At 35.9% G+C, this 144,179-nt stretch overlaps 5 protein-coding genes and 1 long non-coding RNA gene across 8 annotated transcripts; 4 read left to right on the plus strand and 2 right to left on the minus strand.

Moving 5' to 3' along the window:
* Positions 1-6,894: 6,894 nt before the first annotated feature.
* Positions 6,895-7,500, minus strand: LOC129364355 (cyclin-dependent kinase inhibitor 1-like). The gene is made up of 2 exons (XM_055036933.1): positions 7,083-7,500; positions 6,895-6,995 (listed from the first exon to the last, which is right to left on the minus strand). Exons 1-2 carry the CDS (start codon positions 7,498-7,500, stop codon positions 6,895-6,897), a joined length of 519 nt encoding a protein of 172 aa, XP_054892908.1.
* Positions 7,501-9,436: 1,936 nt separating this feature from the next.
* On the plus strand, positions 9,437-32,446 carry trpm5 (transient receptor potential cation channel, subfamily M, member 5). Its single transcript, XM_055036497.1, has 26 exons — positions 9,437-9,617; positions 12,602-12,669; positions 14,955-15,108; positions 15,249-15,429; positions 16,755-16,921; positions 17,043-17,220; positions 19,051-19,115; positions 19,465-19,650; positions 19,921-20,020; positions 20,145-20,263; positions 21,534-21,875; positions 22,486-22,629; positions 25,209-25,332; positions 25,557-25,702; positions 26,450-26,562; positions 26,645-26,746; positions 26,941-27,196; positions 28,192-28,310; positions 28,461-28,593; positions 28,691-28,865; positions 29,060-29,228; positions 30,102-30,280; positions 30,497-30,629; positions 30,834-30,906; positions 31,021-31,111; positions 31,213-32,446. The coding sequence occupies exons 1-26, from the start codon at positions 9,591-9,593 to the stop codon at positions 31,356-31,358; spliced, it is 3,690 nt and encodes a 1,229-aa protein (XP_054892472.1). The 5' UTR covers positions 9,437-9,590; the 3' UTR covers positions 31,359-32,446.
* Positions 32,447-32,451: 5 nt separating this feature from the next.
* traf6 (TNF receptor-associated factor 6) lies at positions 32,452-41,929 on the minus strand. 2 transcript variants are annotated; one of them, XM_055036499.1, is made up of 8 exons: positions 41,793-41,929; positions 37,700-38,051; positions 37,271-37,421; positions 36,676-36,834; positions 35,894-35,965; positions 35,573-35,650; positions 35,170-35,493; positions 32,452-33,965 (listed from the first exon to the last, which is right to left on the minus strand). In XM_055036499.1, the coding sequence occupies exons 2-8, from the start codon at positions 38,020-38,022 to the stop codon at positions 33,360-33,362; spliced, it is 1,713 nt and encodes a 570-aa protein (XP_054892474.1). In that variant the 5' UTR covers positions 38,023-38,051; positions 41,793-41,929; the 3' UTR covers positions 32,452-33,359. The 2 variants fall into 2 exon arrangements, with proteins under 2 accessions (XP_054892474.1, XP_054892475.1); XM_055036500.1 differs by having other exon boundaries at positions 41,700-41,929.
* A 93-nt stretch (positions 41,930-42,022) lies between these two features.
* Positions 42,023-57,666, plus strand: ttc17 (tetratricopeptide repeat domain 17). 2 transcript variants are annotated; one of them, XM_055036906.1, is made up of 25 exons: positions 42,023-42,226; positions 43,380-43,469; positions 43,596-43,765; positions 43,860-43,971; positions 44,875-45,006; positions 45,316-45,425; positions 45,518-45,665; positions 46,079-46,218; positions 46,637-46,797; positions 47,306-47,418; positions 47,791-47,943; positions 48,624-48,739; positions 49,624-49,780; positions 49,901-49,972; positions 50,274-50,498; positions 51,096-51,315; positions 53,337-53,456; positions 53,909-54,204; positions 54,317-54,470; positions 54,562-54,682; positions 55,130-55,289; positions 55,563-55,646; positions 56,222-56,341; positions 56,441-56,584; positions 56,682-57,666. In XM_055036906.1, the coding sequence occupies exons 1-25, from the start codon at positions 42,056-42,058 to the stop codon at positions 56,811-56,813; spliced, it is 3,621 nt and encodes a 1,206-aa protein (XP_054892881.1). In that variant the 5' UTR covers positions 42,023-42,055; the 3' UTR covers positions 56,814-57,666. The 2 variants fall into 2 exon arrangements, with proteins under 2 accessions (XP_054892881.1, XP_054892882.1); XM_055036907.1 differs by having other exon boundaries at positions 53,340-53,456.
* A 7,001-nt stretch (positions 57,667-64,667) lies between these two features.
* Positions 64,668-68,237, plus strand: LOC129363990 (uncharacterized). Its single transcript, XR_008606384.1, has 2 exons — positions 64,668-64,934; positions 67,388-68,237. It is a non-coding gene; the product is annotated as an uncharacterized LOC129363990 (long non-coding RNA).
* Positions 68,238-71,704: 3,467 nt separating this feature from the next.
* hsd17b12b (hydroxysteroid (17-beta) dehydrogenase 12b) lies at positions 71,705-93,240 on the plus strand. Its single transcript, XM_055036867.1, has 11 exons — positions 71,705-72,028; positions 80,391-80,437; positions 80,654-80,729; positions 81,294-81,401; positions 83,124-83,188; positions 83,463-83,507; positions 84,385-84,419; positions 87,298-87,379; positions 88,308-88,373; positions 88,543-88,692; positions 92,201-93,240. The coding sequence occupies exons 1-11, from the start codon at positions 71,851-71,853 to the stop codon at positions 92,306-92,308; spliced, it is 960 nt and encodes a 319-aa protein (XP_054892842.1). The 5' UTR covers positions 71,705-71,850; the 3' UTR covers positions 92,309-93,240.
* The last annotated feature ends 50,939 nt before the right edge of the window (positions 93,241-144,179 follow it).

Genomic DNA, 144,179 nt, shown 5'->3' on the forward strand with positions numbered 1-144,179 from the left:
ATTCAACACCAATTCGATCTTGTTCGGGGGTTTTCTACTTTGCATTGACCTGAAAGAGTTCAGTATTTCTGCCAGACATATTTCCGCATAAAGGGCTTCGCAAGAGGCTTCATCCAGTCGCAGTATGTTTACAGTTTTTAGCCAGTAATCCACATCACCTGTCATGAGATCTATAAAGCTCTTTTGTCCATAGCTCTGCTGGCTTGTTACCCCATAAGCTGCCAAGCTAAAACTGTATGAGGTTTGTTCGAAACTTTGCCTCCTAAAGTGCCAGACTTGGTTGCAGACCTGTTGTGATAAATTCATGTTATACTTATATTTACGTTTGAGAATATTTTTGCAATGGTTGAGAGTTGCCTAAACTAATCCTGTTTGATTTTTGCAAAGCTGATTCATATGCAATAATTTAGCCTCTTATAACAACTTTGAGAACTTCCCACAAGTGTCTCTAATTTCAAGATATTCTGCAATTTTTTTAGCAGACATGTTTAGAAAGGTTTTGGTCTGCTAACAGATCCACAGAAATATCATGTATAGTACTGTCAGTGTCATGAATACTGGGGCATGATCTGAGATCAAAACGTCATGGTATTTGGTTTTTGTTAAGCTTGGCATCCAATGAAAACAAATCGATGCAAGAAAAATGATTTATGCTTAAAAAGAGTATTTTCTGTATGTTGGATTCTGGAGTTGCCGAATGTCAACTAAATTAGTAAAGGTGATAAAATTATTTAGAACCATTAGAGTGGCTCCATATTTCTGCTTGCTGAGCTTTCAGGATTGAGGCAAAATATTTTATGATCCCCAGCTACCATTAAATTTATGTTTGAAAGGTCAGATGACTTTCAAAGGTTTTTCTGAAAAATGCTGGATTATCAGTTTTGGCCCTGCAGATATTCAACTTTGTTGCATGAGTGCAATAAAGACAGTCCACAGATGCAATGATGGACTGACCATTTGGTTCAAATATTGTTAAAATGAAATGTGTTTAAAAGGTATGCATTTCCAAATAATTGCATCAGAGTAAGTATTGCTGGAAAATGTGGATGGATGCATAAATGTGTATCCACATTTATGAACAGAAGTCTCAGAACTCTGTTCTGAGACTTCTGTTCAGATGCTCTATAGTATGAGTCTCTTGAAGGAACAGTACATCATCAGCCAGAGATCTAAGGCATGTGAAAATAATGTTATGCATATAACTTCTGTTTACTGTAGGAGAGGAACAAGGTACAACATGTGAGAATGGGATGTCATACTCCTTCGTATCATGACTGAAGCCACCTCTAATCACACCTCCTTGGCAAATGGTGTGCTCTCAATGAGTGACAGGCCCCACCTGCACTATATACCTGTCTGTCATCATTACCATTACTTGACTTGATAGCTACTCTTTACTAAACCACACTGAGGAGCAGGGCAACCATGTGTTGTAGCTTGTTCCTCTCCTTTTGGGAACAGTAGTTTTGTGCATAGCAGTACTTTCTGTTACTGCTATTGTACTGAGTGATTCAAGTCAGTGTATGGGACATTTAGAAATGCCCTTCAGAGCAGCCATCAAACCTGGGCTGGGCATAACAAACTAGTGCAGCACTTCAGAAGCAGCAGAAAATTCAGAGTGAGTTAACATTCAAACGTTAATACTGTACAAATGTGTACAGCAAAGACCAGCTGTCCACAGTGCAAATATCAAACATCAGCTCCCCAAAGTGAGCCCTCAAACTCTGGGACATCATTAGATCCCTGTAAGCTATAGAAATTGATCCCACAATCCAGTGGGAAAATCTGTCTGGACAGAGTCTTCCCCATTGCTTGGTTAGCAACACAAACAGTTGATCACGCAATCTAACATTTTGTGGGTGGTCAATGTAAATGTGCAGTCTGCATACAGGGCACAGGAAGTGTGACCTTTATTGTTAGCCAAGGAGCTGTAGCCCAAATGTTTAATCATAGGCAGATGTTCTGGTTGCATTAGGTCGCAAGGTGAGGCAATGTTAGCTGATGCATACCAAATGTACCGGTGCACAACAATCACCCCTCTTCATTGAACAGGTAGTTGGGCAGAAACTGATTATCTCTTGGGGTGTTGAACATCTTGTTAGTGTCAGTAGACTCACAGCATAAAGAAATCCAGTGCACACCTTGGGCTAAGAAAAGTTTTTCTTCACCTTCTCAAATGGTTGGTGCCGCTTCATCTCCACTGGAAATTTTCAGTAGGTCTACATGAAGGTCTTTCACATGTTAAGTGTCAGAGAGGTGTTGTCTCATGCCTGCCTCAGTATTTTCTCTGTAATCCAAAAGCTAAGAATCCTGGCACAAATTCATAGCTGACACAGGTGCATCGTCCTCCATAAGGTGGTAGTCCAAATCTGTCTTCTCTCAAACTTTGTGGGGAAGATAATCGGGGGAAAAAATCTACTACCTTTTGCTTTTTTAGGCAACCTTGCCACTTTTAGATTTTAGCGCTGACAGCGCATCTTGAGGTCAACGCATTGGTTTTTATTTGAATAAGCCTAGTTCAATGGCCACTGTCAGTCATCTCCATAGTAGAAATCTGATCTTTTTGGTCAGTCACGGAGATGTGCAACATCAGGAAAAAAGAGCACGAGAAACTGGAGAAATACCAGGGCCTCAGGGAAGAACTGGAGAGGGCCTGGAAGGTGAAGACCACAGTGGTGCCTGTGGTCATCGGGGCCCTCGGGGCAGTAACCCCCAAACTGGAGCAGTGGCTACAACAGATCCCAGGAACAACATCAGACATCTCAGTCCAGAAATGTGCAGTCCTTGGCACAGCCAAGATACTGCGCAGGACCCTCAGGCTCCCAGGCTCCGGTAGAGGACCCGAGCTCAGAGGATAAGAACCACCCGCGGTGGGTGAGAAGGGAATTTTATATATATAATTTTATATATATATTATATATATATATATATATATATATATATATATATATATATATATATATATATATATATATATATATATATATATATATAATTGTGGCATCTAAAATGCCACAACATGCAGTTATATGCATATATATATAGGCATATACATGCCAATATATGTATATAGGCATGTTGAGGCTTTTTAGACGCCACAATCCATTTTTTCTGATTCTATTTAAAACCTTTATTTAGCCTTTATACTAGAGAAGTGATTTATATGTCTAACGGTAATTAGACACTTGACATTGATTCAATATCATTTCCCTTGTATTGTAACTGTCAGGAATACTCTACAACAATAAATGATTAAAGATTTTGAAAAGTGTATTATGGTGTATTGAAAATAATCACATAATGCTTCTTTGGCTTTTTATCTGTTTTGGTACTTTTCATTTTCTCTTATTCAGAAGAAAGACAATTTGAAGAATAAATCAAGTTACTATTCAGTAACTATGCAAGCTTGCATTTTCAGCAATATTTCTTTCAAAGCTTCAACAAGGGGGTGGATTATTGTACAAACGGTTAATAGTCTGTTTTTTTACATAAGTAACCTTTAGGCAGCAGATGGTGACCTTTCTCCCGCTGGCCGTCCATGGGGTGCCGAGGCATTCCTTCACACAGCTGACCATGTGGTGAAAGAGCCTAAGTGACCATCTGCCTCTGGTGACCACAACAATAGGCAGCACCCTCCTGAAGTGTGCTATGGGATTTTGGCCTTTGTACTGACTAGGAACTGGTGAGAGGAGAATTTTATTACATTGAGTCCAGTGTGGCTAAACATTCTGTTTTACCCCTTTAATTGGTTCTGTTTAGGCAATAAATATACAAACAAATGTACAGGACCAGTTTGGATGGAGATTACCAGACAAATAACATACTAAAAATACTTACACTGAAACCTACCTTGTTTTACAATGGACAGAAAATCTACTTTGTTTTCATTTACGACAAAACAATTCAAAGCTAAAGTCAATGACAACGGCAGCTGCTTCCCTTTCAGCCCTGTTTATTTATTTTTGAATTGGCGTTATTTGACAGTGCCTAGTTGTTTTGTTTGTATTTGTGACGGCCCTGCTGTGCAGTCCTTTAATTTAATTTAACCTCAGTCTAAGATGCAATTTATTCAGCCATTTTTTATTTGCCTGTATGCATTGTGGTGAGTCTGACATTCTGTACTTAAACAGAACACCAAGACAAAATTTGGTTTATTTACATATCAGCAATTCATAACAGATTTCATCTCAACACATTTTAACACGCAATATAGAAATATGTTCAATGCAGTAAGTAGTCATTGGTTCAATCGTATTTTTAATATGGTGTATTGAAGTTGAATCTGACATGACAATTGGTAAAAGAAAATATTTTGTGTCCGGAAATACACTCTCTTATGTCAAGTTATTGGCTTCGCTTTCCTTTTCCTGAACAAGCATGTGGCAACAGTAGCTGATTGATTTCATTGGGTTGTTAACTTTGTCACAATCCTTCATAGTAAGCATACATGTGATGATGGTGTGAAAAAAGACTCCTTTTCAGGAGGAATAAACCTCTACTGGAGCCTGGCTCATTGTGAAGAAGTTGTTTCTGCTGTGACTGAGGGTTTAATTATAAATGACAGGCACAGATAAACAAATGAACAAGACCAAAAATTTACATGTTTCTAATAAATAGATAAATAATAACATTGTATTAATAATATTAGTATCTGATCAGGTTACAAATTAGTTTGCCCCTTTGTCGGGTGCTCCCCCCATTTCATACACATGTATTAAAATTTTTATTTTAACTTACTTACTCCCACGTTGTATACATAAACCTATTTTGTACTATTGGGCACAGCTTTATTTCTCCTAAGAGATTTTAGAAAAACATAATACAAGAAATGGACACTTATGATTTAGTTGTAGAACATTTTCTGAAGATTATATAGTTTCTCTTTTTCCACTGAATATAGTTCTTATCCTCTCTTTGATTCAGTTGACTCCTATGACACATAAGTGAATATGACACCAAAATAACTATGAATGACTTCCTTCTGGTAGACAGTATTTACCTGAGCTGCACAGCCATATGTCCTATTCGTGATATGTACATGACATTGCATTTAACTGCTGTTTGTCAAAGGGGATAACATAACTATAGGTGCCAATTGATGCATTGCTGGTACAAAACTCTACTTAAAGTATCCAAAGCCACTAAACCATAAAATGGTAATGGGGCAAAATGACCAGGTTTTGGGGATATATGAAGATGATACATTTAATTTTTGTTAATTGAAATAATTGCCATTGTTCTTACATCTAATTTATTTCACTGATGCTGCATGAGGCTTGTTGCATGCATCTTTAAGCAATTAATTATGGTACTGTGTGGTAAAATGCAAAGGAATTTTTACAGGTTTTTGAAATGGCAAAAAGAAAGTTTCTTCTCTCCTTATTCATAAAAACACATTGGACCTTTCATTGTGTGGATTAAAATGTGTTTCTTATTCTGAGCTTCTATGGTAATTTGACCACAGTCTTCTCACAAAAGCAGAAAATATCAGGCTGTGCTGGGTCTGCTTTGGGCACATGTCATTTCTTTGAGCTTGAAAAGAGACAAAAACTAAAAAGAAAAGAGAAAAAGAAGGTCCCGAGAGGGGGTGGAAGGACGTGAGAACTAATTTGCAGGTGAATTAGATGGCACACTCTCCTTTGTGGCCATTGTGCTGCTCTCCGGCCAGATGGCCTCTTCAGACTTTTTTCACTACTAAAACCTAAACATAACAGGAGCAAATACACTTATGAGGGATGTAGCCTCTCTAATGGAGTAATTTGGAACTCACAGTTAATGTTAATGGATATAATTTAAAGCCTGGCAGCACATTCCTTATAACTGTGATTATGAAATTGTGCATAATAAGACCCAGAAAATGCAATTACTGTATAGTAAATTTCTTCCTTTGGTTTCTAAACATTCAGCTTTCTTTCCATTTTCCATCACTTCAGAGAGACACTTATGAACCCATTCATCTGTGGCTAACACAGAAATACTGCCTTATAAGCCTGCAGACAGTCTGAAAAATTATTAAACTGAGAAACTGAACAAGGGGGGAAACTATGATGTATGTATTTCAGCAAGCTAAACATTATTCTATAGATTCAGGTTGCTGGACTTTAATTATCAAGTTAATATTAAAAAATAACTCACATAGGTTTTAGGGGCTTAAGGGAATTGAAAAAAAATTAACTGTTTATCATTTCAAGATGCAATACCAATCTTATTTTAGTAATGCTTTAGTTTATTTTAACTGATTCATATTGATTGCTCTAAAGCAAGTTTAGCATTTGCAAAATTCATTGTCATATATTGCACTTTGTAATCTAATTTTGTGTAAAAACTCAATACTATTTTGAATTTCAAAAATAAAAATGAACAGCATAATCTTTGTGTGATTTATATATATCTTTTTGTAAAAATAGGTGTACAAGAGGTCATGATTAAAACTTGGTAATTAGTAATAAAACTTTTAAGATACACTCTACATCAACCGTTAAATTTATTTATAAGTTGATGGATAAATTATTTGCAAATTAGTGAAGTGGAACATTGTTTTGTCTGAAGACTACAGGGAATGTTTCAGAACACCTAATTAGATGGAAATGCAATCACAAAATCTGAAGCATCTGTGCTTTCTTCAATTACACTGTTTATTAGCTCTGCAGTGACTGTACAAATTTACAAGACTTTAATTTATCAATTTCACAATAACAGCTGAGCTGATCCAAGAAATTCAATGACAATACTGACAAAATTAAAACAGATACAACTTTTTTTTAAATTAACATACTCATAAATAAAATAAATACAGATAAACATGACTAAAAAAATAAAATAAAATAATGGTTTCCCTCTTAATTCTTACTTCTGGTGGTCAAAAATAGTCATGCAAACGTTTCCAAAGTATGTTCATCTTATTGTCTGGCACTGAGTTTCCTTGTTGAAATTGGTGTGAAAAAGACTGACCATGATCTTAGCTTTTACTGACCGTCTTCTTGTTGCAAAGTAATCTGCCAAACAGAAGAAATAACATTTTATTGATTTATAGCTGCTGTTATGAAGATATAATAGAAAATATTCCATTATGAATATTGTACCTGTAATTCTTGCATCATTGGACTTTGCTACAGGTTTGGAGAGTGACCGCTTCCTTCTTGTAGGCATTGTTTCACCAGGACGCTTCAGTGTGTTGGACACACTTAAATAGTTCTCTTGGTTTGTGCCAAGGTGTTCATCAATGTTGCTTTCAGTGCCATCGTCCTCAGTTCTTGGAGAATTAACTTCAACCACTGGCTGTGGGGATTCCTGATAGAAAGAGGCAGCATGACCTGCAGGTATTTCCTCCCACTGAAATCTGCCAAGCTGTGGCTTCTCAGATTGGAAGTTGTAGTTCCAACGCTGGCTGTCCTGCGACATCATCTCCTTCAGTTTCAGCTGTAAGTCTTGCTGCAGCTGGTCGTGGTCCACTGGACCAAAGAGGTTCCTGCAAACAGACTCTCTGCATCTGATATTCATTGTGCAAGTAATTTTGAAGATGTTTAGATGGAAAAACGTGTCTGACAGGAGATGCTGCTGATGAGTCCCTCTGGTCTACACATATCCACGGGGTCATGCAGGACAATTTAAAGGCTGCAGCGCTCGCAATGTTTTGTTTGTACACAATGAATAGAGGCTTCTGATTGGCTGCAGCTGTCTAAACCAGGGAGAAGCAACAGAGGGGGTGAAATTGGATCATTGTCTGATGAAACTATTGAGACCCCAAACTCCTCCAGTTCTATCAAAGTCTGCCTTGACAAGCAGAGGTCAATTTAGAATTAGCATAACAATAGTGATGTTTTTCCTGCTGAATGCACTGTTGCACAAGCTGGGTACACTTTGAATCAGGTCATTGAGAATCACTTCTGATACTATCTAGATCCTCAGTGTTACTAAATAAACAATGAAAAATGCTAATTGACAGATGTATTGTTAAAGACCATTTTAAGATGAAAACTTTTAATGTTGTCAGACTGGTTCCTCAATCAAACAAACCTTCAATGCAATAATGTTAGTATTGTAACTAATACTAACATTATTGTTAGTGCTAGTAACAATAGTCGGTTACTGTGAATATTTCAGAAACTGCTGATATACAGTTAGCAGCAGCTTTGTGGATGAAAATGCACTGCTCACACCAGAGGTCAGAGGGGAATGGCCACAGGGGTTTGAGATGACAGAAAGGCAACAACAGCTCAAATATCCACTCTTTCTAACCGAAGTGAAAATAATATCATTTCTAAGTACACTTCTTATGGAACATTCTCCTACATAAGCTACACCAACATCAAACATGGCATTTTATCCAAACAGGAATAACAGGAATCTTAAGCTACAATGCCCACAGGTTCACCAAAATTTTATATGAGATCAGATTTGCCTGATCTGACTGATGTTTCTCAACATTCCCACTCCTTTGTGGCTGTAATGTTCATGTCTTGTGTTGTCTATTTCTGGCAGGATAATTCAGAACCTTTCACAAAGCTCAGATAATCTCAAACTAGTATCTTGAACATGTCAGTAAGTCAACTCCACTCTAATAACCATCCCTTTGAGACATGTTGGATCAGAGGATTCATATCGTGGAGGTCAAGCTGACAAATCTGCAGCAAATGCATGATGGCATCAATGTAGCCCTAAATCTCTGAGGAATGTGCCTGATTCTTAATTGAATCAATAACAAGCAAGGTGTACCTAAAAAGTGGCCTGTTAGTGTATGGACTAAAGGGCATAGCAATTTGTTTCAGAATAAACTGCGGGCATCTACATGCAAAAATGTAGTGTCCTTTTATTATCGCTCATCTTACAATTCTTGATGCAACAAAACTAAATGATCAGCAAACATCACACTTATAACTTCTTTATTGATAATAGAGTTGCTAAGCTGTTGAACTACTGCAAGCTACTACAAAAAAAAAAAAAAAAAAAAAAAACCCTTCTGCACACTCTAGAAAGTTCCAACACATTATGGCTGTGATAGGTTGGCATCCACCATGATTGACAGGCAGACCAGCCAATCATAGTCCAGACAAGCCTACAAGGCACAGTCCAGCAAACTTGTAGTATTTTCCACAGTGTAGGTTGAGGACTTAATATTTATGTCAAGATAATTCTTTTTTCAGATCCACTAAATAAATATTGAATAAATATCTATAGTCAAGTATTGCTGTTGCAATTAATAATGAATTTATTTGAAGGTTTTTGGCTGATCTGTATCCACATTTACCAAATGTGGAGGGGCTCTGCCCTCATTTTTTGTCAATGCAGAAGTTGCTATGGCAAAACATATTTAAAAAAACTCCTAAAAGACAGTAAATATGCCACAAATGTAAAAAAAAAAAAAAAAAAAAAAAGGCAGCTTGCCATTACAATAAAGGTGTGGTCCTGATGGGGCCAGAGTATGGCTAATCAACATGCAAAGTAATGGTGGACAGGCGCTTCGGGGATTGGCTAAGGGAACAGTATTACCTTCATGTCACTTGCTGATGAGCCAAGTAGTTCACCTGTAGAGAACTCAGAGTCTCTTCTGCTGTGGTTAAGCTGAACAAGGAGAAAAGTTTGCGTTGACCATGCCGGAGAAACAAGACATCCCTCTGGTGAGTGCCTACTGCAAGGTTCTTTTTTTTCCCTTTCAACATCATCAAAATGTCTCATATGATAAAAAATGATAAAATATTTTCTTTAAAAGCTGTGTGCCTCTTGCAGTATTTGAGTAAATCTGCTGTATATCAACAATAAAAAAACAACTATGATTAAACCAGTTTAGGATCTGGGTAAGTAAAATTTTGGGGCCTCATCTGGGGAGCATGTAGTTAAAATTCTATTTGATTTATGTATTGAGAAACTACATTATCTCAGGGGACTTTATATTATAGTGGTGTCCTTGCAGTCATAATAAAAAAATACATGCTACCAAAATTCTCTCTGGGGTAGCACTTGTAAATTGAACAGATAAATAGGACAAAACATAAAAGTTAAAGGCTTTCTCACAAAATGAAGTGCAGTGGGGATCACCTGGTGTAATTTCTGGGTAACTTGAAATGTGCAATCAGAAGGCTTTTTTACATAAATATTTGCTGTGCTCTGATAAAGTTCTGTATTATTAATTTGGAAACAACATTTTGTCAAAAATCAATGCAAAACACAAAATTATGATCTTTCAAAGAACATAATAAAGCTCAAAATAAAATATACTTTGCTGTTATTTTCTTCATCAGTTGCTTAAGACAATGAGCTCCCAAAGCTCCCAACTTCAAACTGCACTTCATTCAAACTGTAATCAAGCTCAGAATGGTGAAGATTGAGCAAAGTTTAAAATGTGTTTGAAATGTTTTTTTCAAAAACATGTTCTCCTCCAAACCCATATTCAGAACACAGACCCCCACACACACAGCTCCACATCCTTTTCTCCTCCTTTGCATGCAAATTATCCTGTTTGCATACCCAGTAGTCGTTTTCCTCCTCCACCCATACCTGTAGTCAAATAAAGCATTCCGTAGCAAGCTGCCTTCATAATATCAAAAAGATTGCAAAGCAGATACTGGCTTTTTTCCCCTCTTCATACACAATGTCACAAAACAAACAGAGACTTTTTCTCCTTTCTTTTGATTCGGACATGCTTGTCTCTTATTTTATTAATAACCTTTCATAAGAAGCTCAAATGGAAATGCAAATGAATGTGACTGATAAAACTGTGTTTACTGAGGCACAGGGAAAGTCTTATCATTAAAATATGAGTTAGCATAATGATAGGGTGCCATTTATTTCTAAGAAAATCTTCATTCGCAGATGTAATTCCCTGTGATGTCTTCAGTGTATGAAAAACCATAATAATTACAAAGACATATTTTTTATTACATACTTATTGTTACAACACTTTCTAAAACTATGAAGATATTCTTCTAAACTAAACTATAGGACTAAATATAAATAAGCAGTTTCACACAATTCACCATCACTATAAGACAAGTATTTCCTGGGAATACTTTTCAGTCTTTAAAATACATTCTTTTTCAAACATGATGTAAAATACAATAAAGCCTTTTAAAACATTTCTTAAATTAAATCAAACAAATTTTGAAAAAAATAAAAAAAAAAAACATATCTTTGAGGTAGAACATAATAAAATATATAATATAAGAGAGAAGCAATAGCTCGCTTGTTTAAGTCTGCACACTTAAATATTTAGTTCTATGCATATTATGGTGGAGTGAAAACAGTTGGAGGAATATGGGACAACAGAGAGATTAACAAACCTGGATGACTTTCCAAAACTGATGAAAAGAAGAAATAGAATCTGGTCTGGAATGCTGCCAAGAGCCTGACAGTAACAATGAAAACGATGCCAGAATGTCTCGCAAGAACAGGTTATGTTCTACTACTATGACAAGTTCATGCATTCCTTGTATGTCTGGACTGCTTCATGACAGAGGCCTTCTCTTCAAAGAAAGCATTTTGGCCTGGTTAAAATATTCCAAAATCTAGTGGGAGAAAGTGCTTTGGTCCAAAGAAATCTTTCTCACATATTTGGATCACAAAAGGATGTGCTTTGTGCTAATTCACAAGGAAAACATCACACCCACAGCAAAACATGTAGACAAACTTTATGACTTGAGATTGCTTTTCTTCAGTTTTTTTTTTTTTTTGGTCCTAGTGGCCTTCATTGAACAGTATATGGGTGGTAAACAGAGTGGAGAGAGAGGGGAAAGACAGGCAACAAATGGCTTGAGACCTGGAACTGAATCCATAATAACCAACAGCCTCGGTACATGACATGTGTGCTACATCAACTGAGTCATCCAACGCGCCCATTCAGACAGTTTTCGACATTCAGACAGTTTTCAGAAAACTGTCTGAATGTTTTCTATGAGTTAAAGTTGCTGCAGTATCTAACTTTTATTTAAAAATAAGTTTCTTGCATGTTTGTTGAAACTGTCAATATGCTGTCAATACATTGAGGAGTGACTGGAAAACAACATTATGCAACGTTTTCTGTAGCCTTGCTAATTAGCCCAAGCATTTGTGGCAGGAAGAATATGTAGCGTAGCAGAGAGCATGGGGGAGGATATGAACAGTACCTACATCAGGGTGATTGACAAACTGGGAATAGAACTGGATCAGACTATTGTAGTTGTTCACTAGCGTGCTCACTCATGCAAATAGATTGTTGCAGGATTTTTTTAATATATATATTTCTCTCATATTAATGTATTCCTTTGGGACATAAATCATGTTAAATATTTTACCTCCTTTTATCAGAGGTTTGTAATATTTTCAGAGTCCATGTAAATGTCACACAAATATGTTGACTTTCTTGTCAAATTGTTCTGAATCAAATCAGTCTTGCTTCATAGGCTCGCCATATACAGCCTAGTTTAATCTATTTGAGGAAGTATGGTTGCTATGTTGTTAGTTCAAACAACTGGACGGGATAAAGCACTTTGCATATGAAGCGTGAATGAAAATTGTTCCAGCTTTGCATTAGCCACAAATACCTATCCAGTCATATAAGGCTGGTGAGTGAGTTTTAATGGATTTAGTGGAAACTGGGATTCATGTCCGTGTATTTATTTGTTTGCAGGGGCCACTGCAGCCACAAACACGATGCCTTCAGTGTGGAGACATGCTGGAGTGGTCAGAGGAGCACAGGTGTGTCAAAGCATTGGTTTGCTTGTGTGTAACATAACCCAAATATCTCTATATGAAACAGCACAAAAATCTGTTAAACTAAGTTTGTCTTACTCTGAAAAGAATAGTTTTATTGCAAGGAAACCATAATTGCAGTCTTTCAGACCAGTGCACTAATTTGGAGGTTTTGCAATAGGAGGCAAACATTTGTGCATTACTAAAAAGTCTTAACTAGATCCAAGTAGATTTTTTTATTTTAATTATTCATGAGAAAAAGTAGTTTCTAAGCTGCAGAATAGAATGCTTGTATAACAATGTAGCTCTGAGCTACATTGTTAGGAAGGAGGATTATTGATGACACAGCTAAACCACAAAACATTCAGAATTCCTCTACTGGTCAGAGTTACTTACTTTTATCAAAAATCTACAAACTTCAAAACAGGGTAAAAATATTTATTCTTTGAAGGATGTTTTCATCTTGTGCAGGATTTTAAATATTAAAAGAAAAACTTAAAACTCTTGATAAGCCTCTAATGTGAAACAAGTTATCACATCATTCTAAATCCCAAGAAAAAATTACTTCGCTGGAGCCAAGGTGAGTCTCTAACCGTATGTATTGCTGCACCTTTTACAGTTGCTATGGCTATTTGCCTGTTGCTTGCATGACTGCCTCATCTGCAGGTAGGGCAGTGTTACAGCGCAAGAGATTTAGAAGGGAGGGGCCTAAAGGTATAATTTGTTTAAAAGTTCAATATATGTCCTTCTTTTGTATGTTGTTTCCAAGTTCTATTATGTAATGTGAAATTATATCATGTATAAAAGGATTTTCCCCTTTTTTTTACTACTGTTAAATGTTTCAGATCTTCAAAGAAAATGTTATACTAAGCAAAGATAACATGAGAAAATACTAAATTCAATTCTCAGCTGTTTAATTTGTCAAGGTAAACAAAGCAATCCAAACAAACCTTTTAGCTAGCTTTTATCTCATCAGTTCACATCATGTTTCCAAATCTCTGGTATCATCACAATGTTTTTTTGTGATGATACCATAGTGAGGCAAATCTTTTGTTTGTTTATTTTTTATTCAGCAATTATTAACCCTTCTAAGAATGCATTTTCTTGTCCAATCTCTTTGCCACTCTCTTGGAGTGTTTCAGTTTTGGGTTTAATTTGTCTTTGTATATTTGTTTATGCTCCTTATTGTTGCTTATCATATTTTGCATATTTAGTTTGATATTTCTGTATGTGTTTGTTGCTTTGTATTTAGTTTCTGAGTGCATTCTTGTGTTCTGTTTCTGGTGTTTTTGCATTTATGTCTCTTAGATTATTTGTCAAGCTTTTCCCTTTGGTTCTAGATCCTTTGAGTCCTTGTTCGGCTCTTTCTGTGTTCATTATTCATCTTCCCTCAGTGTATGGATTTGCCTTCTCTCCCAGCTGCAGAGTGGCTGTAATTAACTACATGCATCTTGTCATTCCTTGTTGGATTTTTTCTGTCTCCCTTCATGTTGCATTCCTTTACCCATTTTTCTATGCATTCACTCCTATAGGTTTTTATTGAAATACTATCCAGGTTGCCTGAGTGCTCAGGTCTTTGCTACAGAAAGCATGACACTCTGTTGTTGTTGAATTATATAGAGATTATTAACTTTGACATGTAAGATGTGCCATGATTTGTATGTTGTTTTAGGTTCTTTTGTGACCTCCTGAATGAGTCCTTACTCGCTCTTTGAATAATTTTGGGAGACTCCCAGGAAGATTCACCATTGTTTCATATTTTATCTTTGTGGATAATGACTCTTCCAAAATCTTATAAATGACTTTGTGACTGACTTCCCATTTCATCTGTTCAGCAAATGATTCAATAATACATTCATATTTACTCAATGAGTCTTTGTCACATATTCACATTTGTTCAATGATATGATATATTTCAGTCTCTAAGAAACGCAATTTGCAAGAGAGGAAATGTTTCCACCAAATGCATACAACACAATTTACAGGTTAATATTCTAGTACATTTTGAAAATGTAGGTAAAGAAATTAACTTATGCAAACTTGTGGAGGGAGTATGACTTTATTTACCTGGAAGTGCCAATCAAATATTATGAGCATCTTAGATAATCTTTTGCTACAAAGTAAGCAACACCATAACATTGTTAGAAAATACTGTGCAACAGATTACAGGAGACATTATCATTTGGTATATTGTTTTCAAGAAGTGTGTCAGGGTGACTCAAAATTAAATGTTTCCTGTTGTATGTTAAATATGACTTTATGACACAGAACAATTATCTGTGTCTTTGCAGTGTCCTCCTTGGCTGCTCATGTTGTTCTACAGTGGATGAGACTATTGAGAATGTAGCCAAAGGCCTGGCTAACAAAATGAAGGAGAAAACTCACTGGGCAGCTGGGAGAGTGGGTGACATTGACTTTATTGGACCTACAAAGACTAAAGGAAAGGTGAGATTAAATAATGCAAAAACATAAATAAAAACATACAGCAAAGTAATAAAAAGCTACAGAAAATCTCAGAAAAAATCCTTGCAGAAATTGATTTGAACACATGATCCTAACATCATATTTCTCTTCCTTTCATGCAGTTTGTGAGGGTGTGCAGCAACACAGACCCAGTTTTGATTTACAAGATGCTGACAGAGGACTGGGGCCTCTCTCCTCCACACTTGGTAGTGGCGTTGGTCGGAGGAGATGAGCTGGCTCAGATGAAGCCCTGGCTCAGGGACACTCTTAGAAAAGGACTTGTGAAAGCTGCACAGAGCACAGGTTATAATCAAAGGGCCAAAGCTGGCCTTGACTTTTTACAGCAAGGGAATAACTTGTGTCTAGCCTTCTGTTGCAATATGGCAGAATTGTTATCAGCTATATGATTACAATATATTTTTGCCTACGATGTTTCTATTCTTAATTGGTTTTCTTGTTTGCATTTATTTATGTTTTTATGCACAATGTAAAATTGCATAATTCACTTTTAGCAGAACCCGCACATCATTCATGACTAAATAGGCAGAAATCTAATTTGCAGCGATTGCTCTCGTGCAATCTGAGAAAGAACCTCCCAGTCTAATATGTTTTATAAATGTCCATAAAATGTTTCTGTTTAATTCGGTATTGTCCAATTCACTTGAAGTCAGATGTTTTCATACACACATCATCAGCATGATGTTATATTAATTTTAGACATTTATTCATGTATTTGAGTCCTTATTTATGTAATTTTTAAGACATCAAGTAGTTTAATTAATCATGTGCATTGTCTAATCCATTACTAATAATTGATTAAATGTTTTTTGAAAACTTAAAGATAAACAGACTTTTTCAAATTATCAAAAGGGCTTTTTCAAAAATATCCAATTTTTATTCTGATGAAAATTATTAGATTTTGCTAAAAATATTTTCTTTTTCCTGACACAAACGTGGCCTTTGACCATAGTCCCCTAATTTTTCAAAAAGATTGAGACCATGGAGTTCCCAGAAATTGTTTCGCTACTTCATCAATTCCAAAACGATTCTGAAAGGATTTTGGAGTATTGCCAAGTAAGGACACCCTATTGTGTTGTTTTAAATTAAATCTAGCTGTTAACTGAGTGTGAAGTTGAAGACTCTGGATGTGATTCAGTCACACCAGTACCACTGGAAGCCCCACAGTATTATTTGTCATCCCCATGTTGAAAAATGTTTTCAGATTTGAAAGCCTTGTCATGAACCCCCAAGTGGAGTTCTTAACACAGATAATGAAAAAAGAGAAAGCAGACAGAATGGTTCCTGTCAGAAATATTTGGGACTATGTGTAAAAGCTTGGTAAATGTCAGAAAGACAATCTAAAAAGCCATGTAGTTTTTCTGCAGCCTGATAAACTACATCTGGTGTGGGTGTATGTACATTTTAGAGTCTCTGTGTTTTAATTTGATCTTGTTTAGACACTATAAATTGCACGTAAGTTCCTGTTCATCAGCTGTATCATCATCCCACTATGGAAAAAGAATAGTTCATGTGCATTATGAAAAGCTATTCATGACATTCATGCTTTTGTTTAGTAAATATGAACATCTGAGGAGCAGTAGTTGTGCAACTCCTTCTCTGTTCTTCAGGGGCATGGATTTTAACTAATGGCCTTCGCTTTGGCATCACTAAGCACTTGGGCCAGGCAGTAAGAGATCACTCCCTGGCCAGCACCTCCTCTAAAGTTCGTGTTGTGGCCATTGGCATCGCACCCTGGAACATGATCCACAACCGAGAAGCTCTCCTCACTGCCAAGGTTTCCACTCAGACACACAATACATTGCCACTGAAGGCCACACTGTCGTCTGTAAAAAAAAAACCTCATTACATTTGTGCTCTCCTGAGTCTTTGTGCATGGTTATCATAATTTTCACAAGGTGGATGAGCCTGCAGCATACACACCACAGGACTTGCCCCATGGTGCAGTGTATTCCCTGGACAGCCACCATTCCCACTTTGTGTTTGTCGAAGAGAATCCCAACAGACCAGGAGCCACCAGTGAAATGAGAGTGAAGCTTCTCAAACACATCTCCCTTCAGCGCACTGGTTATGGAGGTAAAACCCTTCATGCTCACATATGTTTTTTGGTACAGACAACAGCTAAAATGATATATTCTATTGTTATTTGATTAATAAGTTAAAATTTAGCATTGCAATATGTTTGTTTGTGTAAAATTTTTGAAAGTTCATAAAAATAAGTGAAAGTTTGTTCATGTAACTGTAACCTTCACTGTTTTTAATTATACATGCATTCAGTTTGATCATATTGTAATTCTCTACATAAAACATGTTGCTATATCATATAAGAATATTTTAAAAGAAACCATGATTCATATTTTCTGACTATTTGCTATAGCGTGCTAAACTCAAAATGTTTCAGCATTTGCTATTCCTTATTCAAAGCCATCACTGTGCAAAGTTAAAGGAAAAACAACCACAAATACAAGCAGTGTAAGGACTGGGCCATTTGAGGATACTGCTTCTCTCCTTTCCATTATTCAGTGATCAGACAGACTAAAAACTTTTTTACTTCTAATTATGTACTATTTAATGATGTCCACGGTATATTTTTTACATTATTTATGTTAAGGATGGCTTATAGTGTCTATACATTTAACATTGTACATTTGCTTTTTTTTTTATTAAAAGTTAATAACTTTTATATTTTATCATGTAGCAATATCGTTTAAGCCATTTTCTCCATCTTAATTCTCAAACATATAGAAAGACATACCAAAAAACATTTTAAAATTATATATTTTGAACACAATTCACTGTGACAAATATTTATAAACTAGATTTTCCAACACTGCATGCATTATCACTGTTTTAAATTATACAGACATGACCGCTCAGCTTGTGTGCAAGACATTTTTGCAGCTGTCCTTAAACATTAGGCATGACAGAAAATTATGTACTTTCTCAACTCTTCAGAGTTAAGAGAGTACATTCTCCATGCTGTTCTAGATCACCATTAAATCGGTTTTGGTTATATCAATGTTTACAGGGATTACTTAAATCCCCTTTAGTCAGTATTTTGTCTTTTGTGATTTCTAAAAGGTTTTCATCCAAAGTGCTCTGATGGTAAAGAAACAAAAGAACATACCACAACATGATGGTGCTACCACCTGGTGTAGACAGTCGTAGCAGGGTCTACTTTCGTCAAAGTTTGGAATATTATTTTATAAGCTACCCCCACTTTAAACATCTCCACAACTTCACCTTCTGTTCTGTCTGGAGTCTTCAAGGGTGTTCATAATGTAGTTTGTTCAAAATGCTTCTCTGAGAAACTTTCAAGGCCTCCAAAGAGAGCTTGCATTTGTACTGTGATCAAATTACACATGTTGGCTTTACTAAGAAAGATTTGGACCTTTAAAGGCAATTAGAGAAGGAGTAGTTTAGTGGTATCAGAGAAAAATGGACAAAATGCAAATACACATCAAAATTGCAATTTGAAAATATAATAACAAACTTAAATATTTTTCCTTGCACTTTACAAGAATTAACTGTTTTATGTTGCTCATCCCAATTAAATACACCGAAGCTTGCAAAATGCTTTTAGAATCAAACAATGTGTTAGTCTCAAGGTCTGAATACCTTTGCAAAGTGCTTTATGTTTTTCATTAGTGCAAATGTGGCAGCAAGCATCTCTGACCTTCCTAGTTTATTTAATGCATTTATACATAGCAAGAGTGTTTAAACTTAAACATAAATTAATAAACAGAAAAGACCTTGCCCTTAAAATGTTGATAATCTTTAAGAATATTTTACATCACACAACAGTTCCTGGAAAAACTATATATTAACTCCTCTTTGGTTTAAGTAATCAATTTATGTTCATCCATTATGCAGTAAAGTAACATCAGATAAAAATGTTTATTGCAGGAACAGGAAGTTTTGAGATCCCTGTTCTGTGTCTTCTGGTCCATGGGGAGCCCAGAATCCTAAAGGTAAACTGTTTTATTTCCTGATGCTGTCTTAAGTATTCCACAGTAAAACAGAAATAACCCCAAATGATCTTTCAGAATGTCAAATTTTGCTGTTTTGATTTCCATTTATGACTGTTTAGATAACTCTTAACATACATTAGTAGAATCAGGCTCTGATCAGCTAGAGTAGCAGTCGGTGGACAAATGACAAACACTTCATGTTATCTTACAACTAATCTCTTCATCTAAAATAAAACACTTTTCCAACAATTATTTTTCATAAACAGGGCGATAACTGAGGAGATAGAAGACCACAGCACTATCAAAACAACTTGGCTGTTTGTTGATAAAATTGTTTCTCTTCTTGCAGAGGATGTGTAAGGGCATTGGAAATTCCACACCGTGGCTGATTCTGGCAGGCTCTGGAGGTGTGGCTGACATCCTAGTCACGCTGATGAACAGAGGCTGCTGGGACACAGACAGCGTTCATGAGCTGCTGTTGGACACCTTTCCCAATGCCCACCACAGCACAGACATCAGTAACTGGGTCAAGCTGGTGAGAGCCATGCACACAGCAGGGAGGCAGACACTTACAAAGATATGCACTTGTCAAGTATTGAACACTGGGATAAAAGTGGGGCACACTGGGAAACACAGTGAGACAAGCTACTGTGTAAATTTCATATTTATCTTAAGAAATTTGTGTAAAATTACCTAAATGTATCATGACAAACAAGAAAAATATTAATTGTTTCATGAATTTAAGGCTTCTTTTTGGAATTTTCTAGAGTTTAAAAATATGTTTACTTTGTTAAATCCCTGACAGATCCAAAAGGTACTTGATCACGGGCATCTTCTGACTGTCCACGACCCTGAACAGGAAAGCTCAGAGCTGGACACTGTCATTCTGAAAGCTCTTGTCAAGGGTAAAGTTCTTCTTACAGATGGAACCCTTTCTGTCGCGCAATTTCTGCATTTCTGTCTGTGAACTGTTGAGCTTTTCATTGCCTGTGGACTTGTTGGCATTTTATGTGTCTATGTGTTTATCAGCTTGTAAAAGTCAAAGTCAAGAAGCTCAAGACTTTCTGGATGAGCTAAAGCTGGCAGTGGCCTGGAACAGAGTGGACATTGCCAAGAGTGACATCTTTAATGGAGATGTGGAGTGGAAGGTGGGTAAATACTGAATATCTCTGTCAATCTGTATTTCATCTTGCCATGTATGTTGGTGGATCAGATAACAACTTACATTGGCTTGATGGTGATAGTACTAAGTTTAGGATCACTTTCTGTCATGTTTTGTAAATAAGTGTGTCACTTTTTAACATTCCTACATTGCAAGTGTGTTGAAATGAAGGGAATGCAGTTCATACAGTGAAAGGGGATGTTACTATAGCTGTGATATGACCTTGTTCTGTTGTTGTTGTTTTTTTGTAAATGTAGAAATCAATTTACCATTTAAGGGAAAAGGCTTAATGTTGAAATTCTTGAAATAATTATTAGCCAAAATATTCAGACAATAGTCTGAGCTGCCGTCAGATGAAGCTGCTCAAACATTGATAATGTAAAGGTAAGAAAATGTTGATCAGTCTAAACAGCTTTAGCATAAAATTGTAATGTTATCACTCGGTCACTGCTGCAACATTAAATGGCCACATTTTCACATGAGCAATATGGCTCTTCTCCCAGGATAGCAGGGATGTAGTGGAAGCATAAGAACTCGCAAAGAGAAGTTATCTGTTGCACCACAGCTGGTACTTTCAGTTGATTATGTGTGTACATTCCCCATATGTGTTGCTGTGTGGGCTGTAAAATATATTACACTATACATGGCTAATAACACAGATTGGTATCTGATTTGTACCTTCTGATTCACAATTACATTTTTCTGTTTTTCTTAGTCCATTGTAATTTTATTAGTCCATTGCAATTTGAATTTTTATGCAGTGTTGTGCAAACATTAAGGCACAGTACAACTGATCACATCGCAAACTTATAATTTCAAACAGACAAATGCTTGATTTACCCTGAGCTGAAAAGCTGGCTCCTGTGACTTTGCATAAATGTTTGATATTTAATATTACACATTATTTTGTTAGTTTGTCAAATTATGCTTTTAACATTTGCTAAAATCATAATTGAATCACTTTGTCATCAGTGAAGCTGTAGATTTGTGATCATCCTTGCTCACACAGCACACACTGTGATAATAAATAATTTTATTCATAGAGCTGTCCTGTTACGATGGCTGTAAATCTATCCAACATGCTAACATTTCTTTTTATTGATGTACTAACTATCTGTTTCTCATGAGACTGCATTCAGCTAAGAACACCAATGTGTTTATACTGACTTGTAAAAAAGTCAATGAGCTAATCATTATAAAACTTTTCATTAAATTGCTTTGTGACTGATTGCTACAAAACCCTATAATTATTGCAGGCTTGTGACCTTGAGGAAGTGATGATGGATGCCCTCATCAATGACAAACCAGACTTTGTGCGCCTCTTTGTGGACAACGGGGTGAACTTGGGGGAGTTCCTCACCTATGGTCGCCTACAGGAGCTTTACTGGTCTGTTTCGGAGAAAAGCCTCCTTCATAACCTGCTTCTGAAAAAATATGAAGAGAAGCAGCTCTTGGTTGGGGCAGCAAGGACACCTGGTCCGCCAGGACACCATCCCTCTGAGCAAGGGAAACCCCGCTTCACCCTGTTCGAAGTTGCCAAAGTCCTGAAGGACTTTCTGCATGACTCCTGCAAAGGCTTTTATCAAAAGATGCCAGCAGTGAGTGACATACACAGACTGTGACTCATATGTGAACTTGAGTGAATAATTACTGATTTCAGATGACAAATTTCTAACTTTGAAGTCAAGACAAATTCTAAACTTAAGTGGTTATTCTCAACCCATTTATTTGTCATTTAAATGGTAATTTTGGACAGATTTTATAATTTGCAACTGTCTTGTGGCTAATTGTCTTCTGACTTTCTCAGATTGTATCATTTGAAACATCAGAATTTACAATGAATCAAATAAAATACTAAATTTCTTGGTACACTGAATTTAAGGAGGAAATTGAATCTTTAATTGTCAATTTCATACTGTGGTTAAGGTAGAACAGCATCTTACCTATGTACCTAAAGTCATATTTGTTTAGTCAAATATGACTTGATTTTAGTACTTGTTATTTTCCATGTTCTGTACTCTTCTTTGCACTCCAATTGTTTTAGGTTTTATTAGATTTTTATGAAACAAAAGAATGAATTGTTTTTTCAGTAATGCACACAATCAATTCTATAATTTATTTAGGAACTGAATGTTGTGCTGAGTCTCTGCAGCTGCCCTATTTACTAAACATGTTTAATACATGCAGTGTACTGTCTATGCACCCCAGGAGAAGCCACCAAAGGGCCGACTGTTCCATAGCCAAAAGAACCTGCCTGAGCTGGAGGAGCACTGTGAACATCCTTGGCGAGATCTTTTTCTCTGGGCCGTTCTTCAGAACCGACAGCAGATGGCTAACTACTTTTGGGCCATGGTCAGTCTTATCAGCTTCTTTGCTTATTTCAGTTCCAGCTTGTCATATATCAATCAGCAGCACCCTAAATATGCCTGGCACTGGAAAAATCTACTCTATCAGAACTGCAGCCTTGTGTGAGTTATACACAGAGAGTGTAACTTCAAATGAAGGGTGACAAGAGGCATGATGCCAAACACAGAGCAGGTGTAGGTCAGTCCTGCTATATGCAAATGTCACTCTAGATAAAAGAGTGCTGTAACTAGGTGAGCTAAAAAGCAATCTTATCTTAAAGAACATTATTGAAATGAAGGTCATGCCGCTTGCTGAGGCAGTCGGCCCTTGGTGAGATAGGGAAGGCATATTTAAAGTCCTGACGAAGTTAATGAGAAATATATCCAGACATGGGATTGATGCTCTTTGAACAGTTCAAATGACACAAATCAATGATGATCCTTTTTTGTTTTAAACAATTTTCCAAGGCTCCCCTTTTTAATTTCTTCTACAGTCATCTCTGTAGTGAGGTAACCAATTATTGTAATCTCACAAGTGGTCACCTTAATGTGCTTCTTCCTGGCTTCTTATTTCAAATATTATCTGAAAGCCTGTTAATTGCATGCAGTGTATGCACACCCCAACTGCAAGTCGTTTTCCCTCTCATGCTGTCGCCTGGATAGAACCATTCTTAACTTGATTGTTTCAAGCGTCTCTCTCTCTCTCTCTCTCACTGAAAGCTTCATCTAAATGCAAGACAGCGTATATACTCATCTCATGGCTTATATGTATGTATGCATGTCTGTATGTATAACAGAGTATGAGGGATAGAAATCATAATACATTGAAATGAAATAGTTTATGCATACTCTTAATTTAATGACTGTAATGCCGCTCTTGTGATGATGTAAGTTATTAACTGGATGTTATCTGATGAAGAACGGACAGGCAGCGTTATAAAAAAAGTAAGAATAGTCTATGTATTATGAGATTTTTTTTTTTTTTTGTATATGAATAGCGTCATTTAACTCGTTTTCTCCCTTGAGCCAGAGATTTTTCTGTTTAAGAAAAAACTATCAAAGTGTAAATCCTTACTTACAAGAAAATAGCTTGGTATCTTGGGAAATATGCCTTGTTGTCATGTCCCTGCGAGATGGAGGTTAATACTGATAATAATTAGTTTTACCAAAACATTCTTCAGGTATTTAAAGGAAGTGAAATCACCCAAGCTTCTTGAAGCACATTAGGCTTTATTGAGCAAAATGAATGCAGATAACCCTCTACGTCCAAGATGACTACGTCTAATAATCTTTAGATGTTTCCCCTGAGGCCAGAACCCACATAAAGGGAGAAATGATCACCCTATGCAGGTTAGGGACTGTTATGCACATCTCCTCCGGTCACCAAAAGAAAGAAATTGCACTACGTGGGCCCTCGATTATTAAACCATGTGACAAAGACAAGTCATTGGGTATTGGTGCTAGGTATGCAAACATTCTTAGCTGTTTTTGTAATTATCTCAGTGTGCCTGGGGCCAATTTCCTCTCTCTCAATATAGAAACACATGAACATAATACTTGAAAAGTATGGTTAAAAGGATTGTTTAACGACTCTGTTTCTCTCTCACTAACATTTTACGGTTCTGAATAAAACCACCAAACCTCTAACATATTCAAGTCCAGCAAGTCACTAGCTTCAATTTATTCCAGTAAGTGATTAAAATCACCCTACAATGATAAAACACATCTGAATTTTCAATCAGAAAATGTAACCTGTGGTAAATTAAGTTCTCTGTAATAAATTACTTCTGGTTCTTTCAGTTCACTGAATGAACTGAAAATGAATCCTGGGAGGAATGAAAGGATAGCCGAATGAAATGCAGATTCAATAGTGAACAGCCAAACAGACTGTGTTAAAGCTCTTAGGCAAACAGAGAGGTGATTTTCTCATCCCTTAGATAACAGGACATAGGTAGACAATAATGCCAAAAAAAAATAAATAAATAAAGGAATAGTACAGCATTTTTTGTGAAGTGAAATTCTGGTGATCCATTTCAGTAAAACAAGCACTTGAAATGGAAGATGTGAAGCATTTCTAATCTGCCTTAGTTTTCAGCTAAATAGTTACTCTAACTGCAGATCCGTGATCTGTGCTATTATCAGAACATGTTCTACACAGGGAGAACACAAGTAGTACACCACCTTCCAATGGAAGCATGATGACAGTTTAAAGGTTCATAGATAAGTATTTGCATAATCTTCTATGGCCTTAATAAGATTAAGGTTATTCTTTGAAACTCTGCTGTGGCCTTGACCAATGGCTTTTGCTTTCAGGATCAACTAATCTGGATATATACAAACAATGAAAGTTATCTAGTGATGTTAGACTTCTCGGAGTATTGTATCCGAGGCTCACTTTAAAAAATCCAGAACTATGCTTTTAAAACAGCAACTTAAAGACTAAAGAGTCAAATCTACTATTTGCCTCTGAAACATAGCTGATGCAGCATGCACAGTGATTGAGATGCAAAAATAAATCACTCCCAAATTCACTAGATGTTTCTTCCAGCCCCATTTCTTGGATCCAGCTTTTATTTAATCCTTCAGGGCCCCGAGGCAGTTGCAGCAGCCCTGGCAGGATGTAAGATTCTGAAAGAGATGGCACGCCTGGAATCTGAGGCTGAGTCTGCACGCAGTATGAAGGAGGCCAAGTACGAGCAGTTTGCCCTTGGTGAGTACTTAAACTGTCCGATGATAAGAGTTGACAGTGTGGTTATAGAACCCAAAGGTTAAGTAAGCATGCCCCCTAGCTCAAATCAGCATTGTCTTGAGAGAAGCACAAACAAATGACATTAGAAGAGAATAAAAATGTAAATCTGAAAGACGGAAATTGTCCAATATAAAGGATTTAATTGGTTGACACTTTACTGACTGTTCTTGTCGGGTTTTTTTCAGATGTCTTTGGAGAGTGTTATTCCAACAGTGAAGACAGGGCTTATGCTTTGTTAGTGAGAAGAACACACTGCTGGAGTAAATCCACTGTTCTCAACTTGGCAACTGAGGCTGATGCCAAATCGTTCTTTGCTCACGATGGAGTTCAGGTAACAAGAAGATAACATTTGGCCTCCTGAGATTGAAGGCCAAGTTTTCTTACTCAGCCTGTCATTCTGCTACAGAACAATGTTGTGAAAACTGACATATATATATCTGAGTTACTTAGTGACATTCTCATTATGGTTATTAATCAGAGTCGTGTATTCCATTAGATACTTCATACAGTGGATTTTTTTCCCAAATTTCCCTCCAAGATATGTCCTTGTCATTAGAAAGTCATCAGTGAGAGTTAATTGGTATTCAGTATCAGCAGGGAAAGTTAGCGCACAGCAAATAACATCTTTTATTTAAAGGACACAGTTGGAATATTGTAGTCTTTTTTTACTTGAAAGCAGTTAATTATGATTCATTACATGTGTATTATTTCAAAAAATATGCAAGACGATATTATTTTGTTAGGGTGGACATAGTCGTGGATAATCATCAGGTGCCTTGACACATAGGAGACTAAATTCAAATCGCAGCTGTGAATCCAAACGTAAATCATATATTCTGTGTTTTTGTGTGTGTGTGTGTGTGTGTGTGTGTGTGTGTGTGTGTGTGTGTGTGTGTGTGTGTGTGTGTGTGTTTTATTTGGTTATGTAACTCTTAATATGTGTCCTCTAAGAACGTAGTCCCAGAGCTCTATGGTGTCTAAGTAGAAAGTCCTATAGTGCCCCCTTGTGGTAAACATTTTTTCATTGAAGTTAATCCTTCACTGGTAGAAATAATTCAAATGAAAATTCTCACCACAGGCTCTCCTCACAAAGCTTTGGTGGGGGGCGATGACGACAGACACTGCCATCTCCAAACTTGTGGTCTCTTTCTTCTTTCCACCCCTTATTTGGACCAACCTCATTATCTTTAGGTGAACAAAAATTGTATTACACAACTTTAACCATGCAATTTTCATTTGCTTATGTTCACTGACAGACTTGTTTGCGTTTCAGTGATGAAGAACTGGATAATCGTGCTGGTAATAAGGAGTTTGTGGAGCTGGACAGCCTTGATACAGAAAAGGCTTTACTGCTAACGGATGATGATGATCCTTTGTGAGTACCTTCAAAGTGTTTTCACTGTAAATCATTGAATTAACTGCCATGAAAACTAATGTAGTCAGACATTTGATTAAAATAAGATTTCATATGTTGTTATCTGACCTTGAATAAATATCTTTATGTTATATGCTATTGTGCATGCAGTGTGTTTGTTTCAATGTATTTGTGTCATGGTTATTTTTTTTCAGGGATGCTGCACCTGGAGGTCAGACATCTCAGAGCTGTGCCAGTGTTTGGTGGCGCTTCCTGCTCCGCCGCTGGCGTCGCTTCTGGAGCGCTCCTGTCACTGTGTTCTTTGGCAACGTCATCATGTACTTCGCCTTCCTCTGCCTCTTCACTTATGTCCTTCTTCTGGACTTCAAGAAACCACCCAATGGTCCTAAAGTTCCAGAGATAATGCTCTACTTCTGGGTGTTCACCTTGGTGCTGGAAGAAATTCGACAGGTGACAGATATACAGAATCACACATGATCCCAAAGTATTCAGCTTAATATTTTCAAAGCTGTGTCAACCTAGCCCATCCTTTTTTTGGGACAATTTGTCAGGAATATTCAGCTATCTTATGCAAGAACATCACACATTTTGTGAAGGAGCAGCACTTTTATGAGATGTGCTAAAGCATTCAGGCCCGACAAGTCAGGCACATCTGAGTAGGCGATGATGTGATTTTGTTAGAGTGAGCTCATTCTCTGTAGGGAATTTGAGGACTCATGAGCCTCTCACCTCTCTGCATTACTCTCTCTCTCCCTGGGAGACAGGTCAGATAAGCATGATCGCTTCTTGCAGTGATCCCTTGGAGCATTGCTCCCCTGGGCGCAGTAGACTGACTTAAGGCACGACTTCACCAGTGTTGCATTATCTAACTATGCCAAAATACATACAAACATGCATATATACATCGAGAGATAGTCTGATTAAGCATTTTATGAATTAGTCTCTTAACAGTCATGCGATCCTAGCATTCTGTTTACTCCTCTTGTCCTATGGGTCAAAAATGACTCGCCCTAACAAAAGCCCCAAATGAAAGCAAATTAATTTAATTTCAAATCCACAGTCTATTTTGCATGACCAATCAGTCTGCTATTTATCAATTCAACTCAATTAAAATAATTATTTAGCATTTATTTTACTAAAAAAGACAACACATTTTTTGGTTTTTACCACAAACCAAGTGTTGTAGCATTTTTCTTTTACACAGTGAAGGTTTATTATTGTAATTATATAAATGTGAAATTATTACTTCTGAATTAATTATACTGAATTAATTAAACATTTTATGAATTAGTCTCTTAAGCCTTATCTCATATGCTACAATTAGCAGGTATAATGGACATATTTGTTTCATAACTAATGGATAAATTTCTGTATGCCATGATGCACTAAATTAAAATCCTCCAAAAACACAATGTTAAGGCAAAAACTGTTTTTTTTTATGACAGAGTTTCTTCACTGACGAAGAAATTAACATCCTAAAGAAGTTTAAGCTCTACGTAGAGGACAACTGGAACAAGTGTGACATGGTGGCCATCTCACTCTTTGTTGTTGGGGTTTCCTGCAGGTACAATATTGGAAATAAAAAGAGCAAATTAAAGCATGTATAGATGGTCTGCTATAATAGTTATAAAAAAATGAGAGGTTCATTATCAAATTAAATCAGTTGATTGAGTAAAATACTGTATTGAACCGATGTTTGTCTTTGATTCTGCAGGATGTCGAAAGACACCTTTGAAGCGGGACGGACAGTCCTGGCCATAGATTTTATGGTTTTTACTCTACGTCTCATCCACATCTTTGCCATACATAAGCAACTCGGCCCAAAGATCATCATCGTGGAAAGAATGGTGATCAAGTCAAATAGTTCTACTAGGAAATAAAGTCATTAATTTAGAGTTTTCCACTAACATAGTCATTAACATGTAAAATATTAATGTCTTTCAGATGAAGGATGTTTTCTTCTTCCTCTTTTTTCTGAGTGTGTGGCTAATTGCTTATGGTGTAGCTACACAGGCTCTTCTCCACCCTAATGACCCAAGGATTGACTGGGTGTTTCGTAGAGCCTTATACCGCCCTTATCTGCACATATTCGGCCAAATTCCACTGGATGAAATAGATGGTAAAGAACAAATATACCATGTTGAAAGATGCCATTTATTGAGTTTGAACATATAAACATATATTTTTCTAATACCAAAAATATTACAACTTAAATCATAACTGTAATATTGGAAACAAGGATGACATTCTGACTATTCCTGAAGATTTTCTAATTTTGTCTATTTCTTTCTTTTCTCCTGAAATGTGACCCAGCTGCCCGAATGCCAGATTTTAACTGCACTGTTGACTCAGATGAGATTCTCAAGGGTCTGCTACCGCCATGCCCCAATAAGTATGCCAACTGGCTGGTCATTCTGCTGCTAGTTATCTTCCTTCTTGTCACCAATGTGCTTCTGCTCAACCTCCTCATTGCAATGTTCAGGTCAGTCAAGTGCTTAAAATACATGCAGAAAGCTGTTGATGTTAACAACTCACATTTAATTGATCAAAACTATTTTTTTTTTATTGTGAATTAGAGAGACATGCAAAAATATTCACACCTCTGGAACACTTTGACCTTCTGAATTTGTAATTCTGAAACATCAGAATTACAAACTTTCTTGTTTTATATTTGTGTTTCATGTAACAAATCTATGCAAGTAGCTCATAGCTGGGAAGCGAAAAGAGCTTTAAACAAACAAACTAAAACATATTTATGGGTTAGACCCAGTCAAATTTCTAAAAATGTCTAAATGCCACTGAAAATTGAAGAAAGAATTACAAATTGTGCTTACAGTTGCTTTCTGTCCAATCTGACTCAGTTTGAGATGTGTGGCAAATAAATAAATACATAAATAAATAAAATCAGCAAATGTGTCAGTTTCTATAAATACAGCTTCAAAAATGTGTATATTGTGGAAAAAAAACTCCAATTCAGAAATCATAGAGCATGTTATATGCAGTCATTTCACATAAAGTGAAATATTTTTAAGTTCAATGTTATTAAAAAGTTCTAGAATATGAATTGAAAGATGAGTAAAAGGAAGAGGCAAAGTTTGTAAAGATGAGATTTGCAGCTGTAATTAAGTCAAATGGTGTTTCTATTTTATCATTAAGACTGAAATACAATTGCATGTCACACCTTTCTGAAACATGTATGTTTTTATTTCCACTTAATCAGTTTCTTCTTTATGTTGGTATACCCCATTACAATACCAGGTTGTAAATTGACAACCTGGACATTTTCAAAGGCACTGTCTCTAAAATAAAACCCCACCAAGATAATACTTTTGACTCTTTGTACCACATTTTGCAGCTACACCTTCCAAGTGGTGCAGGGTAACACAGACATCTTCTGGAAGTTCCAGAGATATAACCTGATCGTGGAATACTACAGCAGGCCTGCGCTAGCCCCACCCTTCATCATCATCAGCCACATCTCTCAGCTCATCCTTTGTATGGTTAAACGGCCCGAGTCCAAGCAAGAACATCTTGGTATGTAGGTTCTACAATCCATTTTCCATTTGGGACTTTTACACCATTCCCAATTGCTTGTTTTTTTGGGAGCTAATTTATTTAAAAAAAGTAAATAGTCTGAAGCGCACAGTGTTGTTTTCCTTGCAGCTTACCTTTCACCTTCAAGGGAATTCTATTTGTTTCATTCCCTTCACCTGCATGTGTCTGTGTGCTTGTTTCTCTGTGTGTTGGCAGAGAGGGAGCTGCCAGCAGGACTAGACCAGAGGCTCATAACATGGGAGACGGTGCAGAAAGAGAATTACCTGGCAAAAGTAGAGCGCCAGCACTGGGAGAGCAGTGAGGAGAAACTCAAGACTACTTCCTCGAAGTAATTATTTTGCAGTTTTAAGGAGCATAAATCCATAAACTCCCAATCTGTTAGATCATTAAAAGACAGCCTGTTTTTTTTTTTTTTCTTTTTTCATTTTCAAGCTCCATTTACATTTTGTCCAAAATCAAATTACTTGAAGCTTTAATTGAATTCACAAAGTAATATTATTACAACTAATTTAAGCTTTATGTTTTTATTCAGGGTTCAGAGTTTGCTAAAAATTGTTGGTGGTTTTAAGGACCAAGAGAGGCGACTGGTATCAGTGGAAGCTCAGGTAGATTGGCCGCATCACCTTGATGTGTTGCATGGCTGCTTCTGCTGTAACTGTATTTTAACTTACGGAAGCGCAGACTGGTCAATCCCCAGTTATTTCTCCATCTCTTTGTAGGTTCGATATTGTGGAGAAGTGCTGTCCTGGATGGCAGAGTGCTTTGCGCAGAGCACACTCAAATGTGAAAAAGATGCTCCAAAAGCTCCAAGTGAGTCAAGAATCAGAGACCTGTGACAGCTAACAAAAACGACGCAGAACAATGGTGAGCGTTTATGTCCGGTTTTGTACTAATACTACATGCCATGTCAGCATCTCTAACAGGCAGCAAGGCAGATCGCACTACGGAAACACCTCAAAGTCACTCTGAGCAAGAAGCCAGAAAAGAAGAGGAAGAACCCAAACCTGGCCACCCGGGATATGGAGCCAACAAGAAATTTCCATACATTGATGAATAATAGTCACGGCACTAACTTGTAACGAATGCCCAGTCCAATCCTTCTTCTTACCCTCTTTGCACTTCTGTTTTTTGTTTATCTTGACATTACAGTAGGTCATAGTGTATCTTTCTTTTAGAAAGAATGGTAAGTTCAGGTTATTTGGCTTATCCTTAGTTTTGGAGCTGCATGACTAATGAAAGGAATGAGTACATTACAACGTCCAAAGTAATAAAATGAAATATCAGTTTTATTTCAGCAGGTTGCTAAAACGCAGGAAATGGCATTTTCAAAGGTGCTATTTGTGGATCCTAAAAAGTGGGTTCCTAATGACTACAGAGAGCATCACTTTAACAAGAAGCCATCCCATAATGTTCTAAAACTTTAAGACAGTAGCATTTTTTACATAGTCAAATCAAATGACATCGTTTGCAAAGAAGAAAATGAAGTCAGCATTTTGCTTCTCAACGAGCAGCAAAATGCTTTGCAGTAAAAATCCAATTAAATTTATATTACTAATCACATTACCCAGGAATAGGTATGAAATATCAAATATTTTAAAATTTAATATCTGCAGCTAAACAGCAGAAGAAAAACAATGGAACCCATGGAATATCTTCTGTGACGTTCCATGATTTTAAATCTTTTTTCTCATTTCTAATTATGATTGGAAATTTTAAAGAGCACACCAGGTTTAATTACTTTTTGCAGTGATTTTATGAAAATGTATGATGTGAAGTTTTTATTAAAGCACAGCTTAGAGTTATAATTACTTTGTTCTTCTAAGAAATGCTGAAACATCATCCTGCATGTACTGATATAAAAACTTTCCACTAAACATCCAGTGTACTGTAGCCAGGGGATGTCGTTCTCCCCATTTGGCTTAATTAAATAATACATTTTTTGTGGTAGAATCTTTTATGCATTATACAGAAGCACCTTATTGCTTCACCTCCTTCCATCTCTTCATGTCCTTTTATTTGCTAAAGTGTCAATTTAAATTATACAACTGTTTGTCCTGATGTTTTGCAGCATTTATTGTCAATAATTTCACATCAAATGTCAGAATACAAAATGTGGACTCAATAAAATAATCTCCACATAACTCAGTTCCATTTCTACAGGCTCACCATTTTGTTTTTCTTTGTATTCTTTTGCAATCTTTCATTTTTCCTGCATTCAATATGGACCAATGGATGACTTCCTAAGAAAATAGGGAGATACTTGTATTTTGAGACCTTCCACATTTACTTAAATGACAACTAATTATTGATCCAACTAATTTCTTTAATTCAGTTCTTTACATGTTTTTCTTTAAAGAAAGAAAAACATGTACATTTTAAAATTACGGACTAAGATGCACTTTACACAGGCACATAGTGTTAAAATGTATTAAGTGCACATCATAAATATGTGTTGAATTTAGAAAGTAGAATCCTCATTTTGAGTAAAAGTCAACTATGCTCAAATTTAGAGGTGAAAATATTTTTCATGCTTTTACTTGTAACTTGTGAAAAAAAAAGCTCAGTTCTAACATGCCATATCACTTCTAAAGAAATCTGTTGAGATAATTGAGGAAGTAACATTAGGTTTTGTAAAGTATTGATTAGAATCAAAGGTTAATACATATTAAGAGTAATAGTAGCGAAATGTAAATTTCATATTCAAGCTGTAAAAAAAGATAACTAGAATTATCTTCCACTAATTACCGCTTTACTTAGAACCACACCGCTTCAAATCGTACCAAACCCACTCCCACGCATCTAACAAACTGCAAGATTAGGTCAGATCAGGTTTACAGAGGAAGACATAGATGCCCTTAAAAGACATTCATGAAAACAACAAAGATTCAGATGTTGGAAAACAAATAAATACCAGAAAATTCACTTTGATAATGAAAGTGTGGTTTGATTTTCTCTTTTCTGCTGTGTATGTTTTATGATAAACAGGCAATACTGAAACACTGGTTCTTGTGCTCTATACAATCAAAATGACACTAATTCCAATTAAAGAAGCTTGACCTTATTCTTTTGAAATCGATGCTTCAGGTCCTCTTGGCTGCACGGCTGGTCCCTCCCGATGAAACGTACTATCAAAACGTGGCGTCACCTCGCAGCGGATCAGCAGAGTGTCATCTTTCAAAAAAGCTTTCTGAGTCAGCTGTTGCAGATGCAAAAAAGTAACATAGCCAAATCCTTTGGGATTGCGTGAAATCACGGGTTTTTGGAAGGCTTGCAGGTCTGGCTTTGTCTCCATGACCTCCACGTGATGCTGACACTCAGGTCCCTGGTCTAAGATGGCAAGTCGGATCGTTCCTTGAAGAGGCCAAGTCAGCTGCCCGTCAAAAGTTCCTTGCATAGTGTGGACGAAAAGAGAGATGAAGTTGGAGCAGCGTGGGGCGTTGGGCGTCTGCAGGTGTAAGCGCAGACACAGCTTGTAGCCTGGACGGCCTGTGTAGAAGCCAGGGCTGTGCTCGACCACTGTCATTCCTGCTTCTTGGTTGCGCAGGAGGGCAGAGAAACCTCTGAGGCGCCAGATGAAGATGCCGTGGTATTGCTGGGCCTCCAGGTCCTTCACGGTTTCCTCCAGCATTGAGACCCTACGCCGCAGCTCCCCAAGCTGCCCTGCCTGCCAATGACATGGAGCATAAAGTTAATTATAACATAATAAGTAAATTAAGTAGCATATCAGAATCCATCAGTCTTAACTTTAAGAAGTTATAAAGTAATCTCTTTTTAAAAATCTGAAAAACTTGGCTAAAATGAATGGAGGTAGCAACAGGTGACACAGGTCCGTCTTGAGCGTTTATTTACAAAAATGTTGCCTTCCATTTAAATCACTGACCAATCCTCGTCCAAATCCAATCCCCCGCACAAAGAGGTGCGCTTGCAAAAGGTTTTTGACTTTTAGGCTGAGTCTACACATATTCAGACTCTTGAGAGACCAGAAACGATCATTTTTGAAACCAGGTTTCATAGTAGATACATTTCAATACTCCACTTTTATGTTTTAAGTTTTTATATAACTGAACATTGAAAATTCCTCACATTTATTGAATACATAAATAATATACCTAGAATTGAGAAAGCAAAAAAAACAAACACAAAAGAAAGAAAAATGATAATGTTGTATCTTCATTTATCTCTCTGTTTTTCTCTCTCTCTCTATCCTGCATGCACCTCACTCTCATAAATAAATGTGGTGACAGTCTATGTTTTTGTTCTCTGTCACTATTCCAGCCCCACTTATTGTCCCAGCATACCTACTACATCATTTTTTTCTGGCACTGCAATCTGTTGTGTGGCCACACATTTTTTCTAAATCATTTATACAGTGCTTATATCTGTGCATACAGGGCCTAAGATTTGGCACAAATATTTTGTTAATTATAAAGATAAAATGAATATGTTGCGAAAGACATCATGCAAAGACGTTTCTTTCTGAAAGAGATCTAATATGGTCTCTGTAAAAATGATATAATTAATATATTTTTGGCTCCCAGAAGGAACCAACAATGTTCTGCTGGCCTACATGCAAAGTTTACAAAGTAAAGTCAAACGCAAGCCTGCATAACACGCAGGCAGAAGTAATGAAAGCGCAAGACAGAGAGAAATATAACAGCATTTTTACAATAAGGGACTGAAATTGCCATGCCATTAGGTGTAGCTAATCTGACTGAAAAGACAGACATTTATTCAGAATTATTGATATAAAGTTCAACTAACTAATAAAAACATTTCAGTGGTTTGCTGATCACACTGCGATTTTAATCAGTGGAGATATTTTACAGAAATCATAATGAGCTCGCTAAGAGCACTTGGTAAGCTCTTACTTGTGTCTCTTTCAGTATGATGAGCTCACGCAGCTGGTGATCCTGCTTCACCAATCGCCCATCCATCTCTCTGATCCTCTGCATCTCCTGGGTGGGTGGAGATGCGGCGGAGCTGATGCTGCAGCTTGCAGCTCCTCTGAGCCGGCTGCAGGCTGCCGCTGGTGCTGCAGCACCAGTATCCTCGGCCAAAATGGACGGCCCTGTAGTTCTGAGAGGTTTGGGCGACATGCCATTGAGGCTGAGGCTACGCAAGTACTCCGCCATGTAACGCATGTGCATCTGTGTGAACTCTTGCATGTGCTGAGCCAGGTCATGTCGCTGCATCTGTAAAGTAAAAGGAGTTTGTGGTCAGACACTCTTAGAAATATATTTGTTGAATTGTGTAACAAAACAAATCACATACCCTTTCCTTACAACCAAACATGCTAAAGTTACAGGCAATGGGGGCTTTTGGACAATCTATATCACAATGGGATTCCATCTGAAAAACATAACATGAATCATGTTTATTTATCAAAAACAGCATTAAATGTGTAAATAAAAAGTATAACAATGCACCATGAACTTCAGCATTTATTACTGAACCAACATATTGTAATTCAATTGTATGTGTGTACATGAGGAACAGTTCCCTAAGTTTTGAGCAAAGGGGAAGCTGTTAGTTGTAAGTAAGCCTAACACCTTTCAGCTCATTTCCTGTATGAGACACAACTGTGACTCTCACCTGGTCTCTGATCAAATCCATCTCACAGTACTGGCACCTCACACTGGCAAATGGACACTGCTGCTCATGTTGCTAAGTGACAAATCAGAATGAGATTAAAAGACCAATCCTTGTGATCCTCAGAACAGTTAAACAGTGATAAATAGGTATGAGTCAGTTTCCCATATACCAAAGTGATAAATGCTAAAAAATTATTTTACAGAACTCATAATGAGCTCGCTAAGAGCACTTGGTAAGCACAGAAATTTCTTGTAGTTATTTTAAGTTCTGAGCAATTTAAAACATGATCATAATACATTTTTGAATGACCAATCCAGTGTCTAGAACACCATCTCTCTCAGCAATAAGTGAAGTACCAAATTATGAACAAATTGCATTAATAAGAAGAAATAAACAGATATAAAAGGAAAAGAATATTGGATTGATTTTTAATTTTAATCACCAGTTGACAAAATAAGAGCAAAATGTCTGTAGCGCAGCTGTGCTGGGTAGCTACAGTGGCTACCCAGAAAGTTAGCCAAGCTAACTTGATTTAGTTCTGCAAAGGGAAGAATTGCAAAAGCTATAATGATGTGTACAATATGCAATTGAAAATTACTAATAGATCGGTGTTTATTCTATGTCTTTGCATAGATTCATCAATAAAAATTTAAAATGTCATTGAGGACAAGGTTTGCTTATAAAACATTTTATGATTTGTCCCTGTTAAATATAATTGCTTTTCTTTTTAAGTTATAGCTATATTCCACACAATCTCATGCCTAGTAGTGAGAGAGCAATACCTCTTTATCCTCAAAAACAAAGGATGCCACACAGTCTGGGCAAGACATGGGCCTTCTTTGGCACTCAACAGTTTTGTGCTCCTCCAGGTAGCCCTTTCTTATAGGCTGCTGGCACTGCTGACAAGGCACAGTGGCAAACTCACACTCAGTCAAATGAGTCTGGAAGGAAAAAAACAAAGTAAATGAGTTAACTTAATTACATGGCTGGCTTTAGTCAATTCAATTTACTCCAAGTCTCGTAAGGTAAAAATAAGTTGGGACAGAAATATATCTTACTTAAAGTAGTCAGCATATAAAATTCAATGCAGCACATTGATCAGAAATATTTTAATGTAATTTCAGCAGAGGGAATACTAGCAAAAAATGCAACAAGACTGAATACTATTAGCACAAACAGAACAATCACACAGAGAATGTGGTCGCTGTTATGATGAGTACAATAAGTTCCTTGCAACCAAATAATTGTTTTTCATCTTGGAACTGAATGCAAGCATCCAAATCTCTTTAAACTTGCAAATCAATGTCCTTTCAGAAAAAAATCTTGATGGAATTGAACTGCATCAGAAATTAGTTTTTCTTCCATTAAATTTCTAACCTCTAAATGTCGGAGCTCCATTTTGTCAGTGCAGCCAGAGTTTGGACAGCGAACAGTTAGCGATAGAATCTCTCTTTTGGCAAAATTATCAGGAAACAGTTGGTCTTCTGACAGCATTTCATTGTCCACAGGGCACCTCTGTCCTGTATCACTGTTTTGCAAGAAGAAGAGTAGCAATTAATTAGGCAGGGGATTAACATAATCTGCATCCAAATGGGGCTTTATATTTGGGCAGAAAAACAATTGAAATGTTTTATTACAGTCACAAAAGTGAAGCGTATTATCAGGACTAGGGAATTTATATACTGTGCTGCTAATAAAAAACAAAGAAAAATCCTATAAGAATAAACCATTTATTTTGCATTAACAATTTGGTTAAATCATATTTCAGTTATTTGGTGTAGTCTAAAATACAAGACAATAACTTACCGAATAGACTTCTCAATGCAGTTCTTGCAGAATCGATGTCCACATCGTGTTTGAATGGCATTCCTTAAGGCCATCAGACAGATTGGGCACTCATACTTACTCTCAAGGGGTGGGTCAAATTCCACATCATAACCTTGAATTGGGGCAGGGGCCTGAAGACTACTAGATGAGCTGTTCATTAAGGTGCCAGCACTCTCAGATGGGCTTAAAAGAGATTCCCTTTCTTTTTCCTGCATCAACAAGGCACATTCAGAGAGCGATCCTTCTGGTCCGTCATAGCTGTCCTCCTCCAAGCTCCCCTTACTGCTTTCACAGCAAGCCATGTGTACAGCGCTTGAGCGCCAAATCAAAGCTAAAAGAGAAAAAAAAATTAAATTGAACTAAAAATTGCTCTTTACAGTGACAGACAAATGTTTTTTTCTTTTTTTATTTTATGAGTTGAAATTATTTTCAGTTTAACAGTTAAGTTATATAGTGCCAGCTCACAACAGCTACAACACAAAAGCCAATGAATTCCAAATATACAAAGATGTCGATCATTTGATTCAATGATACAACTTTTGAAAGAATTATTCTTTTCTGGAAAATGGATGGTATACTGTTATTCAAACTCAAATGACAAGAAAAAAAAAGAATATATAGACTGATAATATGTATCAATCTACAGTTAGGGCCAGAAATATTTGGACAGTAACACAATTTTCGTGAGTTGGGCTCTGCATGCCACCGCATTGGATTTGAAATGAAACCTCTACAACAGAATTCAAGTGCAGATTGTACGTTTAATTTAAAGGGTTGAACAAAATATCTGATAGAAAATGTAGGAATTGTACACATTTGTTTACAAACACTCCACATTTTAGGAGCTCAAAAGTAATTGGACATATAAACATAACCCAAACAAAAAAGTTTTTTCTCAATATTTTGTTGCGAATCCTTTGGAGGCAATCACTGCCTTAAGTCTGGAACCCATGGACATCACCAAACGCTGGGTTTCCTCCTTCTTAATGCTTTCCCAGGCCTTTACAGCCGCAGCCTTCAGGTCTTGCTTGTTAGTGGGTCTTTCCGTCTGAAGTCTGGATTTGAAATGCATGCTCAATTGGGTTAAAGATCTGGATTGACTTGGCCATTGCAGAATATTCCACCTTTTTGCTCTCATGAACTCCTGGGTAGCTTTGGCTGTATGCTTGGGGTCATTATCCATCTGTACTGTGAAGCGCCGTCCGATCAACAGCATTTGGCTGAATCTGGGCTGACAGTATATCCCGGTACACTTCAGAATTCATCCGGCTACTCTACTCTGCTGTTATGTCATCAATAAACACAAGTGACCCATTGCCATTGAAAGCCATGCATGCCCATGCCATCACGTTGCCTCCACCATGTTTTACAGAGGATGTGGTGTGCCTTGGATCATGTGCCGTTCCCTTTCTTCTCCAAACTTTTTTCTTCCCATCATTCTGGTACAGGTTGATCTTTGTCTCATCTGTCCATAGAATACTTTTCCAGAACTGGGCTGGCTTCTTGAGGTGATTTTGGGCAAATTTAACTCTGGCCTGTCTATTTTTGGAATTGATGAATGGTTTGCATCTACATGTGAACCCTTTGTATTGCTTTCATGGAGTCTTCTCTTTACTGTTGACTTAGACAGATACACCTACTTCCCTGAGAGTGTTCTGGACCTCAGTTGATGTTGTGAACGGGTTCTTCTTCACCAAAGAAAGTATGCGGCGATCATCCACCACCGTTGTCTTCCGTGGACGCCCCCCTTTTTGAGTTCCCAAGCTCACCAGTCAATTCCTTTTTCCTCAGAATGTACCCGACTGTTGATTTTGCTACTCCAAGCATGTCTGCTATCTCTGTGATGGATTTTTTTCTTTTTTTTCAGCCTCAGGATGTTCTGCGTCACCTCAATTGAGAGCTCCTTTGACCGCATGTTGTCTGGTCACAGCAACAGCTTCCAAATGCAAAACCACACACCTGGAAACAACCCCAGACCTTTTAACTACTTACTTGGTTACAGGTTAACGAGGGAAAGGCCTTTTGAGTTACTTGCAGCCTTTAGAGTCCATTGTCCAATTACTTTTGGTCCCTTGAAAAGAGAGACTATGCATTACAGAGCTATGATTCCTAAACCCTTTCTCCGATTTGGATGTGGAAACTCTCATATTGCAGCTGGGAGTGCACTTTCAGCCCATACTATATATAAATTGTATTTCTGAACATATTTTTGTCAACAGCTAAAATAACAAAACCTGTGTCACTGTCCAAATATTTCTGGCCCTAACTGTATATATTAACCGGTTAAAAAACATGCACTTGTCTCATGTCTTTTTTAAACGCCCATTTTAACTTCCTCATATCAACATAGCAAAACTTTAACTTCCTCCATTAATTCACTAAGCTAAAATAATGAAAGCCAACATTTATATATCCCTGCTTTTGATTTAAGCCATCTTTCTGAACAAGCAGTTTGCCTGTTTTCTACACAGCTGTGTTATTATTATGTGCAAAAGCATATGACTTCATATTAAAGACTGTGGTGGTTTTAGAAAAAAAGATAAAACATTTTTCATTCTTTTTTTTTCTCTCCACAAGGCAGAATTTAAAAAAGATAAATAAATAATACAAAAATGCGTGGTTCTGTGCGTGCCGACCTAAAATTTTAAATAGTTGTCAAAAATGCTAAGCAGTTTACTTTTAATTGATGTGAAAAACAAATCTTTGTTAATTTCATCATACTTATGCAATTGTATTCTACAGAACTAGCTTCAAATTGAACTGCTTATTTCATTCTTGCTCAAAATGAAGGACTGCTGCAAAGTTAATAAATAATTTATGCCAACAATCGTCCGATGTCAGGAGAAGGAGATGTAGCTACAAAGGCAATGACTTATAGCAATTGGCCAAGGTTATTTTGATAACCTTTTACCAATTGCCCTGATAAGTAGAATTTAAATGCAAATTAATCTAGGAAGGACTGTTTATGAATGGGATGCATTTGTCCAGTGGAGTCTTGAGAATACACTTGTTGTGAAATCACAAATCACTCCAAACACTGTCCTCCTCTCCTATTGTACCATATCTGGATTTTTAAGTTGAAGTCACTCACTCTCCATAAAACAGCACCTAAACCGTTAACTATAAAGCTGCTGCAAAAAATTACAAAAAGGAGCAATGAGCATGGTTAACAATGTTGGCTTTTGTGAAAAATATACAATTTTAAAAATCAAATGCCCAAAGATTTGTTGATCTGCTCAAATACAAAACTACACAAATATTGTTCAAAGACACAACCTGCTGCTTGTAAATGCATAGACAATGTTTTCAGTGGCAGCTATGACCAGAGAAGAAAATATAATCTTGATTTTTTTGCGTTATAACGACAATGAAAAATATTTTTATTCTATGGGTCGAGTGAAAAAGTGGATTAGTCTCACTGGAGAAATGCAGGGATGTCCAAAAACGTACTAATTTAAAATACTCAAAGCCATTTAACTGAAACAGTGTTTAGACAAGGAGAGTGACATTTTATAGGTGTACAGCATGCACATTAGACATACTCTTCATTAGGCTTTAAGATAATGGAGGCTCGAATATATTAGTATCGTAACGTCGTATTCCTGTTCTTTTACTCTTTTATTTCCCAATTATGTAAGTCAAGCTAAAACAAATGGTACGTCATAAACAAGTTGTATTTTACAACTGTGTCATTGTCAATATATTTGACCAATTGATGTACATTTATTTGCTGTCAATCGGTTATCACTAATATACACAGGAATCGTGCCTTAATCTATGAATCCTAATTGATTTTTTTTCAATAAGGAGACTTTAGAAACTACTTCTTATAGCTAAAGTTATAATTTGCGTCTAACTTACAGCCAAGTTCGAAATGTTTATTAGCTGTTGTGACTTAGCCTGCTCGCAAAGTTATTCAACGTCAAACCCATTTCTCAAACCATAACCTTATGCTCACAAAAGTTAGCGATTGTTTCACCTGACAGTCATGCCTCCAGACGCGGAACTGCAACCTCGAATCTTGCGGCACTGAGAAGAGACTAAAATAAAGATAAATTACTCTCATACTGACCTAAACTGTTGAGAGCACACACCCACGCGCCTCCTGGTGCAGTAGAAATAACTTTGTATCGGTGGAAGCCCGGGTTTTATCTCCGAAATTTAGCCACCTTTGCCTTGAAAAGCCCCGAACATTTAGTTTCAGATTTCCTGTTTTTCTTTTCCTACGTCATCGAAGATGACGACAGCTGCTAGATTTTTTTCACTTGCTGGGCACGCGAGCACCATCACGCGGCAGGAGACTGACGTTGCCGCAGAGCAGCAGGAGACAGAAAAATGGCGGACCTCAGAAAAATCTGTCCTGAGTCTTTGCCCTGCCGTGTCAACCACACACAGAAAACGTCGTTCCAGGGGAAGCTTTTCGTCTTTCTTTGTGTACTTATAGTGGATTCCGGAGGAGCCACGACACATTGGGTCGTCACAGAAGATGGAAAAATTCAACAACAAGTATGCCAGTTAGCTTACTGACCTGCTAACATTACTGACCTGCTAACGTTATGTGGTTAGCCTAAACAGCTAAGTATTTTTTTCCCCTATAAATTAGTAATAACGACTTTTTGCATTGCTCTGTAATTGTATTTATTGGAACCCAGTAAGACATACAAGCCCCGGTCTTGTTTTATAGAAAGGGTGCAAGTGTTGGTCTAAAAACAAAATGTTTAAGTATCGTAGCTTGATGTAAGACAACGTCACTCTGTCAATCGGTTGTGAAAGTCCAGTTCAAGATGATGAGCACATCATCGCAAAGCAACATAAGTTCATCTGATAGAAACGGCTAAGAAGCAATTAATCTATGCGAGACACATAGTTCACGTTTTAAGTGACATACTAATTAATGGGTCTGACCGGATAAGTTAACAATACTGGAGTGAGTTAAAGATTTGTATGAGTACAATAATTGTGCCGTTAACCTTATCGAGTAAGTTTGCATATTTTCTAAATCCTTATTGTTGATACCAAGATTACTCATTTGGATTGAAAAAAAGGGGCATCTATAAGGTTTAAATTTTAAATCCTCTCATTTAACATTTTAAACTTGAAAATGTGGGTTCTTGTAATAGAAAAATATCTAAATCATTTTTGTAGGCATTACCAATTGGTCTTTAACAGTTTTTTTCTTAGCTCTGCGTGTAAGAGATTAGAATACATGTCAGGTAATTGACTTGTAACAATCCGTTCATTCATCTAAATAGTCAGTGGCATTTCATTTTCACTATTAGTATTATCAACATTTTGCCTTCGACAAAAAAAGTAATTTTGCCTCTTGTATCATATGTAAATTCTGAAATTAGGATATAAATTATTTAAAGTTTTTTTTCTATGGACTCTGGAGGTTCAAATTAAATTCTACTTATCTTTAGATAAATGAAAAGCAGTTTTGGTGGACTCGAAATTTAGCAATCAACACCGTATATGTTGTTTCAAAGAATGAACTCATTGACAGTAAATTATATTCTGGTTATGTTTATGAAATTCTGAAAACTGCAAACCACAATGGCAAATCACACAATTTGTGAAAATAGCAGTGGCACTGGCAGATGCATGTTTGATTTACATTACCTACATCCAAAGATTAATTCACTGCCTCATTCCAATTCAGGTGGACTCTCCTTTGAATCTAAAACATCCTCATGATGTGGTAATCTTCATGAGACAAGAAACTCGTGTTCACTACCTCAAGACTTTGGAGGTGTGTGGGTTTCTTTCTTAATTTTACTGCAGTCAAAGAGTTGATTGTTGCATATTTTCATTCCTTTGCATTTCATGTTGGCTTTACCAATTTTAAGACTTGTTTTTGTTTACATTATGTGAGCAGAAGCAGTTAGTAGCACAAAAGATTCACATTGAGGAGAATGAAGACCGAGATACAGGTTTGGAGCAGCGACACTACAAAGAGGATTCAGATTGTATAATGGCTAAGGTGCCACTGGGAGACCTGGATCTGTATGATGGTACTTATATCTCCTTGGAGAGTAAAGACATAAGGTAAGCTTTAGTAAAATGTCAAAACCAGTAGTTGTGATTTGACAAGAAATATGATATCTTAAGACATAATCAAATTCTTCTCCTCTCATTGCAGCCCTGAAGATTTTGTCGATTCACGATCTGCTCTGCCCCCAGATCTGGAAAAGCCAGACTGTGCTAAAGTTTTTGAACTACCTTATAGTATCCATGCTTTCCAGCATCTCAGGGTGAGTAGTTTACTTTTTTGGTTGCACTCAGTAATTTATAGCATGTGTTTATATTCTGAGCAAAAGTATTTGAGAGATATGCTACACTTTCCATATATTTGTGCACAACAATTTACCTATTTGTCTTTTTTAGTTACAATAGTCAAACATCTTGCTGTGTCATTCAAAATCACAGAGGATATGAAAGAACAGACAGTCTGGCAAAATTGTTTTAAAAATTGTTAAAATTCACAATATGGAGCAAAAATATATATGTTTAACAATTACAAAAATAGTCTTACAGCTTACTTTTTAAGATTGTGTTTCTTATTGATAGGCCTTTCCTCTTTAATAACACATTGTGGGAATAATTTAGTAGCAAGTCATTTTTGTTACATGCTTTGGTAAAGTATTTTAGTTTTCTTTAAATTAAAAATGTAAGTTGGTAACAACATGCATTATTTTATATGGGTTTAATTGTTGTGTTATTTTTACATATTTTTGTTTTTTGTGTGATTCAGTAATTTTTGATGAACTTTCAGCAGATTGGCATCACTGTGCAATCAGTGCAGTTCCAATTGGTTTGCCAGCTATCTTTATAGTATTTGTAAGGTGCTGGGCATAATTGTCTTGCTTCTTTTTGGATCTGTGCACACAGAAACAGCACATATGCAGACAGGCATTGCTCTCATTATTTTCTTTTAAAACAGATGCTAGAGGTTATATTAGAGATACCTCCAGAGAATCATAAATTAAAGTTAATGTTTTAAATTTCAGTTTAGTTCCAACAACAGATTATGAACAAGGTTCCTAGGGTAATTATTTGTTGTATAATAACTTTAAGTAAAGTTGTTTTTTTTAAGTACTGATTATAGAACATGACACAATTCTGTATAATGTGTATTTTCATTTGCTTCACCATAGGGGGTACAGGAGAGAGCAAACTTGACCTCCCCACTTCTTTCTAAGGATGATCCCATTTTTAGTTCTTTAACTAAAAAGTTTGGCCGCACTATTGATGAAGTGGGCCACCGCATTCATCAGAGCTTTCTGAAGGTAAACTTTTCCTGAACAACTTTGCTCCTTAAAATGTATTAAAAAAACAACAACAATATTTTGCTGCTTTTATAGAATTGGTCAGTTTTGAAAAAACTTATCTGACTTGTTCTTGAGATTGATATTTGAGTTTATTTTGTGTTAAACTGAAATCTGCATGTGGCAATGAATGTACCTTTGAAAGAAATATAAATTCAGCACATACTCTATTTGCATTCTGCATCTTCATCTACAAGTGAGCCTTATTGCTGTGAGGTACTATTTTATAGAGCTTTAAAATGGTTTTACTTTACGCTTTTTGTTTTTCAGAATTCATCTTCCTGGGTGTTGTATAACATGGCATCCTTTTACTGGCGTATGAAAAATGAACCTCAGAGGGCAGTGGACTGTGTAGTGCGTGCTTTGCATTTCTCTCCAAGGTAATAACTTGCGGGCCAAAAAGGTTTGCACTACTATCTTGTATACTGTGAGTATGCTCACAGGTGTGTCAATGTGTGTTTCGTTTTTACAGACAGCACAAGGATATAGCACTGATAAACATGGCCAACATCCTGCACAGGGCCCATTTCTCTGCTGATGCTGCTATTCTTGCCCACACTGCCCTAGACCTTACCTCAGATCTCTTTACTAGTCATTACACATTGGGCAACATTTACGCTGTAAGTAAAAGTGAAACCTGTCAGCTTCACTGAAAGCTCTTATGTCTACTACAAAGAGTGGTCATATGCAAAGGATCTTAAGTGTATACACTTTCTTGCTCTGCTTTTTTGCCTCTCTGTGTTGGGAATACCTTCAAAAAATACAATACATTTCTAAATTAAGTGTATGTAATGTTTCTTTTGCCCATAAACATAGCTGGAATTGAGGACACTTATTTTTCAGGAATTACTGTTTATATAAAACAGATTTGCACATTAAATTGAAAACAGTTTCAGCCAACTGAATTCCCTATGCTTTAATATTTATACTCTGCTGTTTGGATTTATATATATATATATATATATATATATATAGAAATACCTGTGCTGCTTTCATAGTCTTGATTTATACTCTTCTGTTGCTGTTTCGCCAGATGCTTGGGGAATACAACCACTCAGTGTTGTGCTACGAGCAGGCACTGCAGGCCCAGCCAGGCTTTGAGCAGGCCCTGAGGAGGAAACACGCTGTGCTCTGTCAGCAAAAGCTGGAGCAGCGCCTAGAAGCTCAACACAGGTAGGCCAATGCTTGTGCGGAGGCTCTTTCAGGTTTTTTGTTCCTTTTTTTTCATGCAACCTACATTTCCTACACAAAATGAGAGTTCAAACTGGGTACTTTACAAGATTAAGCAATAAGCTTCTTTGGTATGTCTACAAAGCATTTTTGTTATTTGTTAACAAAAATAACCAAATTTTTAAAAGTTTTTATTAAAATTTGCATTTTAATAAAGTACATTTCTTTTTTTCCGTAAGAAAAAAATGCTGTCAAAAGTGTGCTGAATGTATATTTACTTTTATTGCAAAATCAGTTCCATGTTGATAACAAGTAGAAATACTTGGAGTTGAGAAATGCCTGATTTGGCAAACTGTGAGTTGTTTGTTCATATTTTCTGATCACTATTCTGTATTTTTCATCTTTGCTTGTATGGTTGCAGATCCCTGCAGAGGACTCTGAATGAGCTGAAGGAGTACCAGAAGCAACATGACCACTATCTCCGCCAACAGGAGGCACTAGAAAAACACAAGCTGCTGCAAGAGGAGCAGATTCTGCGCAATATTATCCATGAAACCCAAATGGCCAAGGAAGCTCAGCTTGGTGAGATACAATTCCTATTAGCTAAACTAGGCTATGAAAGAGTTGAGAAAAATAATATTTTAAAAAACTAAAACTTATGCTTTCACTTTTTAAAGTTCCACAAGGTTCCAACACAGTTCTACAATGTTGGAAATTAATATACAACCTCCAATACTGTCAGACATTGTACGTTAGTACAGCAGAGATAAACTGGGACTGCATAAATCTAAAGAAACATTTGATGTGAAATGTGTGTAAAGATGTCACTCTTGCGAAATCTATAATTGCCGCTTTTTTTACAGCACTTGTCAGCAATTCCAGCAAGGCATTTTATTATCAGTTAATCACACCTTAGTAGTTTTAACTATGAACCACACCCTTTCTTGAAATCTACTCCAACAACAATGCACATTTTTTTTTTTGTTTTGAAACAGAACTATTTATGTAATCATGTCATTGTTTACTTGCCTAATAAGCTTTAAGATAAAAAATGAGCACCATATGTTTTTTTTTTGTTTGTTTTTTTTAGGAAATCATCAGATGTGCCCATTAGGTCAGCAGCAACGGCGTCTGTACTGCCCCTTCGATCTCCCTGTGCGGTATCACCGGGGTGATCTTTTCGAACATGTCCACCATGTCCAAGTGAGTTTTGGGATAGAAAAAAAGTAGAACATGAAGTGTAAGTCAAAAGTGTAGACAGAAGCAGGTATTCTTATTCTTTATTGTTATAAGTGTATATATGTTTTATTCATGGTACTTGTGAATATCATGTTGGCAAATTATCGTACCCAGTAGTAGAGTTTTCATTATGGCAATAACGATAAAAGTGATTGAAGTGAAAAAGCACTCTCTCCCTGCCTCGATAAAGACAAGCCAAAAAGGCAAGAATATTTCAGAAACTTTGAATGTTGACCCGAAAGAGATATTTGAGGACAAATTTAAAAACACAGTTAATAAAAAAACTGACGCATCAGCTATCTGGATCTAAAATTCTTTCTCTGTGTTGGTTTACAGTTTGGAGAGGCGTTGTCTGTAGCATCCAGTGTGGCGCTTGTGTCAGAACGCAGCTCCAACCAGACATCTTCTAGCCCCCTTCTCCGACCCACTGTGTCAGGTGATCAGGACCCTGCTGCAGCCCTCTGGGGTGGCCATCAGGAGTACACACAGGCAAGAGGAACACTGACACTTTATTTGCACTTGTTCTACAGAGACTATTAAAATAAGCAGACCTGATAAACATAAAATTGTGCACTTTTTTGTAGTATTATGTTGGAAGAAATACCTTCCTCATAGCATTGGTTTGAAAATAAGGACTCATTTTGTAACATGTCTGTAGTTTTGTGTCTGGGACAATGCCTAAGTTTTTGGCATGTGTGTGGTCTTAAAACTTAGTGCTAAGCTAAAAATTAAACTGGGTACCTGTAGGTACCTACACTCAGTGTCTCGGATATTTTTAATTTATGTCCTACTACCACATAAGTTAAGAATAGTATAAAAATATTGAATAAAAGTGGCATGAGAATGGAGCCTTGATGAATGAAAAAAAATCTTACAATAATTGTACATGTTTTAGAGATGTGGATACAAATAAACTAGAAAGATCACAGATTTCAACTGCTCATGTTATTGAATCAATTTTCTATTCAGTTTTTTGTGAATCAGCAAAAGATAATAAATTGTTTGACTCATTCTAATATTTGACAGATTTTGATTTTCTGTTCTAAACAGATTTGTTTAATTTTGTAACAGTAAATTATGTTAGAAGTTTTTTCTGGTCGTTTTTTTTTTTTTTTTACTAAAGTCTTTGCTTCTGATGAGGAGTGATTGAAAATGTGGTTTTGTTTTAGGACACACAGAGGGCATTGTGGCCTCAGAGATCAGACTGTGCCCATCAGTACCCAAGTATACCACCTGCCCATCTGCTACCAACCTACTTCCTCTCACCTGAAGCACAGGGCCTTGGGTTAGTTCACATTATTTGATTGACTTTTGATAAATATTCTTTAACCAAAAACTTAAATTGGCAGTTGAAAAGTTAATCTGCCACTGAAAGATATTTGTGTCTCTTTCAAATGATTCTAAATGTAATTATGTTTAAGTCCAGATCAAATAGAGGCTGTTTTCTTTCATAATTTGGATAACGTAAAACCTTATTTGGTGATTTATATGTATATATATCACAGAGTAAACCTTGTACTAAGACCGAAGCAACTACAGTATGCTGAATTTTCTTCGGACATTGTATGGATGCTTTTGCTACTTTGTTTTTGTTTGTTTTCTGCAGAACTTTAATGTGACCTGCTTTCTTAGCCAGATTTGGTTCGATTCACAATCTCATCAGCTGTGTTGTTTGCTTGATGCATTTGCAAATTAGACTGTGATTCTGGAAAGCATCTTTGCTGTGATTGTTTAAAAAATTAAGACCTTGCTAAACCAGTCAATGAATTAAATTGTCACTATGCAAAACTGCCTCTGGGAACTTCTGTTATCAGCTGTTCTTGTTTGAGATACCAAAGATACTCTGCACTGAAGCAGAGAAATACAACTGACAACAAGTCCTATTTGTGTATAAATAGGGATGCACAATATTACTAAATATTTTTAGTAGATATCATTTGCAATATATTGAAATTTTTTTAGTCATCTGTGCCGACATCACTCTGTGATCTAACGCATGTTGGGCAATGTCATTTAGGTCTGTTAACATTTTCTAATTGCTCATAGATTGATCTCACATTGGCATGTTCTCTGGTTTCTTGAGAAACTACAGACCTAACGACAACAAAAAAATAATAATTTTAGTGCGACATTGGTTTCATAAAACACAATTGGGTTATTTCTTTTCAGCCCAGTGGCAACCCTCCTGTATAGCAGCGCTGGCCCCATTTCAGTAGACGGTCCACCGGACTGTAGTCCTGTCCCTCAACCATATCCAGCTTTCCTCCCCGCCTCATTAGACTGGCCCCTGGAAGAAAAGGAGCTGCCAGATTCCTTTGCATCTGAGGTATCAGTTTGTTCATTTATTTAATAATATATGGCTGTGTTGGTTTAAATGTTGTGTTGTCTTATTTCTTTTCTCTTTTCAAAATAAAGTTAAATAATATATACACATCTTCGTTTACAGATGCTACATTTACGCAGTGGAGGATTTACACTGGAGCAAGTTGGCGACAGAATAGCACAAGCTATACAAGAAGTAAACTCATTTTTATTTCTTCAGAGCAGCATATTGCATTCAATGACATAGGCTGTCTCAGCACAATATATGTAAAAATCTAACAACATAAAACACTTTATTCAACTTTAACATGAAACATTGAATTTGCACCATGTTCAGCCATTGTTCAGACACTTAACATTTTTGTTTGCTTGGTAAAAGGCATCTCACTTCTCACATGAAAATTACGTACATATTACATTTGCATACTCCTATTTAAAATTATTCTGCACTTTACTAAGTCTTCATATTAGGAGCTAACAGGCGTTTGTTTGTTTAGGCCAATATACCTCACTGGCTGGTCAACAACGAGGCAGCTCTATTTTGGCAGGCCAAAGGCAACGGCAGTCGTGCCTTGCAATGCCTCCGTCAAGTATTGAACTCTGCTCCATCTTCTCTCCATCACTTGGCCCTCACCAATGCTGCTAACCTTCTGCTGCACTATGGTTTGACCCCCCATGCACAAATGCTGCTGGACCATGCACTGACACTCAATACATCTGAGGTAAATGAAAGTTGGTTTATAAACTAATGAGCATTTTAAAACTACATATTCAAGAATTTTCGTAAAAAGAAAAACTGGTTGAAGATTGGTCTGTATCTTCAGAAATTGTGATTGAAAATATGAATAAATAAGGGTTAGACATCCAGGGTGTGAGAGAGACATGACAAATTTTAGCAATAGTTTTCGGTAAAACCCAACCCTTTTTTATTTGTTTTTCTAGATTGTTTGAGTAGGTCTCAAAAAATCTAGAATAAGTGTTGAATAATTACATCTTGTTCTAACTCACATGTTGCAGTTTTTATGCTTGTTTAATGTAAGTTATTTCAAATACCAAAAAAATTGCAGTTTTGTGTGGGATTGTTTTTTCATCAGCTGCACATGCTGAATTCAGGTAAACTTGGCGTACTCAAAGAGCAGTTACCGTAATAGAGATGTCACTTTAAATACTGCAATTTGTGAACAAGGATGTTTAGACTGTATTCCTTGTTTTATCTATCAGTGTCAGATACACAGATGTCTGTTTAATCTCAGTGTCAAGATTTGCATGTTACACCTGAGGTAACTTTCTCTCTGTCTCGTTTTGTTTTCCTCGCTCAGCCTCACACCCTGCTCAGCTTGGTGAATGTGCATTTGGCCCAGAGCAATGTGACAGGTGCTCTGGCCTTGTTTCGCCACATTCTGGAGACAACCCTGTCCTCGTCGTCTTCCTTCTCATCCATTGCTGCCTGCAAGCAATGTCGCACCAGCCTGCCTTTACTACGCTGTCTTCAGTTCTACCCTTCGCTTTACAATCTTTCCCACCGACAACCTTGTTCACGTAAGTAACCTAAACAGAGTAAGGAAATATTTTCCTGAAAATATGTAAAAAAAAAAAAAAAAAACTGAAACAAAGTATTTGAGTACATACACAAAGGTTTACATTTAAATAGATTTTGGTTGAAGACTAGGAGAGGTACAGGATTCATATAATGAATCTTATAGTATGAATTTCTTATCCAACGTAATCAATCTAGATGCAGTTATATTCAAAATGTCTCGCCTCAAGCAAACAAGCAGCTTTACATTTCTCTCTTTTAAATCACACAATTGAGAGAGTAAAATGTATTTTTAGAGGACTTTCAGTCAAAGCATTTAATTTGCACTGTCATTACAGCCACTGCAATTTATTAGAAATGTCACTTAAAAGAAAAGTCATTTTCTTAACATGCCTCTCTATCCAGTCTGAATACAACATAATTACCCAAACTGCATAAATAAAAGTGTTGGGATGTCTCTGTCTCTGTAATAATATTTATCTACAAAGTTTGTTCTCAAAAATGCTCTTCAACTTACATTTTTGTTACCTATTGCTGCTTTGTCATGCAAAACCGCCATCAAATGGTGCTGCTTCTTGCCATCAGTCAAACACACCAGAGTGGGGTTGCTATGGTGTGTTAGACATATATTCTCATTTAAACACATTTTTAGATGTTATATGCTTTTTACAATCCACACTGCAATAAAAAGAGTTACATTTTTTTCTCTAATTAAATAATCAAAATAAAATAATTTTAAGCCCAGTCCTATTTTTGTCCACATATTTTTTAAGTTTGAATTGAAATCTATCAGCCTTAGGGATGAGTTCTGAAATTTTGAACAATTACTAAGAGTTACCAATCAGAACAGAATAAGTTGCTCTTATCTTACTTGTACCACAAGGTGGCATCATAAGCCACCAAGTGGTTTTTTTTATGCCACTGTTTTTTTTTTTCATTGCATCTTGGTATACACTGATATATATATATCTCCATCAGTGGCAGTTCATCCAATATGTACAAATATTGGATGAACAGTTAAATGATAAATTTGCATTGCAGAATATGTTGGTGATAATAAACTTTTGAACTCTGAAAAATTATTAATTAGAAAATTTTCCAGATTCAAAAAAATCTAAATCAGCTTTCTGCTTGACAGAGGAAATAAAAGGATTCTGTGTGATATGTGCTTTCATGTTGTCCCCTCTGAGGGCCTTTAGAGTTGCTGTAAAAAATGCTGTGATGTATGCTGTCTGCTTTATTTGAACAGAAACCACGCATGTTCTTTTTTCAGTGAAGCTGAGGAGAAAAGTGCTTTGAAGTGGAGAAATTCTGCTTCTCAATAATTTAAGCAGCTGAAAATAGCTAATGGTAGCTTTAGATAAGACTATATTTTACTCTCTAAAGCTAAGTATTGTTGCAGTAAAACATACTTGAGTACTTGAGTTCAAACAAGCTCTGACACAACACTCCTGTTTTATTAGTAAAGATCACAGAGGTAACTCATTGGTGCTTGAACGGAAATGTGTCTGTTTATGTTTGCTCAAACTCTTTAAAATTGAGGAATTTCTTATTTGACAGCTACCTCTAAAATGTATACAAATGGAGTTTGTCTTCAAATGCAGAAAGGAGCCATAACGCAATGGAATAAAAGTTTACATTTCTTTGCTGTAAAAAAAAAAACTAGGGAATTATAGCTCAAATAAAAAGGGAAAGTTAAGATTACAGAACAGAAGTACAGAAGATTAAAAAACTACAAAAGGAACCATTGTTTGTGTTTCTTAAAATACAAAATATATTCCGGTGTGCAGGTTTCTTTGCATATTTAAAATCTGTCATCCTGTATCTTCCTGAGCTTTTGTGCAAACAACTGTCTTACACAGTTGCTGAAGCAAAATTATGATTCTGCAGATTATCATATAATCAGAACTTAATATGTAAATTACATGTTAGTTTCTATTGATATGTTTTAAAAAACACTAATGCGGATATAATGAAAGTAGTAATGCTTCGAATACTAATTGAAGTTTTTTCGGTGATCCAGAAGATGGAACCTGCATGACTGAGGAAGACTTTGGCATACAGCTTGAGGAATGGGAGGACAGCGAAGAGAAGCAGGACGCAACTGCCAGTTCTGCCATTGAAGACATGTTGCTCTTTGAGAGTAAGATCAGAATTTTATTTGATCTCTTATTAAAACTAATCAACAGTTAGGGAAATTGGTTAGCCCACCATTAGTTAGTTTTGACATTCAGTGCTTTGCAAGAGTATTTAAACCTTTTTCCCCCACATTGTGATACATCAAAACTGTTAGTATAATCCCATTCCTCTCAATTCAATTCAGCTTGATATCACAAGACAACCCAATTTTACTTCAGTCTAGATAAGTATTTAAGAAGAAGAAACAAACATACGACATTGTTATACACAATAAATAAATAGGTTATGTTTCCTAATTCCCAGAACTGAAACTGTTTTGTTTAGCTCATAATAATGCTTTTGTAGTTTGCTTCATGAACAAAAAAACGCAGATGACAATTTGATCCTGAATAGTTTTTTTTTTGTTTGTTTGTTTGTTTGTTTCCAACACTTTTCTTATTTTTTCCAATCATTCAGATGTAATCCTAGACAGTAATGGCTCAGGTGAGGCGACGACACAGCAGCAGGCTTCTCCCTCCTCCACAGGAACTGCCAAAATGTCGTCATCCTTTGGAGACGGAGGAGTGGAAAAAGAGGAGGAATGGCAGCTGAAAGAGGACCTGATGGGAGCCTTTGAGGGAGCGCTGGATGTGGGAGGGAAACGCGGAGACCTGCAAGGCATCAGAGTGCTAAAGAATGACCGCGTCATGGGGGCCCGAGCAGGAAGTGGACCGTGTTTTGGAAACTGTGAGGATGATGATGGAGCAGAGTGGGTAAGTGTGAAAACTGAGCTTTTGTTTTGAATTATTAAAAATAATTTTGAGAATGTGACTGAAGTTATTAAGTAGGTTAGCTTGATTGTGTGTTTTTGTTGCGTGTTTTTAGATCACCTTCCAGGTAAAACGGGTCCGTAAATCAAAGGCAGATGGGTCAGAAAGTGTCTCCATGACTGATGACGGTCAAAACGAGGAGTCGATACATGGAGGGAGCTCCGTACTGGAAATCAGTGGTCCAACTATTCCATCTCCTGGTCCTTCAGGTAGCAAAGAACACTTGCATTTTATATGTCTACTAGGCAGAAACATGGGGGAAAATAGTACTTGATAAGGATCTCTCTGCTTTTTGATCAGGTCGCTGGAGAGACTATACAAGTCTTGGCTGGCCTGGACCAGAGGAGTGCCAGCGCACACGGAGGGTTGACCTCACTACTGTAGCTAGTACTTGGTTGGCTGTTTCTGCCAAGAATATTGAGTAAGTCTGTCAACATAATAAATTCAGTCAAAATCACAGTAGTTGGAATATATTTTCCTATGTATTTATTTAGGCATGTAGCAAATTTACGATAGAAGTCGCCCTTGGGAGAAATATAGAAAAAAAATAGCCATAGGTTTTATTCTTTAGACTTTAGACTCCTTTATTGTCCATTAAACTTACATAAAATGGAAATTTTGCTTTGGTAATGGCACAAAGACACACAACACAAACACACATCACAGTCGACACAAAAGGAAAAAATAATAAATGTATGTATAAATGATAAAAGAAGATCTGTGAAATAAAATCAAGTCATATTAGTCTGTCCATTCCTGGGAAAGAAAGTAGCAAAATAGCATGATGTCTGTTTATCGTGTTAAATTAGAAACATCTAAAACATGTGTTTAATCTCTCATTTTGTGTCTCATCACCACTTTTATGTAGCATCACAGATCACATAGACTTTGCCACCCCTCTTCAAGAGCCTGCAGCTGAACCTTTATGCAATGCCAACCTTCCTGCCAGTATGCACACTCTTGACCACCTAGCAGGTGTAGCTAACCGTGCCTCCATCCACTACACAGGGGAAGCCCAGCTGCGAGAGGTACAGAGGCTGAGGCCAATGATTACACAAACTAATGAACAAAACAATTCAAGCTGTATGTGTGAGATTGAAATGAAGGCGGTGTTTCAGTTAATATTAAACCGAATCACTGACTAAAGTGGTTAGAAATGTTACTATTCTTATTTAAGAGCATTTTGTTTCACACCTCCAGTTTGATCAATTATAGATTATGTAATTAATCAAATACCCAAGTATCATATTATATTTTCAGTCTCAGTGGGATCTTTTTTTTTTTTTTTGTCACTTCTGAAGGTTCTGCAGAACCTTGGGAAAGATAAGTTTCCTCCCCAGTCATTTGAGCAGGTGGGAACTCGCATTGCTAAAGTCTTGGAGAAGGTAAGACCACTGAGGTGATCCAGGAGAATTTAGGAGTAATATTTACTTATGAGTGGTATTTTTTTTTTTTCTACACCATTTGGATGGAATTGTAAATTCAGAATATCTTAAACAACATGCTATATATATATATATATATATATATTATATATATATATATATATTATATATATATATATATATATATATATATATATATATATATATATATAGAACATTGCTAATTGGCAATCACTTCAGAGCTGTGCATTTATATTTAGTGATTATTTTTGTTTTACGGAGGTAGTAAAACTGTCTTCAGATATTCTAACATCAAAGCCAAATTTTCTCTATTGACTAAAGAAAGAACCTTGAGAGATTGAAGACTTGGTGGTTTTATGTCTTGCAGTCAGTTCTGCTAAATGTCTTTGTTTTATTTTACAATTTCAAACAAAAAACATGCACGTTTTCTTTTCTGATTAAGTTGTGTTAGGAAGGAAAAACATGAACAGGTCTGCTACAAGTGAACAGGTAACCAAAATGGTATTAACTTTTCATACTCAATTAATTTTTACATTTTTTTTTTCTCCAATCAGAATCAGACATCTTGGGTGTTGTCCAGCATGGCCGCACTGTACTGGAGAGTGAAAGGTCAAGGCAAGAGAGCCATCGACTGCCTGCGGCAAGCACTTAACAATGCCCCTCATCACATGAAGGCAAAATAGACACAATTATTTAGTCTACTTATAGCAAGTAATAAAGCCATAAATAAAAGATATTTATTGTGTTTTTTCTGCTCTTGAATTATGGAACAGGATGTACCACTTATCAGCTTGGCCAACATCTTTCAAAACGCTAGGTTATGGGAGGATGCCCTCACAGTCGCTCGAATGGCTGTCGAGATTGCACCTCACTTTGTCGTGAACCACTTTACTCTTGCCAATGTCTACATTGCAATGGTAACAATGCTTAATCAAATAATTGTTGGTTCTGATGTATTTTTTCTGGTCTTGTACTGGAACAGCATCTTAAATCTTTTTTTTTTTTTCTTCTCAGGAGGAGTTTGAGAAAGCAATGCACTGGTATGAATCCACTTTGAAGCTGCAGCCAGAGTTCGCCCCTGCCAAAGATCGACTGAGAACCATTCAGTGTTATCTGCTCACCAAGAGGGAGCGTCGCCAGCCCTAAACCACTCAATCTGACCTACCCAGTTACCATAAACACATCAGACACATGCATACATTCAGACATTCTCTACCACAGAACTATTTGAATAAAATGAAAATATAGGGAAGTTGAAAGTCAACAATCCTTACTTTGTGTATTCCAGGCCCCTTTTCTTCATTGGTGGTCGAACACAGTTCTGTTAATTAGGTTGAAATGTAGATAATTTAGCCCCACAACTGCAAGACTTTTGCTACTTAACAATCAAAACCTTGTGATGCTCATATCATGTTTTTTTTGTTTTTTTCTGTTTGCTGAACTTTAAAAATATGTGGGGTTCAAAGTAAGTTATACATTTAAAGTCCGACTACTTCTGATGTAACTTTTAATTCAACCTGGGCCAACCAGAACACTTTATTATTATTCTTCTTGAAGACATTTTAAATATAAAAAATAACGTTTTGCTCCTCTGTTGTCAAGAATAATGACATATAATCTCCCAAGGTTGGGGCCAGTTTTAAATTCTAAATAAAAAGGCTGTATTACAGTATTTTGCAAGAAATCTTTTGCTGAGATGATAGGGGAATGTGCTTCTCAACTCAGAAGTTAAACGAGTTTTAATTGAGCGATAATGCCCTCTCTGTGCTTCTTTCAATGAATGGGAATTCTCGGTTTATGCACTTTTTCTTTTTATCATTCCTATTTATATGGGACCTACAAACTGATTTTGCTACAAGCTAATTTAAATATGAAAGAGTGAAAATGACATGCTGTTTCATTTGCTTCTCAACATGTGGAAATTACATGGCAAAAAAAGAATTTATCATTGACAGTCTATTAAAAACAAATCTGTATTAAATGTACAGTTTTAAAGGCAGCTTGTGGATTTCCTTTTATTTCTTGGTGTGACGTATGCATGTCCTTAGAAAGTGAAAACCTTGGTTATATTCTTCCTAGTTTAGGATAAGTTATAAACAACATTTGTGCTGCTCCTATGTAAAAATTCCTGGTTTGAACTCTCATACAAAACAAGTCACTGGCCTAATGGTGGCACTGCTGGACTTTTTCTAGCCAGACATCATTTGCCAGCTCCTACATCATCTCCGTTGCGGTATGACGACACCACTTTCATTTTATTCCATTTAACGCTTAAATCTTTTAGATACTGTTAAAATATGTCTTCAAAGGACAAGGACAAAGTTACTGTGCATTATATAATATATGTTATATAAATACACTTGAGTGAAGCACTTTTTGAGGGCATACAGATTTGGATTTTTATTCTTGCAATAAATATATAAATTCAGAAAGTGAGACCATTAAAACTTTTATCGATCAGGTAATTCATCATATCCTGGTTGAATAAAACCTGGTGAGAAATATTTTCTAAGATTATTAGTCATTTTTTGACAGGTTTCTTTTCCTGAAGCACATTTTTTATTATTTGATGAGGTAAATCATTTTGCTTTTAATTTCCTTAAGTTGTAGAAGTATTTTAAAATAGTCGGTTATGAGACCAGATTTTACTGGATGGAATAAGTAATACATTTCAAGTTCTGAACTATTTGTTATAAAGTTCTTTTGTTGGAAAATGTGGAAAGTAGCAATGAAGCTATACAGTCTAAATGAGTTATGTAGATAGAATGTGTTGCTCTAAAGAATTTGGATCTTTGTCTAAAAAATGTCTACAAAACATGAAAGTCTGCAGTTGAGAAAATATGTCCAAAGTACATGGTTGTTGATTCAAGGAAAATAGATAAATGATTTTCAATTTGAAAAGAAAGTGAACCCCCTTTTTATTCTGATACTCCTAAATGAATGCAGTCCAAATTCTTGTCCTGTTACCAAGGTAAATTCTGTCCCCAACATGTAACTTAGTCATATAATTCTATACCATAAATACAAGTTTTTAAGATCTCAGAAGTTTCTTTAAAAAGTAAGATCTGCAGAGATATACTGCCCAGTTGTAGTTTGTGTCATAAATGAGATGTTATTAAAATAAATTGTGTATGTAAAGATAAGTGATCAATGCTTTTGGCAATTTACATTCCAACAAATGCTAACTGCCAAACTCCGTATTTATAGTGATATTCACTGGCTTTACCTTCCCCCCCATCTTCTTTTGTGTTTTTTTTTAATTAGTTGCCACAAGACTGCGGAACATGCATTTTTTTTTTTTTTTTTTTTTTTTTTTTGTTATTTAAATGTTACACGACTGCAGTGATGAACTATCGTGCAAAAAAATGGTTTCCAGAATGAGTTCTTTGCATATTTAAACAAGCTTTTCTGTTAGGTTCTCTTGTCACTCAACTTGTCCTTGTTTGCTGCTAAACAGACTCACATTTTGGAGCTGGTTTTACTTCCAACATAAACTGTTTAAATCTCTGTATTGCATTTCCAGCATTCTTTAAATATGCTAAGGATATATATATATATATGATATATATATATATATATATATTTAGCACCTTATATATATAATACAATAATATTCTAGTGAAGTATGAAAAAGGTTAACTGGTAATCAGACAATATTTCAGTTGTATATATTTAAAAAAAAATACAAAGATGAGATGTTTAGGGCTATGCATTGGAATGTGCTGCTGCCTCTGGAGCGTGGAGCGTCATGAACTAAGGATGGAACACTGTGTTCATTCACATAAGAAGGAACAGCCACATAGTATTCATGTGAAAAGGCACTTTTTTTCCTGCTGGCTTTTTTTCCCCCTGAAAATACTCGGTTCTAAAAATGCTCCAGCACAAAACAAGCTGCTATTTTTAGAATCTTGTGAAGTGACAAGATGGTTGCAGAGGAACTGAAGTGTATGCACGGAATCCTATAAAGAAAAGCACATGCTAGAGGAAATTTGCAGCTACCAAGCCCGCCCCTCTTCTTTAGATCCACTGTGGACAAAACCTGCTGCATTGCAAATGGATCATATTTACTGTCATCCCCGCTCTCCATGTTTGTGCAGTCAAACCTCTTCTTCACTCTTGTTTTGGAATGTTTCTCAATGAATAATTGACTGGAGCGATATTTTTGACCATCCCTGTCTTGGGTGCAGTGTATAAATAGCTCATGTGCTGCAAAGCGTGCATGGATTTGTCAGGGGTGTTAGGCCTGGGAGTAGGAGCCCTGTTATGTAATAGGCATGTGAGTTGGCACACCACAGAAACACTGCATTGAATGGGTGTGTGTGAAAGCTCTGTTCCCATTGAGTGTTTTCAGAGCGATTCTATTCTCACTGGGAGTCCTTTGTTAAGTCTTTTGAAGCTGAGGCAGCTAATTTTTTTTACCGCAATGGCAGACAGGATGCGTTAATCTTATATCAACACAAGCATACTTATCTTGAAACATTATAAACTAGATGTGTACAATTTTTATTTAAATGTCCTCTCCACAGCGACCACCACTCTCCATATACCAGCATTTGAATTAACAATTTATACAGCTTGTACTTTTAAATAAACACAAGAAAATGCTCTTATTTTTCAAAAGATGAGCTATTTATTAGAGTTCACCAAAATTATTATTATTATTTTTTTTGCATTTGTATGTTAGTAACAAGTGAAATAGATTCACTGAAAAAATACTATTTGGGATTTAGTATATATAAATATTCATTACACTTTGCAGACAGAAGAATGCTGCATTCACTTCCTAATAAATCAGCTTTATAGATTCTCAAATGTGGTAGCTTTTGACTTTTCAGTCATTTGTCGTTATAGTAAACTTTTGATGCTCATAGGCATGTTGGAATTTGCTCAGCGTATGCAAGAAGAGTAAATTTAGCTCAGCATGGGTTATTTTAGAAACACTGAATGAAAGTGATGCAAGACATTATGTAATAATTGTGAGTTCCCTACATGGACATGAAAGACTATTTTTAAAGGCACTGAGATAAAGAGCATTAAGATTTCAAACACAGGCTGAATCTTTGTTTCAGATTCCATTTTATGTGTTCACTAGAAATCTCAGACAATTCTCATCAATTCAATTACTTGTCTACAATTCAGTAATATTTTACAGTTTATTAGTTGAGCAACAATCTACCTATCTTGGCCATAAATAAATATTTAATTGCAGTATTACTCAGATTGTATGATTTGTCTATCTTCACCTATTGATAATCTATTGAACTGTTCAAGGTGTATCCCATCTCTCCACTGTGGATTACTGGAATGGGCTTCTTTATTTTATTTGGTTAACATTTTGACTTTTCATACTTCCAAATAAAGCAAACTCTTGAACAACAGATTACATGTACTTCATAACAAAACAGCAGGAACCTTGTTTCAAGTTTTACTCATGCACCAAAAAGAAAAAAAGGAAAAGAGTTTGTTTTTGGACAGTAAACTATAACATGGAATCACAGAAGAAGCCCTCATAGAGATTATGGAGATATAAAGGAATATCCTGGTGGGGTCAATGGAGAATGCAAAGTTGCAAAATCATACCTACAAAACATTTTTCTTTGTGACTCATGATGAGAAACTAATTGGTCAAAGATCCTATTTAAAATTCTTGGTACTGTGCTTAGTTATGAAATGTCTGTAATGTTGTCAGGTTGTATCTAAGTCACCAAAGTGTACCTCACGTCTCGCCTATTGGCTGCTGACAATAGACACCAGGTCCCTGAGAACTCTGCAAGAAGTAAGTAAATAAATTCATGGATGCATGTATCCACCATGGATTCTGTGGGTTTTGCTTTGTTTTTAAAAATAGTTTATGGTGCAACAAAATATCCATTGGCATTTATTGTTGAATTTCTTACAGCAAGGACTTTCTTCTCCCTTCTACTAAAGCTAAGTAGTGCAGGAAAGCAACACATATTTATCATAAGTTCATTTAATGTCTAATGAACTAATGTCATGTTTCAGTCAGTGTATTTATAAAGAATATACAAACATATTAACATGCCATTAGATGGCATGTTTATCATAAAGATTAGGAACAAGGAAATTGAATGCTTTTCCTTAAAAAAAGAAGAAAAAAAACATCTCAAAAGGATTGTTTATTAATTTTTTTTTTATTTGAGTTCTACAAACATCTTGCAGCCTTGTGCACATCATCCTAAACTCCAATCTGAACAGCTCTTCAGCACCATGGATAGCTCACCAGTGAGACCCTTATACTTCACAATCCTTCTATTTTCTCAGATTTTTAATATGAATAAGTTGGGAGAAAAACATTATTTAAATCTTACCTAATATTTATGACAACACAGATTAAAGCTAAGGACATTTATGGTGCCACTGAATCCATAAATGTCCTTAGCTTTAATCTGTGTAATCCAATGAGAAAATATCACCTGTGAATTGTTAATAATCAAATGCTTCTAATTACATAGTCTACTATCTAAGTCATACAGATGTGATGTGCTGGAATCTTAACCTCTCCACTAGTCTCAAGTTAAGGACATGTTTTCTTCCAGGTTTGCTCTGGATGTGACTTCAACTATCTTCAAATCAATTCTGACCAGCTTCCATCTAATGGCAGAAGAAACCCATCCCCACAGCATGATGCTGTCATCACCATGTTTCAGACTGAACAGTGTGTGGTTAAGTATTGTCTGCATGCTGGTTTCATGCAGAGACCAGAACTTCTTTCTTCACATGCTGTGTCATGCTTGCTGCACATGGCACAGCAAGCATGTGCCATGTGCAGCATATCAAAGTCAATTCTTTTTAAATTGACTTTCTTTTTACCACTCTTCCATGATAGCTGGAACTAAGTTCATGACTAACAGTTATCTTCCCCACCTGTTCTCCCTGAGTTGTAGATCTCTGCAACTACTCATGAGTTATCATGGCTGCTATTCCACCAGATGTTCTCGTTGCCAGGCCTGTCATTTTAGGTGGACAGCCATGTTTTGGTAGGTTTGTAGTTGTACTACACTATTCCCATTGTTGCATTTAAGATTGAATAGTGGTTTGTAAAGTGTTTAAACCTTTTGTGTAATGTTTAATCTCTTAGCTTTGCTTTAAGTGTCTCCAAAAATGATCCATGACCGATTTGCTGGGTCAATGGGTCTTAATAATGATGTTTATTGTAGTTTTCTATCAAACTTCTTGGGCCTTTCTCCACAGAAGGGCTAAAGTTCAAAGGGAATACAATGTACATGATATTAATGCCTAGTATAGATGTAATTGTTTTCATTATGCTTTTATATAAAGCAATCAGCCATATAGCAACATTTATTCTGTTGCATCTACTTCAGTTATTTTAGAAAAAGTTATTTCTCAGCATGGTTATACAGCATCACATTTTCTTTTTTACTTTTAATCAAGTAATATTTTCAAGTAATACTTATATTATTTGATTACAATCATTTATTGAATATTTAAAAGCTCAGAACGTTTTTTTTTCTGACTAAATAAGTGGAAAAACTGTAAATCACTGAATCAGATCAATTATGTTTTAACCAAAAATGCACCAGATCTAGGCGCACAGTAACACTATTTAGGTTAAAGTAAGTCTTCCCACAGTGCAGCCCACCGTGCAAGCTACCTCTTCAAGGAAGAGGTAGCTTCTTTGAGATTATAAATAATATTTATAATCTCAGTTTCTTTGTGAAAAGAAAAAGCTACTCATCACATCAAGTGTCACTGTATTGCAAATATTATGAGTGGGTCAGCATTCTGAATAATGTTTTTTTTTTTTAAACATCTGAATGCCTATTAAGAGACAAGAATGAACATCGCTGCAGTGTAATCAAAAGACATGTTAATAAGACAGAAAAAGAAGCAAAAGTTCACTCTCCTGCAAATGCAATGCCATGAAAATCCTGCAGGTTGCAGCTTTAATGAATGAGACCGTGTCTCCATTCTTAAAGAGACACGGTTTAAAAAAAAAAAAAAGAATACAGAAAATATTGGAGGATTTGAATTTAATTTCTATTTTTATTCTGGAAAGGCTGCAATTTGTCCGATGAAAGCAGCCGTGGGTTAATATCCCGCTTCCAGTACAGTAACACCTTGAGCAGAGAAACCCGCAGCACCAGGCGTGTTGAGTATGGGAGTTAAAAATAGCATCATCGGTCGGCCAAGCGCCGCTCCGTTACTACGCGTTTCAGCATTCTGCCCTATGCAGGGGGGGAGTCTGCAGGACTGAGACCGCGGCAACCCTCCACCTTTTTGTGCTGCTCCGCATTATCAGTCGGAGGGCCACTTGTGGTTGTTTCGAAGGAGTAAACCCAACCTGAAGTCTATTATAAGCATATTTGCAGTCGTTATACGAGTCCATTCTCACATTACTCACCATTTTGCTCCTGATGCTCTATGTGAAATACAACAGACGTTTTAGAGTCACCGAACCGCGGCCAGTTCGGTCTATATGGGGTGTGCTGGTCTTTTGGCTCATCCTCTACTCCTTTGCATTTTTACTGGCTAATTTGGCCCTCGATGGTGTTTATTCACATTAAAGGCAAAAGCAGGCTTTGCTTCCACCTTCAAAGTGGGAGATTCTCTACCTGACGTCAATGCCTGTGTGACTGACGCAACCCGCAGCAGAAGGAAGTCTGTTTTAGTTATCCATTTGTTTAGGCGTTAAAAATAAAAAAGGACACCCAATTATCCACCACCAAGCTCTACAATTATAGCTTCGTTAGACTATTTTCGCCATATATATATTTTTTTTCCATTCCACGGGGTGGGTGCGTCTCTGCGCGCATGGATGCAGGCGCATCCATGCGCGTGCATCCAGCGACAAATCATAATTTGTCTTTTTTCTTTTTTTAGGCGTCAAATTTTGCACATTATTAACTCCTGTTTGTATTTCCTTGTGGAAATCATTGATCACTATATAGTGGAAAATATGCGGGTGGGCTTGCGCGTGCGTGCGTGCGTGCAGCCCACCGTGCAAACAAGGCTCGCGCTCGCTCTCAAACGCCGCACGCTCGAAATTCCTCCAAGGAACCTCTGCAAGCTTTTCTTTTTTCATCACGCGCGAGCTAAAAATAGAAACGGGGTTGGATCGTGATCCAGAAATAGATAGGGGGCATCACTCCTATAAAAGGCATACCATTCAAGAGTACAGTGAGAGAAGAGAAAAGCCGGAGCAGATTTAATGGACAAATAGGGTGTTTAGTCCATTTTTTAAAAGCTTCTTTCCGCGCTTTTATCAGAATCTCTGCAGCTACAACGGTGAGTTGTTCTAACCTTTTTCTGAATGCACCTGTTTCCTTTTTATCCCAGTATTCTGCGTCAGTATTATTCCCTGTTGTTCTTTTTTACGTACAATTGTGAGCATTGCAACTCTTTGATTAGAATGGGACGCCTGTTTGGAACAAATAGCATTTAAGGGGAGTTTTTTTCCGGAAGAATTGCTGCTACTTCTGCAGCTTGCTGGAATCAACATCAACCGGTGTGTGCTTAAGCTACACGGGGATCACCCTCAGACACTGTTATTAAAATAGGCAAATTAGTCTTCTCGCTGTTTATGAGAGATGGATTGTCAGCATGAGTCTTGCTGTTGTTACCCAGTGATCCTCATTCTGAGATTTGTTGAATGGTTCTCAGACAGTGCGGAGGGAGCTGTCCTTCTAGCGGTGCTGAAACGGTTCAGGTAGTGCTTGCTGGTTTACACCCAGTGCAACTACGAATACCGCCATGGGCAGCTCTGCTTAGTTTGATGCACCAGAGTTTTATGCTTTTTGATGGGTTTTGATCTTCACGCATTACCGCTGTGTGAATAAACATGATTTAATTTTTTTTATGCTTAAGCTGAAGGAAGAGGAGTTCGACGCCTCACACCGAATGCTGCATTTAGAATTTTAATCCGTTTGCAGAATTGTTTTTTTTCTTTCTTTCCTTTTTTCACCTCTCCTCCCTTTTGTGCACGATGAGCCTCGAGTCGTGACTGCTAAAAGTGAGTAAGGCGCGTGCTGCGTCAGTGGCGTCTGGCTCCGGTGCGCTCGAGACAGATGGGGAGAATCGTGACAGGCTGGGGAGACGCGTCCTCGACTGAAAGACTGGGCGGCCCAATGAAAACGAGGCGAGGGTGGGGCCCCTACATCAGCAGCTGGTGATTTGGAGCCAAAATTAACCCTTTGCAAATAATGGAATCAAACTTTATGTTTATTTAAGATGAATGCGCTCTGGGTAACACGCCCGGTTTGGATCCACACATCTGATCGAGATGAAAGTGGTGGGTTTTCAGCTGCAGCCTGATTGTTTTAAACCGCTCTGATGTCCATGAGAGCAGAGGTAGTCAAGAAACTGTCAGGTGCTTTGGCCTCCTGCTTTTAGGTGCTCTTTTTCTTTGCATCCCCATTGGTGGATGACTGGGTACCCTGTCCAATCAGACCACAAGCATTCCTCTGCTGCGTGTTAAAGTCCATAACGGCGATAAGATACCGCCTCTCTTCATCGCCGCTCTTTTTAATAACAAGGCTGCGTGTTGCTGCAAAGCCATTACCAGTTAGACGAGTGTTCAGATTAGATACAATTCAGTCAATGAACAAGTCAAACGACAGTGCAAAAGCTGAAAACAGTTTGAGGATGAAGACCCCGGGCAGTCGTGGACTGGAGATTCACTGTGATTTATAGCAGCTGTCCGTCACGAATCTTTTTGCGGTCTGGGCTTGCTGTGCATACATGAATCCGGGAAGCCCTTACCCCAAAAAGCATTCGTGGAGGACGTTAACGTCGCTCGTGTTGTTTTGGATGGAGGAGTCACACTGCTGCTGTCAAAACGGGCTCTCTGGTGTGTTGTAACAACGAGAGCTGGACCCTCAAAGTGCTTCCGCACACACAGGCACTGTTTGAATGTAATAGCTAGATGTTTTTGTTAGATACTTAAATGCAACTATTATGTCTCTGCATCTAGTGAAGGAGGAAAAGGCAAACACGAAGATGCACACATTTTTTATGCACAGTTCACTCTTCAGCAGTTTGCACAATTACGCAAAATGTTGCTTAGCTGTGCAAAGGGACAAAAAAATAAAGAAATTTAAGAAAAAATATCTGGATTTTAAAACAGTTGTGAAATAGAGAATAATGTATTTTTTGGACACATGTTTATTTTTTATTTTATTTTGATCACATCTATCTATCTATCTATCTATCTATCTATCTATCTATCTATCTATCTATCTATCTATCTATCTATCTATCTATCTATCTATCTATCTATCTATCTATCTATATATCTATCTATCTATCTATCTATCTATCTATCTATCTATCTATCTATCTATCTATCTATCTATCTATCTATCTATCTATCTATCTATCTATCTATCTATCTATCTATCTATCTATCTATCTATCTATCTATCTATCTATCTATATTTTGATTTTTTAATTTTGATACATCTATACAAATACCAAATTGCTTTCTTTTTCAACTCACTTTTCATGTGCAATTTATCACATGTATTATTACATACACTTAATCTGAAAATAGAAGTTATTTGTATGTTTATTTCTTTTTGAATCTATCCGTGTTCTTCTTATATCCTCCGTCACACCAGTGTGTGCATGTTTTTAAATAATTTTTCAGTTTGACGCAGCAAAGGAAATTTCATTTTTACTGTTTCTGCTCCCTCATGTTGTGTTTACTTTCTAATTTTTTTTTTTTTACCACTAACTCCTAGGCTCCCCACTTCACATGCAAATACAGCACACAACACCTGGAGACAGCAGCAGTGACCAAACAACATCTAGGTCAGCAAGTGGACTCTTCAGTGAGTGGGAAATCAAGTAAAAAATGTAAACAAAAATTTGCATCATATTCTGTTTTTACTTTCCTAAAATGTTCAAGAATGTCTGCCTTCTCATCTCTAAACTACACTTTAACTGAGTCTATTAAGACATCAAGAGTTTTTTTCTATCTCGCAATCAATGATGTAAGTACAAAAAATTCTATGACAAAGCAAATGATTTAACTTTTTATGTTCTTGTTATTTATTACCTTTCCCACATTACCGCATCTTTTATTAAACTCTCGATACAAAATATATATTTTTTAAGTCACCTGTACAAACCTTAAATCTGGTTTAATGTGGTTTGAGGTTTAGCACTGAACAATTTCTACATTTGATTGTTGTACAAATCTGAATGTTTTCTTTATTCCTCTAACAAATTTTGCACATGATTTTTAATATACCGCTGACATAAGTGACTGAACTGTTCATTAATCTTAAAGCTCCTTTAAATAGCTATGAGACTGATATTTTACCCATGTTGAGGAGCATGGGCATTAAACTCCCCTCTCACTTTATTTTAGAAATGGTCAAATTTATCCAATTGCTCACAAACTAAGGAGTGTCATGTTTGTGATTCATCCCTTTCTTTGCAATTTTTCATCTCATACACATCAGCGTGTGCACATCGATCACAATCCCTTTAAAAAGCAGGGAATTAAAGTATTTTTTTATCATGTGACAATTTAAATGGACTTAAAACTTGTGTCTCTTGAAATAAACAATGTTTAGAAGCTGACAATGTTTTTTTATTCTTATTGGGTTTTTTTTGCAGGGTTAAAATGTATTTTCATTATGCTCCTTTCTCATGAGAAAATCCATCAGAATGTGTTTTAACTCTTCATAAATAAAAACAAGAACTATGAATCAACATTAAGTGTGATGACTGTGATAATCTTTGACACTATCCAATCTTTTTCTTTCTCTTTCATTATTTAATTCTTTATTTCTGTACACAGTATGAGCTTGGATTTAATTAGAAGTAGTTTGACGGTACTAGGAGTGTACATGTATCTGGATGGGAGACATTCTGATAATCATAGTTATTTACAAGCAGCAGTCTAAATTGATTGAACCCATGCATGCATGTGTCCAATTGGTCTCTCTAAACTGCCCTCAGGAGTGAATGTGTGTCGTGCATGTCTATGACAGACTGACAGTCTGACCAGGGTGTGACACAGCTCTCACCCATGAACCACTAGAGATAGGCCACCCCTACCTCAGCGAACCTGCAAGAATAAGCAGGGGTATAAAATGGATGGATGGATGGATGAATGGATGAATGGGTAGATGGCTGGATGAATTTGTTCTAGGTGGAAAGACATTCTGTTGCACAGTTAATGGGAATGCTGTTTTAAGCTCCCACAAAGATGTGACGTGGTACTGTCACCAAAGACCAGCATGTATCAAACTGAATAAAAAAAAAAATCTCATTCTTTTGGGCTCATTGGAAAGTAGTTGCAGTATGAATCTTATTTTTTTTTATCTCCAATAAGGTTGGTGAGATGAAACTGATATGTCAGTGGTTATGTGAATGCCCATCTTTGTTTTAAGATCTACATGTATGGTAAATGTATTTACCCCTGTGTTTTCAATCAAACAGTGAAAACACCCTTATTTGTGTTTTCATATTTCACTCTGCTTTTTTTTATTTTATTCTTTTTACTATTATTATTATGGCTATTAATTAGGTGTGTGCAGTTGTGTATAGATTGCATCATTATTAAAAAAAATATATATGTGTATATATATATATATATATATATATATATATATATATATATATATATATATATATATATATATATATATATATATATATATATATATATATATATATATATATATATATATATATGTTTTAAACTTTTGTATTATTGGTGAGATCACTTTTTCAACTTTACTAATGTATCAATGCCCAAGTAATATAGATTAAACGCTGCTAACTCTTCACGTGAATTCTGAAAAATAATAATAAAAAAAAAAAAAACAGAAGGACATACAGATCAACATGAACATTTTACACTAATTTAGGAAATATAATATCCTCATTTGCTTTTGTGATTACTACTGTGAAGATGTAAATGAAAGCTAGAGGAAATTATGTTTATTTTATTGATTTTGTTCTAAGTTGAGTTACTAGGAGCAACTCAACTTAAAGAGTATACAAAAACATGAGTTTATTATTGTCATTGTAAGCCTGCAAAGGAACTGAACAAAAAAGTACAGTTTAATACGCATAAAATAAAAGGAAAGCCCAGTAAAATAAGAATATATGATCATTGGCCTGCAGCATTGTTTTACTGTACAGACATTTTAAGTACAAATGTATTAACAAGCTTGGCACATTTTTCATGAACCAATCAATGCAACAAGTTGAAATCAACACTCCTCATTCACCTACAACACACTCACTCACTGAAGCATGAGCAGCAGACTCACAAGACTTGCCTGGGGGCATTCACAGTAAGGATCAGCTGCCGGTCCATCTGCGACCAAGACAATGCTCTGATTTAAATTTCATTCAGGTTCCTTTGAAAGTCCACAGCCATCAGTTTAGACCCATGTTTACAATTGGTGCATTTCTATTTTTAGTAGCAACGCGCTTATGTAACGCTCACACTAACGTTATAGACCACTGATGTCTGCTCCACTTGACTGAATTATGTTATTCATGTGTGTGTGTGTGTGTGTGTGTGTGTGTGTGTGTGTGTGTGTGTGTGTGTATACACTAACTTGGACATAATTATATGTTTTTTCAAACATGAAGGAGTTGGGTTAACATTCATAAAGTTTTAAACCTATTCACATTGTGTCCTTGTGATTTTTTTTAGCTCCATTGATGACTTAAGGTTTATTTTATAACAAGGGAACAAGGTTTTCTAAAATGTTAATCGACAAATCTAGCAATATAACCCACAGATGCATGAAAGCACTAAAACCTCAAGAAAGTGAAAAATTAAACAGTATTGTATAAAATAGTAGTCAAATAACACAAGTGAGTGAAATCAATGATCGGCATTTGAGATGAAAAATATAATTTCGACACAATCAATAATTTATAAAATACAATCAGAGTGAACATCGGCTATTTCATTTTATTATGTATAGAGTTATATCTTTCAGTTTTCAATTTTTTAACTGTTTTTTTAACATGATAAATCTAGTACAAAAATCATGCAAGATATAAATCATGTTCATACCAACATGATTTATTTCATGTTGGTGAAATTGGATATTGCATATTCAATTTCATACATCTTTAAACAAAGAGGTAGACAAATAAGCAAATTTGTAATATTGCTTTTAAATATAAAATATACAGACCTTATCTTCACATTCACCACCACATAACTTGTAGATTTGATCGTACAGTTCACTTAAAATTCTATAAAATCAATGACTATAAAGATGTAGTTGAAATCAATTGTTGCAAATCAGCTGTGAAATAAAAAAATGACAAAAAATAAATAAGAACTAAATATGTACTATTAAATACAATAGAGTACTTAAGAATTATGATACTTTTTAAAACTATCTTGAGATATAAAAAGAAATTAGATGGCAAGTGCAAAGACCACATAGAAAAAAAAAGAGTTTGCAAGGTATTAAGTGTAAGAGTGTGTTTTAGTTAATTGATTTAGGGTTTTTAGTTAAGTGGTTATAAACTGTACTGACTAATATTTTTTTAACATGTTGTGTTTTTTGGACGTATATATTTAAAACGGGGTTCTCCTGAAATGACACCATATATTTTAAAGATTTATGAGTATAAATATAGTGATAAAAAAACAAAAACAAAAAGACACAAAAAATAAATAAATAAAAATAAATAAATAAATAAATAAAATAAAAAGGCATACAGATGCAAAGCTGTAGAGTTACGTAAATGATAAATTGGGTGTTTATATGCAGTCTGTAAATAAATAAAATAAGCTTGCTTTAAAATTACGTCCTCAAAACAGTGCACAAGTGAAAAGATGTAGCCAGATTTATAAAATAAAACTATAACTCAAGTAAAATGTCTGCATCACAAAAATGTGTTTATTTCCAGAGAAAAAAAGAATGGACCAGTTATCGATCATCGAACATTTTGAATTCTTTACATGTTGCTCAACGGTAGGTGGTGATATTGCTTCGGTTTTTCACTGTTGCTAAGAAACGTACAAAAGAAGAAGAAGAAGAAGGATCCAATCAGAAGCAGCGAAACACAGATGAGGAAGCATCTGACACGGGCGTCTAAGCTTGGATTCCCTGTTGCACTTTGAGCAGCTGCTGTTTTATTAATAAAGAGGTTAGAAGTCCAGGTGTCAGTGTCACCACAGAGAAGAGACAGAGGAGGGACTGGTGCGGTTATGTCTTTCAGCGGAGAAGCCATGCTTAAAGGCGTAGAAGCGCCGCTGTTCTGGCTGGGTGCTCTAACCGCGGCCTGGCTGTCCGTGTGCTCCGTCTATCGGCTACTTTCCGCCTTCAGGGTGTGGGTGTTGGGCAACGGAAGACTGATCTCCCCCAACAAACTGGGAAAGTGGGCAGGTGAGAGTCCAGAAGGCTGGAAACATTAATGTCAAGTATTATCGCACTTAAAACTGATCTTAAGCATGAGGAAATAAAGTGATAGTCTTTTTTATAAGGTTTTGGTGAGGTGAGAATTGTAACAAGGGACGTTCAATGATAAAACTTTACTAATTTTTCGCTGTTATCGGATCACAGCGAAAGTAGAACTATGTCATCATAAAGAAGCACCTATCAGTTGAACAGAGATGATAATAACTGACCTTATTTATGAAAAACAAAGTAAGAGAGTTTGTCGTCTACAACCTAAAACAGCATATAATTTGATTCAATTGCCATTTTAGATAGCAATTTAATATTGTTAATTGCAGTTTCTCTTAGGCTTCTTCAGAGTCACTGCAATACAGACTACTATGAAGATCCTTCCTGCCCACAGCCATAATTATCAACACATCTTTATTTTTATCCAAATCTGGGGAAATATTTCATCCCATCTCTGACCAATAAATATATGCGTTGTATTATTTTCATTTTCATCTGCAACATTTGCTCCTGAAGACTTAAAATCTTGTTGGAAATATTTGCATATCTTCATGCCTTTTTTTCCCCATTTCAGAGCTGACTTAAGGAACAGATAATCTTTAGAAAAAAGACACTATCTTACTAAATTGTGCTTTGTATATAACACTTGGAATGGCCTTGCAAATGAGAAAATAGCTGTGTCAGTATGAAGACAATGTGCACTATTCAACTGTGACAAACAACATCTAGATGCACTTGTTTTCTTTGTTTCCAGCTATAGTGTATCCAGTCTCTATAAGCAATGTATAGAATTGCAATGACAATGTGCTGATTCAAGTTCGCAAATAGGAAAGTAAAAAAAAAAAAAGCCAAATCTAATAAACTTTATACATTTAGCACAGTCTTATTGTCCATAATCTTAAAATGCTTTGGTCTGTATAACTAATTGTAGCTACAAAATATGTGTGCACTGAAATTTTATTTGATAGGATTAACATAGTAGTTTGTGACACTGCCATGAAGCTGTTTTTCTAATATATTTGAATAATTCACATCTGCTGAATCTTCCGATTCTGCAGCACACACACATCTTTTGACCTATCTTGTTTGTCCTACCAGTAATTGTAGGTGACTGCTTCTGGTAGGTTGAACATGATCAGACACTTTGGTTGTAAACTGTAGTAAATCTTGTGACTGGATTATGGTTCGAGTGGATTATCAAATGAGATTGAACACTGTCCATCTTTCCATGTTGCTCACTGATTGAACTTTGACCTTTGAACAGGCTACCTGATGTTACTTCATATGCGTGACCCTGGAGTTCGAAGTTCATATTTCAACACAGACGCTGTAAGACTGCGTGTGTGTGTGTGTGTGTTAAAAATGAGCACACAGTATGGGAACTCTAATATTTAAAAGTAATCTGATTTGGGTTATTGATCTTGGTGATTTAGATTCTAGAAAAATTGGGCAGATTGGTTTAGTTGAAAATGTTCCAGAATCCCTCTTAACATGCACAGTGACATCAGTTTACCAGATAGAGGAAAATGTTTGGAAGTTGGGAACATGAAGTTGCTTTTGATCTTTTATTTGTGTATGTGTGGCTATAAATGGAAAATCATCAGAGGAAGAAAGGAGTTTATTTTTGGATCACTCATGCAAAATGATTTAGAATATGCAGTGAGGCAAAAGGAGCCTGCTGGCCTCCACTGCTACTTTCATTCACAAACTTTGTCTCAGCGAAGTGGACTTGATTGGGAGGACAGTCTGATTATATAACAGTTTCAGAGTCATTCATAAATGAGGCACAGAATCCTAAAGATTCTGGTTCAGTGGTTCTCACAGTTCAAAAGACTGCGTGTGAAAGAGATGTTGAGCAAAAGAAGGGAGCATCTGTGAAAATATGGTTGAGCTACATATTAATGAAATTCACATGTTTAACAAAGACCTCAGAGTTATTAGTGATAAAGAGAAAAAAATAAAGTAATGCTTCAAAATTGTAAAGCACATGATCATATTATAAATTTTACTCATTTTATTTTGCTTATCTTTGGAATCCATCAAACACATCTGCTTACATGCTGCGTTAGCATAGAGTGAGGTAGATATTTTAATGACCATCCAATCTATCCATCCACTGTTTGGGACAGGATCTGGTCCCTGATCCGGAGAGCCACCCTACACATTTCCAGCTCAGTTACTTTGTCATGTTTTATTAATTGTGTGATAGACTTCACATGTAGTTTGCTGTCTGATATGTTTGTAGCTTGAGATGTTGCTTGCTTTTTTATTTTTGTAGTTTGAGGCCTGCCTGGCCTGACCCTAGGGTTGAACATGCTAAGTCATGTATGGATGAAAATTATTGTTATAACAAAAACATACATGCTAAGATTTTTGTTTGTGAAGAAAACTTATGACAATAATAATAATAATAAACATTTTATCCAATGTTTTTGCATCAGTTATACATTTATAAGAGTTTATTAATGCAACTAACTTTTTTATGCTGTTTTCTTTGTAACTTTCGATTTCTGGATTTTGTCTCTATTGAGTGAAACTCTATGTCTCCCTCTGCTGGTTATTACCTGCAATACTTAATTGAATTGCTTTGTGAAATTGTTTGGATTGTTTTATTTTTTGTGATTTATTTAATTTTTTGTCACATTGAATGAGTGGTACATCTTGCTGTAGTATTATTTAATATATCAGACAATTTTAAATGTAAATTAGCATAAAATATACAAGCGGATGTTTTTTTTTTCTCTGAGCTTACCTATGAAGCAAATATCTTGCCAACATATTTGTATATGGAAAATCAGTTTTATATATTTTTAGTATTAAATTAGTGAGGTAGTAAGCAGCTATGTTCTATTATCCTGACATGTGATTTATTTAATTATTTGTTGGTCTCAGATTATTTTCAGTGATGTTTACTTTTGTGTATACAGGGGCCTAAAATTAACTGATGTTGATGGAGACCTGAACAATGAGTGGTTGTGTTGATAATAGGGGTTCATATGCACATAGTAGCAGTATAATTTAGGATCCAGTCCGACCTAGTTTTACAGAAGACAACAGCAGCTCTAAAAATAGATCCTTATTTATTTGAGTGAAGGGAACATGCACTCAGCTGTAAAATATTTATTTTTATTCCTGTTCTGCCTGAAAAACTGTTCATTCTTAAAATGCCTAAAAATAAACCAGTCTATGTTTTCCTCATCATTTCGCCTACAGACTCTCCCGTACCCCCACCCTCCTGTCTCCCTGTGCTATTTTTAGTTGGCCCCAGGATCCCCCATGTTCGTGTTTGTCATTTTCTTTTCTCTTTTCCTCAGCCTCTCCTTTCTGTTTGGCTCTCCTGCAGCCCTAGAGGATGCGTGGCATCGCAGCATCATCTGCACTCAAGAGCATCACACAAAAGAGAGATGGGCTCAATAAAAAAGATGAATAGAGGAAGAAATAGAATAAATAGTGTAAATAAGAAGAATGTGTGCTTTGAATAAGCTTCATTGTTATGGAAGGAATATTAGATTTTGTAAATAGCATGGGCACCATTTTACGAAAACAAATTTGATGCATCGAACTTCTGTGCAAACAGCATTGAATCTGATATGATCTCAGACTTATTGGGCTGAAAACATTAGAAAGGGTTTTTTCTACCATACGTTAGATGAGGCAGTGAAAACAATTTAGAAAATTTGGCTTAGGTAATTGATTATCCTGAAATAAATGGTGCATTAAAAAGAAAAAAAAAACCATCAAATCGCTCCTGAGGTTTCTCCTGTCTGTCACATTCCAACCACAGATATCAGTATTTTTTTAGGGATTTGATGTGGTTGAGAAATACTAAGTAATAAATAATTGAAGTGAAAGAGAGAATGGGTCAGCTGAATTACTCTGATCAGCTAGCTTTCCTCAGTCGGCCAAAAACTCAAAGCGATCATCTCCTATATTAAATGTGTCTAGACTTTTGCATGTTTGCTGCTTGTAACTATTTTATAATGAATATCTTAGCCTTACAGTTAATTCTAAAATATAATATGGCACATACAAATGTGCTTATATAGTGTAAATTTCAAATTAGGACATATCTTCCTTATGAGTCAGAGTGCTCAGACATTTGAGTAATATGGTAGTTTCACACAAACATACACACTTTGCTCTCTGTTACAGTAGCTCAGGAAAATCTGTAGTTGTTACTCAAAATGAATTTACTGAAATTACAGCATTTTATTTCAAAGGACTGAAGAGTTCTTTTTTCTTTCAATGCTCTTTTATTTCTAGCCTTTTAAATAGAGATTCAAATAAAATGCATTAACTATCTGATCATTCCAATTGCATTCTCTGGTAGACGTATCCATGGAAAATGATGGCTTTCCATTAAAGATGGTCTTACACAGCATTTATGCACTGCTGGAGCCTTTTAACTGATTCTTGGAACCATTTCCGAAAGTCGTCGGTTATTTTGGTGCTGACAATACTAGTCTGTATTGTCAATACAGACTAGTGTATTGACAATACAGTCTTTGGGGTGCAACTATCACCTTGTATTGACAATACAAGGTGATAGTTGTATTGACAATACACTAGTCTGTGTATTGTCAATACACAGACTAGGTGTCTGTGTATTGACAACTAGGATTTACAGCTAGTTGTCATTCAAAGAGGTAATTGAGGCTCTTGAGATATTAGATGAATATTAATTAGTCAGGGGTTACCAACCCTGGTCCTCGAGATCTATTGTACTAGGGGTTTTAGATGGATCTCTGCCCCAACACAACTGAAACAAATAATTTAATTACCTGTTCAGCATGTCATTACGTTTGGCAAAGGCCTGTAGAGAGCCATTGATTTGAAGTTTGTTGGTACAGGGTTGCATCTCAGGGTGTATTCACACCAGAAAAATCATTTGGTTTGCTTGTTTGGTCCTGACCAAAAATGGACTTTATTTTATTTTTTTGTTTGGTGCGGTTTGCCTTCACATTGTGCTTCATTGCAAGCAGACTACAATTTAGAGACTAAGCCACTTCGGTGACAACCATTGCTCTCATTTAGTAGAAATGAGAGCAATGGATTTGTAAACTTAACATTTCAGAATTGCTGTAAACCTGTTAAGATGAAACTGAATTGATTAATCTTGCTGGGTTATTCTCCACAGAAAAAAATTGCCAACTGTCTGGCAATCTTCATTGTGAAATAACCTTCATTGTGAAGTATTGTGCTCAGTGGAGGGAAAAGTCACTAATTTTACCTGTTTGTTTTTATTTCATACATTCAATACATCGTGGCAAGAGATGGAGAGTATATAAAAATTGTCAGTCTTTGGGGTGCAACTATCACCTTGTATAGTCAAAGCCTCATGAAAAAATGCAAAAACATAAAACTAAAACTTATTTATGTACGGCAAGTGCAGTGCAAAAGGCTGCACAATTTTTTTATATATTTAAATTAAAAGGGCCCATTTATTTATGGCCTAATCGAACCAGCAGTGGAACAAGTCACAGGAAATTTACAGAAATCATCAATTTGAGTTTATTATAATTAACCCAAATTGCCTTAAAGTGTGTGTTTGCATAGTTGTTTCTCCTGGGTGTCTCTGTGGTCAACTGGCCGCCTGGTCAGGTTGTGCCTCACTTGTTGCCCAATGGCTGCTGAAGACTGACACCAGACCTCTCTGCAACCTTGCAAGCAGGGATGGCTGGTTGACAAATTCTTGTTTTCACTGCACCAATCCCCTTTGGGACATATTTGTTGCTCATTTTTTAACTGAATATTTAGTTTTGTTCTTCCTTATTATGTAGTATTCATTAAACCTGAATGTATATTATTATTGCTAGGAGAGACATTAGAAGCTGTCCTCCTTATTCCCCCGAACTAATAAAGTAGTATGATAAGTGTACTTTTCTCTCTTTCTAAGCCACAAATGGGAATTCATTTAAAAAAAAAAAATCATAAATGTAAATGACAATGAATGAAGAAAAGTGGGTTCACCCATGGATAAGATAAGTTTTTTCTTTTAAAGAGAGCTTTTTTAGGTCATACCGGGACATATTGTAGCGCTTCCTGTCTCGATCCACGTTTTGTTATATTTAGCAAGGGATGTGTTGAGTCGTTCTTTTTGAAAGCTGGGGACTGCTAAAAATAGTCTCCTGCTGCTGCTGTTGCTGCTGTTTGTGCCAGGCATTTCCAGGGCATCTGCTCACTCTGCTTCTACCTATGACAGAGATAACTTGCATTCTCTTTTCTTTGTCCTCATCTGTCACATTAGCAGCTCTCCACATCTCTTTCTGCAGAACATCAGTTTGAATTGACAGTCTCTTTAACCTTGAAGGTTATTCTGTGTTTTATTTATTTATTTTTTTGTAAAGCTTGCTCTACTTGGCCCTCGTTGCCGTCTTTCCACAACATTTTCTAGATGTCTCATAAGTTTCTGTAGGTGGCACTGTTAGTCTGTGTATTGATGCTGATTTCTTTTCTGGTGCTATAATTTTTGTTTGCTTTGTTGTTTCTCCATGTGCCTTTTCTGTCTGAAAAGAAGCTTTCCTTTTTTATCACCGCTAACCCCAGAGCCAGATATTTCTGGCTCTTACTTCATTTTCTTCTGCCCTTTTTCTATTCAAACAATTTTCCACTTGGTCTTGCTGGGGCTTGGCCAGTCACTGTTTATCTAATATTAAGTGTTCTTGATATAAGTCTACACAGAAATCCAGGGTTGTGACTTACAAATTCTTGAATATCTCTTAATGCTTCTACTTCAGAATAGAGTACACTGGTGAGATATAACCTAGTTGTGAGCTTAATAACATGGAGAATTGTTTGAAAAATCGATTGAATAGTGCCTTTTCTTTCTGTATATAATTTAAAATTTGAACCACAGACTTAAATTCATTAAAATATGTATGATGGATAGAAGGATAATAACAAAGCACTTTGAAGTTTAAGAAATATAATCAATAGTTTTTATAGATTTTTGCAAATCAAATCTGAAAAGTGTGCTCTGCATTTGCTTTCAGTCCCCTCTTTTATATCAAAAGAAAGTCCAGTGAGCAGTTTACTTGTGAGTTATGTAATATCCATCTAAATGCACATGTTACTTGAAGACCTCACAGGTTTGTTTGAGGGCATTAGTCAGAAGAACTACTATGGACACCCAGAACACAATCAGCTGTGTAATTATTGCCCTGAAAATGGAAAGTGTGTGATAGGAAACTAACACCAAGAATCACATTGAGCATGCAATATTCACCTTCCTGGAAGGAACTAAACACAAGCTAATCCTGGAAGATATCAGTTATATATGCCTATTTTTTAATATTTTTTCTCTTCTATGCTTCCATCACCCTGTATTTTTAGCACTTTGCGTGATGTCATTAGTGTCTGTTGTGAATGTAGGCTGCCGTAAAATTCTTCTTAACTGTCTGGATATTACATTAGAATGAAAAATGCAGTTTCATAGCACTTAAAATATATTAGCCAACAATTGTTGCCCTAGTTGAAGGGTCACCTTCTGGAGCCAAAATGTTTTAGATGGTTTAAAACATCTTATATCATTTTTGTGTTAGAACAGTCCAATTGAAAGCAACACTGAAATCCAATTAAGATTTTGTGATAAAATTGAAAAGTGATACTCAAAGATTCTCTCCATCACGGATATCTAAGGTTAAGCTATTTTGCAAAGCTGAAAGGGTGAATGTTTTCAGTCTGTAATGATAAAGATGGTTGAAACATTTCCCACAAGACTTGCAGCTGTAGCTACAGCAGAAAAATCTGTAAGTATTCCTTCGCTGACTTTGAAGACAAATGAGTGACAATTTTTTCAAACGTCACTAACATTAACCTGACTTGTCACTTAGAATCCCAGTAAGCTCTGGCTAAAATAGCGTTGCTCTTCGAAAATGTCACCTTCCCCCTTCATGAGAACGTCTTTGGTGACAGGTTGCTGTATTTGAAATGCACAAAAACAGTTTTATTGTAGGTTTTGGTCCCAATAGATTGGCATCTCTGCTGCTATTTGTACAGTTTTCTTTCAAACACTATAGTTATTTTGTATAAATATATAGAGCACAGTAAACAAAGAGCAGTGAGCAGTGTCTGACACCACTCACCTACTGTATGTTGTTATTATAACTGCATCAGAACATTTTCTGTGCCCAAGATCCAAAATTTGTCTGACAGTCGTCCCAGACAAGTTTTGACAGTTGCACAATATTACAGTAGCAGATTAATATGATTATTTGGTACTACAAATTACTTCAACTTCTCACAGTTGAGCATGTGAACAATCTTAACAGCCATACCTATGCCTCCCCTTTTGGGAAAAATGCTAATTCTACTTGTGTGACCTTTTTTGTCCAACTTCCAGTTGTAACAGGAGCCACAGATGGGATTGGGAAAGCATATGCAGAGGAGGTAGGATGGCATGGATATTCTTTCACATTCAGAGGTTGCATTAAAATACTTTTGTATCTAATGATGCTAGTTCTCCAAGCTTGTTTATATATATATATATATGTAGTGTATGGTCTTAGTAATGCGGTTTTTCATAGAATATGTCTTGAAATGAATCTTTCTCTGGTTTTGTTCACATGTTTTTATTTTATTTTTTTTTCCTTTGCCTCTAAACAGCTTGCCCGCAGAGGCTTTGCCATTGTTCTGATTAGTCGCTCTCAGGAGAAACTTGATGATGTATCCAAGGCAATCGGTAAGACATGTGCACTCTTATTTTTGACATCATCTTTGATTTTTTTTTTCTGTTTTTTTTGTTTCTCTTAACATGGCACATCATTATAGAACATTAAGGATGACAGAGTATTAGTGTTTTTAAGCAATTATTCAAACAAGTCTTACATTTCTGTGTCAAGGGAAATCAATATTGCTTGTCTTCCCAAGAAATAGATTAATACAGGTGATCCATTAAGGCAAGCAGCTGCTGGACAAGGTCTTAGCCATCAAGATCCTTGCTGCATGTCCTCATTCATCTTCAGCCTGAAATGTTTTATCACCCAAAGGGCCTAATTGACAAGTGACTAAATGATATAGCACTGAATTGAGTGTTTTGCATGTGATCCTTTCAGTACTGTAGAGATGCAGCAGGGGTTTTATTTTGGAGGAGTAAAGCCTCCTGCTGGAGCCAAGTGTGAATCCATGCAACTGGATAAAAAGGATCCTTTCAGTGATGAACATATTGGATAAATATTTAAATTAACCCTTTTGCTGTCTCTAATATCCCTATTTACTAAGCTCAAATGCATGGTTGTGTCCCCAGCAAGCAAATGTGGCGTGGAGACCAAAACAATTGCAGCAGACTTCAGTGCTGTAGATATTTATGCAAAGATTGAAGAGGGCCTTTCGGGACTGGAGATTGGCGTCCTGGGTAAGTCTGGTGCACCGTTCGCCTAGGATTTTGTTTGAACATAAGAAAAGCAAATTCTTTCTAAAATCTCTTTATTCCATCTGTGTTAATGCAAGGTTTGTATATCCAGGTGCTTCTCAATAAGTTCAATTACTTTTGAAAAGACCATTTTGTTTCAGAAATCGAGTTTAAAATGTGAAACTCATTGAATAGTGATGTATTTCAAACATTTGTTTCTGTTAATTTTTCAAACTGAAATTATTATTTTTTTTAGAATATTTCAGGAAGCAAAGAAAAAAAAGACGAGGCTGACTAAACATTTGTGCAGTAGTCATCAACAACCTCAATTCTGGTAGTTTTTAGTAGGCTGTTTGGAATGCTTTATTACTATATAGAAGCTAATTGAAAATCGAGTGGAGGGAGAAATATTGTTTTCAGAAAAGGCAAAAAAGTAACAGAAATTTCAGTTATTTAATCAAACTTTATTTATGAAACATAAAAATGTTTTAGCAGAGTTAAAAACAAAAGGACAAAGAGTGGAGAGGCATAGAGTTATAGTTGCTTAAGGTAAACTGAGTTTTTCAGTCACTGATGATCTGTTAAGACATGTGTTAAGACTCATTGTTTTCTTGGAAGTTGACACAGAGTTGTACCAGAACATGTTTTAGCACAAAATGCTTCTCTGTTTACATGCTTTACTTAAATGCTTTAATTAAATCAAGTCACAACATGATTTAATTTGTCAGCAAAACTTGGCAATGGCACCTGGCTACAATACCAAAAGCAGTAGTACATATCTTGACAACCATGGTATCATTGAGCTCATTTGAACAGAAAACTTTGCTGACGTAAATATGCATGATTGTGTCATGCATATGTAAAAAATAATGTAAAAATTACATTTTTAAGACATCATCCCAATATGACATTGGGATACTATCAATTATCCCAGTTGTCCCAATAACAAGATCAAGTTATGACAGTAGATCCTGTAACGCTGTAATTCATCCAAAGGAGACCCAACTGTATTGAGTGCTTATACTCTAAAAGGCTGCAGATTACAAAACAATTTAATGCAATAATGTTGACAATAGTTGTGATGCTGAATTTACTTGTGATTAATAAATAATTTAGAAATGGTGTTGGGATCTGTCTTCTGAGGAAATATAAATAGTCGTCATATAAAGATTGGAAAAAATATATATATTTCCATCTTATTCAAGGCATCACATTCTTTTAACTGGCATCTGTCTACAGCTGCTGCTTCTTAATGACCTTTTACTTGAACTACTCAAATCAAATGAATCATTAAATATCCAACTGGCACAGAGAGTTTGAATAGATGGTACTTGAATGATGGAATTAGCTGATATTTACTGCGGTTAAAGCAGTTATTTGCAAAATTTATATTGCAAATCATTTGTGAGAATGAATTTGAAATATATTTTACAACATTTTATTGTGCACTATACTTTTTTAAAATGTATTTTTTGTTCTTGAAAAATTTGCTGAGTTGTTTCTCAATCATAATCATAAAATATTAAAATACAATTTATGTGCATCTGGTTTAACAGCCCTTTGCTGCCCCCAAAAGACAAGAAAATGAATAGCACTTTTTTCACATTTGTTTTATAAAATATAGTCTTTTTCTGGTTTAAAGTCAGTGGTTTTCAGTGTATTTTCAGGTTCTGTCACTGACAAAAAAAATAAAATAAAAAATAATAATCTACTTTTATTTTGTAGTAAACAATGTGGGCACATCCTACTCCTACCCTGAATTCTTCCTCAATGTTCCCAACCTAGACACGGTAAGTTGTCTGTCGTTTGACATCTATCTAATTGAAGTTCAGTTCATTCAAGTGATCTGAACAATCTTCAATATAAGATCACTTATGTTGAAGATAATAGGTGTTCTTATGTTCAATTGAATTAAAAATGGCTTAAGAGTCATCTCATAATTTAATAAATCAGTTGGGTTTGTAAGAAATGGACTGGTGTTGGTTGACTATGTAAATTTACAAAAACTTTAACTCAGAAAGAAATTCCTCATAAGATGGTTAACTAGTCTTGTTCTTATTTCAGTTCATTGACACAATGATCAACATTAACATAACGTCAGTATGCCAGGTAAGTAAGAATAAGTTTTTAATCACAGTAACTAAAAAGAAGGAAAACATTTTTAAATACCAGCCTGAAAAGAAACCAACCATTTATACTGAAATCATGGTTGCGTAACTTTCTCTGCCTACCATTTGATATTTAGATAATGCACTTTTAGCTGTAATTACAGCTTTGAGTCTGTTGATGGATTGGTAGTTCTGCTAGTTGGTAGTTCTGAACTGACAGTCCAGCATGTTTCTAAAAAATAAAGAACTCGGGTTGCAAAATATTAGGTGGAATAAAAATGAAGTTTGATAAATATTGTCTTATGCAAGCTTGTTTGGAAACCTGTAGCAGATATCAAGTTAAATGTCTAGCTCAGTCCCGTTTCTGTATTCAATAAACTTTATAAAGTTTGAATTATGCTCATATCATTACTTTTCCCCTGTGGTATCTGAACCACCTCTGAGTAATTATGTTTGTCTTAAATGGATTCAGATTGTCGGAATTTTTTTTCTGATGTGTGTATTGCCAGTTAGTCACACAGAGATGAGAACACTCTCACGCACACACAAAAACATGGGAAACGGTGACATAAAACACAGTAAGTCACTTCCGTCCCTATTATCCGCATATAGCAGCTCCCAGAGAAGCAGCTAAAGTCCACCCACTCTTTTAACACTTAATTTAGGTCATTCAATATTTCTCCAAATGGCTCCCTGTGCTATCATTAACATTTCCTCCCTCTCTTTGTGTTACCTTTCTGACCACTTCTTCACACACCTCCCACACAGGTGTATGTTTGCAGGCACACATCCACATACAAACAATAAGCATTCTTTATCTGTAATTTCTATGCAGTGTCTCTCTGGCATGTCTTTTTAATTGCTATTTTTCCCCGCAGATGACACGTCTCGTTTTACCTCAAATGGTAGAAAGGTGAGTATTTTATTTTTTTTGTTCTCATACAGAAATGCCACCGATGTTGGAAAAAAGTATGAACTCTTATTTGCTTTTTCCACTCAATGCAGCTTTATTCTAAAACAGATTTTAATGAAATAAATCTTGACAAAGTAGCCTATTATGATAAACTGAAAATACCTATGATAAAGTTAGTTGACTTTAACATGATTTGAAATAAAACACACTTGTCTGTAGAAGGTCACACAGTTGACAGCATCGGTATATCAAAGGTGTGACCTGTAGACCTCAGAGACTGGATTGTGTCAAGGCACAAATATCGTGACACAGAACTACTTTGACAGCATTGAACTCCCTTGAAAAGCCCAGTTCAGAAAGGGAGTAAGTTTAAAACCAGCTGGACCGTATTTCGATCTGACCAGCTAACAAAACTGAATAATGGGGGAATAAGGATCTGAGAGGTGACCAAGAACTCGATGGTCTCCAAGGCAGACTTCCACTGTTCTTCTCTGAAGATGGAATCATCCAGAACTTCAGCCATTCACTACTCACTCCACCAGTTTGACGTATTATAGTAAATTGATGTCAAGTTCATTTAAATAGCATATTAAAAATGCAATTTGACCAAATTGCTTAACAATTACACAAACAGTAACAAAAGTGGCAAATCGGATAGACGGTAATAAAATAAAACAAGACTGTGAATGTCTAAAAACCATTTAACATCTCATTCAGAGAAAGAGATGGTCAGCTAAAAACATCTCAGAGAAAGATATGTTTTTAGCTGACATGGCAAATTCTCAATCACTACTTAATTTTAAGTTTGATTGTAGAACATCAAGGAAGAACTGGCTGATTGGCTGAAGTGCTTTCAAATATGAGTGGATGTTAAGGGGATCATGTAGATGAGATGGGGCTAGTCCAAATATGGCCACTAAAAGACACTTTGCAGCCCAGGTGGATTTTGCCAAAAAGCGCTTCATAGATTTCCAGACCCAGAGAAAAAAAATAATGTTTGGTCTGATGAAACAAAAACCATTTCCTTTTGCTTGAACACTGAAAAACAAAAGAAAACACTGCTGGTAAACACAGCCTTTACAGCGTTATGTTGTAAAGATCTGTTTAAGCATAGAACGTGGATGCACAAGGATACAATGACAGTGGGGGAAATATGGAGAAATCATTTAAGACCTCCCCTCACAGAGTGCTCTGGAACTCTACTTCTCCCAACACAATGACTCAAAGCAATCACCAGGAGAAAGGAGTGGCTCTATGAACAGTTTGTGAATGTCCTTCAGTGACCCAGCCAGAACTCGGACTGAAATCCTACTGAACATCTCTGGAAAACTTTGTTTACAAATACTCCTTATCTGACCTTGCTAAGCATACGATTTGCAGAGATAACTCGGAGAAAAACCTTAAAATATGTGTACCAAGTTTGTAGAGCCGTTTCCATGGAGACTTGATTTCTGCCAGAAATGCTTCTGCAAAATATTGAATAGTTTGAAACAATGGATTAACAAGCTTTTGGCTAAATAAAAAAATATATATTTATTATTCAAAAAATGTTTTCTAACTTGAGAGGTAATATGTGTAAGTCAATAACCAAATCTGTTTTATTCTACATATTGAAAGGATTAAAGTAATATTATTCACTTATTCAGTAAGTGAGTATGTAGATGTATGATGAAGGCACGTAATGAAATATAGAAGGAAAATGTGATTGGATTCTTTTTTCCACTTCTGGAGCTGTGCCCAAACTTAAATCAGACCCTAGTAAAATTCTTCCACTGACAGTTTAAGGATTTTTGAGAAATTTATCTGCAAAATCTACAATTCGGTGAAAAAGTGTTTCCTCCATTAAAATTGTTTTACTTAATTATTGTTTTATTGGCTGTTTCTCATTAGCATGTGTAATAGTTGGCAATGAGTTTTTAAATATTCCTGTTAAGGTGCATCTTTGGTGCATCTTTTATTGTAGTGCTTTTAGGTCTGCACAACATTAGAAAGCCAAAGTTGTGGACCATTAATAATTGCAAACTGCCTCAGGAGTTGAAAAATCAGATCTATTCCAGATAATCATACCACATTGTTTTACTATCAATATAAGATGGGTTTTTGTCTGAGACGTTATTGGTTTTATGCCAAATACCACACCCTTCTAACGACCAAGTTGTTTTAGAAAATATTTGTCCTAGAACACATGACATCCATATTTAAAATCCAACTAAAAATTAACTAGTCTGACACAGTTTGCCAAAACTATTTGGCATTTTCCAAATGTAATCAACTGAATGCAAGTGGCACTGGGGAAAGCTCTCAGTCAGCCAAAAGGGGGAGACAGTGTTGCTTTTTCTGTTATAAGCTGGAAGACGAAGATGCCACAATTCTGAAGTATTTTAAAATGAAATATTTGAAAATCTATAAAAAATAAAAATGTATTTTTTTTCTAGAATTTCCTAATGTTTTGCAACATCTGACTTTATTTTTATGTATGCATATGCTTTCATATAGATTTATGTATGGTATTCTTCTATTATCATTGTGCTAAGGATTTATGTCTTGCTGAATATCTTCCTTACAGTAAAGTTTATTTTCAGAAGAGAAAAAAAAATCAGGATGAAGGTACCGAGAGCTGAAGCAAAAATGTCATCAGATTGTAAACATTTAAGTATTGATGTTGCTGTATCTTTGATCTTATCATTATCCACCAGCTCTACTTTGATGTACTACGAGTGGAGTTTTGGCTCAGCATGCGAGTACATGTGCTACCATATTCTTTTATCTAGCTGGAATTGATTTCAGGCTGAAGTGTCTGCTGTCCCCCACCTACCAGCCTTTTTTCCCTTCTTTCTGGTGTAAAAGAACCTTTTTTGTCTTTGTATGTGGTTTCTAGGAAAAAGGGAGCCATCCTAAACATCTCATCTGCCAGTGGCATGTACCCTGTTCCTCTCCTCACCGTCTATTCTGCCTCCAAGGTAATTGCGGTACATGGTGTATGACCTTCGCATCAAATGTTACTTGAAGGAATACCTGTAGGCACATCTGGGCTTCATAAACAGTTTGTTAACATGCACTGTAGCCTTCAAGGAGAAGAAGGCTGTCTTGTTCTCATTTTATAAATTATTGTTTTATTGACAAACATTGCCTTAGGCAAAACCTAATCGATATGTGTAGGAATAGAGCAGCATTAATGTCTATTAGTGTTATGTTCTCTTTGGTAGCTGGAAAATGGTCTGTCCCTTGCTGCTACACTGAAATTCGTTGGCATCCTTTTTTTTCTTCTTCTTCTACTGAATCCCATTATCCACACTTTCAATGTGCAACTAAACAGTCACTGCACTGCAAACTTGAAGTACTGCTACATGTTCCAGGTCTGGATGATAATGAAAAAGGAAAACAAGAATGTTGAAAAGTAGCTATATGCAGATTTTCTGTTTTCTTTTTTTCTCCCTTTTCCTTCCTTATGTCCTATTTTACTTATTCCTTCATTTTATTCTTTATTTCTTACTTTTCTTCCTTCATTTTTTATCTTACTTTCCTTTTTTGTCCTTTTTTTTTCTTTCTTCCTTCCCTTTTACCTTTCTTGGCCTTTCTCATCATTGTTTCCATTCTTTACTACTTTTTTCCTTCCTTCTCTCCTTTTATTCCATTTTATTTGTCCTTTCTTTTTTGTCCTTATTTTCCTCCCTCATGTTTCTTTTTCTTGGATTTTTAAAAATGTATATATTGAGTGCAAAGGATTGAATAATCAGCTTTTGAATTTGAAAAAGTTTGGAGTTTTTAAATTAAAACTTTGTAAGAATCCTGCTAATAAACCTTTTTGATTATTTTTTTTTTTCATTAATAGAATGGTGAGAATTTGGTGAAAGGGAATATAATCACATGCCTGTTTGTTTCAAACAGGCATTTGTGGACTTCTTCTCCCGAGGACTGCAAGCTGAATACAAGAGCAAAGGGATCATCATTCAGGTAATTAATGGACTAATCTAATCTGAGGGTTCCTATGCTGTTATCAAGTGCTGTTGATTAATAACTAAAGTTTGGGGAGGGGTAACAGGAAATTAAGCAAAGATAATGTGGCTATTTGCATTGATGTTTTTTTATTTTTTTTATTTTTTATCTATTTCTCTGTTTTTAGAGTGTTTTGCCATTTTTTGTTGCCACCAAACTGAGTAAAATTCGTCGCCCTACCCTGGACAAGCCTAGTCCAGAGAACTACGTTGCTGCTGAGCTCAATACTGTGGGACTGCAGACTCAGACCAATGGATACCTGCCACATGCTATTATGGTATGTCATAAAATGAACCAGAAATTTCCTTAAAACCATGGTACTCTCTTTAACCTGTTAATTGTGTTGCCTCCAGTGGTATGTGGTGGTGTAGGAAATCACACCCATAAAGGATCCGTCTGACTGTAGCGGAGTGGGTACAGCCTGAAACATTTTTAAAAGCACTCAGACTTTAATTGCTTAGATCCCAACATCTTATAAAAAAAAGAATATGAGACGAGAAAGGAAAAATAACATCAAGGCCACTAGCTTATTATTTCACAGTGAGTACACTTTGTATCTTATGTCAAGTCATTCTGAGTACCATGGAAGGTGTAACTGTAAAAAGCTCCAAATGCATTTAATATCTCCAGACATCTTTTCATGCACATTTGAGGCATGGAAAAGTTTCAAAACCACAATCTATGGTTTCTTTTTTATTTGTGCTACATCCTAAAACAAGACAACATTTAAAGAAATGCTTAATATTAAATCTCTTTAATATTTTAAGCTGCACACACAACAGTCACACACGTTGTTTTGTTAAGCTTAAATCTGTCTTCAGGTAAAATTGAAATGTACAGAAAATATAAGCTGGAGAGCTGCTTTAATTTCATGTTATATTGTTCCAATCAGAGAATTTTAGCTCAATCCACAATGCTGTGCTCCAAAGAGTTCCTCATCACCTGTTTTCTCTTTTTATCCAGTTAGACATGACAAAAATGGATGGATGGGATTTGGGGTTCAAATGTCCTTAGAAAACTACCCTGAATCCTGAAAAGATTCCTGGTCAACTGTATATACGTGTATGTTTATTCAGAACCATCTTAAGTGAACTGCTTATGTCATTGCTATTGTTTAGTCAATCGTTTCTTAGGAAACACCTGGGAAGTCATTCCCTGCACCCTTTCATAACATTGAACTAAAAAATATTTCTTGGTATATTTCCCTGCTTCCATTTAGTGAAGCAGGGAACAAGAATATGTTTTATTATTTGAAATTGATGTTTCACCCTAAATTTTTACCTGTTTATAGATTATACTGTTTTATGAATTGTGCTCTTATTTTGTTCAGAAAAACATGAACAACTTCAGCTACATTAGGCCTCAGAATGACCTGAAGGGTTCTTTCTATTGATTTCTAAAAAAAAAAAACACAACAGCTAAGATATCCATCCCTTATTTTATCTCTAGTTTATCAGTGGTGTCGCCATAGCAAACAACTGCTGACATTTTTTGTGCAAAATAGAAAAAATATATTTTATGTAGCCTGTTTATATAACCTTGTGGAGCAACTAAAACACATTTTGTGCAGACTCGATTGTAGTACATCAGATATCCATTTTTTAAAGAAATAAGCTTTCTTTCTCAGCGCTGTAAAGCTGAAACAGCATAATACATACGCAGCATGGTGAAAGTATGTCATGGCAACTGTGTTAAAAGCTCATCAAGCTCAGGTTTGACTTTATACAAAAGAGCCTCCTACGAGCTCACCTCTATTCACAAAGGTAATGTTGTTCCAACAGCTGCTCCTAGCATCTGTTTGGAAGTAAACATCCTCCAAAATAATGGAGTGGGATGCCTCACTACCTTTCCGCATTGTCTGCATCCTAATGACACCTTATCAGAAATGAGGCGGAAACTTCAGTCCTGGCCTGATTTTCCAGTCTGCGCCTTCATTCATCAGAGGTCACCTGCATATGTCAATGTCAACGTGCTGCGGTGGAGTGTATGACCTAAATATCAACGATCATGTTTATTGATTATACTATTTATTTCAGCACACAGGTGGTCAATGAATTATGTTCATCATAAAAAGGCTCTTATTAATCCTGTGCAGTCACTGGGTTTTGTGCAGATAGCATCAATTCAGCCCAGATCTTGTCTGCCCTCAGCCACAGTATTTCAGCAGTCCATAAGCAGCGGACAAGCGGAGCTGTTGTGTTTATCTGATAATCCCTCTCTGTTCAGCTGTGTCTCGGCACTGCACGTTTTACAGTTTTAAGCCACAGTTCACCACTATCCAATTTAGACTGCTGTAAAACTGCAATCTGCACCTTTCTGGGGATAAACAACATCTGTTCCGTTAACTGTGCCGCTGCTTATTTTTCTTTGGTTGTACAATTAGAATGACATAGTAATACGCTTAAAATAATAAAACTAAATGGATAAGTGAGTGGAGTGTGAAATTCCATGCTGTTCCTCCAGTTTTTGACCAACCAGTACATGTAAATTACCTTTGATGGTGCTTCTTGGTGATCTTTAACTGGGCTCAATCAGCTTCTCATTTACTAGGTTTGTAGTCTTTAACTACATAAAGTAAACCACCTTTCTCCTTTTACTATAGCCACATTAGGTTGCGTGAAACATAGATTTTGTAAAAGAAAGAAAAAAAATTGAGCTACAAAATATGATGAAACTTAATTATGGTTATTAAAAATAAGATAAAATTTTGTTGGAATTTCAAACTGCACTTAAGCAATTTAATGTCTGTTCCATGTTTTTTTTCCTCACTTCTTAAATGAAAATGGATCCAAAGAGAAGTTTAATGGACTCTTTCGTGGCTGCCTCTCTAGCAAGTTCCATGTCATTACATGTGGTTGTTTTTTGTTTGCATAATCAAGCTAACAAACAGATAGGCAGCTGTAATCACATACCTTTTCCTCAGCTCTCACCATGCTGGAAGAATGAGTTCATTATGTTTTCAGTTAGTCTGAGTAAACTGCTGATTAGACCGCATAAACCTGTTCCTCACTTAAGGAGAGGAAATTCTAAACCAAATCATCTGGTTTTACTGTGAATCTCTTCTGCGAAACACTTCGAAATGAAATATTGATATGCATTGCAGGTGAAAGGTTTACATACTCAGTGTGAACATTGATGTCATTAATTTATGACTTCTCATTATGCATTTGATCCAATCTTCTCTTGGAGTGAAGTAGTGACAGATCAAATGCTTACAGTGATTTCATAAATCATTGTAAGCAACTCCCACAACAACTTTGGGAGTTGTTGTGGCTTTTCTCCCAGGCATTTAATTATATTCCAGAAATTATTAAAAGGGTAGATGTTTGGGCCATTGCAGGAGCTAAATGTGAATATTTATCATCCTTTCCAAAACAAGTTTTCATGTGTGTCTGTGACCTGGGCATTTATTTGAGCAGTTGAAGATCATGTAGAACATAATGAACATAATGTAAATTCATCCACTGACCCCAGAAAGTGCAATCTTCTAGCTACTAAAAACTTGGATTGTTTCTTTTGCTTTTTAAAGTGGCATTAAGGAAAGCTTCAAATAGTTCCCAAATAAGGACAAGAGTTTTGTGATCTCTGACTTTAACAAATGGCATGTAGTTCAGACATAATTGGAAAAGGGCATATACAATAAGATGGCACAATTGCTTGAGTTTTTTCCCCCTTGTACAAACGTGCTTGCCACGTTTGTTGCTCCTGTGGGTCGGAGATTAATAATGAATGCTAATCTGTTATTTGTAAATGCCACCAGATGACCATGTAATTTCCCTCTGTAGGGTTGGGTGACTACAGCTCTACTTCCAGCCAAGATGCTCAACAGCTACGTGATGGGGATGGGTCTGTCCCAGCGCGCTCGTTACCTCAAGAAGCAGAAGCAAGGGTAGGGGGATCAGATGGACAGTGAGAGCCGCAGCACGAGATGGAAGGGACCAGGTGCATTAATGTCATGTCCAACTGCCGTCATCATCATGGACCAGGCAAAGAGAAAGTGACAGTTTCTGGGCAACATCTCAGTTTTCCTCCTGCAAGTGATAGATGATGTGAGCCAGTCTCTATGTGCTCAACCCAAACAGTTGTATAAAATAACCATTGGACTAATTGGTGCATTCAGTAAACGGCTTTAATTAAATGTAGAAACTAAAACCAGACCATCTGTCTAAGAATCGTGATGAGAAATTAATCCTACAAGAGAAAGGAGGCTATAAAGTTGGAATTATCAGGGGCATGATGTCGCTTGGCATCGTTCTCGCATTTTATGGCTTCTGTTTGCTAAAACACTGGAAGTGTGACTTGCTTTAAAGGATGATTCACCAGTATTCACTCTTCATAGTTTTGTATTTTTCTTTTTTTAGTGTCTAGTGTTCACCACATTGATTTAAACATTTTCTGTTAACTAAATCATTCCCAAGCTTTAGCTTTTGTTTTTGTGAAATTAATGTCTCAGTAATTTATATGTATGACAGATACTGAAACAGTTGAACCAAACACTGATTAATTGATATTTGCATTTCTGACTACAACACATGTTGTTGTGTGTCCATCTTCTTAGAAATCTCACAAACATATTTTGATCTGCTATGTTTTGAATTATTATGTGACATGATGGCTATTCAGCCAAACCATTGGTAGTTTCTTCAAGTATGTTTGATCTGTTTGATCAAGTTGGGTCTGTAAACAATTTCAGATTTGCCATTTCAATTCTCTCATTTCAGCATAAACGTATTGTCCTTTTTTTTACCCTGGATGATTGACTTAATGTTGAAACTTAGATTGCACTTGTTCTTCCTGCTATCAATAAATATTCTTTTCAGACCAATTTGTCTCGTTTTTCTTTTTAATGCATTAATTTTGACTTTAGTTTTATTTACTTTTTTACATTTTAAAGTTTAAGCTACTTTTGAAGTATGATTATTAAAATAATTAGAGAAATCACAGACGGTCAAGCATGTTATTACTGAATTGATTAATTTGAATTATCAGAATTATTCTACTAGATTTTGGTGCATCAATACATTAAAAACCTTTTATTGCAATGATTCAGTTAATTGTAGCATATAAATTTACTATATGTGCAGGGATACACAATAAGTACTGAATACATCACATTTTAACAAAATTTTTGAGATAAGGCCATTGTCAAATTCACACCAGAGGCTTAAAACAAGCAAAGTAATCAAAAAAATCTAAAACAAATTAGTCCACACATTATTTGTAGTGAAGTTGGAAATACTAACTAAAAATTTACAAACATGCAGAAAAAGCCAAGATCTATTCTGAAATCAGTTGGTAATAAAACATTACTCAATATCATCAGTTTTAAGATAAACTGATTGCCTTTTTTTTTTTTTTCTCATCACCAAAGTGTTGTACAGTTGCATAGAGATCTTCACACAAATGTCTTGCTGTTGCAAAATGTGAATGACAATGTCTACTGTTGCATTTCTAAACTTTTGGATGTTCTAGTTCTGTTGGAGTCAAAGTGGAAGAGAACAAATCATAAACCAGCCACGGCTTGGCGTCCCGTCATAAAATTTCTGAGAGGATTTGAAAGATTAAGAGTTGTACACGAATCAAGAGGCACTTGTAGAGACGCTGGTGTCAGAAAGATGTATAGTTTCCCCAATGAAAAAAAAAAAGGTAATGCACTCAACCACAGTGCCTTCAATGCAGAATCTCTGCTCAAGACTCATTGCTAAATATTGTTGAGGTTTTTTTAAAGATTGCTGCAGAATATTCAAACAAGTAAGGGAAATGGTGGAAGAATAGAGTTTGGTCAGGACATTGTCACATGCCCCATGTTTGGATGAAGAATGCATATCAACCCAAAAACACCATGCCAAAAGTGAAGCTTTCAGACTGCTGGCTTGACAGTTTTCCAGCTGACAGTTCTTTATATTCTATGCATAGAAGTAAGACAGAAAAGGTTATTGCTAATGCGATAAGCTGTTCAAAGTTGATCTATGAAAAGCAAAGTGGAAGAAAAGAAAACAGTAAAATAGGGGGAACAAACAAAAGAGGAAATATAGAGTTGTAATTGTAAATTATCTTTAGAGAAGGGATTCCCAAATCCAGGCCTTGGAGTCTTGCAACTTTTAGATGGGTCTCTGAATCACACCTGAATCAAATAGCTGAATTACCTCCTCAGTATGCAGTCGAGTTTGCCAGATTCCTGCTAATGACCTCATTATTTGGCTCAAGTTTGTTGAAGCAGAGATATATTTAAAAGTTGCAGAATACTGGACCTCGAGGCCTGGATTTGAGGACCTCTGCTATAGAGTATTTTTAAGCGGTAGATGAGGGTTGGTATTAAAGTATCCTGGGTTCCCTTAAGACACTGCATTGCCGCAGGCTAATAACCAACATACCACACAGTTGATACAGAAATGCAAAAAGAGCTCCAACCAGTTGTTCAGTTACATAGAAAGAAAGAGCAGAAGAAAGAAAAAGAAAGAAACAAAGGAATGAAGAGAACAAACAACATACAACAAAGTTCTTGTACAACTGGTCCATTCCAGGAAAAGAGTGGTTCAATCAAAACATTAAGAGCCCAAAATTAATACAACCATTTTGCTATTATGTCACATGTCTCCTTAAACACAGGAAGGATAAAACTTTGAGAGCTTAGAAGACAAATTTTCCATTAGGAAACATATAACATATGTTGTTACTACTGTACGTTGGATTTGGTTAACTTTCAACTTTTTGTCATACTCAAAAAACAAGTGAAACTAAACATCAGAATATGGGATTCAATCTTCAGTTTGTGATTTATGAACAGAGTGAATATTTTTGACATTTCTTACAACCAAACAGTTTCTGTGAACTCTGTTGAGTAAAAGTGTTCCTGTACACACACTGAACAAGTCAATCAGCCTGTCAAATCAGCTCACATAACTTTTTTGAGTGATTGTACAATTATTCATAATTTTCACAGTCTGTCTTAATGTGCTGCTTTTTCCCTGTTCTGCCTACTCCCTCCTAAACATCCCTATCTGGTTCCCATGCCAACAGTTTCTGGGAGGTTATTCCGGTGCACTGGTATGGAAGCTGCGGAAATGTGTCATCAATGAGGATGTAGGAGGGGAGAGGCGCTCTGTGCGTGGAGGGATGCCCAAAGGAAGAAGTGAGTGGGTTGCTGAAATGTATAAAAGAAGAGCTCAGTGGTGCTCAGACACAACGGCTCACTCAGACTTGTTCACATTTTTTCCGTTTTTTTTAAAGAAAACTAATTGGAAAAGGAGCTCAACAGGATCTCTCCAAACATCTTATCAAGCAGAACCCTGGGGGATTTTTTCTCAATGTCTCTCATTGATTAAATCCCACTGTTACAACATTTTTGTCATTTTTTACATCATTTGTCCCAGAACACTCAGGACAGCTCATCAGAAACATCTGAATTTTTAAATCTTTCATCCTCTGCTGCGTCTCCTCTAGAGCTTTACTCTACGCAGCTCGTCATCCCTACATTTGGGCCTCGTTTCTCCATGGCGACCAGCATGGACACAGTTCCTGCCCATCTGCTGCCTTTTGCGATGGAGGAGTTCCCTCAGTCTCTGGCCACAGCTTGCGTCTGCAGGGCTGGACAGCGAGAGCCCCGCCTCCGCTGTGTTGAGTGCGGCATCATTGAGGAGGAAGATGAAGACTGCTCCACCCTGGAGGAGGACCAGGCCCAGCGCTCCTTCCTGCAGACACTGGAAAGCCTCAGAAGGAGTACCAGATGAACTATTCCGGGGGAATTTTAGCCTGACGTCTTTGACCTATTTGGGAACCAGCAGATGTCAGGAAGTAGCTTCTATGAGTGGTGATGTACTCAAACTCCTATTGTTGGATTAGAAATGACTGTATGAGGCAACAGATGAGACAGATGAGTCCTGACATTAACAGAGTTCTTAAAAGAGCAACTTAAAAGGCGCTAGCAGGATTTGGCACTGCATGTTTGGCTTTGTTGTGTTATCATTGTGTTATCTCTGCAAAGCAATGCTTTCACCTTCTCTAATAACTTGGACATTAAGGCAATTTGTACTGTTTCTCTTCTTGTTTATTTCACCTGCTGTTAATGTATCAACTTTGATAAAGTTTATGTTTCAAAATGTACTTGTTTTTCTTTCTTTTTTTTTGTAAGCTAAATTCAACAGAAAGCTGACAAATGTAGTTCTTAAACAACTTATTTCTACACATTTTGTTTAAAATTAATACTTCAGCTTATTACTAGAACTTTTGAGTTCAAAATATTTTAAAAAACCCTTGAAATGTTTTAAGCCCTTCCATTTGGGGGCGTTATTGATACACTTTCTGGTGTTTAAAAGCCAAAACAGATTCAACTGCATAGCAACTTCTCCATTATTTCAAATAGACTCTCATAAGTGCTCCCTTTAATAAGTTATTGTAGTTAATTTGCTGTTTCTGTGAGATGATATTCTCACTATTCATAAGGTACAAGCACACAATTACAACACAAATTCACTGATTAATATAGCGCGACCTCAGTTTGGCTCTAAATGAGACAAAAATGTTTCCTTTTGGCTCAAAATCAATTTACTTCATTATTATTTTTTTTTTTCATAATGTGGCAAATTTGTGTCCATCATGGCTTTTTAAATCTTTCACTCACAGCCTAGCTTCATATTTGCACACTATTTCCAGTATAAAATGATCCAAAACTGTTCTGAACAAGCTATTACAGAATGAATGTTGCTCCAATCAGGCATATATTAGATTGCAATCTCTCTGTTTCTTGATAATTTTCATAAAATAGCCAAAGAGGTTTGCAGATGTCCACTCCATGAATCAATTTAGTTGGCAATATTGTGCACCATCTGGAACCTGTTTAGTGTTTGGTTGTTTGGTGAATACCTGCTCTGTTTAATCTTCTGCTACTAAAGTAATCTGTTACTTCAGCTTGCTGCACCTTTTGATTACAAAATCACCGCTGAGTAACAGATGCAGCAGGTTCTGATGACGCATGAGAGTTAATTTAGGATCATTTTGTAAAAATGTAAATTAATTAGCCCTATTCAGGTTTTCTCCCACCGAATGCCAATTAAAGCTGGATATAGGCCCTGACAATCCTCCACTCCAACTCTCCCTCAAAATAAACTTAGACATTTACAGAAATTTTAACATTTGATATCCTCTTTTTGTTCTGCTTTTGGCTTTTTACTAGATGTCTGAATACCATTAATGTATGTTTTGACACTCATTCTGTGCCCCGAACATTTCTTATGAACTTGCAGCCTAATTGTTTTGAACCGCCACAACAAATGTTGAGTCTTTTCAAGCATTTCTGGAGTATTTTTCAGTCCAACACACTAAATGTTGTCTTGTGAGTTAACAAGTCAGCTGCAGACATGACAGATGGAAACGCACTGATATAAAGTGAAAACTTCAGGGTTTTTAAAACTTTCTTTTAGGGGAATTTTCAAAGTAATGCAACTAAAAGAAAACAGTAAAGAGGTATGAAAAGGAGCTTTTGAGACATAGAAAATGATTTCCTTCTAAATTAATGAGATTAGAACACAAATGTTCAGCTTCAGCCAGAACCTTATCAAATAGAATACATTTTAGGTTATTTTATTTATATGTGCAAATCATTGTAACAAGTTTATAATTAATACTAGAACATTTCAAAGCAACAAGACAATGGGGCTTCAATTTAATTTTCTGAGATGTCCTAGTTATTTTTCTTTTCATGAGGTTGGTAAAAAAGAGAAAAATCAAATATTTAAATGCATAATTTTGGCCCGCATGTTGGTGGAGTTATTAACAGTCATACAGAATGTTTGGTCTTTGTGTGCATCTACATGGTTTTGTCTTATGTTGATGACCTGGGCATCTGCAGCAAAGATTAAACAGGTATAGAAGATCGATTGAAATTTATTTGGAAGGTGACGGTGCATTGTTTATTAAAGGTCATCACAGAAAGTCTTATTTAGAGACAAAAACACAGGCAGGTTTAACACGGGTTATCGCTATAAGAGCAAATGACAGATGGGAGACTCAGCCCTCTGCAGCTTAAAGTTTACAATCAAATTCGAACCTACCTCATTCCAGGCTATATTTTTTGAAGCTACTTTTTGTTATGACTGGTGTTGAAACTTGCGAGCAAAACTGCTGGCAGACACATAAAAAATTGATGAACTTATTTATATGAGAGCAAAGTTTATCTGGCTCCAAATATATTTCTTTTCTTGTTGTTATTGTTATTTTTTTTATTGGGCATAGCGGAAACAATTAGATATAAAATTTGATTCAGGTTTCCCTGAGGTCTACTGTGACCCTATTGTTTCTTCTCTTTCTTTTTCTTTTTTTTTTCTGTACAAGCTTTTAAAATGAGCAAACGCTCAAACAACAAGCCACTAAAGGGACACGAGGTCAGCCTATTTAACCTTCACATGTAGACTCATAATTCTGTATATGCCTTTGGCTTCGCAGATAAATTGTATTAGTGTTGTCCTTTTGATATTGATGGTGGTTGTAATAGATTGGACCTGCATATTCCTGAGAAAGTTATAGTTTTTCTTGAAATATATATTTTTTGGCATGGAACTGGCCTACCATTATGAATCTTAATTAAATGTCAGAGTTATTAGAACTATGTTCTACTTTTTGTCATTTTTTTATGAAGTTCAGCTCAGAATAAAGGAAGTTCCATGTCTTTATGTGATTTGTGCCCAACACTGTGCTCGTCATGTTTATTCTGTGTTCATGTTTACGTGTAACCCCCAAATTTTATAAACCCAACATATTTCTGAATGTACTATTAAGGTTTTAGAGTATAATGGTGTTCATAGTAACGGGTTAATTACACTACAGAAAACTTGGTGGAAGATAAAGATTAGAGTAATGGCATGAAAGCCTTCCAACTTCAAAAACTTGGATTTTCTTACCAAAGATAAAATTTCAAATCACCAGATGAAACATGGAAGAAGCCGGTCAACTGAGATGATTATAAATATTATTGATATGCTGTTTTTGATAAAATGTAAAAAAATGTAAAAAGGGTAAAATAGTTTTTTAAATATATTTTTTTCTTTTTTTTCCCCTTATTTTATTATTTGAGAGATGGCAATCACATTCTTAATTACAAACAGGCTTTTTGTTGATTACAAATAATTGTGAATCTACAACTACTAATACACTCTGATAACTCACAGCTAAAACTGTTTGTGTAGTGTAGGCTTTATGGATAAACGTATGTGCTTGTCACATGCTCATTGTTGCATTTCTTAAAGCGAAACTGCCTGCTTACATCTTCAGGTTTTGTGAATTTTAAGACAATATGCATAATTAGCTTTTGTGAAGCTTTATGACTCAGCCTGCCTCTGCTGCAAATCGTGATTGCTGAGCTTCGATTTATCCTCTTCATTTCACTAAAAGTTTCTCCCCCTTGTGGTTTCAGGTGCCCAGCAGGGGGTAGCGGCCACATGGCGCTTGGCGCCGCCAGCGTTAGCTCTAACTTTATTGCAAAAACTTGTAGCTGTCTTCTTGTTGCATTGCATAAAGCACTGCACAGCAATCACCTCCAGGCTTTTGAGTTTTTCTGGGGGGAGTTTGCTATCATCACTGCTATGTTTTCGCTCTGCTGAGGTTTGTTTCTGCTTTTGGTGAATGACATGCTCAGAAGCTGGCAGCAAATATCAGTTCTCAGCATGCTCCTTTTCATTTCTAATGAGTTGGGTTTATGGATGCTTGACAGAAACACATACATAAAAAATAAAATCCACATTTTGTCTGAGGGCAACAGAATTACTCACATTTTAAGTATGAAGTCTCAAATATATCCTTGTAATTCATCCAATTTTTCACGGACTAAAGCAACTTTTGGTGTGACCTGTATCTTAGCTTTTTTTTGTTTGCTGCCTCTTTTGTCCAGCTATAACAACACCTTTATGTGTTTATCGATTTTTGCTCCCCAGCAACATTTCATGTCTATTTTCTGAGCTCACTGCTTAGAGCTTCACTGGGTTTCGCTTTATCAAAATACAGTGCTTAAGATCAATCCAATGGACACAAAGTACTTGGGTAGCATATGCAACTGTCATTATTCCACAGTGTCAGTATATTTGTACCAACATAATTGCACTTGCCCTTCTATTTTACCAGCAAATCATTCGTATGTTGTTGGGTTCACTTCATTTGGGGATGTCATGCTATTAAGGGTTATTTGTATAATTTACTACTTCTAATTCCGAGGCTCAGCCATATTGGCAGCAACATTCAAGGCTAAATTGAGTGTGAAGATTGAGAGGAATTAATGTCTGCTGGACCGCAGGCTTGAAAGCATGTCTTCAGTGGGCCCTTGGCCACTACAAGGACAAGTGTGTGAGCAGGATTTGTACGTTAAAGCTTGAGTTAGCAAAGTCAATAATTGAGCTACTCTGTGGGAGTTGGACCGCCCAGGAGTAATCATCCATTCTGTTTTGCGAGAAGAAAGCAGTGGGAGAAAAGTGAACCTACAGGACAGAAAGGCTCAAAAGGAGAATAGAAAAATGGAAAACAAATGTATTATTAATAGAACATAAGTTTTACCATGTTATTCTAATCTTCAGAAAGCTGCTTTGAAGTCAGATATTTGTAGTTAGTATTATCTGTCTGTTTCTGTTCTCCTATGAAAAGGTTTCATGAGATGCTTCTGTGTTTCATAATGCAAAAGACAGTGATGGCTTTTTAAAAGTAAAATGTGGAGACAAAAAATTTCTCACTCAAATCTGCATCTCCAGAAACACTAAAATAATGCACTGTTCCTGGGTCCTTTAAGAGTGGCCCCTTTTTTTTTTTACTACAGACTCTGCAGTTCACCTCAACAGGTGACATTATTAAAAGAAAAAAAAAACTAAAGGGGAAATTCAAGACAAAAGGATCAATTGATCACAGTCAGGGGGATAGTTTCATACACCTGGCTAAGCGCTATACTGAGTTCAGATTTAATGTTACACAGCTGGGGTTGTATTCAGGGCTGCCGTATGTGATGTTTGCACCCGTGACTGGACACAAATGAAGATTAAGTTAGTAAAGACTGCTATTCAAATGACACACAATTCCTGCTGTTTGTTTAATGTGACTTTAAAATGCTAGGCTCACATCGAGGCTGTTTGTTTTGCAGTTTTATCATGAGCATATAGAAAGAGACCTGTTAGGGAAGAAAAAAAATTGCCAACTCAAAGTCATTCAAAGTCTGTATACATGAATCTTCATGGAAACTGATATCTTGAAGTAACAGTTCCCTTATGTAGTTTCCTTTGCTCATAAATTTACATACACTGGGAGAGAATAATTTTTTATTTTATTGAGAATATGAATGTAAAGCCAAATGATCATGAAAGTGTACATAACCCTACATTTCTTTGTGTGTATTTCCAATTTTCTATGATGATTTGATTTTTTTTTTTTTTTCATTATTTCCATTCATTTTCCCAGAAGGAAAATCTTAGCATTCTTTTTGTCAAAAAGTCAAATTTTTCTGTAAACTCTTGGACTGTCTTGAATAAACAGCATGTCTTGAATCTCCCCAAAAGGGCTCAGTGATACTGAGGTCAGATGACCGAAGTGTGTCCACTCAGACTCAGAAACGGCATTTTAACTGAGCTTCATGTTTGGGATCATTATATTGGCGTGTCCAAATATGTCCGATGTGCAGCTTCCAAGCTGTGGAGTTTACATTTTCCTTCAGTACGCTCTGTCAACATTTATCTTGCTATTAAGTTTCACCACCTCTCAGATAAAACATCAGCAATGCATTTCACAGTGGATAGATACACTCTTCATGAAAGACCTTGTTCACATCTTTCCAAATGTGAGGTTTGTGGTTTTGGTCAGAAAGTTCAATTTTTGTCTCATCACTCCAATTAACGGTGTTCCAGAAGATTCTGGGAGCTTGTCTTTGTAAAGTTTGGTGCTGTAATTGCTCTGTTCCACATATTTGGCCATGCAGTTTGTTTTCTTCAAGATCATCCTTCTTTTGCAACTTGAAACAGCTACACAATATGCCAGCTGAAGTTTGTTGCAAGATTTTCCTTTGTTGCTGTTTTTCCATTCCAATCAATTTTCATGGCAGTTGTGGTAGACCTTTTTGTCAGTGTACTGGATCATTGTTTAGATTCAACAGTTATGCTTTTTTACTTCTTAATTGCAGATTGAAGACTGATTGGTGGCCCCTAATTCCTTGGATATTTAATTTTTTTTTGTAACGGTACATATGGATCAACCACTTTCTCTCAAAGATTTATTGGTGATTACTTTACCTCTTCAGTCCAAGAGTTTCCAAGCAGCAGTGAATGAAGCTCACAAGTCCTTTACCTCCTTCAGAAATTCCTGACAAATGTTTATGCATTGATTAATTAAAATTCAAAAGTGGCGTAGTGCATATCTAGAGACCTTTCAATGAGATGCAAGCACAGTACACTGGAAATATTCTAATTATATTAAGAAAGAGGAAATTTGTACAAAGAAAATGTTTATCACATTATTTTCATTTTAATCTCGCAGGGAAGTCTTAGCTAGTTTTATTTGTATAACACTAGTCAAACAAAATGAATATTCAAACTTCAGTATGGATAATAATATCCAGAAAACTGTAAAGCAGCGGAAACCCTGGCTTTCTTTAAATCTCAACTAAAAACACACCTGTTTAGAATTGTATTTGAAATGTAATATGTAACAATGTATTGTTCATTCTATGTTACATGACTTTGTGTTTTTGTGTTTATGATGTAAAGCACTTTGAAATGCTGAAATGTGCTATACAAATAAAATGTGATTTGATTTTTATTAAATAACCAAAAGTACAGGAAACTATAAAAAAGATGAGCAATACATTTAACATTAAACTTTAAGAATTACATAAAAAGAATGAAATAGTAAGCAGAAACATGAAAAAAGTTCAAATATAATTTGAACCTTCAGAAAATGTTGCATTTAAACTAAAACTTTATCATTCCTGATTCAGTGGAGACAACAGTTTCTGACTTCCTTTATGTCTCACCTAAAGCTGGTTCCAGAGCTTCAATTCCAATAATACACCCTAGAGAAAACAAGACTGGATACCTGATTTGTATTCCTTTTTGTTAGGAAACCCTTCACTCTGTCAATGTTTTGCAATGTTATGCTGATTTTGTAACAGACTTTATATGGATGCTGAAATTTAAACCTTAACTCATAACTACACCTAAGATGTTTTTGGTCTTACTCTTTGACTTCTAGTCATAAAAACTGTTTTATTTTCACTAGGCTGGAGGAAATTCTGGCCCATCCGTTCACTAATTGGCATGTTTTTTTGGGAGGATGGGGGAGTGGAAGGGATTCGATGCCGTATCAGCTGGTCCAAATATAAGAAGTTTTTGTTTCTCAACCATCATAAAAGCAAAGTGTTGAATGCATGCTCCCTTTATGAACATCTAGGTAAAAATATGATTTTATCACTTCATAATAAGTGTGTTTGACTCAGCCTCAACATCCCCTGCACCTCTCTATGACACATTTTGGTATAAAATCTATTTGAGAAAAAGTTAGATATCTGGAGAATGTTTATTGTTTAAATGTGTAAATCCTATCATGACAAAATATATCAAAACCCAATATGTGTTTTTACATTTCTTAATTTATTTAGTGTGTTATAAAACCTTAAAATATGACATTTAAGGACTTTTAGTGCTTCTGCTGTATACATTAATATGATTTGACTTTTCAAAGCTGAAGTTATTTTGAGGGTAAATATTCTGAGGTGTAATTAATTGGATTAATTTGTGTGACTGTCTTATAAACTACAAACATCCTTGATTTTCTAAGGGTTAAGCCCTTGGAAAATGACTGTTTTGATATGAACACATACATTCAGGAAAAAAAAAAGCTTTCAAGGCCATCAATTAAAAAGTTGGATAAACTCAGAAGTGCTTGGCAAATTCCGTTGAATTTAACAGGAAGCAGATGTCGCTTGAATCACTTATCATCAGCATCCTTACTTCTTTAAAAGTCAATATTATGACACCTTGATGGTATGGAGTGTGTTTACATAAATGTAAAAGCAATTTTTGCAGCAAATCCAGCCTTAGATTTTCTAAAGCGTGGGGAAATAGCAGAAAATCTAAGAGCTTTGTCGGAGATTCCACATACCTCAGCTAGCATTTTAAATGTTACAGCTCATGAAAATACAATTACAAAAAGGCTGAATAAGTGTGAAGTTTTTCATCCAGACGAAAATGGAAAGGTTATTCTGTCTCCAAAGATTGTGGCAGCACTAATTTTGTACTTTCATTTGAATGAACCACAAGACTTCTCAAACACTGTGTTGGAAAATTGAGACTAACGTTTAGACGATTGGCCATATTTCACGGTGCCATGCTTGCAAAAAACTTATCACATTAACCCAAAAATCTCATAGCAACTGTTGAACATAGTTTTGATTTGTCCTTCATTTTGCAGCTACAGAATTTTGGTGCTTTGCAGCATCTCATAGAAGGAAGTCTCTGAATCAGAGTTTTCAAGAACAAATTCTGTGACTGTCAATGTTCCAGAAATCAGACCATCATCATGTAGCCTTGATCAAAAGGAAGTCAATGTTTCAGCTGTTTTGCAGTTTTCTGGAAGCTTGTTCCAGATTTGTGCTAGAAGCTAAATGCTGCTTCTAGACATCAACATAATTTCAGTGTTATAGTTTGGTGTCAACAAAACTTTAAAAAAACAAAACCTAAAACCTAAATGAACAAAAGCAAAATGGTAAAAAGAAAAAAATTGTGCTAGACTTGTTCCGCCAGACGGAAAATAATTATTTTATTTTTAATAGCAATTCAAGTGTACCAGCGACAAATGGAAGTGCAGATGGAAGCTTACATATTCACAGGAATGTAGACATATAAAACAAAAGTGAGAGACTGTGCAACAAAGTTGTAATTTACTTCATAGGAAAAGTGCTTTTTTGTGTTATTTTATTTTACTAGAATAAAAACTCACTGAGATTAAATACCTTTTTCAGGAAAACGTCTGGCCAAGAGGCAGCAACAAATACATTGAAAAAAATTACACAGTTAAAAAAACGTCAAGCTATAAAGAAAAAAAAGGTAAACATCATTGAATCGGTCTCAAGAACTTTCAGTTTAAATGCAAAAGGACTGAGTGAGATGAATTCAGACAATTTCAAAGTTTCTTGTCAGAAATTCCAATAAGAAGGAGCAGAAAGAAAGAAAGCCTTTTATACTCAATTCAGTCCGAGCAAAAGGGGCAAAAAGAAGCAGCAAATCATGTGAGGAAAAAGCATAAGAGTCAACATTTCTCAATGCAATTGCAGTACAAACATAGGCAGAAAGGAGTCCAAGTTGTGCCTTGTAAATAAAGATTAACAACTAGGAGTTCCTTTGGGAACCAGACCAGTCCATCCCACCTCTGAGTATAAATCACAGTGGTGTGTTGCAGTTTGTAATGAGCCTCAGAGAAGAGAGGTAGACAGAGTCAAGTATCCCACATTGTGTGGAAGCAATCATATACAAAAGAACTCACAGTCCAACATAAAAACACTACTGAGTTGAACCGCTTTTTGCAGGGTGTGAAAAACACAACAAACTGTTCAAATATACTCAGATTAAAAGAAATGTACAACTGAGTAGAATCATTTGAAACAAAGTATGGATTTTGAACTTAAATTTAAATTCACATAATGCTTTGCCAGTTATTGCAGTTGCTTACAATTAACAGTTTTCTAGTTTAACTCCGTTGTGAAACTTTTGAAGCAACTTTTTAAAAAGACAATCCAAACAGCATTTCCTGTTGTTATCAAAATCATTCCATGAGTTTTCTAAATGCTATTTCTGTGTGTTAAGCATAGTTTACACATTTTGCTGTCACCATGCTGAGTGCTTTATGCATCATGTGCCAGTCAGATTTATCTTGCTTTTATATAAAACCCACATTTACCCTACGTAGTCTAAGAGCTTTTCCTGTCTGCATGACAGCAGTCTATTCATCTGAGTTGGTGTGTTTCTATAAAGCTGTGCTTCAAAGAGATTAGAATAATACCTGCAAAGAATATTCATTGATAGTGCGATTCCGTAAGCACAATAAACTAACTCTAATGCTATTACAATTTGCACACTCTCTCGTGAGGTAGATTTGTCTATGAAGAGAGATCAGTGTTAGACAGTATTTAGCTTTATTCTTTCCTTTTGCTACTTTATTGTCTTGCCTCATAGCTTTGGTGACAAATGACCCCCGTCTTCCTCCCACAGTTCAACTTATGTATGACTCCCCAAAGCCCATTTTAATCAGGACAACATAGTACCATTATAAGTCTCAATGTCCTTAAGCTAATATATAGTCTAAGTATTACAATGCAAATTCAACTTGTCAGGATGCAAAAGGTTTAACTTATAAAGATGTGACAACATTTTGTTCTCATTATTTTTATTATATGTTAAAATGATGTACAGTAGATGTATTAAAATGATGTACAGTAGTATTAAAATGATGTACAGTACATATAAATAATATGTGAACAATATGTGATCTCTTATATTGCCTAAATATACAATGCTGTAAAATGTTATATTCTTTTTTAGTCATTTTTTTCTCCAAGGATTTTTGTTGGCTCTAGTGGCCTGTATTTTTTGTAAGTAGGCTGACAGGAAAACGAGGACGGAGAGCGAGGGGAAGACATGTGGCGAATGTCGCCGGGGCCAAGAGTCGAGCCCGCGACAGCCACGTCGAGGACTAAGACCTCCATACATGGGTTGTGCTAACCCGCTACGCCACCAAGCATGCCCCTGTGAAATGTTATTTTCACGGGGGCATGAAAATAACAAATTGCAAACAAATTGCAATATAAGACAGCTTAACCTGGATAAACATGAGATAAAGCTTTACAATGATCCTTTCATCTAGATATAAGAAAAAAAAAACTATTCAAAAAAACTGACTTGGGTGTATTTGAAGAAATAAGAAAACCTCTGCAAAATTGAAAATTTTATCAACCACTTTTGTGCAAACCCGAGTTTATGTTCACTACACACACACGGGCTGTACTTCTTCAAGACATAAGAATCAACAAATAACTAAAAGCATTGAAAGGACTGATGAGGAAATAGTGGATATTTTATTAAAGCTTTTCATTATGTTTGGTGCAAAACTAACAGGCAGTCAAACATAATGGTGGTACTGTCATGGTCTGAGACAGATTTGGTATTGTCTGTATCAGATTTGCTGTAATTGATGGAGCCATGCATTCTTTTCTCTTGCAGAAATTGTGACCTTCAGCACAACTGCATAGGCTTTACTGCAGGCCTTGAAAATGAAGGCTACAAAAAGGAACTTTGTTTCCCTTGAAACTAAACATTGCTTAAAAAATTACATTTTCCATTCATTCAGATTGTCTTTATTTGATTTTAAAATTAGTTTGATGATCTGAAACATTTAAAGGTAACAAAAAGCTAAACCACAACAATTCTGCTGGGGAGGACATACTTTCTTGCAGGACTGTATAATTTGCAAAACAGAATATCAAAATCAGCACACCCTTTGTTTTTTTTTGTTTTTTGTTTAACACACAACAAACCATCAAGCACATGATGAGTTGATCATCAAAAAGTAAGTACACCTCCATAAATACAAATATTTTACACTGACAATGGGGGAAAATACCATATCAAAAATTTTTAATCTTCTATAACCTGAAACAGAAAAAAAAGCAAATATATGGCATTTTGGAAATGCATGGAAAAAAGTCTATCCATCTAATAAAAATGCAGTAAAGTTTAGATTTGAAAAAAAAATGCATCTGAATAAACTAACTGACTTGCGTAAATGTCTTCTTTGGACAGATGAGACCCAAGTGGCAATGTTTAACCATAATTCAAAGTGTCACGTTTGACAAAAACCAAACACAGCATGTCAGCACAAACACCTCGTTCTATCTGTCAAGCGGATTCTTAGAACACCAAATAGACGGCAGGACAGCTTGCGGCTATTGAATCTTGTATGAGCGCCTTTGTCTAAAGGCATCTAGACTAAACTATAATGCTGTTTGAATGCTGAAGTTTAGCCCAGGTCAGGTCAAGGATCAAGCAAATGATGCTAAATAGACCACGCAGATTTTGAAATCCCTTGAAAGGATCTGGAAATATCTCCTCAGAAATAAAAGCCACATATGTTTATCATATACCCACATATGATAAAAACAATAGGTTAAAATCTCCCAAAATGATGTGACAAATATGTCACATCACATAGTTGTCACAATGATACATAACGTTATTTTGAGTTATTACTGTCTGCAATGACTTTACTTTGTATGAAAATCATTTACTGAAAAATGGTGCAAAATGCATAATTAATCTTACCGGAATGTACATTTTTAGGAGTAAATTATTATTTTTTTTGTTACATGTTATTATATATTTTATGTAAAACAAGATAACTTAAATAGCTGGACTTTTAATATGCTTTTCCTCCTCGGCCTCATTTGACAAGACTGACTGGACAGAGTTTTCAAAACAAACAGTAGATATGATTTAGTGTCTGTCATATGAAGGAAGAACAGAAATTCTTCATAATGTTAATAAATAAAATAGAAATACACACTAAAAATTAGAGACTCTGGAAAGGTAAAAGGTCATTTTTGTTGTGTAAACAGTGACATTAACCAAAAGACTTTTCCAACTTAGGTTCTGACTTTCCCTTTAAAGAATTTGTCCTATTCAGATATTGCCTGAGAAATGGTTTATTTAATAAAGTGTACTTTTGTATTAGATTAGACAACCGATCTGAATGATGCTACACTGGCAGAGTCATAGCTCTGTCGTTTTAGCATGAATTACAATGCGGAGATGATGACAAAAGCCATTTTGCAAGGTCACTTGTCACAAAGAATTTAAAAGAATCCCAAAGTGATTGAATGACCTCACTGCGGTCGAGGGAAAAATAGAGGGACATGCTGCACCATGTTTGGGCTGTTAAACATTAAGAATAAGGGGATTAAATGACAAATGACATATTATTGGTAGGAAAGAAGTCAATGGTTGCTGTGACAAATGCAGAATGAAGAAATGTAAACATGGACTTGTTTCTAAAATGTTTTATTCTGTTTTTAGGCTGTTAGCAAGAAAGACAATCTTTAAGCAAATTAATTTCTACAACAATTAAGTTAAGGATAAAGTAAATTTGTTTGGTGTTCTGTGTCCAGGGACTAAGACACAACAAAGTAAATTGGCCTTTTATTTGACTTAGTCTTGGCTCTCCCCACACTTGGATACTTACTTTAACATGAACAAAGTGTAGTTTGTTCTTGGCTCTTGTTTCGCTCATTTCCCATCCATTTTAGGAAAGTGCAAGGGCTGTTCATCAAGGAAACTGAGCATTCATCAGACAACTGATTATTCCCCCAGTCTTGCTTTTCTGTCCATCTCATTTCATTTCCATCAGTGAGGACTTGTTCTCTCGCTCTGTCTGCCCTACCCTTAATTAGAAAGCACAAAAAGAAAGTTACCATAATGAAGCAAGGAGAAAGGAAACTCCAATTTGGAGGACAAGTAGGCTTACTCTTTGGAGAAATACTATTTCATTCTTCATAATGCAGCCTTATCTGCATTATGTACAGATCTGAAACATAAATTTGACTTTCGCTAGTCCAAAGATATTTTTTTCAACTTTTTTACTACCAGTTCTTATGAATTTTATATATGTAATAATGGTTATGTTCAATATAAAACATGTTTTGAAAAGTAGAAAAACAAAGACTAACCATGTGAATTCTATTTCTGAATGAAAAGAAGAAAGATAATGTTGAACAAACATAAAAATGTATTTTCCTGATTTCCCATGACACTTTAACTTCTGATGGTTACTCTGGTAACAGTCATCAAAATCTTCAATGTTAATAATCATAGCCTAAAATGTTAAACCCTAACCTTCACTATAAATGTAAATAGCAATGTGATATATGGCATAGTTCAGTAATTTCCAGCACGACTGTTAAATTATATCTCTAATTTGGAATATTCTATTTCTAGTCATGCCAAAAAGGGTCAATGTCTGCCCTTACATTCATCTAAAACATGCAATGAATAACTGATTGCTATCTCTTCAGGAGACAAACTGATAAGCGGATTGATTGACAGATCAGTGGGTGTTGCTGTGGGATGATTTATCTCCAAATGGTTGCCGTGAGGTTCACATTGAGGGAAGATAAAGTCATTTTGCTCCTAATAAGCTAATGGATCCTAAATCCATTTTTTATCTTGCATATGAGCTGAGCACCATTACTGTAATGGTGATGCACAGACTAGAGTTGAAGAGAATGGCAGGGAATGTTATTTGAGTTTAAATCCACTCTAACCTCAAACATGTGGGGGGTGGATTATGACAGAGGATATGATGGATGCAGTATTTTCTCTCCAGTTCAGCCTGCCTTGGTGTTCAAGCTATTTCCTCGGAGGGATTAGATTGGATTATCTGGAATTATGGCAATTTATGTTTGATTGGGGAAAAATCCCTTTTTGAATTACTATTATTAACTATTTAAGAACATCTACTTAGCACGAGTTATAAAATATAATTCAAGTTTGACTATAACACTTTTTACATCTATGTTTAAGCTTATAATGTCAAAAAAGGAGCAACAATATATAGTTGAGACAATTATAAGAGGTCTGCAATCAAAAACAGATTTTTTGAATTTTAATTGTACCCTAAAGTAGGAAAAAAATTTTAGACTTCAGGTTATAAAAAGAACAGTATTATTCCTAAAACAGCATCACTTGCAAATGTGTTTGAATCTATCACAATTACTGTCATTGTAGAATTAAACATAGATTTTTGGATGAAAATGAAATTTTTAAGCTTTCCTTTTTCTACTATAACCAACTGTGTGGTTTTTTATGAGTACTGGTTAGGAGAAACAAGAAACTGAAGTCATAAAAAAAATTCTGTGCAGGTAATATCAAACCGGAAGCATGCACATTGTGTTATTATTTACCAGTTGCCAGTTTGGTCTCAATCAAATTTTAGTAACTCACTGCTATTCATAAAATATCTAAAATTACTTTTCAAGATAAAAAAAAATATCCTTTGCCAAGTTTTAATTTAAGTCACATGGTACCCCTTGATGAAAACTGTATTGTACTGTAATAAAGTACCAAAGGAAAAGAAATGCCTTAACATCCTGCCTAGCTGTTATTAAGGGTGTGAGGGGACGTGTTTTTAGCACATTCATTTGCTGCAACATGAGTTTTCATACTGTATGTAGTATTATGCTATCTGCTTCACAACTCTGAGACAACACATATTCTTCATAAAGGTGACAAAGAAATTTACATAGATGGTGTATAAATATAGCATCAATGACTCAATACTGATGGTACCTAAAGTTGTCTGCATTAATGAAGATTTCCTTACCTTTGTCTGGTAAAGGTTTAAGCTTCTGCCACAGCAGATGATAATTTGGCTAATATTTAGCTGAATTTAGTTATCGGTCCACACCTCGTCTGTGTATTGGGGAGTGAACTTTCCATCCAAGACACTCAGGTAATCATTAAGATGTTTAAAAAGAGATGAAGACATGACAGGAAAAAATAACACATAATCTATTATAGATCAAGATGCTCCAGAAAATGAATTTCCTCTTCTCATGTCTGACACACGAAACAAATTAAATGCGCCAACATGCCTTATGAATTTTACAAACTACAGTTACATTTATATTTTGATTAAATCTTCTTCCAAATATTGGAGTTCTGGACCTGTATTTTTTAAGGTCTTGCCAAAACATCAAGCAGCTGTGCATAAACCGGACCACCTGAAGAACACAGAGCCCCACTGAGCACTCATAGAGGGCGTCAATAATGAATTCATCAGTTTATCACGTCCACTCTTCTGATCCTGATCTGCCCATCAGTATCCAACCCGGTAAATTTAGGATTCCCTGAGTGCAGAAAAATATTCAGGCATTCACCCCATAAACAATGACAGGTATTTCCTGCATTTCATGTTAGTATTGTGACTTCACAAATGTATAAATGTTTTCTTATCATTCTCAATCAAGACCACATTTTTTTTTCCTAACATTATAATTTTGCTACTGACATTCAAGAGGCTAACGTCAGACAATTCACACCAGCAATGTTGTATTTTGTCCAAGCTTCTCATTTGTTTTGGTTCTTTATATGAATTCAAAGCTGCTCCAGAAGCTGAGTGTGTCCAATCACAATTGCCTGTCAGTCTAACCCACTGCTGTGTGCCCCACTTCTTGCCCCGTGGCAACTGAAATGGACTCCCGCTCCTCCACAACACTAGACAGGATAAAATGGATGTGGGAAATTGAAGACTGAAAAAATGCCTTAATTTGGTATTCCCCACTCTTCATCCTTGGGACATATGGTTCTGCATGTTTCATGTGTGTCAGAGCTAGAAACACCAAATTCAGACCAATTAATAGCCTGTTCTAAAGTCATTAAGCTCCACTGAAGCTTTTTAAAGGTCTATAAATATAAACCATCTGGTCAAACGTTTTTGGAAAATTAAACTCAGTTTAGAATAATGTTTTGTGTGACAATCATCCTGATCAGTTTTTCTATTCTTCTTTTCTCATGTCATTTAATTATTACATCCGTAAGGCCGGAAAAACAAGCTTTTACTTGTACACACCCAAGACTGATTAGTTATTTTGAGAATATCCATATGCCACATAAGCTTGTAAGCAAACAAACAAACAACAAAAAAACAAAATAAAAACATGAACATTTTTGCATCAGTTAAAACTCTGAAGCTGGTCATTGTCATCATTACTGTTTCTCTCAGAATCAATGGTAGAAGTCATCATGGCAAAGTACACAATCCAAAATTAGAAACTTTGTTTCTTGAGTTCTCTTAAACTATGTATTTAAGAAGAACTGTGGGATTAAGCTTCAGAAACATTTATCATGATACATGCACCTTGCTAAAAATACCTATCTAAATTAATTCTTTGGGGACCAATTTTATTCTTTTTCAGCACTGATGCCTCTAAGCATCTGTAGCACTGATGCTTAAAAACATCAGTCCTAAATGAGACAAAGATTTTGTCTTTTGGATCTGTGTTTCAAAATGTCAAGAAAAGACAGGCTGATGAGGGAATGTCAGGTGTTCTCTTTGATTTTTGTAACCAAGAGCACCACTGAAACTCCTGTTTCTAATCTTGATTAGTTTTGTCCTTTATCTGATATCGCTTGTGTTTGTATGCCAAGGTTTTCTCATGAATCAAATACTTTGATAAGATCTCTTTTTGTCATTTGTTCCTTTGATTGAACACCTTTGAGGCAGATGTTTTCCGAAATCAGACACCAGGACCTGTGATCCTGATAATAAACCAAATCTCGTCTGCTGCTTTTGCGTGAACCTGTGCTCTAGTTCTTTATTAATTTTCCACTGACTGAAGTCCTTAAGAGCTTACAAATGCATAGCAAAGTAAAAAAGAACCAAACAAACATGAAATGCAAATAGGTTACATGGAGCAATACATTGTGAAAGGTAATATATATGCACACCACTGTCAGATAGCAAAATTATTATTATTTTTTTTACATCAGGGATTTTATCATCTTTCAGTTTGGATTTTACCTAATTATTTATATGAGCTCGGCGATTATTAACAATTGCTCATCACCATCAGCATTGCCAGCTAAAATTAACACTTTGCCTAGAATGGAAATGTTTAATTGCTAAACATATGAAAAGTGTTTTTGTTCTAAAATGTCCATTTAGTTAATTAAACAACTTAAAGTCATTACATTATGAGAATTTAAATTACTGCAGGCACACTGCAGTAATTTCATGTGCCTGCACTAGTAAATAAAAATAAAACACTATTAATTTTAGGCATCTCAGGCATTTTTGGGGGGCAAGATTACTTTTTTCTTTTACTCAACGGCAAGCAGTGTAGCAGGACATGATGGGTTTTAGGCATGGCTGGCATAGCAGCTGAGACATTTTCTGATACAGAAAATAACGCATGAATCCTGAAAGTCAGTACAGTCTTTCACTTTAAGCACATTTTGTCATTTTTATTTCCTTCTCATCAAGTATAATTGTACGAGGAAGGCATTTAGAGTAACACTGGGTTTTGCCACAGAATAAATTTTGAAAGAATGCATTTAGTCTTTTGTGTCTCTCACCAGCTATTAAGTGTGCCATAACAGTTTTTATATGAGCAGTCATTTGACTTGGTCCATCATTATGTATTATATATTTTTTTCTATATGAGTGTACAATGCCAGACAATGTGAGGTTATTCCACATTGTAATAACAAAGAAAAAAAAAAAACACTGTTATACAATGGGCACCTAGATGGATTCAAACCTTGTCTATTATGCAGAAACCATGGATTTTTTTATGCCTTTTGAAGCACAATTAAGGGATCTTTTATTTTAAGCCGTTATCTCAAAGTGCATTACAGCTGATGGCTGTGCTAAAACATATCTTGATCTAATGAGTTCCCATAGCAAAACATCCTAAATTTTCTCATGAAATAATGAATAGGTAAACTTTGCTTTTTAAAAAGCCAATATGGCATCAAACGGCCACGTTCAGTCAATTAATATTAAGTATTGGGTACATATTATTTTATTTGTGGGTTTCCTGATATCCCCTTGCAGAACCATAATTTTTTTTTTTCTTAACAGGGCCTCGTTCGCCTCCAAAAACACTAACATTGTATACTCAAATACCAAACTGCATCGTCAAAACTGTTCTTCTCAAACCAATGGGTTCACATTTATTTACGCAAAAGGTTTGAATGATGATGGGAAATATTGCATCTTTATAGTATATTTGAGAAATAGTATCTTGAGAAGAATTTTCATTACTATGATAACTGTTTTGTAAACTCAAAAGCTACCTGATTTGACCTTTCACCCAGTTTAACTATTTTAAATTCTTCTGTCAGATATTTTGTATACAGAAGCATCTGGATTTAATTACATCTAACACTGCTTGATATATACCAGTTGTGTAACTGGTATATTAAAGTGGCCAAAAACCCTGTGTGAATCAAATAAGAATGTTACCTGTCAAGGCTCTTTATATTTATAGAGCCATAAAAAAATACACTTTCATAAACCTATATACCTGTTATTGTCATTTTATTATCACTGCAATATTTATGGGTTAGGAGCTCACTGGAGTTTATAAGAAAATATTTTTGCATAAAAACAAATATTTTTGCCTGCTCTTCAAGTCATGAAGGCCTCCTGTCAAAGAAAAACAATTTGAATATTTTATTAAGACAGTTGAACATGTGTGTACAGTGCAGATGTTGTAAAAAAATATTTTGAAATCATTGTGGCTTCCATTTTATCCAAATGTTTTAACCTTACTTGTTTGGAAAGCAAATTTGTTTATATTACTAAGCCTTTTACTTTCATGGTCACATATTGTTGTGGCTGTTGAGTCACTTTACAGATGCCACAGGAGATTTATGCAGTCAATGATGCCACTCTCAGGATAGTGAATGTTGTCAAATGTTATCACACTACCTACTACATGGGCCACTTTTGTGTTGCTTTGGCAGCTCTTGTGCATGCAGACTTTTTGTAATGTGTCATGTGCTGTGCTCCTGTAAAACAAGGGGCGCATCGGGAAGCTGGTTTCTTCAATCATGCATGCCCGAGAACCCAAGGAAGGAATAGCTATTTTGAGAAACACTTTAAAAAGGTTTAAAAATATACATAAAAAGTGTATGTGTGATTGTGTATAGCTAGTAATACAAGCTGTATCTTGAGTATATTGATAACCTATGTACTGGTTGAATCTGTGCTTTCAAGCTTAAAAATAACTCAACATGGGTCAATTATACAAGGTACATTTACCATCACAACATTCTGAAAAAATTCTAGCATCAAAGCAAGAAACTGGTGCTGCAGTATTGCTGCTCTCAAAATAATAGTGTGGGCTTCTTCAAGTGATAACGCTGGACTCGTTTCAACTGATATTATGTCTTATCTTCAGGTGAATCAAATGGCCCAAATTATCTGCTGTCGCAGTCTCAGGTTTCAATGAGCTGCAAGAAAACAACCTTCAGGGTTCAGACTGAGGACTCACATTGGTCTGGCATCAAGTTACTCATAGCATTATTGTTAATTAGCCAAAGATGCAATGCCAGCAGTAATGTTTGTCACATTAATTAGCGTAAGTGATGTTCACCTCAAGCCAAAACATCAGGAGCTGCTTTTCAAATGTTTGGATTCTTTTTACCCCTACCTTGATTGTCCTGAAACAAATTTAAACTACAAGCTTGATAAATCACAAATGCTAGTATTTGTTTATTTATTTGTATATTTGCCCAAGCCATGACTTTCCATATAGATTTGTAGCCTGAAACGGTAGCAAAGACGAGATGATTTACATTTCGGTAATTAAAGAACAGATACCAAAGTCCTTAGAGGGGTATTTAGCAGATGATATATAAAATTGTTAGTTATCTTCAGGGCAACAATTACACCCTTCTATTCCAGATTTATGTTTATAAGCAAATACACAAGTTGTTATCATCTTAAATCAGTTCACAACTGGATTGAAAATCTGCATGGGCAGATGGACAAATCTTCACATGTAGATTTTCCTTCATGCATGGAAAAATCTGCATGGATTTTCCCATGCTAAGAAAACTGGAAGGCTATCAGAGAGATGTAAAACGAATCAGTAAACAGATTAGCATTTTTAGTAAATACATAAAAACAGAAGATTTTCCAGCTTTAATTGCTAATGTCTGCCAGTTGTTTGTGAAAAGCCAAATGAGGTAGAGTAGCCTTTAACTATAACATTACAGCTGTAAATGTCTGACAGAACATGATGAATTTCTGCTAAGTTATCTGTCATTGTGTAAGCAGTGGTCTGGGCTTTGGAAAAGGGGATGAGCAGTTACATAGTTGCTCCCTTATAACAAGGGAACCGATAGGGAAGAATACATTTGCTTTCTTTATCCCTGAACAGCAGTAGATATGCATATACACATTATTCAGATTTCAGAAATTAAAGTATCTGGACCTTTAAAGATTGACGGTCAAACACAACTCATTAACGACCTTGCTTAAGCAAATATGACTTTGCTGAGTTGTTTAGTTGGACAAGTATATTGTCCAACTTACAATCAAAATTTACAGTTTCAGAGTTTGCAATTAGCCTAAGAAGAAGTCATAATTTTCAAGTACCTGAAAACTATGACTGCTTTCAGGTACTTGAAGGATTTTGTTACAATTCATGTCTCCTGACCATTGGTAAGGGCTGAAATGAAGCTGGACCAGCAAACGGAGAGTTTCACTTTTTTGGCTCGGAATAAATGATTGGATAATGAATTCATAAATAATGAAGAGCAGAGCTAACATAAATGGTGTTCAGCAGTAAAATATACCATCACCCTCAGCACTTGAATGCCTCCAGGCTGTGTGGTCAGCCCTGCCCTTTACTCTCTTCACCTGCAGCTGCGAGGCCAACAACAATGCCCCACTTTAATTTGCAGACAGCATGGCTATCTTAGGCCTCATGAACAACAAGAATGAGAGGACCACACAATGGCAGCCTGGCACAGGGAGAGTGACCTAAGAAGACAAAGAAGATGGTCCTTGACGTTAGAAAAAAAGAGGAACATTCAGCCAGTGCTTGGAATAAACAGCGAGCAAGTGGGGAGGTCTAGCAGCTTTAAGCTTCTGCTTGAATCAGATAAAACAGGTTCACTGACAAATATGTTCCAACAAGAAATATGAAGAAAGAATTTCAAATAATTTACTGATGTGCATGCCTGTTTGTTATATAGTTAACACTCTGCTGACGGGGAGTAAAATTTAATATCTATGTGCAAAACTTGTGAAGTTATCCCCTAAAAGACTTGCTGCTGTTTCTGCACTGAAAGGTGGTTTTCTAAAGTATTAACTTAGGAGATATAGCTATAAAAACTGACTTCACAATGCACATGGTTATCCTTTTTAATAACAAAAGAGAAGGCAATGGAACAGTCAATCACAAGTCTTTACATCATTCTACAAGCTCCTTGATTGACACTTTGCTTTATGTTCTCAAAATTCCTCAGCTAAAACTTATTCATGTCAAAAGCATATGTCATTATAAGAAAAGAAAAAAAAAAACTTTTTACAAGATTCTCCAAGTGACCAGTAAATTAATTTTTGCAGGGGAAACTTTTAATAATAGAAAAAAGGGGAGGGAAGGATAGAGGGAAGGTTATATCGACAGGACTTAGGTTGGTTTAGAACATACCCACAAAAAATAGGTTCTCTCATAAATTAAACAGGAATGTTGAACTAAAAGCTCACACATCAAAATAAGCACATCTAATTACATGCAAAAATGAAATGCCTTACAGTGTTTACTGTTATTTCTTTGTTATTTCTGGTGATGTGGACAGTTTACCAAAATAAAATAAATGAATGAATGAAAATGAATAATTCCAGAAATGAACAAACCGATGTTTGAAGCATTTTAAAAGGCTCATTTGTTACTCACAAGTATTTGCTTAAAACCAGAATTAGATCTCACAACGTTTTTTTTTTACAGATCCAAAGATAAAAGTGGTTGCTTTTTTACTTACTCCTTATAAATTTGTCCAACAAATGAATTATTTGAACTTTTGTACTTTTTATTACTGGAAAAAAATAAGTTTGTAACCTTGACTGGTTATTGATTTTTTAACACAACTGAAGCACCTCTAAACACAGCAGGAAATCGCCTGTGCTTTAGTTTATCTAGATACTATGGTATCAGAATCTATTTTCTTAATTAACTTGCTATCTTTTGAAGTTTACTTTGCTATCCAGGTGCTAATTGAACTAACAGTACAATGAGGCTTGTGACTACAATGACTATTTCGAGGTGTTTGCTGCTCAACTATAGTTGATGCATGAGGGAAATTAAACTACAGCTGAAACTCCACACATCAACACTTTTAACTACTTTCTTATTGGCCATGAAAACTGCAACTGTTTTCTTTTGAAAACAGAAACTTAATAATTACCTGCTGTCTTCATATTTAATCCCAAAACACTTGAGCCAATTTTTGATACAGTGATAATTAAGCCAAAAATGCTCACTCAATGTGAGAGTAAATGTCAGACACACTTCTAAACATCATCATTATGCCGCTCCTCATTACGCAGTTATAGATTTGACTCATGAATAATAAAAAGTAACAAATATAAAGCCATCTAGTCTAACAAATCAGCCAAATTGATTCATAATAATGTTCAGTGGCAATGAAGCCTAAATCACCAAATTTTCTATGCCTATAGGTCATAACAAATTAGAGATGCTGTCACTCACCCGGCTAACTTATTTTCAGCTTCTCCCTCTAGAAAAATAACATGGTGTAATTAATTGTTCTCCCAAGTCAGTGCTCCTTTTCTAATTCCACCAGTTGTAGTGGGATTAGATCAAGGCGCAGGATGGCAGAGTTTCTATGTTTGAGTTGATTTTATCTGAGATTGTACTTTAATTTCTTCTTGTAAAGCAAACGAAGCATTATCATGGGTTTTCTGGCCATACCAGAACTGCATTGTGGAAACTAGTGTGTAGTAATACTATTACAAATGAAAAATAAAGGTGCAGCAAAAAAATAAAAACATGTTTTAAGGTTCCAAAAACTTGTATTTATTTGAAAATAAAATAAATTTTATGAATACATTAATTAACAAGGGAGAAATGTTTTTATATAACTTTTTGTAAAAAAATAAAATAAAAATAATATATATATATATATATATATCTCACCCTAAGGCAGCCTGCGTCACATTTTTGACATTTCTATTGGTGTTCAAAAGTTATTTTATAGAAAGAAGGTGTTCTAAGTATGAACATTTTTATGCACTCTTGCCCTTGACTTAGCTGACACATTTCTTGTTCATTTCATGATCTCCTCTGTCACCAAAAATGACTAAACAACCCAAAGAGAAAAGGGGATGAACTTATTACCTACAATAAAAGATGGATGTACAGATATAATTGTCTCCCCAACAACATTCTTGACCACTGGGGCAAGTCTATGATTGAGGCCGAGCCCCTTACTGAAGTGTCGAGTGGCCAAGTTGCATTAATGCAATTTACAACATGGCTGTTGTTAAAACTAGAGTCTGTGCTAAAACAGGTCACAATTTCTCCTCTGCACAGAATTATTTCCCCCTGTTTTGATTAGGTCTTGGTGCAAAATGATGGTTTCTGACCCCAAAAGACCCAAACATGGCAATAGCAATTTCACTATGCGTCACATTTCAGAATCAATAACCTTCAGGTTAGACAGCTGAAATTACCCAATTTAAAGATGAATTGGGAAGATATGTAGGTGACGCTACAACAATGTAGAAATAGAACACTATGAGAGCCTGGGTAATACTCATGTTTCTAATGCATTATAATTGGTAATGTGATTGTTGTGATTCAGCTGAGTACACAAATTACACATTTATGTTAGTTTTACAAAACAGAACAAGAGTTTCAACCAAAACTAACTGTGCAAACTCCCAAAATAGAGTCAATGCCATGTAGAGCACATGACATTGACATGTAATGTCAACTCTGAAGGCATATAAAAGCATTCAGGGAGCTTTTATATTAATTTTTTTTTAAAAGTTTTATTTCCCTGGTTCACTTCCTTTGTTTTAAAAATACTCAACAAAAGTAGGAAATCAAGTTAATAAGAATGTTACTATTTATTCAAAGGTCAAACCACTGAGATAAATAAACATGCACTTTTTGGCACATAGTATTGAAAAGAAGAATATTGTAACATTTATTCTTAGAACAACAAACACTCAAACTATTCTTGTTGACAAAATCATTTCTCAGTCCATTCATTCAAAGTAGAAGTGGCTTCACAGAAGACTGGACTTGATGCTATTACGTTATTTTCTGCCAGCATCATTGTCATACTCAGTTTACTGTGTATATAGGGTGTAGCCTTTTTTCTTCTCTTTTGACAGAAAATGAGCAAACTCCTGCATCAGTACCATTTCACAAAAGCAGCATTTCACATTTAGATTTGGTCTCATCTTCACACACAGCTCAGTGAAAAGCAAAGTGATACCCGTGGGGTTGTTTATGGCTCATTTCTTCTTGTCTTACGTTTGTTGCACACAAACCCATTAAACTGTGAGGTCTTTTGTGGAGAGCCTGCTCTGTCATGTGCAACACAAACAAATGCACTGTCAACGCACATATGCACACATGTACACATAAGCCTTCAGGCTTCTTTTCCTTGGAAGGGAGTGCTCACTTTGCAAAGTGGGAGAGTGCAAAGACTGGAAACCCAGTAAGTGGTAGGAAACTCTTGGATGTTTGACGTTGACAGAAAAGTCTGTACACTTTGTTGGTAACGTTGACTGGCACTAGAAAGATTGCATCAAATTGGATTCTATTTTAAGGAGTGGAATTATGATGTATGTTCAACCTGAATAGATTTTTTTGTACTTTTTATAATTATGATTTCCTGAAAAGGAAATACCATGGTGTTAAGTATACAACTCAAAAAATGGTCAGAGGATAAAACTTTCCGTATTAACTCTCATACAGTTTAGGTGCTTAACAAATTAACCCCGACATAGAGCTCTTGCAAATAATGTTCGGTTGAACTTTTATGCTGTCATGTTGGTTGGTTGGCAGCTGCCCCAGCCAGAAGTAGCATTAGAGCACAGAGATTTTTTTAGAGAGGCAAAAACCTGTTGGTAGCTAAGTTATACTGTTGGAATGTGGTCTAGCTATATTCAGCATCTAAGGAATTTGTGCATGAAAAATTCCTAGTGAAATTCTTCATAGAACCAGGGGGAGGATTTGCCCAATTTCAACCACCTTTACTTTTTTATTTTTTATACTTTCAGGGTACATACCCAAAAGACATGTATGATTGTATGCAAGCTCCTGCAAGCTCCTTGTATGCTTCAAGGAGCTTTTGTGAGCTCCTTGAAGCATACAAGGAGCTCACAAAAGTTTAATTGTTGCCATATTTGAATGTCCCAACCTAGATTTTCTCATCTGAAGCTTAGGCAGGGATCAGCTATAAGTTTTACGCTGGATCAGTTTTGGAATGTGTGGCCAGAAGAGGCAGTGCATTAATTAGGCTGTCTCTATTTTAAATGTAAAGTTTCTCTACTCACCGTAATGTAAGATCTAAGAGGAAATTAGGTAATAGTGGGCTCACAACTTTGTCAAATTCTTCTGTATGTTAGCACTTATTTGCTTACAAATGAAGTATGTAAGCATTTCATTTGCATAGCTATTCTTAGAGCGGTACCTGCATATGTTGCATCTATTATGTCACACAGAGTGACTAGTAACAGGCTGCGCTCTGAGGCTTTTATCACCTACAATGTCCCTTCAGCACACACAGAGCTTTGCAAAAAGACATTCTCATTTGCAGGTCCATCGACCTGGAACATTATATATCCGGATCTGAAGTTGTCCAGACTAATTTCATTGGGCTAGTTTAGCATTATTTAAAGGCTCTCAAAAAGTATCTTTAAAATGTAGTTATTTCTAGTGCAGAATTGCAATGCACCACTAGCAACATTGTTTTGGAATTGACAATGACGAGCACCTGATAACATTTGATCCTATTTTCAGTGACATGCCTGCTTTGATTTGAAGAGTTCTATTTCTTACCACTTGGATGATGACTGTATGTAACAAATTGCTCTCATATTGTATGCTGGGTTAAATGGGTCTCTCTTGAAAATCTGACCTCGTGTTTTAATGAGACTCACCAGAGTAAATAAGATCATGAATTAGTATGAACGAATTTCTGAATCAAAAAGTTTACAGAAAATGTACCTGTAAGACATCAACCACAAATTCTTTAGTAACAGCAAAGTGCCTACTTTTTGTTCCTTTAGGACTCAATTTCAGTTAATATTAAGCAAGTGGTTGAAAGGCTGATTTAGAATAATTAATAATTTTATAATTGGTAAGCACAAAACCATTTTGAAGACTTTAGTTGGACAATTTATACTTTTCCAATTGGAAAAGCTAAAGCAATACTGGAGACTATTTTCCTGTGAGTCCTATTAAAAGAAAACAAATAAAATGAACCATTCAATGTTAAAATGTACTCTGGAAACTTAGAGAAAATCATAGAATGTGAAAGGCCTTAGGAGTCAAACTGATTTCTACAATTGTACTCCCACAAAAATCTTTTTTCAAAATTATATACATTTCTTCTGTACATTTGTGCTTGAGCTTTTTGAGGAAAGTGGTCAGTAGTCCAAGTGGTCTTCAAATCCAGGCCTTGAGGACTGGTGTCCTGAAGCTTAGATGTGTCTCTCCTTCAGCAAATGTGAGTCAAATAATCAGGTCATTAGCAGGACTCTGGAAAATCTGACCACATACTGAGGTAAATACAGTAATTCAGCCATTTGATTCAGGTATGTTGGATCAGGGACACATCTAAAAGCTGCAGGACACCAGCCCTTGAGCCCTGGATTTAAAAATTCAGAAAAGAAAAGACAGCAGTGCACATAACACCAACAACAACTAAAATAGAAATGAAAACATAAGACAATCTCCTTGATAAAAACTATACATGCAGAACAGTCTTCATATACTTTCGAGTTCCATGTTGAGAAAAATTCCTTATTGGGTTGAGGAATGAGGAATCAGCATCAAACCTTGTTCAGATGACGTTAGAGAGATGGGACCTGGAATACCTCCTCAGCCTCTTTTGTCCCTTCTTCTGTTTTGGCTTCTAACTCCGCTACCACAGCCTTACTCATTGCTCTTGTTCTCTCTTGCTGTTGACTCCGTGCAAATTCTTATCCTTCCACTGTCAGAAATGTAATATTTTGTGTACTCCTGCTGATTATATACATTGGATATAACAGATACTGTATATGCAGATATAATTGATTTGTGAACTCATAAATCAGTTCATGATTACAGGACAGATTTATATAAAATAAAAAAAGATTAATGAAAATTTGTAAAAATATGCTTGACATATTATGTCAACTTGTTCGAGAATTTGCCTGTTAAGACTTATTCGACACATTTATGCTAAAATGTTGTGGATGTTGAGACCATTCAACAGAGACCCATATAATACATGTTGATAAACATCACATAAGCATTTAAAAATGTAGGAAATAGCAGAGAACTGTACATAATCCCTTGCATGTATGTACAAAAGCATTTGCATCATGTTGCCAGAAATGAGAAACAGCTTTTTGGATGTACACAAATAACGCAAAAGATTTTAAGATTGAACAAGTAGTTTTGAGAATTTAAATTCTGTTCTGAAAAGTACATTTACATATTCACTTTTATTTGAAACCAAAAAAAGAGGAGATATAACAGAGGAAAGAATTTCTCAAGTATTATTGATTTAATCAGAAAATATTGAGCATAAGCGAACACACAAAATATATCAAAGGAGTGATTCACTAATCTTTTCCCCATATGGGCTAATCTTTGAAGAGTATAAATCCTGGAGACCTCCTGGTGTTCAAGTATTTTATCTTGGTCACCATTGGTGGCATATCACACATCACATGCTGGAGAAGCAAAGGGAAGCAACATCATAGTGAGCATTATTGAAATGCACAGCTATGCCATTATCTCTCTAGTTAATTTGTATTGGGCTTTTCTCCACTCTGATCTTTTGTGAAAGACCTCAGGTGGGTTTTACAACACATGCATGCTGACAAAGACCTCATAACATATTGAGATCACACATAGACAGACCACTGATGACACTTTTAAGAGTAATTAAAAAAAATGTGCCTCTAGTCCATAGATGCAGGTCATTTTGAGTTGCAACATGAAATTAAAATGCTTATCTGGGTTTTGCACATTAAAGTCAGCAGGATTTCACAACACTAACACTAAGCTGCCGTTTCATACAACTGTTTTGGAACCACCAGCTGATACAGCCATTTTAAAAAATGTATAAGTTAATGATCATTTTTATCACTGCACCATGCACTCTAATAAGTTATTGTTTTGAACCAACTGAAATGCAGGTTCTTTTTCACTCTAATTGATTTTAGGAAAATGTTTGACTCTGAAACAGGTGAAGGGCAGGATTCCAGACTGGAGAAACTGCCTGTAGTGGTAAGGAGAAGATATCTGTCAGTCAGGAGGCTGTTAGTTCGAACCTTGCCTCTAGAAAGTGTCATCGAGTGACACACTGAACGCTTTGTTTCTGTCGATATATTGATCCGTGTGTAAATGTGTGTGAGGAAAATACTACTTTTACTTAAGTATAAATTAAAAGGTGTTACTGTGTTTGTGAAAAGGTCGATTTATCTTAAGAATGTGAAAATGCTGTGAGTGCAGCGCAATATATTATCTATAGCAGGCCATCAGACAAACATATGAAAGAAAATGCATCATTGGTCTCTGAATTATGACAGGCACATCATTTCTCTGATATAATAACTTTAGTTATCTATACATTTTAAATGCTTCCTCACCTAACAGCATGCTGAAATTTAGGGTTGACTCACTTACTATTTCCCGGCAATGCTGTACATCTCACAAGAAGTTATTTGCATTTTTTAATTGGATGTTTAATTTAAAACAGACCAGCTGAACACTGTAACATATTTTCTATAAAATGATTGGTTATTTACATTTCCCTCAGGAAACAGGAAAATGATTAGGTAATTATTTCTCAAAGAATAGACCACAACATCATTTCTTATTTTTTGTGTGTTTTGGTGTTAAAGACCACAGATAAGACACTCACAGTACTCAACCTGCTTTTGAATTGAGGAAGCCTCTAAGTGCTCTTCAAGATGAAAAACTCATCACAGAGAATAAAATGTTATTCAAGTACCTTGGGAAGAGCAAGGAGAAGTTTCTGCAAAGTAGTGCATGTTGTTAAGATAGGCTACCAAAACTCATTCTGGTCTGTTAAGCTTTAGTTGCGAAACAGGAAGGGCAAAGGAGTTTCAAAAAGAAATATGCAAATGTGATGTGCATATGCAATGTTGCACATCACATATGTCTTCTGTCATATAACTTTTGTCAAATGCTTTCTTTTTTGTGTATCATTTTGAGGTCAAACAAAATGTCCCTTGTAGTGTCACGCAGTGTTGATTTGCATAACCAAGTAGCCCAGAGGCTTGATGTCACAGACCTGGCACAAGCTTTTAGCTCAGGTTGGACTGAAATCAAAGTGAAAAATCAAAGCTCTTGGAGTAAAAACAGAAAAAAATACTCAGGCTCACAGAGTAGAAAGGCAGAAAATTCTTGAAAAATGAATCAATAAAGAGCATCACAAATGGCTTTGAGAGTAGCTTTTACACTTAGGCTTCAATTATGGAGCTGAGGATGCCGTGGATCTTCCTTTCTGTGTGTGCAATATGTTATATATACACCACCCTGCAGACAGACGGACGGACGGACATAAAGACAGACAGACAGACAGGCAGACAGACAGACAGACAGATAGAGTTGTATTTTTATTCTGTATGCACTCAGGTTATGCTGACTGACTTCAATTACAGGGCCTTCAATGACTCAATGGTCTCATGATAATAGATATGAAAATTGTGACTCAAACATATTTGGACGATTGTACATAGATACTTCTAAATGTATTTGCAGAGGTGTGACAAATAAGTTATAGAAAAATAAAAACAATAAGTAAATAGGCATCCCAACATAATTTTTCATTTTGTATCTTTTATTTTTTGTTGTAATAAGTCCATTAGTGTTATTTCAGTTAGTCCGTGAAATTCCACACACTACCGCTAGGGGCGCAGCCGCATTGGTGGGATGGAGAAGATTGAACACAAGAAGAAATTTATCTTTATACATATATATTATTTCTCTTAAAGAGTCGAAAATCTCTTGAATCGAATGTCAACTAATGAATCACGTAGTTTATTTTGTGATTGTTATTGTGTACAAAATTAAGGCTAATTGCAGCTAATGCTAGCAGACTTCTACATGTATGTGAGCAAGCTGAGGAAACAGACTGAACTTATATAGCCCTTTTTGGGTCATTTTGACCACTCAAAGCGCTTTACACTAGAGTCACATTTACCCATTTGCACTCACAAACGCATGCACATTTATACACCGATACGCAGATCGGTTGGCAATTTGGGGATTAGTGCCTTGCCCAGAGGCACATCGACATGTAGCAGAAGGAAGCTGGAATTAAACCAACAACCTTCCAACTACTCTGCCATACAGCCACAGTTGCCCAGGAGTCAGCTGAAGGACTACAGAGTTCATTTGAACTTGTGTTCAAATGGTAAAAACTATTAAAATAGTTAAAAGCCATTATATATATTTTCATTTTGTTATTGTACAAAAGGTCTCAAAAAAGGGAACAAGGTATTGGATTTAAAGCACTAACTACAAAATTAATATGGTTTAGAGAAGTAAAAGCTATTTGTGAATTAATTTTGTCATTTGGTGAAATTCATAATGCTAAATGGAGCATGTTAAAATAATAGTTGTTTGGTTTAAAGGAATATTACAGCCATTTCTGATGGAATAAAGCTAATGGTTCTCTATTGAAGTAGGTGATACCTGAAGTATGTTGTATATGAAGTGTGTTCATAACACAAATGTAAAATAAATGTGTGTCTCATCTTTCTCATACCACATCATTACACATTGAGGGAAGACCATTCTCTACATTACCCTCAGCCATCCAAGGTTGCAGGGTAACAAATTCCTTGTAACATGAGGGCTCTTTAACATATTTACCTCTTTGCCTATGTGGCACAGTGAGTAATAGGTACACCCACACCAACTTACTAAGAAGCAAGCATGGTACTCATTTGCAGCTTACGAGTGGTAAACTGATTCACATCTTGTGATGTTTCCATAAAAATAGCTCACAACACAATTGCATCCAAATGGACCACTTAAACTTTCTGCTATTCTAACAAATGTCACAGAAAAATGTTTTCATCAGTTGTCAGTGCAAAGCACAGCAAATAAATAGAGTCAACATTGACTAGAAAGAATAAAAAACATGATCCAAAGATGATTTAAGAAATGTATGCATTGAGAGTAAATCTATTTAGTGAGAAAGGTCACAGCTTTAATAAAATAAGTGTCAAAATATACACTGTTACTCAGCAACTAAAACAGGGTCTGTTGTTTGCCATTAGTCTCTCTTTGTGACTCTAAAGGTTTAGTGGTAAACCTTGCTTCTTAATGTTTTGTGTCTTTTTAGATTAACAGTTGAAATCCCAGATGTCCTTAAAGGTCTGCATCTCAGTGTGTGTCTCCAGCAGATAACGGAAGAGCTGAAATATTTATTCATGGTAGTAAGATTCTTTTCTTTAAAAAGTTCACTATTTTATTTTGTAGGCAAAGTTAGAACACTCATCTTCTACAAAAAGTAGAAACAATTCTATTGGGTTACATTACAAGATGGGATCCTGTTGATTTGAGTTTTTAGATTTTATTTCATATGAAAAAAAGAATGACATAAAAAAAATACTTCCAATGCCTTCTCTGAATACTTGTATTTTCACGTTTACTAAACCCAAACAAAGAGAAAGCAGTGCTGGGAGACTAAGCAACAAGGATGGGATATCTAAGATGATGACTTGTCCAGGACTGAGTGCAGGGAACTGATGAAAGCAGACAGGCAGGTGTTCAATGGAGGAAGCAGGAGTGGCGAGGGACCACTGTGGCAGAAGATTAGGATCCAGGTGAGTATCTCTTCTAGGAGAAAATAATGCCTGGAGAAGTAAATACTTTCAGAGGGGGAAGAAACCTAAAAGACACAAAAAAACACAACGTGATTATCTTTGAGGCCAAGTTACAGTTTACCTTGAGGATCCTTGACTGCATCACATTGGTTGAACATCATCTGATTAGTAGTTTGTCTGCCAGCTCCTTAAAAGCACTGCAACTCAATCAACTAATTCAGGGCTGCAGTTTGCCTGTTTAAGCCTAGTGGTGGAAAACCTGCAGCTTCAGACGAAAGAAAAAAACCCAAATCCCAGACACCCATATTATGTCTTTCTTTCTCCTGAAGGACTTTGTTTTGATTTGCATTCAGGTTTCATTCTTTTCTATATTCTTATCCTCAATCTCAGTCTTAACGCCAGCCATTACCAGTACATACCTAACTCAATTCACATCTTAGTCCTAAATTTAACCTTTAACCTAATACCAAAATGGGGATTGAGCTTTGGGACCCATAAGGAGCAGTAGGTTCTCATAAAGCAGTTTTTGTTGGAAAAAACAGCCTTAAATGCTGAAACACACTTTAGAATCATATTTGGTTATCATTTTCTATAGCTGACACCAATTACTTTGGATTATTTACCTTGTGTAAATACAAAATTATATCAGGCTTTCCTCGAGGCTCCATTCATAGGCCATATTTACTTGTTCTTATCCTAAAGAAAAACACAAACATGCATTTCTTAGTCTCTGTTTTAGAGTTTTATCTCTCATTGACTAAAATATTGTTTAACTAATATCCTATGTGTTTTTGGCATTATAGTAGGATATGATACTTTGTCTATTTTTTTTATTCTGTTTTACAAAGTATTCATAAATGAGCACAGCTTTATCTGAATGCATAACACCTTCTGAAATCTGCTTTTATGTTTTTTGTCTTTGATGCAACTGCTCTGCTGGGTGTTTCATTAATGGAGGTTTAATGGAAACAGTTCTTTGTATGTTGCAATAATGGTATACCTGTGATGTGAAAATTGTCCTTGTCTCTCTGTCTCAAACTTTGACTGAACATCAACAGGTGAGAAAAGTCAAAAAAAAAAAAGCTGTGTTGCCATTTGTAAAATGCATGCTAATAAATGATCACTTCTAAAGGAGAATTGTGGAAAAAAAAGGTGTGTAATCTCTTACTAAACTCTAAGCTATTTAGTCAGGTTTCTTAAGTCTAATGTAAATGTATAAATGTGCATTGGGGATAATTTGTATCATCAACATAAAGAGACACAGGCTATATTAATCCTAAATAACTCATGGCAGCACAAAAATAAATCTATGTGACAGTAAATAAGTCACAATGAACTGACTATAACAGCACTGCAGACACACGCATTCATCATAAGATGTCAAATCCTACATTATGCTCCAGCTTTATAGTGCTCTCCTGTTTAAATCCTTATGTAAATGTCTGTGCGTGTGCAATAAGTGAGTGAGAAAAGGAAAATAATTCTGTACAGAAAATAAGGTATCCCCAGGGACCGTCCTTACTCCTGGTGGAGCGACCTGTCTTAAATAAATCATTCCATTTCCATGCCCAACTTCCCTATCTTTCTTTAATCCAGTGTGGGAGAGTGGAAAAAGATAGGAGAGTAAGCTGTTTGCCATCCTCCTTTGCCTCTATGTTGCTTTAAGCCTTTAGTAACTTGAGTTCCCAAACTTTTTTCTTTTTTTGTTGTTGACCCACTTAAATGTTACTGTAAACCCACAAATTGAGTTTTACTGTAGTGCAGGGGAAATTTCCCCCAAAGTATATTTCTTAGTAAACAAGAAGATAGTTTACTAACAATATTAAACCATTTACAAATTTCTGCAGCCATATTGGCAGGTTGACCACACACATAACCCAGGAGGGTGATAAGGTGTCACAGGACACAATTTTCAATTTTTTTTACCCCGTCTTTCCCCTTATGACAATCTTAGAGCGCTACGAGTTCTGAGATGGTCGCTGCAATAATTCCAGCTGATCATCCTGCAGTCTATCTAATATCGGGCATATTCAACATGAACCAATAGAACCTGTTGTACTTTTATCAGCTCCTGTGTGGTCACAGAGGTTTGGAAAATCGGCCGACAATACATGTATGCCATGTGAACCAGACTTAAGACTCTTAAGATCTACTCCTCTCATCTCAACCACTGTCCTAACGTTCTGACTCTGGTCGAAATTGTAATATTTAAACGTCCCATCAAAATAATATACAGATGCACCATATAAACAAACATTTTACTTTAATGAAAATTTTAACTTGGATAAAATACGTTCAATGTAAAATCAATGGGAGCCCTGACCTTGAGCCCCCAAGGTGTTGTTTATGCAACATCCTTCTTATTTTGTAAGTAGCAAAGCAGTTTGAAGGCTTCTTCGGCTCTTTAGCGAGCCGGTCACCGCATGTTATGGAGAACAGGCTTGGAATGTGAAAATAACCTACCAGTCCGGGATAATTCCATTCTCATGTCTCTTCTGGTACCAGTCCCCAGCCCAGGGGTTGGGGACAACTGCCCTAAGATTCTTTAGACCACTATTGTCATCACAGATAGAGCAAATTAAATTAACTATCATTTCTTTTTAAAATGAACTCTATTGCTTTTGGTATTTTTGAGACAAAACGAAAATTGTAAACCACAAGGAATACTTTACAAGTTGAGATGTGGAGGTCGTTGACCTTATGAATCGAAGCAGTGTTGCTTAGACCCCATGGGCTTGCCTGAAAAATGCACATGCTGCATAGCAGATCAGCTGTCAGCTGAAATATTGCAGTGATGGACATAGAACTCACAGAAAGCAGATTGCTCTTTACTATTGCTGACAAAAGTTTTTTCTTGTTTGTTTTAGTCCTGATGTACAACTCTTCTGTCTAAAACTCAAATCAATCTGCCAACAAAACACAAATTTTCTACTTAATGTTAGTTTTTCACTTTAATTTTATCAATCACAGTCAATGCTCACTTTGACAGTTATATTAAGTAGAAATAAGATTTTTTCTTTTTAGCAGTGCTGAGATAAAACTGTTAAATCCACAGTTACAAAAAAAGAAGAGAAAAGAAAATAAGAAAGCAGTGTAATGTTCATCTTCTGGACATGTTTTTTACAGACTTGCGTGTTTATTTCTGACTGAACTCACTAAGCAGGTTGCTCCAAATCCAGACTGCACAGACTCAAACACATCCATCAAATTCAGCGGATAGGAGTAATTTGCATCTATTTTTGCTTCAAGGTGTAGTTGTCCACTCTCCACAGTGATATTTAAACTTTGGCTTAAAAATGTGCTCTGAGCCCATCTTGAGTGCTATCGATCTAATATCAGACACTATACAACTTGGGTCATTGATATTAAAACACAGGTTGATGTGGATTCCATGAGGAACATCATTTAAGTTCATACTGGACAGCACAGATGAAACAAATGCTATTTGCTTACAAGTACCATTATGTTTGTTAAGCCTAATGTGTGGTATGGGAATTGGAATGTACAAAAACTGTGGACGTCTTAATACAATGTTTGCTGTTTTATTTTTATATAAGACCATAAAAAAATAAAATAATAATAAATGAAAAAAATTTTTTAGGTAGATAGATAGATGATAGATAGAAATCCTGGGTTTTCCAATTAAACTACTTATCCACTTGCAGATTTGACTAAATCTAACAGATAAGCTTTTAGAGATGCAGATGTTTTTTGCAGCAAGAGGGGCCCCTAAGTCAAATTCTGCTCAAGCCCTCATAAAGCCTTGAGTTAAATCCACTCCACTGCGCACAGAAATGTGCAATAAGGTAGATTTAATTCAATGCTGCTAATGTGGATTTAGTAGATCTTCCATTTTGTGTCTGTTGAGTTTCTAATAAGAGTCACAGAAACTGTTCTGGTTGCTGGAGCTGATGGGACGAGATTTTCAGAGGGTGCACGCATTAACTCTGGCTGGCTAAATAAAGCTTTTGATACGGTTTGATGCATCGTGTAACCGAAAAATAATCCTAAAAATATTAATAAAATAATCTAAAACCAGTGTGAAGAACGACAATGAGGAGAGCGCTAAAGCTCCTCACCAGCCTGAACCTGCATGATGAGGTTAGCCCTGGTTCGTTAACCACTAACGCTCCACCAACCGGGAACAAATAGGCCTACATCAACTTTTACAGGGAACACAGAGCCACACGCTGCACCTCTGAATTCGCAACTACAAGTTATTCTTGAGGTTCACGTAAAGCTGCGCAACCAGAGCTAATGCGGTGGGTTTTAAACTCCTGCCTTGAGTTCTCCAAAGAGGCATCATTCCTCACAGGAAGCTGATGTAAATTTCCATACAGCTGAGCCCGTGTCCAGTTTGAGTGAAAGGAGGCGTGCGGTAAACTTCATGAAGCGGCTGTAGCGCACGAGGCAACGAGCAGAGGCGCCAGGTGTGTGATTGGTCAGCGCGCTGCCGGCTTTGAATGCATCAAATTTAAACCTCTCTATTATAAACTTATCTTTTAGGAATAAATCTGCTCCGCTAGTGAAATGTTCAGAGTAATACAGATGCTTGCAATCCGGTTTTAAAAAACAGCACAAAAAAAGCAGTTTTTTATTTATTTGTTCTTAATTATTATTTTTCTAAAACCATAAACAAACAACGCTTAGCCTGGGGGAGGGGCTAGTGAAGCATGGCGGGCTGCCAGGCTAATAATACACTGGGGGAAACCCTGGAGTCCCTGAGTTTAGTACTTACCCGTTAAATCAAATCCTCTGGCTTAGAGCTTTCTCCAGTCAAGTCTCGCTGGTCAGCCTTTTTTAACATTACTTCCTTATATTTGTTTGTGGTGCCCACCAGAAAAAGCTTACAATAGCTGTTTCAGGCATTTCAGACCTTCAAAAGTTGAATCTAATTCACAGAGAACAAAAAAACATGACAGCTTTAAAATAGTTCTGTTGGTGTCATTCAATTTCTTGTTAAAGCCTCATGAGATACATATTTTTTTTCAAATGTGGGTCTGTCTTCTTTTCAGCTCAATGTTTTCCCAAGCTCTTTTAAGTTCAGTAATAAGATGTTTCAAAATGTCAACTTCTATCCCAATTTGACACAAAAATGACTACATGTTGAAATAGACTGAAAAAAGCAAGCCCCCCAACACACAAACATACAGACCCATATCATTTTAGAAACAATTAGTGGAACATGTTAAAATATTGTATTGATGAACCCACTTGACTAATTGTGGAGGTATCAAAATTACATGGAAACCACTGTTCTGGATCTCAAGATTCTAACAATTAATATACAATGTATTGACGTTTATTGTTCACTTTATTTCAACACCTCTGAATGACAAAGCATTAGTGAAATGTACATGATTTGCTGAAACATGTTAATATAGATAAGGCGATAGCATTTATGGTAGAAAATTCAACATTAATTTGAAATTGCAAAAATATTATTAAACATCAAGTTACAAATTTCATTCAAATGTATATATGTTTGTGAGTTTTCAATCTGTCTTCTTTTGTTGAATTTGTGTCTTGCCAAAAAAGAACCATTTGGGGGATATATAAAAGAAAATTCTTACAAAGAATTTCAGCAACAAAGGGAAGAAGAGAAAAACAACCTTTTGAGACATTTTCAAAGACAGGAGGTCACTCTCTCTAATACATGTTCATCTGCCCACTATATTTCTAAACAGTTTCTTGTGCTGTGGTGAATCATAAAACACATGTTTCAGATGTGTTATTGTTACCCTTTGGTAGAGAAAACCTTGGAGACTTTAACTTTACAAACGGTATTCATTTAGACTTCCAGAAGTTCTGCCAACAAGAATGTTTTGACAACATTTTCAGTGTCAGCCTTGCCACTTAAGAAGACATTCTTCTTTTAATCATGTAATGATTGAATTCTAATGCTTTTCACGTTGCTTTCAATGTACCAATTAAATGTGGGAGAAAATATGTCATACAGTAATTCTCTATTGTCAAGTTATGAATTACCTATGATTAAACCCAATTATTGGCTCAATTTCATGAACCCCACATTGGCCATTGGCCATTTGACGGCCTGAGCTGCAGAAACAAGAAATTACCTAAAAAGAACATCTAATGAAATGCCCCAAAAGAGCTCAAAACCAAAAGTCCCTATCTAAAAGACATCTATATAAACTCTCAGACTGGAAGGGGTTACAAAGCCTTTTCCACACCAGCAGGTCCTGCTCTGATTGCCTACATAAATAACAAGCAAATAAATTAAATAAATAGTCAAAATCCAAACTGTAAGGTAAAGTCCAACATTACCTTTTAAAAGGCTTTAATGCTCAGAACCATCAAGCAGTTCAGTGGGGCAAAATTCCTCCACACTAATGTAACACACACGTCCAAAGATCAAGTGCTTGACGCCAGTTGTTCTCACTAAGTGTAGTTATTTTTTTTATATCAAAATTTGCTTGTTGCTCTGAAACATTTAATTATGACAAAAAAAGCAAACATAAAAAAACTGTAAGCGGGAGTTCAGATTGCTGAGGCAGTCCACACGCTGCTCATTCAACATGTAATCTTTCTCACACTCTCCAGAATCCATAGAACGTACTCCAAAGATTTTGGTTCTCTTTTAAAGCTGCAAAGCCTCCAGCTGCTCTTTGCATTTTCTGCACTACTCCTGTCTGTTTGTCTGTCTTTTGCAACTGCTGCTCCCTGCATGCAGCTGCCAACTTCACCTTGGTTCTCTTCAGTCCATCCACCATCCCATCACCCCCCTAAGGCTCTGAGGTCAGACACTCTCGCCTCACTTCCTGACATGTGTAAGACATTTTCAGGGGGAAGAGACCCATTCATCACAACATGACATGTTGAACAGCATCATTGTGGAGTAATGAGACTGCAGCTGCCAAATTCTAACTCATAGTGTAGTTGCTAATAAAGATGTATTTAAACATTTACACATGAGTTATCTTTCTGCATTTGTCTGCCTTTCTGGGCAGATTTTGAATTATCTACTGGTGTGTGAGTAGCTTGTCTGAGGGTATTTTAGTATCTGCCTGCAGTTCTAAAACAGAAATGTTTGCCTAATACACTTAATGCGTAACTGGATGCACACAAGGCTGTTTGTCTGGTTTGGTTTTGCGATGCTCTTGTGATGGAATGACAGTCTGGTCAGGATGTCCCCTCCCAATTTATTTGTTTCAGTGATTTTTCACACTTGATTTGGTGATAGGTGTACCTCTTTTCTTTCCCCAAAAACTTCATATTGTGTGTCTTTTTCTTCTGAAATAATTCCATAGTGAGAGGCCATGTTTTGTTCTGCACTCTTGAGGTATGATTTTAACAAGCTTAGTTGTGCAAAGTTTGGATGATTCATATGTTAAAGCTAAAGTAAAGAGTGTATTTTTCCTTGCCACTGTATATCTTTAGGAGAAGGTTTTCTCTTTCTTGGATGCTCAGCAGTTTGTTCTCGGATAAGGCAATGCCTGTGTGGGAACCAGACAGTTAGGAGGTGTTGATCAATAGCATTATATTGGGTGTATAGAATTAAACTACTTTAATCTCTCTAGGGAGAGAAAGCCTCAGTTTCAGTTGCAAGAAGGTGCACAGAGTATCTGTTGCAGGATCTTTCTATCTGTGGAAGAGGAGATTAAATTTGAGAAGGAAAGACGGGAGGACATTGCAGAAGTTGTTTCCAATAAACCACCTAACAGTTACTGAATAATGTAAAATGCTGATACATTTCGCTCTCTTCAGATGCTTATATCTCAATGTTTGTCACTATGCTTGGTGGATTTCAAGAATCTAAAATAAGGTACGAGTGATGGAGTGCTAGCTGAATTGTGTAATTCTCTTAATACTATGTGAAGTTGAACAAACTGTCTTGTTTCTACGTGATATTGTTGATAGGTTTTCATAAAAGTGGATATGCTATATGATTTTGTACATTTTCCTTTATCCTCGTTCTTTGAACTGTTTCTGACAATTACCAGTAACAGTATGACTGGAAACATGTTCATCTACAACAGTGCTTCTCAATTCCGATCCTAAAATGTGCCCGGCATGTTTTAGGCGTTTCCCTGCTGCCACACACCTGGATTGAATCTATGAGTGATTAACAGGCTTCTGCAGTCCTTGATGTCCCTAGAAGAGGTAATGCAATCAGTTGGATCAGCTGTTCTGAAATAGGGGCACATCTAAGACATGCAGAGCAGGGGGCCTGAGGACTGGAATTGCAAAGCACTGATCTACACCAATCTAAAACCAAAATCAAGCTGCCGATCTAAATGTGTGTTTTGGCATGTGGAAATATTTCAAACAGCGAAAATTAATTGAAATCTGCTGTTGGTATAGACTTCCAAATATACGATTCAGCATTTCTTAAGAAATTGAAACCCCAAAAATGTTTTGGAATATGACCTGTAAAATTGAACTTGGTTGAATAAGTCCAGTTTGAACAACATTTAAACAATTTCATAATACATTTGTTGCAATTTTGAATTGATTGATGCTTTCCCCTTATGATATTTCCTTGAACCCTGAATCTCCACACACCAAAGCAAAGCTCTCTGTTAATCACACAAGGCAGAACACTTTCCATTAAAGAGATTTTAATTGCGGTCTGAACCTCTGAAATGCACTTCCTGTCCATATCAAATCATCATCAGTAGTATTCAAAAATTCCAATATTATTTATTTACCAAAATAATTAAATCTGTTGCTTATAAATAAAATAACTCAACTAAAAAGTTAAATTATTTATGTTTAATTTGTACCGGTTTGAAGTACTTCTTTATAAAATGGAATTTGGCATTGGACATTTAAATTGCATAGCAGATTTAAGCAATGTAAGCTAAGGAAAATCACTGATACAAATCAAATAGGCATGGGATGTCATTGCCGCTCTTGAATTGCCTAACATTCTTAAATATGTTCATTATTTTTCTTTACAAATAGATGCAGAGGTGCCAAAAACATACTTTTGGCATTACTTTTAATATTTAGTATAATTTACTTTCATTTATTTTCTGTTGGAAATACCGTCTTAGAATTGATCACATTAATGATTTTGTATCTACTTTTCTTTAAAGCTTTCATCTGTTTTATGAGTTTGCATTTGATCTCTCCATATTAGTGCAAATCTAATTACCCTAATAAGCTGAAGTAGCATGTAGTGTTTCAAGTATGCTTGAAGTATTATTAAATGCAGGTGCTGCCCCTTGGGCAGTCCATGTCAAAAAATAGGAACGTTTGAACTGCTCTAGACAAGCATATATAGTATTTCAAATAAATATCTGTGTCATTTATTAGTTTTCTCCCTTATGGGTCAGCCATAAATTCAAGCGTTTGAAGATTTGTTACTTCTAAATTGAATTGCAGTGTCTGAAGGTCATCTTTGCAAAACAGTTTTAAAAGTTATCATTATTTGGAATAAATGTTTTAATGCTTACGACAGTCCTTGCAATGGAGATAATAAAGACCGTCACGTTCATTAGTGGCAGTAACACAAATCTTGCTAAAACCAGGCTTTAAACAAGCATCATGTTTATTAAAGAGTAAAACTCAATGTATAAGGTCAACATGAGCAGATATGCTTCAAGTATTGCTCGATAAAAAAGGGTTCTTTTAAGTATTCATTATTCTTTCTGACCTAAGGATAATCGCACCTAAGCCTATCTTTCTTATAAAAGACAACGATAAAGTAGCAGTTTACAAAGCAAAGCTTGAGCAAGGCCTCAGCAATGCAGCTCAAGTCAGCAAATTAAAGCTACAACTAATCTCTTAAGAACTGTGTAAAGCTACATTGTTCTGCAGCACAAAACTGTTTTTTACAAGCCAAGTTTCATCCCAGTGCAAGAGGCCAAACATGATAAATATTGAAAGAACCCTCACTGCCAGCCTGACAGGAGCCTCCTAGCATTACACTTTAACATGCTTTCTGCACATTTTGATGTGCAGGGAATTTACCCACAAGCTGTAGCTTGTTGAATCAGCACAACCCTCATTTTTTCATGAATACACAAGTCAGTCATAACATTTTGATCACTGGCAGACAAAGTGAACAACCATACCCATTTATTTTTATTTTGTGGAGAAACCTGCACAAATATTGCATTTCTAAAATGCATTGCAGCAGCCGTCTCCAGTAGTTGCAGTGAGATCTTAAATTAAAGGCAAAGGAACACCACAACAGTTTGTAATCACCGAATGATTTTTTTTTTCCCTAAAAAACTTGAAGATCAGTTACACCAGGCCACAAATGTCCAGTGAATTTTAATTGAAAACACAATTGCACTTGATTAAGTATAACTTAATAAAGTTCATTCTATTTTCTGGATCATTGCAAAGAGACTGGACTTTTTTGTTTAGAAAGCGATCAGAAAAGAATTTGCAATGGAGCAAACTAACACTGCTTAGTTTATTTTGCTAAAATAAACATACAAGATATCACAACAGCAAGTAAATGTAAGACATCACAATAAATTAATGTAATATATATTGTTTTTATTATTTAAATGTCATTTTTTGCACACATGCTTTTGATGTGCTAGACTTTGTGGCAAAATCTTTAAACTCTGTTGACTTGTAAGGACATTTTAATACAAGACATGTCATGATCTGTGTTTTTCCTCTGTGTTTATTTTGAGTTTTCAGTGTCGCTGAGTCTCCGTGTTGTCCTGTCTCCTCTTGGTTACTCCCAGGTGTGTCTCGTCTCCGTGATTACCCTTTGTGTACTTAATCCCACCTGTGTCCTTTGTTCCTTGTCGGGTCCTTGTCATTTTGTGAGCGTCAAGATGACTTGCTGTTGTCCATTCATATCCTCCAGTTGCTACCGCTGTTGAACTCTGGACTCTGCTCAGCTGTGGCGCCTGGTTGTTGGACTGTTGTTGGACTCATTTTGTTCCATTGAACCCTTATTTTCTATAACGTGGGTCTGCCCTGTTCTGCCTCACTGCCTCCACCACAATTCATGACAAGACATTTTCAGACCCCTTCTCTTTTTGCACAGTTTGCTGCTTTAGATTTGATTAATAACTTAAGTTTATTATGCTTTCAAAAAAGTCTTTGCACTGACAAAAACAATTTAGATTAAAGACCAATTCTCTCATGTACAGTTAAGGTCCTTTATTTACATAAGCTCCTTTGGCAGGATTTATACTTATCCAGTTCTATATAGCACTTTATTATTATTTTTTCAAATAATGTCCTATATTTTGCATCACAATAGATGCAAAAGACATGTAAACTGCCATGTTCAGTCCTCTTCAGATAAGGTTGTCAGAGGTGGGCAAATTACTGCCACAGTCTGATCAAACAGTTTTAACGTGAATCGTTTTAATGCTAGTGTCTTAAGCTCACCTGAGTGCTTTATGGATTTAACAGAATAAAATAACAGATATATGAAAGTAACTACTTTTTTACATTATTGTTTTTGGATTGACTAGAATGTTCTATATAATCTTCCCTACATAACTGTGCTATGTAGTTTTGTATTGAAATGTGTGAAGCGCACAGATAGATCAGAGTGAGCTTTCCTGAATTATGACTTCCATGTGTTTGGGCTGTGATCTGTTTAGTGTTCTGATTTCAGTATTAGTTTGCTTTGCTGGTTCAGTGATTCTTTGTAGTGTGTTGATTGCTCTGTTTTATCATTCATGAGTTGTGTTTATGGATTAATTATCTTCTCAGTTTCCGTTTCTTCTTTGTTCAGTCATTCTGTCATTTATTTTCCCTCCGTTTGCTTCAGTTGTCTGGGCCCTTCAAAATAATGCTGTAACCATTCTTCTCAGTATTCTGTTATGGGAAAAAAGGACACTGTATTTATCAGATGAATTTGTACATGTGCATATGTCATATAGATTTTAGCAACACTGAAAAGTGCCATTTCCAAAATACAGTCAAGCCATGCTTATATTTATTCCTACTTAATTGACTATGATTATACATAATGGGCTATTGCTATTCGCTTTCTAAATTATCTGACTTTCCCTCAAACTAATGTAAAGTTTTACTTTTCAATAAAATACTGACAGTCATATTTTTACAGAGTAGGTATTTTATAGTTGAATACAACAAAGCTTATTTCAAGAAAAGAAATACAAATAAAAGCAAAGGAAAACATAATTTGTATAAATACAAATGTCAAAATGTCAGGCTTGTAATCCTTTGAAAAGGTGGTGATGTTGCCTCTTAGTCACTGGCCTGATTGCAATCTCCACCTCAAAGAAAATGCTTACTTTTAGTCCTGGAGGTGAGCACTCAGTTTAAATTCCAGTTTCTGCTCATTTTTTTTCTTATTCTGTCTTAGTGGGGATTATTTTGCTATTATTGCATATGGATTTACTGTTTTAGTGTACAGTACTTTCCTTAAAGCATGCCGGATTTTATTACATACATCAAACACTAAAAGGTTTTGCAAGTATCCTTTGCAGATGTATATTGCAGGTGGGGTTGTGTTAATGTAGTCTCATATTAGCAAATGTGCTAAAACCATATTTCCTAAAATATCAGTTTAGTGCTACAGAGGATAATGTGCTTTCATCATTATCATATATTACATTCCAAAAACACAATAAATAAAAATGCAGCTAAGTATAACACAGTCATGTCACAGCTACAAAGGAAGTTTACTAAGCAGATTTATTTGGCTTGCTCAGCTAATTTGTGAAAATGCTGCATGATAATATTTAATTAAAAGACTCACTTCTCAGTTGCTTAAGTTGTATTAGGCAAATAAGAGGAAAACAATCCTCAGCACGGTGTTTTTAATTAACCCTTAATGAAAAATTAAATGGTTTTTCTATTATGTAATATAGTTTCTAAATGTAGTTTGTTGTTCTGATATATTTAATTTCTTCCTCTTCAAATTTAGTGGTTTCACCTCCAACTTGGTTCCTTGATCAGATCCTGCCGGTTTGAGGGTTGCATGCAGAACCTATTGTTCCTGTACATAGAGTTTGTCTATATAGATCTACCACTGACCAATGGCAACATTTAGGATCTCAATGCCCACAGCTTATTTCTCATTGGTATATGTAAAGCTTTGTGTTTAGTGTTCTGTGCTCTTTGTGTGCTCTTTCTTGTCAATTACCTTCCTTCTGAGAAGGAAGGAAGAAAAGCATAATTCTGACAAAATTGAGAGTAACTAACTTTGACTTAGCTCATGTTTCTGTACACTACTCCAACCGAATGGTCAAGACATTCTATTAGTGCTTTGTGTGCTGGAGTCTTGTTTCTGTCATGTGGTGAACTCTGCACCACCGGATCTTTAAGACAAACTCTGTTGTTGTGTACCTTTGATTTCCATTTCTGAGGTCTTGTTATTGAGTTTATGATTACAGCTACAGTGTTCATCGGTTTACACTTTTCAAACCACTGGAAATATTTGTTTATCAGCCACTTCCTTAATCTGGTGACGATACAAGCTTGCATATTTAAAACCTTCAATAAAAAATGTAGGCACTTTAAGTTCTTTGCTGTTTTATTCTGCCTGGTACATGTGATGTTCACTGGTCCTAGACCTCCCTCCGCCTGCTGAGCTCATAATCTTAGTTTTTTTTTTATATATATATACTTCTGTGCACTGTAAGGACTGTATCCATCTTGATATCACCAGCATTGATCTCCTCCTTTGAGGTTTTCCTAGTGGAAAAGCATACAAATGGTTCGTTAGATCCTGTGGTCTTCTGTCTTAATAACAATGGTGACAAAATTCTAAAAAAACGTCATTGGTGACTTAAAATGAGAAGGTCATAAATAATTGTAAGATTGTTTTCATTGCAAGCTACATGCTTTTGAAGTAATTTTTCATCAAAAATCCAATGTTCCATATCATCTCCCTTTTATGTAATGGTTTGATATTTTTTTAATTAAAAAAAAACCCTAAAAAACAATTGAAACAATTGTACTTTTGTACTTCAATTGAAAAATCTAAGCAAATTTCCTATATTAGACATTGTAAAATACTTTATTCTGTTTTGAAGGTTCATGTACCTTCAAAACAAAAGAAGTTTTAAAGCTCAAAACAAGTTTTGTTTAGCTGAACTGAAGGCAAAAAATGGCTCTTAGGCATGCAAAGGTTGCAGAGCACTGCTTCAGTTTTAGTCTTACCACTCAGCAGGATCTGCAAGACCTGCTTTTTTTCTTAGTAGTTGCTTTTTTTGTGGCTGGTTTTCTTCAACCTCTTCATGGTTACACAGCTGTTTTGTAAGTGCTACTTCTTATGGTCATATTCTCGGTGGCAGAAAAAGTTACTTGTTAGGTTGTACATACAGGCATTCAAAAGATTTTCAAACATCATTCCTCACTGTCTTCTTTTCTGCCCACTGTTGGTCTTCCTTCCGTTTCTATGGCAGATGTTCCATAAAAAGAGCTTTGCTTTATTTAATATTCCATGTATTTCTCCACCACTATTTAAACATTCTGTCCTACGTCTGTCCTCCCACCACATGTCTGTCTTCCTTTTCTTACAGCAGCTGTTGCCTGGCAACAGCTCATGACTGGATTAGAATATTAATATATACATAAAAACAATATCAACCGGTTAGCAAATGGATATTAGATGTAAATTGCATCATTGGGCAATTCACTAGAGCTTTTATGTTATGTGTAGACAGGAACATCTCCCCTTGTGTGTCAGTGATAGCGCAGTCATCAGCAATGCTCTTCTGATTTAGTGTTTTTCTGTCACACTTATGTTTCAGTGACATTGTTCAACTGTAATTAATGAACAATTTGAGCCAAATTGGGATGTGCTCATGTTGTCTTTGTAAGAATAAAAAGTTGAATGTGTAGTAACAAGAAATATATCTAAATTTTAAAAATAGCAGATAGATAACATAGCCAAACCATGGTATTTTCTGTATTTGTGTGTTCAACAAAATTTGTTATGCTGAAGCCACATTATAGTGTAGACAACGGGTGAAATGTCAATGTGTCCAAAAAATCCAAATACAACTAAAAATATTTATTCTGCTAGACTGCTACCACATTTATTTTTATGTTTGTTATTTTTGACATCCAGAGTGCCAGTGGCTTTCTGTCATATTCATGGTTTTCCTTTAATCCACCGTTCTCGTTCGCACCTGCTGTGAGATGGCTCCAGATTTGGAAGAGTTCCGATCACAGCTCATCTGAATACCAGCTGCCTGTCAGGTTTTGAAC

This window comes from Poeciliopsis prolifica, unplaced genomic scaffold, assembly GCF_027474105.1.
Source record: "Poeciliopsis prolifica strain line A6 unplaced genomic scaffold, Auburn_PproV2 SCAFFOLD011, whole genome shotgun sequence".
Taxonomy (NCBI): domain Eukaryota; kingdom Metazoa; phylum Chordata; class Actinopteri; order Cyprinodontiformes; family Poeciliidae; genus Poeciliopsis; species Poeciliopsis prolifica.

Coding starts and splice junctions, on each gene's coding strand:
- LOC129364355 (XM_055036933.1), bottom strand. CDS start 7,500: ATGAATATCAGATGCAGAGAGTCTGTTTGCAGGAACCTCTTTGGTCCA. Junction 6,996..7,082: donor CAATGATGCAAGAATTACAG/GTACAATATTCA, acceptor TCTGTTTGGCAG/ATTACTTTGCAACAAGAAGA.
- trpm5 (XM_055036497.1), top strand. CDS start 9,591: ATGCCGGAGAAACAAGACATCCCTCTG. Junction 21,876..22,485: donor TTTATCAAAAGATGCCAGCA/GTGAGTGACATA, acceptor TATGCACCCCAG/GAGAAGCCACCAAAGGGCCG. Junction 28,311..28,460: donor GTTGTTGGGGTTTCCTGCAG/GTACAATATTGG, acceptor TTGATTCTGCAG/GATGTCGAAAGACACCTTTG.
- traf6 (XM_055036499.1), bottom strand. CDS start 38,022: ATGGCTTGCTGTGAAAGCAGTAAGGGGAGCTTGGAGGAGGACAGCTAT. Junction 37,422..37,699: donor TGCATTGAGAAGTCTATTCG/GTAAGTTATTGT, acceptor CTTGCAAAACAG/TGATACAGGACAGAGGTGCC. Junction 35,651..35,893: donor TGGATTTGATCAGAGACCAG/GTGAGAGTCACA, acceptor TATGTTTTTCAG/ATGGAATCCCATTGTGATAT.
- ttc17 (XM_055036906.1), top strand. CDS start 42,056: ATGGCGGACCTCAGAAAAATCTGTCCTGAGTCTTTGCCCTGCCGTGTC. Junction 45,007..45,315: donor TTCATCAGAGCTTTCTGAAG/GTAAACTTTTCC, acceptor TTTGTTTTTCAG/AATTCATCTTCCTGGGTGTT. Junction 46,798..47,305: donor GGCCAAGGAAGCTCAGCTTG/GTGAGATACAAT, acceptor TGTTTTTTTTAG/GAAATCATCAGATGTGCCCA.
- hsd17b12b (XM_055036867.1), top strand. CDS start 71,851: ATGTCTTTCAGCGGAGAAGCCATGCTTAAAGGCGTAGAAGCGCCGCTG. Junction 80,438..80,653: donor GGAAAGCATATGCAGAGGAG/GTAGGATGGCAT, acceptor GCCTCTAAACAG/CTTGCCCGCAGAGGCTTTGC. Junction 87,380..88,307: donor CCGTCTATTCTGCCTCCAAG/GTAATTGCGGTA, acceptor TGTTTCAAACAG/GCATTTGTGGACTTCTTCTC.